We start from the raw sequence: 144,179 nt of genomic DNA, 5'->3' as shown, positions 1-144,179 counted from the left end.
ACTCATGTGTATTGGTTTCCTGGGGCTGCTTTTAACAAATAACACAGGGTGGACGGTGTACACAACAGAAATGCATTTTCTCACAGTTCTGGGGCTGGAAGTCCAGATCAAGGTGAGGACAGGGTTGATTTCATCTCAGAACTCTCTCCTAGGCTTACATATGGCCACCTTCTCTTTTTGTCTTCACTGCCTGTGTGTCTGTGTTCTAATCTCCTCTTCTTATGAACTCCTAATCTTGTGGACTGGAGCCCACCTGAACGACCCCACTTTAGCTTAATTACCTCTTTAAAGAAACTGTCTCCAAAGATACTACACGTGGACACTTCACCTTGCTGTTTTATATGGTTTCTGAATGTTTATTATCTGCATACCCTTAAAAAGATGAAAAGCTGGGAGGATTGGAATCAAACACTATGTTTCTTTTAACCCTTGGCAGCACATGGCAGTAAGAAATGGATGTCAGTGTCTTTTGAAGGAGTGGCTGACCTCTCCAGCTGCAACTTATTCTTTAAGCCCATCGTTACCTCAGGTGATACCCTCCTTCTCAATATTAATGTTGCCTGCTTTAGAGCATTACTGACTGTATAGGTTAGAAATCATAGAATGGTGAGTTGGATGTGGCTAGAGCTTTATCTGGAGGAAGCAGCAGGAATCAAAGAGGAGCATGTGCTCACCCAACAAGGGACTGTACAGAATGGATATGTGATTTGGTAGTGAACTAAGACTCTCCAGTAATTACCTCCCCAATTTATTTTATGTTCTATCATGTTCCAAAGTATGTAAAGAAACTAACAAAAAAAAACCCACCATACTGATTTCTTAAAATGGGATTCCAAGATCTAGAGGAAGCCTTTTTTAGGATAAAGCTCCACATTTTTATTGCTGTTCTATTGATTACTTCTATTGGAAACTGAAACCAGAAGGCTTTAAGTAAAATCTTAACAATATTTTGTTATTTATAGGGTTTGGTTGGGTGATGGAAGTGCCACTCTGATAGGTGAGGGGCTAAGACAAGTGAGAGTAGCTTACTTGCCACTGCCCTCTGCCCCAGTTTTCCAGCAAACAAATTCCTATTCATATTCTTCAGTAATCCACAACTTTTAGTTCAAATCTCTATGAATTGTAGTTTATTTAAAATCTTGCTGCCCCTAATTGATTATGAGACGCTGGCGTAAGAAGAGTCTCATTCGTGGTCAAATGAACATAGTGGAATGATGAGATTCTGAAAGGCTCAATAGATCAGCAAAATCACAAGTTATTGAACTAACTGTGACCTACATTCTGGAGCAGAGTAACTTTACTTCATTTACTTAATCGGTTGCTTAATTATTATTTAAAATTTAGAACTCTTTCCTTTCATCTACTTGGACATGATCTTCATAGAATAATCTTACTCAGATTGAAATCCTGCTCCATGCAAGAATGCATCCTTCTTTTGAGACTTCATAATATATTCACTACCTATGTCACTAAATATTTGATCAGTGATCCAAAAAAGGCTCAGTGCCTTTATAAGCCACCTTTCCATCTAAGGGTCATTCTCTCATAATGCATAGAAGAATGCCTTCTTGAGTATGACACTGATTCCAAACAGACTTCTAGGCACTGATTTTTATGCAAAATAGTAGACTAACAGCAGGCACTCAGGGATGTAACTACTTAATTGCAATACCTGCTCCATCACTTAGTAGTTGTGTGACCCTGGGCAAGCTACTTAAACTTTCTGGGTCTCAACTTCCTCATGTGTTACATGAGGTAAAAAAGAGTACCTACCTCATAGGGTTGCTGTGAGAAGTAAGTGACAATAGATGGGTCAGAGTCACCACTTTATTCATAAAGTGCTTATTAAAAATGCCTGGCACTCAGCAAATTGCCCCTTGTGACACTGACCTTTCACTTAGGGTGATAACCTACGTGCAGTCAAGTCCTAAGGCTTCTGCTGTCAGTTGCTCCTTGTTCCAAGCCCAAGGGAAGCCCTACCCATTTTCTTCCCCAGATCACCTCCTAAGATCATAAATGAGGTCGGACATCCAATTTACAAGTTATTTCCTCATTCCTGCTCCCTTTTTTTCTTGTTTGTGTGCTCATCTGTTTATGATGCCTGGGAAGCCTGCCAGGACCCTAGAGGAGGATGAGGGATGGAGACAGAAACAGGAGCTTGGAAATTAGACTCCGTGCCCAGGGATTACCAGGGGTCTCCTTGAGGCATTAGCTTGGCTTTGAGTCCTAGGCACATGCTTGGGGTCTCTTATGTATTTATTAACACTTCTACACACTTCTTCTACCAAGATGTTCCTCTCTAGATGACTGTAAGGTGGGGACAGAGTCACCATTTTATGTCAAAGTTCTAAGGCTATTTATGCTCTGTTAAAAAAAGAAAAGGAGTTTCAGACTCTGGGACTTTGGAAGGGCTAAGCAATGATGATTAAATAAATAATGGCCTGTTTAGTTAAAACAGCGGCCTGGTTTTTTTTTTTTTTGCAGAACAAAGTATCATACAATGAAAGTTCAGTTACAATAAGATTTTTTTTAAAGAAATACTTTCTATAAATAGAAAAACTGACATAACATTTCCTAGCAGAAAAAATATGCTAAATATGTTTAATTCAGTGAAGGAAAGGTGATTTTAAAGTTAGAAACAATAATAATGCTCCTTCACATTTGAACCCTTTATAGTTTTGAAATGCTTTTTCATATGTTATCTGAATTAACACCGAATTAACAGAAGGCAGCACTGGTCCTGACACACTGCAGATGAGAGAGTTCAAATCTAAATTCATGCACAATTATATCCCAAGTTGTCTGACTCCCGGCCCAGTGCTTTTTCCACTAAACCTCACTGCAAGTGAGATGGGGGAAAAAATGGAGTAAGATAAATGATAATCTCAGTCAAGGCATTACTCCGTTTAAAGGTAAGAATCTCACAATTCAGTATATAAGTACCCTAATGGCTCACACAAATCTAAGGGCTCTTCAGAAACTCTTATAAGAAACGTCTTCTGTTAGAAATTTTCCTTCCAACACCTTGAACATACGCGGGCTTTCTTGTGATAATCGTATCCACCCTACTGCAGAACTGCTGTAGGAATTTAAAGCCATTAAGAAACGCTGTGAGTATAGTAATCCCCACTTACCCACAGGGGATACATTCTAAGGCCCCCCGGGTGGATGCCTGAAACCACGGAGGTACCACACAGTTGACACACAGTTTTTTCCTACACATACGTACCCATGATAAAGTTTAATTTGTTATTAGGCACAGTAAGAGGTTAACAGCATTAAATAACAATAAAACAGAACCATTACATCAGCACAGTGTAATAAACGTTATGTGACTGTGGTCTCTCTCTCTCTCTCCTTTAAAAAATTTTAATGTAAGGTACTCACCCTTCCTCTCCTGATGCTGTGAGATGATGAAATGCCCACGTGAGGAGGAGACGTGTATGACGCAGCGTTGTGACGTATCACTAGGCGACCACTGACCCTCTGACGCTGCTACGTCAGGAGGAGGCTCGTCCGCTTCTAGGCTGCGCTTGGCCGCAGGTAGCTGAAGCCGCTCAGAAGCCGCGGATAAAGGGGAATCACTGTATTACCCGTGGTTGCTAAGGTTACAAAGTAAAAGATCTTATGTGCTGCTCTGTGCTTCAGGAGGGCTTTTCTGATAAGACTCATAATTCAGCCTGTTCTGCTTATAAAGGAGTTTAAGAACCATGTGTGCTCATATTGGTTGAATAAAAACAGATAAGCCAGTAAGAATGCAAACCAAGAAAAAATTCCCTTCTAAGAATTCTTGCTAATAAATATGTTTGAAACGTGTTTCATTTTAAATTAGGAAATTGCAAAACTGTGATCTAGTTAAGAAAAGATAATTTTATTCTTTGAAAACTTAGTCACTTTTGTGACATAGAAGCCTTTCCTAAGGTTTTCAGCAGTGTATGTACTTAGACCTTTTATATCAGGCAGCTGCTAACTGGCTTCCAATGATCCCCCAGCCCCTGGGATTGTGTAATCACCTACTTTGAATGTTGGCTGACCCAGTGACTTGCTTCTAATAAAGAGAATACAGCAAAAGTGATGGATGTCATTTTGGAGATGAGATTATAAAAGACAGTGACTTCTCTCTGGTGCACCCGCTCCTCTCTGATTCTATTGGCTTGCTCCTGGTCCTGGGACCTGCTCCATGGAAAATGCACATGTAACTGGAAGCTGCCTCCAGACAAGAGATAATGAGGAACTGAGGCCTCAGTTCAAACAGCCCATAGAAGGCGAATCTGGCCAACAACCGTGTGAATGAGCACAGAAGACTTGGGGTGCCCGCACCCTCTGTTGACACCTAAGTGCAGTCACTGGAGAGACCTGAACCCAAAGACCCAGCTTTGACCAGAGCAGCCAGAGACCAGGATTACTGACTCACAGAAACTGTGCGTTCAAAAGTGTGAGTGCTTTAATCCTGTACACTTAAGGGTATTGCTCCCACAGCAATAAATAGTTGATACATTGAAGATTTCAAGATTTTTAAGTGCAATGGCCTAGAATTCCCCATCCTTTTTTCAGTGTCCCACTCCTTCTGAATCAGAGTCCTGACCGTGACATAGCAGAGCTGTTGAAACTGAGAATCTACCTCCTCTGAAGCCCTACTGCTCCTATAATTAATTCCTGAGCCTAATCCTAAACCTTTTTCTGCCTTCCAGCTAAAAGAGGTGATGGTGTAGATCTGCCAAGGGGAACCCCTGGGCTTTTACAGTCAGCTTCTAATTGGTGTTTAACTTTTGTCTTTCTCCAAATTACTAATTGCTCCAGCATCAGCGATCCTACTCTGTATTCCTTCTATTCACTATTGCCCCCCATTTCTTAACCCCTGATACATTGCATTCACCAGTACCTTCCCTTCCATCAATAACCCCTTCCAGTGCACAGTAGAGAACAGCTACAAAAACTGAAGTCTTGAGAAAGTTATGCCTCCAATGTGAAGGTTTCAAGGGCTATATTACAGCTAATGAACAAGAAAGAAACTGAAAGAAAACAGCAAGTGTATGTATCATATCTGAAGAATTGTAGAGGACCTATAAAAATTGCCTCTAATGAGCAACTGTTGATTCTCAGAGGTTCATTTTAGTTTGATTTTCTGTGCTGGGGTCTTATTCACATGGAAATCTGCGTTTACTTTTAACCCCTGGTGGAAGTTGCTGTCAGTTCTATATTTGAGAGCAGATTTTTATACCCAGACTAAGAGCCCTATGCAGAACTCAGCCATGGGAAGATGACTCATGTTCTGTAGAGAAGAACCCCCACCTCAAGGGTCCCTCATTTGCCCATATGTTTAATGATACTAGGTTGTGTGAATGTGATGCAAGTCCTGATAAAACTGATTAGTGTATCTTTACCTACTTCCGGAGAGGGTAAAAAGAATATAATAAATTCTGTTACATTTTTAAAGAGTTCCTATTAAGATGAGTTTGTGGGAACTAATAAGCACATACATATAAATCTAAGAAGGGAACTAAAAAACTTCTTGAAAAGATTTTGAAAAAATCATTAAGCTCTAATTTTAAAACTGTGCTGGTTGTTTAAGCAATAAACCCTTCTTCAGAAACTGACAACCCAAGTTGTAATGATTTCATTACTGTGGGATGAGAGGCAAAGTGCAGTCATCAGTCTGTATTCAAAAATACAATTGTAAGTGATACACTAATAAATCTGAAACATTTCCAAGATTGGTAAATGAATGGATAAACATATTTGGATCTAGAGTCACTTAATACTCTTGATGAACATGAATCCTTTAACAATCTTGGTTATCTTGGGTGGGGGTGGAATACATTAATTTTCCCATCAAAATTATTAGAATTTTTTTTTCAAGTGACTTTTCAAGTAGTAGCAAGATTTTCAGATGCAGTTAACAAGTCATTAAGTGAGGAATAGCTACAGAATGCTGCCTTGAACTCATTACCCCTGCACAAAATAAACAACTCAAGGTAAATCTTGTTTCCTTTATGAACCCACCCACCAACTCATCTCTTAATTTCTGTAAAGCAAATCATACTATTTTGTGTGTAAATTCTTCATTACATCTCTAAATGACACTTTGTTTTAACTGAAAAGACCATCATCACACCCTTAAAAAACCAATTAATCCTTTAATATTTAGTAGTGTTTAGATTTTAACTTTGTATTAAATAGTTTAAAATTATAGTTTGTTTCAAACAAATCCATTAATTATGAATGGCTGACCTGCCTCATAAGCCTCTTTTCAACTTTGAGTTCCCCCTACATCTTTTTATCCTTCAAATATTTATTAGAAAAAGTATTTTCCAGATCCTGTAGGTTTGGGAAAGGTTTGAATTTCATTGATTTCTCCTGTGATGTTAGCATGTGCTCCTGTTACCTGTATTTCCTGGGAATTTCCAGTTAAGTTAGATTCAGTTTTGAGCTTTTGGAAGAGAAGACTGCTTGGTAAGAGGTGGTGTGTATGTTCATCTAATTGTTTCTTTTTATGATGGTAGCAGCCACACTGCCTTTTAATTGCGTGTTAGCACACCTTTCCTACCATGTGGCAGGCCCTCTGGAGAGCAAATACTGTGTTTGTCACTTTAGCTCTACCTCCTTGCATGTTTCTGGAAAACAGCAGATGCCCAATATTACCTAAAGGTTTAGTGAATTTGGGAGTTCATGGTTCAGTCTCAGCTCTTACCTCTTCGTAGATAATTGTCTTGCCAATTAATTTTTAATGAATTTCATTTTCATCTGTAAAATGAGAGGATTGTGTGAACATGGCCTCTAAGGTCCCTTCAAAGAGTCTATGAAAGGGTCGTGCAAAGGTAAAGAATATAAGCTGTCTCCCCCACTGCCCCAAGAAATTCTAAGAAGAAATAAAGAAATCTATCCTATGCATGTATACTGACCAAGAAATAATGTTTTCTCTCTTAAAAAACTATTTTCAATAGTGCAATAACTTTACACTGAGAAAGAATACAGCTTCTTGGGTGCATTTATCAAGCTTGAGCAAATAATGCTTAATTGAATTAAGTTTCCTTCCACGATGGGTAACAATATATAAAGACATGCTATATGAACACATATAAATGACTGAGTAATTTAAATTTTGCTAAGAAAAATGCCAAAATAAAAAAACAGGCCTATAGTCCACAAACAGGTACATATCTTAAGTAATTATCAAACCACCCTCTACCCTTAACCAACTTTTGTTTAATTCCCACCAGATAATAGGAAAAACAAACTAACCACCTTGAAATTAGTGATAAGAAATCATCTTTACATATATACATATACATGCATGTACACACATACAGAACTTCTATTAGAAAAAATATCTACAAGCAAGGCTATCAACGTAGTTCATCCTCAGTGGAAACAAAGTACAAACATGGGTGACCAAAAGCAAAAACATGCAAGTGTGTTACCTCATGGGCTATATTTTCAAAATTTAAAAAAATATCTTTTGAATAAGCAGACTTCATAAACTTTATTCAAATTTATATCCATACTGCAAGAAAATTGGTACAAGTATAAAACAATGTCAGAAGTCAGGTTAATATCTTGTATGTAACTACTTTGAATTGTCTAAACCAACATTTATTATCTAACTCAGTGGTCACAGAGTCAATGAAGACTTAGCTTTCTAGGTAGCACCAATGATCAAGAATTTTTAGAGCTTTGCTGAATGCTCATCATGGAAATAGAAAGTGCAATTCATTTTTCTATTCCAAATGAAACTATCTTCTCCATTTTATGCTAATTAACCAGATACACTTACATTGCTCACTGCAAGGTAACAGTTCAATCAGAAATTAGAGCACCAGGTCACCCCCAGAAAAGACAGGATCAGTATCTAATATCTAAAGGCAACAATCACCAGTTGGTTTTGAAATGGGCATGTTATTCATAGATCTCCTATAATCAGAACACACAAATGTGTCCTCCTAATAAAGGAATTGTTTCCTAGGGACAACGTATATTGCATTATTACCAAAAACATCTAAACAATCCTTTTACTCTTCAAAGCTGTGTAGACTCTTCATATTTGCAAAATAATCAACATTAAAGATGAAACAAAAAGTGCCAAGTAGCTAAAATGTAAATATGCACCTGTACATTAGACAACCATACACACTTATTTTCATGTTAAACTCTTTAACAGCAAAAGCATTCCTAAATAATTGCTTTTATTAATTTGAAATGTTTCTGTTCTAGAGATGATCAATACTACAAAATATGATTAAGGGTTATGATTCTAACGTGATTATAAATTGCTTTATGATTGATGTCTCACAGTTGAATTTAAGTTTCCCTTCATCACTTTAAAACAAGGTGACTCCACATTCGGCGCCACTGTCCTTTGGCTGGTAGACAAGCCGAGGCTGACCCCAACTGGCTAATGTCCCAACATTTCAGGAACTTGGCACGATTGCTTATATCACACCCCTCTAAACATAATTCCAAGCAGAGAATCTCTTGGTACCCATTTAGCGTGTTACTGATTTTTTTTAACCCCATCTGTTATGGTTACATTATATCTATGCCAAGATTTTGATTCAATACCTCTTAATTTTGGCCTTTCCCCATGTTTTATAAATGTAGTTTACATTCTATCTTTGGTGTTCCAAAAGATCTTTGCAAAAAAAGTCCTAACTTGTCAGCAACATAAATTTTGAACACAACTAAAATCACTTTCACGTTTTCTGTAAATTTTCATTCTAAATATTTGGTAATGAAACATGCAATGGAGTAGACAAACTGTAATTAATCCTCCCCCCTCAACCTATAGTATCTATTAACTCTTTAGTTCACAACAAAAATAATCATATTTTGTGTGATTATGAGGCTTACAAAATGAGGTATAGGCAATATGTCCCAAACAATATTTTCCCACAGGTATAAGAAATACAGTAATATTTGTTTAACAGTGACATTCGCTGGGAGCAAGAAACAATTCAATATTTAAATTTTCCGTAAGATACTACAATTAAGGCAAGCCCCTCAGTGGTAATATTTAAATTATTTAAAAATTTTTTGGTCTATCCACTCCAACTGGATATTAGTATAGGTACTTAAATCAGGTAATGCTAGCAATTGCACATGATTCTAGCAATCCATTTTAGAAAAGACAAAGATACACATCGTACTATCCTTATTCTAAATCAATGGTCTTGCGTAGATTTTGTCTATCCAGTCTCAGATCCCACTGAGTGCTTTTGGAAACAAAGCAGTTTTCCCCAGTAAAACACAGGTACTGTTCTCAGCCTCACAAAGCCTCCAGACTAGGCAGTGAAGTCAAAGCTATAGACAAGTACAAATATTCATAAAATTTGTCAGTGTGCCTCTCAAAGTGTTCTTTCTTTTCATTTCGAACCTTCACATCACCACTAGTACTCAATATACAGAGGGAAGGCTAGCAAAAATTATTACATTGGTTAGTAAGTAATTCTGATAGATTAAAGATGTTTAACAGAAGTTTATAGCTCATTAACACAACTTAGCAGATTTCACAAAAAAGTTTGCTTCCTTCAATAGCACAGCACAACTCCAGTGATGGCCCACACACCAGTGTGTACTATGCAGCAGTCACTTGATAAACAGTTATCTAGTAGTTGAAGGAGTTAATCTAGTCGACAAAGTAATCTGTATGCTCTAGAATCAGGCACAACTGATTATTTATTTGAGTTTTACAGGAGGAAAAGACATACTTTGCTAAGAGTTCTTACTTATCAATATTACAGTGAAGAAACCAGTGACAGTATCTTGAATGCTTACAAGTCATCTACAATGAGATTCCATTAGAGGAAATCGGGTCTTTGACATTATCTTTGTGAGTTGCTTTCCCTCTGTCAATATTTTACCTAGCTAATATCCCAATAATAGTAAAGCAACATATTTCAAAACTTTAAAGTTACACACATGATTATCAGGTGAGATACTCGGCAGACAATTTTTTCAGTATTTTTGCTATTGTGTAAGTTACATAAAATTTGATAGCAAAGGAATCATACTATACACAGTTAACAAACATAGTAATTCATTTGAGCATCAAGAAAAAAGTGTAATACATTTCAAAATGTTCAGTTAACATGGTCAATTTCTTTCAAGGTTCAGCTATCTGAAATTTGGAATGTTCACTTCAAAATTACCTAACATTTAATGTTGGTTCTGACTAGAACTTTTACACATAAATGACTTGATGGGTAAAGTAATAGAGATAACATACACACACACACACACACACACACACACACACACACCATCACCACAACAAACCACAATTTAGCATTTCCCAAACAGGCTTGATGAAAAGAACTATTTGAGGAACCTTTTAAAATAATTGATCTGGAACTTCCTAAGGAGATTCTGATGATCTAGATATAGACATATCAGCAAATGCATCCACATCACTTTCTGTCTTATGTATATAGTTGCAAATCACCAACTCATCTAGCATGAAATCGTTTTGGTTGCAGACCTTTAAAATACAAGAAACCTGCCTCTGAATTTCTGTGAAAGCGCTCCATGCAGCAAACCTCACCGTAGTCCCACATAGCTATTTGGAGCAAACTAGAGCCCTAGTTTAGGAAACCACAGTTTACCCATTAATTTTTTTTTTCTTCTCCTAGACTTTCAGTACTACTAGGGCAATCAAATGCTGAGATGAACTATTAAACAATGTTGTTTTGAGATATCCGTAAAAGAAAAACTACCTGGTTTAGGCATTTACTATATTGTCCAAGAAGATTATCAATCTAGAACACATGCAGCATTTTAAGGATCTATAGCCCTTTGATTCTTAGCCATTTTTAACTTAACTCATTGGATGACTGAATGGTACCGAGCTGAAGGGGTGAGCTTTGAGTAGCGAACCGTTATGATCAGGACCAGAGCCAGCACTGCAGTGATTGGTGCTGCTGTTGAGTTATTCACTGATCTGTTTTCATCCTTTCACTGTGTAAGAATCAATTATCCCATTTTCTCTTTTTGTTCCATTTACCCATTTATAACTAAGATGTATCATTTGCTTCCCTATTAGGAATCTCCAAAAAACGGAGGGGAAAAGCAGTTACTACTTGGTTGGCACTCATTTACAGTAAGAGTTTGCACACTTTCTCCACTTAAATACATTGAGCATTTTCATTTAATATTATCCCACCCCCATTCCTGAACCATATTCTTCAATTAACATATAACTCTCTACATGTTCTGTATTTCTCCTAATAAGCAGAATTAGAGACTTGTTCAGAAGGCTGATAGTACCATTAGCTCAGATAGTACATTAAGAGCCAACCTCTTAAAAGCGTATGCTTTCTCTGCTGTGCTGTTTTTCCAGACATCCATCAAAAGGGAAGCAAACAGGAAAAATTATAAGACCTTGAGCAGTGTGCATATCTTGCCAGTAAGGCTTTGCTTTTTAAACAGAGTCCACCTTTATTAGGTTATGGGTGGTCATTAATAGAGAGGGTCTGCACTTAACCCTACATGCGACATCATTAGAACTTCCACAAAGGACACCTTGGCTGTACACAGTGAGACTGTAATTCTTTTGTATTCCTTCCTGAAATTTTGGTTCAGAAGTCCGTATATAATTGTATTGAGACAGCTGTTGAGATACGCCATGTAGTGTAACTGGCCACAAACAGCCATCTGGGATCCCGGGTACCACGCTGAGGCCACAGCGAGACCAATAAAGTTTAGAGGAGCCCAACAAATGGCAAAAAGTATGAAAACCACAGACATGGTGATGAAATTCCTGAAGTTTTTGTGGTTTCACTTCGGGTTTGTCAGGTTTTACCCTCCGTCTAATCTGAAAAACCGGGATCAATATTCTTAGGCAACAGAATGTGGCGATGGTCATAGGAACTAGGAAATGGAAAGCCACCACAGCTATGGCGTATGCTCAACTGACAGACCGTGCAGACGTACAGGAAGAGATCCTCGGGTCATACTGCAGGGTCCCGATACACACGTTGGGCACGATTGCCACCAAGGTCAATATCCATATCAGGAACACGCAGCAGAGGGAATCCTTGTTACTGTACAGCTTGTCATTCATGAGGCTGTGGCTGATGTAGCCGTAGTGGTTAATGGCAATGCCAGTGATACTGAATATTGAGCCGATGGCACTCAAACCCATCAGGAAGGCACTCATTTGGCAATGCAGATATCCCAGGTTCCATCCATTGTTAAAACTAGATGTCAGCACCAAGGGGTATGGATAAACAGCCACCACCAGGTCTGCAATGGCGAGGCTCACCACCAACATATTTCCTAAAGGAGAAGGCTCAGAAACTATAGGTTATTGCCAGTTTTACACGGATTGCATTTGTTTTCGTTCAGTTATTTTTAAAAAAAGAGCTGTCTCTGGAACTCAGATGACCTGACATCACGACTCTGGCCATATTATAAATGAAGTGGAGGCCATTTTCACTAGGAAGTGAGCCCACTGTTGCCCTTGTCAAATCAATTCTACTGTTTACAAATTCCCATGTTCCCCAAACAAGCCATGTTCATGTTCATAAACGATTGTCTTTCAAACTGTTTGGTTTCTCTTGTGCTTTAAAAAAACTTGAGGTCAGTATACTCACAGCACATCGTTTGTTCTAGAATCTTCTCCGTTACTTGAGAAACTTCACGTGCTGTCATTTCTCAAGCCAGCCATGTCTTCCCTAAGTTCCAGGCCTTCTGTCCCTCTCTGGTTCTTCAACGGTTCTCAAATGGGCCTCTAATTCCTGATCTTGGCGAGTAATGGATCCTTGTCCAAAGCATAATGGTTAAGAGAAAAGGGGTTAGAATATTGGCTTCACCCCTTATGTCCAGCTGGGGCAAGTTCTAGTATCTGACCAAACCTCAGGTTCCTCTCCTAGAAGATGCGGGTAAGGAGACTTCTTCACAGGTGTTTAATGAGGATACATTGAAGGAATCTGTCAGGTGCTGCACGGCATCTGCCACATGGTACGTACTTGATGCATGTTGTTCATATTCTACAAATCTCCCTCTGCAACCCAAAGGAAAAGGCAGAAATTCTCTCAGATTTTATAAAGAATTTAAGGTAAAAAATTACACCCTAAATATTCAGCTTAAGTGATAATTTTCTAAATACAGTAACAACACATTAAAAAATAAATAAAAAGAACCCTGGTTGTTTTATGAGATGTTCTACAAGTACGTTTTTTACTTTTGTGAACTCACCTGCCTTTGTTCCTTCCTAGTCCTTTTCTGCCAGGAATGGCTCCTCTCTCTAATTTTTAAAATGCTGCCTATTTTTTTCCAGATTCATTTTAAACAGAAATGCCCAAAGCCTTTGCTTATTTGCCCAACTACATGGAAAAGCTTCCTCTTTTGAAGGCTCCTAAATTATTTACTTATATAATCTTTAATTTAGATTATAAGAAATTCCATTGAATGAAAATGATTAAGTGCAAATAACAGGTGCTGGGGGCACAGGAGTGAACAGACAGGGATCTAGACCTTGATCTTGGAAAAACAAACGAACAAAATTAAAATAGGGAGCTCAGGTACGAGAGTATGAACAGAAGGGGCAGCAGGGAAGTGAGCCGGACAGAGGTGGGGAGGATATTCATCTGCAGATTTGGCTTTCCTGTATTTTGAAATGCCCTGAGGATATGTCTTCCTTGCATTTGTATCCTGAATAGTGCCCACTTGAGACTTTTACTCAAATGCTTCAAGAATTAAATGATCATCTCCCAACATCTGAAATAAAATTGCCTTTGTACTTGAAGTTCCTATCTGATTAATATAATTCCCCTGGAAAAACCATTGCAAAGAAGTGAAGCAAAACAGCAGCCATGACCAAAAAAAGGCAAGATTTTGTCATTGAAGTGGGGATTTCAGATAAACTGTCATAAAAACAATGTCTTTGAAAATTGGTTATATGAGGCCAAAAAAAAAAAAGCAATAAAAGCAGATTTATTTTCATCACAGATCTGTTTCAATTCCCAATGAAATATTTAAATTCCAAAGTGGGCATATTTAAATAAATTTTTGACTCAAATGTTTAATACTTAAAAAATATGTATAATATATGAAATTCTGCTACAAATTGTCATCCAAATGGTACATTTTTACCCAGAATGTCATGATGACAAACTGACCTGATAAAGATTTATTTTTAAAATATCTTAAAAATAAGATCATAAACGGTGTCATGGGTTTTTTCCACAGCTTTAATCTTCTGCTCCATTTACTTTATGGCAATTGTTTCTTTGCTGTTCAAGTCATTACATTATGTAAATCTTTAGTTTAGTTGTCTTTGAACTAATCCCATTTTCTATGTGTTTGGAGAAAAGAAAAAATTAAGCCATAGCCTCTATGCAGATGTGGCTATCAGGCAACTCAGCTGGAAACTTTATCACAATGCCTCGTGTGTGGAGTGGGGGGGGGGGGTGTTACTGTGTGACTCCAGATAATAGTCGGACTTTTAATAGTCGGTTCTCACTTGTTAAAGTTAGAAGGTGCTCATTTGGTAATATCGACTCTAGCATCAAATTTCGGACAGGGGTAAACCCCAGTATCCCTGACATAGGGCTATTAAACATTTTGAAGGTCTTCCCTGGGGAGTCAGATGTCAACATACTCCCTTCAGGTGAGGAGGGGGTCATAAATAACCCTGCAATTGTATCAGCTTCCCAAAAGAAATGACTAGTTCTTCCTGGAAAGGAGCTAAACAAAATTATAGTGATGATCAACTACCGGTAGAAGAAAAATATTGCTTTTGTCAAGCACGTCGCGCTTGGTCCCTCCCCTCCCCACTCTCAACTCCAAACAGATCGCCTCCAAATGTAGAACTAGTCATCTAACCGTCATTTAGAAATCTGAACATTCAGTGTCTTACGGACAAATGGTCCTTGGGTTCCCGCCGAGGTAAACCAATTTCAATTCGTGGGAAGAAAAAGCACTCAAACACAAAATTACCTTAATCGTAGATTATATATAAATATATTCTTGGCTACAACAACTTCTACTTTTAAAATGTAAACTTGTTTCACTTGGAAGAGTAACAGTTTTTGAAGCATATTTAGGAGCCTATGGTTCTTTTTAAACTGCATGCTAAAAACTGAAAACTCCTCCAGACACAAGAACTAAAATTACTGCATCACCATGTTGCCAGCTTATATGTTTTCTCATATTTTAGCAAAGTTGGGAAAACAAATTATATGTAAAAGTAAGTGGATCTGCTTTGAAAGGGTTTCTTCGAGAAATGTGGCAACCTGTATCCTGTCCTGTGTCTCTCAATCTAACAAACCTCAGAATTGAAAACTACAGATTTTTTTCCTCTAAAATAAAGAGAACGTGACTCAGGAGAAGTTTTCTACCTCTTAGGGACTTAAGACTCCCTATTTTGAAGGATTGGTCAAAGATACGGGCAGGGTAAATAAAACAAACGGAACGGTTTCGGCCTCTACTAGTTAAAATGACTCTAAGTCCCCAGTGTTTAAGAAAATAACGGAATTTTCCTGGGAAAAGCAATCGACAGCCGAGGGCGCCGCGGCCTGGGAAGGTGGCGGAGGGGCGAGGCTGCCGTCGGGCCAGGAGCGCGCTGCCGGCCCCGGCCCCGGGCCCCTACCTGCGCTGCTCAGCGTCTTCTCCCAATGCACCGGCAGGGTGACCAGAAGCTGCCCAGGACGCCCACCGCTAGGGTGACAGTGGGGACGGAGGCGGAGCCGAGGGCAGCCCTGCCGGGCGCCTGCTGCCGTTGCGCCTCCGGCCCCGCCAGCCACCCCGGGGGGCTCCCTGGGCCCCCCCGTCCTCGCGTCCCCTCGCCGCGCGGCCGGACTCCGCACCTGCAGCCCCGGCCTGCGGACACCGGCTGCCGCCGAGAGCCTCCGCGGACCGCGGGACCAGCGCCCCCGTGCGGTAGCCCGGCCCGAGGGGCCGCGCAGGGGAGCCGCGGTTTCGCCGAGCCGGGCCCAAGGCCGCCCCGGTGGAGGCACGCCTGTTAGCCGCGTGCGCCCGGTTCCCTTGCCTGCAACATGGGGACAAAAGTGTGTCGGTCTCATCCGCCTCATCCATAGAAAGAGGTGAGTTTGATAGCCAAGTTAACATAGTCAGTGCACGAACCACAGCGGCGCAGATGGCTCCCCACCTCCCCACTGGGCGGCCTATGCAGTGGTGGGGTGCGCGTGGAAAACCAGGAACACTGAAAAGAATGGACTTCCCAGAAAGGAAAGGGCCAGAGAAATGGGCCCCAGGCTCTGCGCACAGCAGAAACGTGACTGATCCCTGAACCATGCAGATGAGAATACATGCAGAGCAGCCACCTCAAGACAAAGGTCTGAACTGGATGCCGTGGCTGCCCCTCAGTGGGTTCCCACGGCTCCCTGGAATCAAGCCAAATTACCCAAGTTTGTGCCGGCCTTCCTGGACTGGGCCTTCCCAGCCTTGACTTTCCTAGCCGTCGGTTCCCTCATCCAGGGCACTGCTCGGCTCTCTAACCCCGTAAACTTTCTCTAGTCTCTCAAGTATCACCCCCTTTCTCCCCGTCTCCCCACGTGTCCCTTCTGCGTGCACCCTCCTTCCCTGCCCTGCCCTGCCCTGGCTCTGACCTCGCCAGGAGGGCATCCCTCAGCCTGGGCTCTGCCTTCCTCCCACTTGCCCCCACAGTTCACCCCAAGTCCATTTTCCTAATACCCACCACATGCCCTCCTGTACCCCTCTGTTTTCTTGTTGGAATCCCACCTCAAGCCTGTGAAGCTGGAGTTGAGGTTGTTCATGGTTGCATCCCCAGTACTGAGCACTGTATCAGGCATACAGTAGACACCAATAATCATTTGTCAAATAAAATGGGAGAGTAAGTGAATCCATTACTGTCTGGTGGCTTTAAGATAACATAATTTCTATGAAATCATGTCTTCCATCATATCAGAAAAAATGCTATTTGTCAGACTAATAGATTCCTAATGCATTTGTCACCCTCAAGTCATGAGACATTTTTTTCTATATTTATCCAGTGAACAGCAAGAAGAAATATATTTTTCACTCGAAGAATTTTTATGTTGCAATATTAAGTTCATTAATAGGGATTTTATTTGCTCGCCTGCTGTAAGAAGAGCACTACATTAGGTACCCGGAAGATGTAAGACAACATAATTCAAACACTTAAATTTAGAGTATGTGTATTTTTACTAAATACACATGAACCTAATTTCAAGAGCTAAATATACCATAAATAAATAACATTTTACTATTACTAAGTGCCATTCCCAAGGTTTCGTACAATCCAAATAAAGCATTGCTTACAGAAGAAAATGAGTAGTTCAAGGAATATTAGAAATAGTTCAAGTTTTTCTGTTGATGTGCATAAAAATACATGACAAAGCAGGTTGGTAACGTGCCTTCTACAGGCACCGTGGTGGAGGTGGTTCTAAAATAAACATACGCCATGATTCTGGGGGAAACCAGGGGAATACAGGCGACGGCAGGTGCTTGTTATGGAAACAGACCACCTGGTCTTGGAATTGGCCAGTGAGGGGCTGGTTTGGTGGGGAAGTCCTGAGGTTCCCCTTCTGATTCAGAGAGGCCCTCCTACCCCAGGGCAGCCTCACTTGGAGGCACCAGGCTCTCTGTTCATGTCACTTAGGGTCTTTGGGAGGCAAGCTGAGAACACAGAAAAAAACTGCCAATGATCATGGTCAAGGTCCAAAGTGTGCCTTATGATAATATTTCTAGTAGCAAGGATGACATGAACAGCTGCCTAAAACTGAAAAAAAAAAAAAAAGAGGAAACTTCTCTCTAAATTGCAGGATTGTGTAAGGATTTAGGTAGGCAAGGAAGACACCTGTGGCTCTATTTCAAGATGGGGGGAACGTCCATGTCCAAATGCGGGGTAAGGAGTAAGGCTGACATCAGACAGGGACCTTCGTCTGTCAGTGCAGAGTGGTGGAGAGAAATCTGTTTTGCGTGGAAAGGTGAGAAATTGCCTCCTTCAATTCGTTATAAAATGTACTTGCTGCCCCTCAAAAAAATTACCAGACACAAGAGCTAAATACATTACAACACCTCTATTTTTTCTGTCATCTAGGGAGAAGTGCTACAATCACAGACATAAATTTGAATATCGTCTGCTATACTGAAATAAAACAATGATGAAGGGTAGTGGGAACATAGCCGGGCAGAACTCCCTATAGCCAATCATCATTGAGGATTTTTCTACTGCTTAAAGCAAGAGAGACTTATCAAGGATTTGAAAAGCTTGGTTCTTTCTTGGGGTAACCTTAAATGTGAGCCCTGAGTTCCTCTCTGGCAGGACTAGGATGTCGTCTTAAGCCCTTACTTTAGGACTTCTGTCCACTAGATCTAAGTGGGAATCATGTCTCCCTAGGGGCACCTCCACCCACTTGTCTCAGGACTCCGGCCTGCATTCCACAGGCAATTTCACAGCAAATACTGATGGAGCACTTCGGAGAAATCTGAGGGAGTTAGAACATGAATAACCTGAGAAGTAGGATTATGTAAGTAAGAGGTTTTACTACAAAAAATAAATAAATAAAGCATCTGAAATGGAAGTGTGTGTGTGTTTGTGAATGTGTGTGAGTGTGTGTGTAGTGGAAAAGGTCACATTAAATGGAGCTCCAGTAACAGGTTACAAATGATTTAACTGTGACACCAGAGTTCTTGACGTAAATCATTTTTCTTTGCACCTCTGACTCTTTAACGTTCCCAGCTGGAGGCACGCAACCCTGCCTCTTTTATACATGTTGACCGACCTACATGAAGGTTTCACTCTATGCCCTTATTTTCCTTTGCGAAGGACTGAGAGCATCAGCAATCCGGGAGGGGCGGAGGGAAGGAGTTGTGTTTGTTATTAAGTAATTAACTGCAAATTAGTTAAACTTAATCCCTCTGCCCTCCAGTTACTGTCCTGCTGAAGTTCTACAGATACACAGGATTGAATCAGAGTCAGGCTACCTTAGTTTTGAGGTCACAAACAGAAAACTCAGGAGTAAACAGGTAAACTTACTGATTTTTGTTTACTCTGTGTTACTCCAAGCACATAACTGTTATTCCAGCATTAACATACACTGGAGATTTCTAGGAGTTGGGAGAAAAGATGGTTAAACCTCATAGTTCATTTTTATTAAATGAATTGGTTCACAGCACACAACCATGACTGAACCTGAAGGTGTTCACGGCTACCTAAGCAGGCGTGTGGATAACGGTTCCAGTCCGGACCTGGAACATCCCCCCTGAGTGAAGCAGGGCCTTGGAGGTCTTGGTAAGGAGAGTGGGCTTGGGTATCAGTTGCTCTTATATAACATGGGGATGATGATGAGAACAATAGATATTCCCCCACACTACAGCTGGAAGGATTATGACAGCTCCTAGAATACAGAATGGGGCATAAATGCAACAACGATTATTGTTGTTGTTATTCCAGTAAAGAACAAGCCTAGCCTTGGCATTCAGTGGGGGAATATCTCCAGCGGTGTGGTATAATTGAAAACTATGGCACCAAAATGAAATGTAAGGACCGCAGTTTTTAAGGACCCCAAGGTATTTAAAAAATTTTTGAAATTGTTCATTAGAAGTAAAAACTCAGAATTTTAGAGCTTATTATTATTAAAAACAATCTCAATCCAATAAGAGCTTTTAGCTGGAGAACCTTTTTGCATTTTGAACATTCGGTTTAAAGGAACTTGTTTTTCATAAGGTTTATGAATAAACTCTGATTTTTGTCCATCCTCCCTTAAAACACTGACTTTAAAGTATACCTGTGAAAGGAGAGAAAATACTCACTGAAAGTAGAAGTCTAAAAACACAAAGCACAAGAGCATCATTTAAAAGTCTGTTACTCTAACTTGCAGGTGGGCTAACATGTCAAATTCGGCAATGCAGTGGAACCAAGCTTCTAAATATTTGACAAGCATGAGGGGTTTGACACATGAGGAAAGTACTTGTTCCCTTTCCTATATCTGCCCTTACCCTAAAGCTGTTAGGTAGTATACATAAACATTAAAATGAATGGAGGTGATAGTCATTAGACATTTTGAGAGTTTCATTTTATCCCTTGAGATAATTGGATAATGGCTGATTTAGAATCACTGAGCTCATATTTATCTTTTTTTTTTTTTTTTTATGTAGACCCGGCACTATTAGCTCTTATAAGATATATTCGGTCCAGTGACATTTTCATTCAAATGTTACACATTTTCTTTCTTCTCTCCATCTAGCATCATTTGAGACTGTAGCCTCTTATAGGGCAACACTTTCGAACAGCACAGTGACAAGGGCATTAATTACCTAGGCATTCACACAAGCAGAGGAGAAAAAAGAATTTGTCATTCTTTCCAAGTGGCTCATTCTCTTTGCAGTAGAGGCAGTGAACTGCTAGGGAGGAAATTAAATTCTAACAACTCTCTCTCTCAGCTGCCGCACTAATTGAAATTGAACCTAATGCCTCTGATGAAGAGCAATCAGAAAGTGCACAGAATGCCAGCCTGCAAGAGAAAGAGCAGCTCTCATTGACCTTCAAAAAGTTCCCGACCAGATTCAGTAGGCTGGGTGAGAGTGGGGACTGCGGCTGAAGGGAAACCCATCAGCTCAAGGAAGGCTGGGGAGATGGATGGAGGGTCGGGGGCAGTTTCCAGGTTTGATAGATCACAAATCTAAATGCTCCATTTATATGAAGTTGCAGGAATCGAATCAATACTCAAGCTAATTTTATGAAGATGATCTTGTTCTTGTCTAGAGTTTATTTTTTAGTGTCACGGGAAGAGAAAAGAGAGTTTTCCAGGGTTCTCAATATCAGAGCTTCCTTGCACAGAGAGGTTGACCCTACAGCCTTCTGGACAGTTGGGAGGAGCCCAGGGCTTCATGATACACAGCTGGAGCCCCGGTTTAGAGCTGCCTAGACCCTCCACGCCACTCTGCCATAGAAACAGCATCACCGTTTACATACGTTGTGATATGGCAAAGGCAGGAAAACCACTTTCACAGAAACCTCACAGCCCAGCACGACAGCAAAGGTAAGGAAAGGTAAGTGCTCTGTCTGTGAAAGTGCTACCTTCTACGTTGCCTTGAGAATTTTGTTATATGCAATACTTTGAAAACAATTGATCCACCTATCTAGAGAAGAGGAGCAGAAATGATTACACACAGATGCTAATGTTGGTATTGCTGTGAAAAATGGAAAAAATCTTAAAAGGCAGCAAAATAAATGACCAAGCTATACATCTAAACTGTGAAATATTATGCAGCTCTTTCAAGAGGCATTTTCTGAAAAGGATCATTTATAAAGTGGAAAAAGCAGGATGCAAAAATGCATGCAAGGTATTAAGTTTGCAAATCAGAGTTAGCACACTCAGAGGATATGATCGGATTATACACACAAACTGATAAAGTGTTGGTTTCTGGGTGACAGCATTATAATCCTGTACTTTTCCAAAAGCTTTTTAATTTTTTAGCCACCCCCCCCAAAAGTGCTTTATAGAGTGGCCAATTTTTAAATGTTAGATGGATTGAATTCCAGAAATCTTATATGTGTCTGAAGTGATCATTTCATTTCTACTCCATATACCTTTAAGTTACGTGTTTGGGAATATAGTATAGATGCCTTCTATTATTTTTTAATTAAAACACACAAGACATTTCAAAAGATGTTCTTCTTACGCAGGTGAATGGCAAAATGAAGACAACCGGAAGGCCCGTTCCCATATTGTCTGGTGATGATTTGAGCAGAAATAAACTGTGTATGACCGGGCTTGTCGACCCACTGTGGGTGCTGTTTCTGCCTGCTCCCCTGGGAGCAGAAATGCTGAAAAGCAGCTGTGGAGAGAAGCTGGTGCTTTCTCCCTCTTGGGGTTGACGGATCAATAGTGCAACAAGCATGTTTCAAATCTTACAATGCTTATGTACAATGCTAATTTTTAACACATTAAGAAAATTTTCACTATTCTGCTTACTGGAGGAAACCAAGAAGAGTTAGACCGCGGAGTGTGTCTAGAGCCTGGCAGTACATGGTATGTAGTAGAAGTTCAATAAATATTTGTGAGATGGTGCAAGAATGAATACACCCACATACTTTCTTGTTTAATGTGTCAAGTAGGTTACGTGAGGAGTGCTCCTTCTGCAATATTGTCATCTTATTTACCAGGCTTTAACAAGCAGCTATATATTCTAACGATTATGTTATCACAATCTTTAAGTTACTCACGTCCAACTCTTGAAGGCTCTCTTGAAACAGGAGGGTCTCAGTACCCAGCCGGTCGACTTCTGCCTGGCACACGTGTCACGCCCCTGCCTTCCTCCTTCCCACAGCCACGTTTCCCTACATGCAGACATCACAAGGGAAAGAACTGAAGCCTTCAAAACTTCTCGCAATCTCTGTTGACACCATGACTACTAATTTGTGTTTTAATTACCAGCAAACAGTAGTAGGCAAAATTCTCTGACAGGTCATTTTGGCAATTCAAGGCACCGATTCCCTACAGTTTAATCTAGTGTATTCATTAAAAGGACTAAACAAAGCTTTTGAATTTGTATTGTTCCTTTAACAATGAGCATTTTGACGCACCGTTCTTTGACCACCACATCCTGCATTTCCTAGTTTCTTTGGGAACGTCCAGGAAAATTCAGGTGGCCAGTTTCCTGCTTTCACAAATTAGAAGCAACCTGAAAAAGCTGACACAGCTTTTGGAAAGTCACTCGATGGCTTTCAGCCCTAGGAAGGCTCTCAATTTTCAGCAGGTTAGTGTGAAAGCTCCGCACATTCAAATAAATGAATGTGACATAGCACAATTACCAAGTCAGTTTGCTCTTCCCATCACACACACACACACATACACATCTAAATGTCATAAATTGAAATTTTACAGTTCAAATGCTAGGAATGCTAGCATTCCTCCTCCCCAGTGGGTAGCATACAGAGACTGTGACAAAAGAGTGATTCCCAAATACAAGTATATTACTAAAAATATATGAAACAGAATCCAGGTGGAAATGACATTTAGCAGTGTCCAAAAACACTGATGCACTAGAATTTTCTAAGGCACCTAACTTTTCTAAGAAAATTTTAAATGGACAACCAGCAAAAAATCAAAATGAAATCTAGTTAGGAGAAATGGACGGACTGACGTCTGTCTGCCAAGGGATATGGAGCTAAAAGGTCTTTAGGAAAAAAGTTGACAAGCATATACTAGTTCTATGTGGCTGCTTGGATTGTTCTGTAATAAAAGTGTCCTGTGCTAATTTACCTCATTTGTCTTAAGTCAAAATAGTCATATCCATTTCAGACCTCAGGTACATTATTTAGTCATTTCTAATTAGTTTGAGATGATGCTATAATTCAGAAAGTAAAATAAAAAGCAAATAGTCTTTAGTTAAAATGTGGTCTGTGTAATATTTTAGAAGGCCAAAGTATTGTAAACACAAAACAATAAATTGTGCCAACTGTGGTAGGTAGACTTGTAATACAGACTTCCACCTGGGGGTGGGGGTACACTTAATTCCCCTCTTGAGTGTGGGTAAGACTCATGAATGTGATAGTAATTCCCACGAGCAGGTTACTATCAAAACTGACTTTTAAGTTAGCCAGAAAGATTATCCTAGGTAGGCCTGACCTAACCAGGTGAGTCCTTAAAGAAGCCATGGGATCCTGAGATCAGAGATGGGAAGCAGGAGGGAAATTCTCCTATTGGCTTTGAGGCTGCAAACTACAATGTTGTGAGAGGCTCAGGCAGCAAGAACCTGAGTAGGAAGGTGTAAAGAAAGCAGGCGCAGCGAGTGAGAAGCAGGGACCTCGGGAGTACAGCTGGCAGGAAAATGGGGACCTTCCTTCTATGACCAACCTTCAGATTCAAGGGACTGAATCCTGCCAACAGCCCTGTGAGCCTGGATGAGGACCCCAAGTCTCAGATGAGATGGCAGCCCAGCAAAAAGTTCCATTTCAGCCTAATGAGACTGAGCAGAGAACCAAGCCATGCCGTGTCTGAGCTTCTGAACAGAACTGGAGCTCATAAAAGGCCACTGCATTTATGGTAATTTGCTTTCAAGCAATAGGTAACTAATACATCCATGGTTCAGAGCATATTCCAGACTTCCAGTTTAAGATGGCAGAGTACTGTATTTCTGCCCAATTTCTTCCCTTGAAAATTCAAAAGAGGGAAAGGGGAGAAAAGTGAAAAAACAATTCTACTTCAGGGTGTTAACCTTTAACCACACTATATAGCATGTGACAGTGGACCAGACTGTGGTAAATCATGCCTCAGCAGGGAAGCAATCAGACCTCACTGCCTGCAAAGGGCGACAGCAACAACATTAGGCGCACTGGAAACTGTATGAGGAATGGGGTGAAGCCAGGGGGTACAGCCTGTCTATTGTCCACATGTTAAGACCCCAGATGCTCAGCTCTATCCGGAGGAGACTCAGAGACAATGGCAATGAGAAAGGAGCAGGAAGGTTTCCAAAACCAAGATCTGGGGAACTAAGCGTGTGGTAAAACCCTGTCTTACCAGCAAACAGTCAAAGAGCAATACTATGTCCCAAGCAGGACGTGGAAGGTCCCTCCTCTGGAGAAACTGAGATCCCTCAAAGAAAAGACCTATAGATATCGGCAAAGATTTTCTACTAGTTTGATTATGTACTGAGAGGGATTTTGCAAATCCGTGAGAGTCCACACTTGTCTCCCCTCTTTTGACTTTTCAGCCTTGGGCTTTATATTAACTCTTCTCTCTCTCTGAAATGCTCTTTTCCCAGGTAGTCTCTCTGATCAGCTTCAGGTTTTTACTCAAATACCAGCTCTTCTCCTTAGTACCCCACTCCATATACTGCTGTGCTGTACTTCCTGGCCATCTCCCCCTGCCATGCCATAATCATGTAAAATCCAAGGTTAGGAATTTTTATTTCCTAATGTGGAAGAATATAGGGGAGGTGACCAAAATATTTCTTGAGAGAATTAACAAAAGAGCCACAAATTAAAAAAAAAAATAGTAGAAGAAAATCTAAGGCTATTGGTTAAGAAAAGGAACAAGTTGAAAAGTTAATGGAAATTAACATCATATACTACTTAGCTCAGCACTGAATATTATGATCCAAATGAGAACATTATATGTGGATAATCTGAAAATTATGCTGTAACTAATGGGAGAGAAACAAGAGTAATGGAGGTTTGTTTGGTTTCATGGACTTCCTTTATCATCATACTGAATGAATAGGCAATTCCTTAAATTGGTGACTCAAGAAATAATTATATACACTGAAATATATGGAAGGAAAACTGAGGAAAACAGCCTAAAGAGTTTTAAGTGGTTATGGTAGAGTGCATAAATATGCTGTTTTCCTGTTATACATATGTTAACTTTCTTTGATGTTTAATCTACATATATAATTATCATTTGATAAAATAAAGAAGGCATTTACTACCAGGGAGAAAGTGTCTTTTACAAAGTTCTAAGAACGCTTTATTTTTTGTAATTCCTATCAGTGTCTGGAACATGGTAGACACTGAATAAATATTTGTTGGATGGACAGATGGACGGATTTCTGGATTTCACATTAAATCATACAGAAGTAGGATGGATGTGTTCTTTGACAACAGAAAGGTAAAATGTTTCAGAAAGGCCTTGTTTTAACAGAAATCATAGGTGAAAAGCCATAGAAGCATTTAAATATGGCCAATAAGCAATAAAAAATGTATGAAGGGGAAGTTTTCCGAAGTTTTAGTTATAGAATTATATTAACGAGCGCCGTTTACCTTTATACCGCTAGTGCTGAGCCACCAGCGTAGTCATGTACTGCCACCTAGTGCCTACATCTGTAAATACAGCCTGATTTTGGCGCCTGGAAGATTTTTCACCAACAAGCCACAAATTGCCACGTATCTATATCCATCCTTTCTTCCATCTGTCCTTTTTTTTCAATTCATTAACTGAATCCAGAACAGGAATATAAATGCAGAGGAAGAAGAGGCAGTAACACTAAAGTATTTTATTAATAATTTATTGTCAGTAAGAAAGACTGGTTAATGGTAGTTTTCAGTAAAAACCTTTACAAGACCATCGCATCACAAATATACAGACACTATAAAAACTGTGTCATGGTGGTTTTGGTTCTAAACAGGAATGCAGAAGGTCCCCATTACACTTTCCAATAATGAAAAATGTTTATAATTCTAAAATACAGCAACCCATTGAAGACATGAGATCTTTCCTCATCTTATGTACAGCTAGAAATGAATGACTATATTGAAATGTATTCATGAAATGTCATACTTCAGTGGAAAAGGACATATAGTGAAACCCTGGTTATATTAAAAAATCAGGGTGCTAGGTAATGACACTAACACCACCAAAATTCGATCAAAAGCAAATGCACAAAGTATCTTGGACATCTAGTTCAAACTATGAAAAAAAAAATCAAATCTGTACATAAAATTTACAAAAAAAAGGACAGGAAAATTAAAACAATCAAATCTATATAAATACATGAATCATGCTAATAAGATGGCAGGGCTGATTTTTGCTTCATTACTTTTAACAGAGACAGTGTGAATACGAAAAGGTGCTCGGAAATGGCAGGGCCAACGTCCATCTATCTCATCCAGGTACAGTAGGTGCGGACGCGGGGAATGGAGGGCACGGCCAGAGGCGCGGGGTCTGAGCACAGCCCCGCATCGCAGCTCGCAGAGGGGGAGCTGCGCACAGGATCCTCTCTGTCGGTCTGCGGGTTCGTGGAAGTCCAGGCACTTGGGGGCGTCTGCGCGTCAGACTTGCGTGTGCTGCTGCGAGTCCAGGGACGGGGGCGTCACCTCGTCAAAGTGGCCGTCGTCTCCGCTCTCGTAGTCACTCATCAGGACTTCCGACTCGCCCTCGCAGCACGCAGACACGTCCGAGCAGGAGGCTGTGGAGGCGTACACAGACATGGGCATGTTTTCTACAGCGGGGCCATCCAAGTTTCTCTGATAGGCTGCCGGGAAAGGGGCGTAGGGCTCTCTGCAAGTACTATGCTCACCAGCGCCTGTCTTTTGAGGTTCAGACATATCGACGGGATAGAAATTGGGCAGGTACTGATTCAGGTGGAACCTCTGCCGGTTTCTGGATGAGGAAGCCAGACTGCTCACAGCGGGCATGTCTCTGGGAGGGTGTATGGACTCAAACTGATCACTGAATTCTGGGGGCAACGGGGGCAGTTCATCAGGCACGGGGAAGTCTTCCGGGGGTGGTGGAAAGTCGCTTTCGATGTCGTAGCCTCCGGGGTAATAGTCTGTATCGATGGCATTTGGGTCTGCAGAATACAGGGGAGTCTGCTCATCAATGACCTCATAGTTGGGGAATTCCTGTATATCTTCCAGAGGAACACTCGGCATCCAATCCGATGTATCCCAGTGATACCCTTGGTGGAAAAGAAAACAGCAGATTTCAACGTGGTTTCTCCCCAGCACCTGCTGCCATGGAAAAAGGTCAGTGTAACACACAGATGCAAAGGCATTCACAGACACACACACCATTTCGGGGTTCAGTCATTTGAAAACCCTCAGACAGCCCCCTGCCCCCACCCAGTTTTGACAGCCTCTGTGAACTACGCTCTGTTTCTAAAATGTGGCCTCACAGTGTCAAGTATCTAACACTCAAAGGAAACAAAACAAACTTTAACAGAAGAGGTCTGCTAGCATCCACACTGCATGCACTTTGCTACCAACGATTCCAATAACCTTTCAGCTTTCCTTCTCGAACTGAGAACCCACTGCTCTACATGAAGAGTATTAGTTCAGTCTTAGCAGATCAATAAAAAGTTCTGTCCTTTCAGAAAGGAGTCTCTAGTTAGTGAAATGGCAGATGCCACTTGATCTGCACTACTTGTCACTACAAAAATATTAATCAAAGTGGCTCTTTAAAACAGTTAAAACAGTAAAAGTAACCTTTAACATGCTAAAGTTTAAAAAATCAATCTCCTTTATAATGTAATAAGAATATTAAAAATAGTGCTACTTTTCATTAACCCTAAGAAAAACAATGAATTACATTAAAAAAAGAGCATGCCTCCAAATCAAGCAAAATGCAATCAAATATTGAAAAATGAGCAAAGCAAGTTTTGATTGACTAAAACAATCAAGTTTTGTTACTTTTGGGGGGAAAAAAACAACCTCCAATTTTGGCAGTTTTTTCCCCCCTTAGGATTTTGGACATCCTTTGACAGACAGAAGAGGTGGGGCACTACATGTTTAGACGCAGCGTATAGACAACTCTGTACTTAGTTACTGCGACACCACTGAGCAAACAAGTGAAGCGTGTCAGCTTTGCAAACCACTATCAAGTTTTGTTTAGTGGATATCAACGCACAACTGGCATGCATAAGTCACCTCTTGATTTGCTGAGGTCAGGAGCAGCCAAAGACTCTTGGTGGCAGAGCAGGGAGAAAAGAAAATGTTTATAATTAAAACAGACCCCTGAAAAGGCAATAAAGGTAAGTATATAACACAATGTAAACTGTTTATAAAGGCCCAGTCAGCCATGGACCGTGCCTTTAAGCCAACACCTACGAAAATTCCAAATGGTTGAGAAATTCATGTAGCACAAATGGAACGGGACACGGGAGTAGAGGAAAAGGATGAAACGATAAACCAGAGACTTTGCCAGGAAACTCTAAACTTTACTTTCTTTTCCTTGTTTCTGGTCTTCTAAACCTGAAAACACAGAATTCTATCAGGAGTAATTAAAGCCTGTAGGCTATAGTAAAATGTAAATTCATAAAGGAATTTAAACTACACCTTCATGCTACTGAGAAATATTATGAGATCATTTTTTTCTAGGACTTAGTAGCATCAGCTTACTTAGGTGATAATCCAAATGTATCTGAAGCTACACAAGACACACATACTTTGCCACACATGGTAGCCTTTAAATGCACATTAAATTCACAGATGAGAAAGAGAAATGAAAGACAATCTCTTCAAACCTTGCCCGTGTTGAATATGATTTTATATTTACATTGCTCACCTTCCTTGAAAAGACCATTAGCTGCCCTGGTTTCTCACCCTAAATGTGTAATTACCTTTGCTCTTTCAGGATTCTCATTTTATACAAAAACTCTAGGCTGATGTCGGAGAAAGTAGATGCAAGCCCACCATCAGCCCGGGCCACATGACCCTAGGCAGGTTGCTTGCCCAAGCTGTGATTCAGGCTCTTGTCTTTGAAATGGGGGTTATTGGGAGGATTTAATCAGATTGTAGAGGTCAAGCACTCCCTGTTAGCTACCATCAGGACTTAGTACTGTGAAAGTGGTGGTCACGGGGAAGTCTGGTCACTCTGATGATCTCCTATCTAAGGCCAATGCTTCTGTGTGTTCTACAATGTTCTTGAAAACCCATGTAACAAAGTAATTTGGAACAAGTTAATATATGGTGGTTCTCTTCTAGGAATTTAAATAAATTGGAAAGACTGTAGTAATTCTAAAAACTGAGTGAGCCTGTATTTAGTTGGCATGTACCTACAGAATTAAAAAAAAAAAAGTCTACTAAAAATGTTGGAATTCCTTTTCTAAAAGGATAGACAATCTTGATCATAAGTATAGGTATACAATCATTCTGGAAATTTAAGCTAGCATTCAACCTTAAATCTGATTTCTATTTCTTAAATATGCCAAGTAGATTTTTCAATGAAGGCGACTGCAATGAATGAATGGTTTCAATGCTGCTTTTTAAAAATCCATTTATATTTAATATACTAGAATCTCATCATGTTAAAATTAACATTCACCAGACAAAATACAGATTACTTTATAATTAACCACCAAGCAAAGAGACGGTTCTTGTTCTTAGGAAAATAAGTATATTCAGTCTCTCATCAGTAGTAACGCTGAACCCTGCGCACGCCGTCACATCTGGCATGAAAACGTCCTCCTCCTCACTTTAAGGCTGACAACGTTTATGTCCTAGCAGAGAGGACCCTCTAAGCTTTATGCACTCTTAAGCCTATGCCCACAGGTCTCCAAGTATGATTCCTAGACCAGCAGCTTCATAATTAACTGGGAACTTGGTAGAAATGCAAATTTTCTGGGCCCAACCCAGATCTACTCAGATCTACTCACATGTGATTACTCAAATTTCAGTGCATGAATAAAGGACTAATTTAATTTAAAATAATTTAAGGGAGGGAGTTAATGCCTTTTCTTATTATTATGAACAGACAAAGCTTCAAAGTACATAATTTTCTCTAAACCATATATGAAAATAGAACTTCTTCCATGTTCTACCATTTTCCTGGATCACACTCAGGAAAATCCAAAAGGGAAGGGTTACTTATACGTAATTATAAAAGCTTTGTGTTTTTGGCCTTATTTCCATTGATATGAAGACCATTTATTTATATTACAATTTTTTAGGTAGTATTACTTCTAAACTTCTTAATAATGTGCCACATATAGGCAAGATGTCAAGATCCTGTGGGGTCCTTCTGAGGTCTATAAAATCACTATGGATGGTAAAAAATTAACAAAGACATAACATATATAAACATATTTATGCAATGTATCTGGATTATGAATATACCCGCCGCCCAAAATAAAAGTATTCGACCCCCATAAAGCCACAAGTGATTTTTTATAACATTACAATAAGCAAAAGCACACTAGTGACACGGTGACAATAAACAGACAAAAAGCACACACATGACTATACCTTTTTTATTCACCGTGTCAACTACAGCATTGACAAGGTGTATTACAGTCACTATGGAAGCTTGTAAAAAGGTACAAAGGAGTAAATTAGCAAAATCTGTGGTTAGAGGACAGTTCATTAAATAGGATTTCTTTAATCATTTCTACCTAACTTAAAAATGTAACGGAATACTTCAGCGTAACTATGTAATATAATTATGCACGACCATTATACTTGTTCTGTTACCTGTCTCAGAGATTTTTCTAAAACAAGCTATGTATTTGTTGTTAATAATCAAAGTAATAAAGTAACCGCATTACATTGTAATTTAGGAAAGTTATTTTTTAGCTGTAAATTTTTTCACTATTACAATTATGGATCAAGCTATAACAAAACAGTCCTTATTTCAACATTTCATAGGCAAAAGACTGCATATTTGAAAAGTAAAATACTTGGCTAAGCCAATTTTCTGGGTCCATTTAATGACATGTACATTGTTCCCAGAAAAAGAAAATTTTAAGAAGCTATACAATGAAGTAGAACATGTAACAAAAATACAACAATGGCTTTGTCTCTGTTGTATGTACTCCTACCTCAAATTTCTTTTTTCTTTTTTTGGAGATGGGCTAACAGCTGGTGAGCAAACATTCGGCAGAGAAATATAGATTGTCTGCCTGGCTGTGTCCCATGTAAATTCTGTTTTCATCTGTGTATCAGATTGTTTTAAAACATCCATGCCAAGATAAATACGTATGCATATGGGTGGCAGGAAGATGGCCCTCAAAGATGTCCGTGCCCTAAACCTGGGACTCTGAATATGCTACCATCCCTGGTAAAAGGGACTCGGCTGATGTGATTACACCAAGGATCTTGAGATGGGGGCACTCTATTGAGTTATCTGTGTGGGCTCAGTGTAATCGCAAGGGTCCTGAAAAGGGGAGAGTCTTCCCAGCTGTGGCTAAAAGGGAGGTATGACCACAGACGAATGACTAGTGACACCTTGGGAAGATGGAGGAGGAAGCCGGAAGCTGAGCAACGCGGGCAGCTCTAGCAGCTGGAAAACGTAAGGACATGATTCTGCCCTGTTACCTCCAGGAAAGAAACAGGCCTGCAAACACCTTAATTTCAGCCGACCAAGACAAGTGCTGGATTTCTAGACTGCAGAACATAATAAATGTGTTTTATTTTAAGCCACTGTATTTGTGGTAATCGGTTACAACAGCCTCAGAAAGCTAAAAATTAAATTTAAGTATAGACTCTTAGTATAGACTTTAATTTTATGACTGATAATGATTAAAATTATGATAAAGATTAAAATACAAAAACTCTTGGATATATACTTTTTCCTCATATTATCTGACACTTTTTTGTAAGTAATTTGACTATAATTTATTAAAAGTAGGAGTATTGGGAAGAATTATGTTTCAAGGAAAATATCTAGAAAAAGAAATCAAATACTGACAAAATTCTGAAATGAACTTACGAAGAGCATTTAGGGGCCAAAATATAAATTATTACATAAGCTGGGAATACTAACATTTTAAAATTAATCCTAAATGAAAGAAATAGTTCTATTTTTTTATTATTGGTTTAATAAGCAAAGCTATGTTTATATACTCTGTCAGTAAAAAATAAGCGTAGGTATACTTTGATAGCATACATAACATGCTTGAAATCAGAAATGAATTGAACATACTCATGACCATCTTTACCCTGGAAAAGGACTCCATAAAATACTAGTATGGACTATATTATTCTGGATTTAGAAGCAATCAAATAATTATCAGTGAATTATTTCTTTCCACCAATAAAATATTTCTTATGTTCAAACATACATTTTTATGCAAAAAATATTACAAACTTACTAATTCTGAGATGCTAGAGAAAACTCACTCTCTTTCGTTACTAACTATTGAAAAATTTCAGTATTGTGGTATGTGTGAATATGGTGAAGCTGGTTATCGATGCAATCTACCCTAAAGAATCAGATACACATAACTGGCATCAAAGCTCCCACTGCCAAACTTTCTTCATTAGAAATATAATCAAACTTACTAGCAATCTCTTAAAGTGTGTTCTCAGTCAGTACGCTCTGATCCAAATGGGAGCTGGGGCCGCAGAGGAGTCAGGAAAGAGACAAATAAAACCTTGTAATACCAAAGGTGCTTCTGAAGTTGACCATTTCAGACTGCTGTATCTCCTCTTAGGAATGTGTGTCTGTGTGTGTGTGCACCCGGGGTGGGGGTGGGGCATGCTCAAGAAAGTTATTACAAGGAGTTAGAAAATCGCACAAAACCTCTGTACTATTTACTGTTGTGGGAAAAAAGTCAGCGTGAAAGTATCCAATCAGACAGACAGGATCTGTCAGTTAATTCTATTTGTTTCCCAATTTTTGACAGGCGGGACAGTTCAAATACGTATCCGTTAAGAACATGTGAAGTATTTCCCCCAGCACTCGTTCATGCAGGTATGTACGAGGTATTGTTCAGCAGTGGCCCCAAGTGCAGTGTGCCAACTGTCTGAGACCTAACAGGGCACCTGGAGCAACTACACATCACCTCATCACGGCTATGAGTAGCAAGCAAGTGGACCCAGCACCTCAGAGCTCTGCGTACTCACCATTGTCATCGCATGACTCGGACTGGAAGGAGCTAAGGGACTGCACCTCAGACAGGCTCTCCCGGGCGCTGTATGGGTGCGAAGGCTTTTCCTCCAAAGGTTTCTTGGAGAGGCAGGGGTCCAGATCCACCACTTTAGCTGAAAGGAATTGATGACAGAGAGTAAGCTCCATGCATGAGGCTCCTGTTCAGGCCACTGCTGTTTCCTGGCACAGAGTAAGTGTTACCAAAAGACTGCCTGGGATGTACTTAGTAAAAGAACAATGGAAAGAAAAAAAGGGAGAGAGAAATATCTGGAAAACAAAACAGAAGACCAAAAAACCTACAACTGTTCTTGCAGATTCACAGAATAGAAATTCTCTATAAACCTGTCCATGTATATTATCAGACAATATGGGGAATTAAAATTTTGATTTAAAATGGCATATGCAGCTTTTTGAAAGTCAGGTGTACATTAGGCCACTGATATAAATACCGTCACTTCCTCTGGCCATGTTTTAAAAAAATTTCCTATCATGCCAATGCCCTCCCAATTTTTGTTGGTAAAAGCCCTCAAAATTATAGCCAAGAACCCATATCAATTGCATACAGGAAAGGATCACAGTCGGATTCAATTCCTTAATTAAAATAACATCAGAGCCACCACAAACAGCCAGGGCTGAGGGCCATGGAAAAAAATTTCCAAATCGTACCAGAAGTCTTCAGAATTTGAGTAGATTTATCACTAACAAAGACTCTAGATTTGGATTTGAACTACCAGAAGCTGTGGCAGACCTTGTCATCTCACTGTTCATTTCAGTGGCAATTTATTGGGATGAAAAAAGCTGTTCTTACTATCATAGTCGAAGTCCCAGTTAGGCTTCTGAATCGAGTCACTGTCAGAAGGAGAGTTTGAAGGAGGCGGGGGAGGCAGGTTAGGGGCCACGCTGCAGACGGCCACAGCTTTCCGATGTCCGTGCACAGACTCGGGGTTGAAGGTACTGAATTCAGGATGCTCTGGGATGGCAGATCCTTCAAAGGAATTTCGGTCCAGATTGTTCCTAGAGTCACTTGGGATGCTGGGAGTGTAGGAAATGGGACGCACAGGCACCTGGGGTGGTATGTCTGAATAAATGTTCTTATTGAGCTTTGAATCAAAGTATGGTCTTTGCAAGAAGGCGGTGGCTGGTCCTAAGCGTTTGTCTTCTGGCTCGGCCTGGTGTTTCCTCTTTCGATTAATCATCTTGCGGCAGAGGACAAACACTGTCACGAGTAGAAATATCCCCACGACAAAAACAACAATCCCTAGTCCCTCTGCCAGTCCGATGTTCCAGGGGCTGGACACATACTGATTGGGGGCGGTGGCCTCGCAGTGTCTCCCTCTGTACTCCTGGCTGCAGTTACAGTGATACGAGCCGTGTGTGTTCTCACAAGGGGCCCCATTTCGGCAGGGGTTTCCAGCACATTCGTCAATGTCACTCTGACACCTGCCAGGGAAGCCAAGGAAAAGGAGAAACATCTGCAATGTGAGTTAGAATACAGCAGGCCTGTAACTCGGAGACCGAAGACAATCCCTCCTGAATAAGATACACCCAGGCAAAACCAAGTACGTAACGACACCATAGATGACAAATACTACAAACCTTACCTGGAGTAACTAGTCATTTGGCTCCATACTTTGTATCTGGGAGATAAACATTATGTCAAGCCAATGTTTAACTGCCATTTTTCTAGGGTTCAACAGATGACCGAACCAAACTTACAGGCTAAACATTGGTTTGTTTCTACATTGGTTTGTTTCTAATTTGGACTCAGAAGCTCAGAATGTGCATTTGGATAAATGGCACACTGTAAACTGTTCTAGCAGGCTGGATTAAATGTCTAAGAAAATGTTCCTATTTGGAGATATGACAGTTCCATTAAACATATGCAAGGCTAGCAAACTGTACATTATCCATTAAAAAATGTTTCTTCTGTTGAAAACTGAACAGGTCACATGCAAATCCCTCCCCACCGCCTTTCCAAATGGGCATATTTTGTACCTGGGCAGCCTACCTGACACTTCCAAACTGTTCCCCCTTTAATAAAATGCATCTACTATCAATCATCTCTCACACTCACTTGGCATTAACAGTTTGACTACTGAGACATTTTTGTCAAATATGTTAAGTGTTAGTTGACTAGAATTAGGAAAGTCAACTTATGACTGAAGACTATGTGATGGATGGCAAAATCCCCAAACTCCGACCATTGGAACAAAACCGTATGCAAACACCTACAAGCAGGTCTCTCAGAGACCTCCCACAACACTGATGGTGGAGGTTTGTCTAAGGGTATAGCACTTGGCGCTTACAGACAACAGACATTGAGTAACTTTTCCAACAGAAGTGGTGAAGCGTCTAAGGTAAAATGGTACCTGGCACTGAAACCTGCCTCTTCCGAGGTGTACAGGGGGCACCTCTGTGCCTCACTTTCCTCCCTGGAAAATAACTATCACCTCTTATGAGTATGGTAAGGATTGCAAAGGATGAGAGTCGAAAAAGGTTTCTAGATGCTATATAAATGTTAACTACGGCATATTATGAAAACATGTCATTATCATCACTGTCCAAGGTTAAGAGGCACGCCAACCCCACAGGCATCTGCTTTAGAAGGAAGGTGCCCCACTCGTTCCCCAGACATCCATGGCCCACAAGAACCCTGACGTTCCTTGTTTAGAAACACTATCTCTGAAGTCCAGATGGAGGGGCTTTCAAGCACTGTATCATCTGTTTGATATATTTTCATTTTAAAGAGTGAAAAGATAAATCATAACAAGCTAATAGGAAGACTATTAAATTCTGAAGTAACAGAAACCAAATTAATGAATTTTTGCAGCGTCTGGTCACCAATGCCACATTACAGAGACGCGCAAACACAAATGTCGGGAAGAAGCTGGTTACCTTTCTCCCCTGAAACCTGAATCACACTGGCAGACGGCACCATCCAAACTGTCAAAACAGGTCCCGCCATTTTTACAGGGCTCATCTTTGCAGTACGGACTGAGCTGGCACCTGAAGTGTAAGGAAAAGGCAGACATGAACTGAATATTCCTACTGCAAATAAATGTAACAAAACAGAAAACAACAAAGGAATGCAGACCTTCTACAAACATGACTACATGTAAATATTCCTTAACATGTGAAGGATGTGCACATACCTCTGACCGGTATATAATCCCCGACACTGGCAAACGAAGTCTCCGTTGTCTACGATGCAGGTGCCGCCATAAAGGCATGGGTTGGAGGAACACGGATTGACGCTCACCTCACAGAAAGTCCCTATGTGTACGGCACTGCATTTGCAGTAATAACCTGATTTGGCAAAAGGAAACAAAGAAGTCCTCTCAGTAACTCAGGCAGTAAGACTTACTCTACTGGTTTTAAACTTTGAAGTCAAGTGTTAAGTGAAGATGTAGTTATCCATAATTTTAAAAGCTAGTAAAATTTCCATTCCCTCTGGTTAAATACATTGTCTGTATCAACAAGCCTGCCTCGGCTGGTATAATCAAAACACAAAGAGCCGAAGAGAGAACTCATGATTAGCTTTAACTGTTAATTTATGTAAGATTACTGGGTGGGCATATAATAGATATAAGTAAGCATGAATACACTTATCTATAAGTAAATATAAATTCATTTACCAAATACAAATAAAGGGAGAAGTCCCTTATTTGGGAGACCGTAATATAGACTGACAACACTAACTACTTACTTTACTATCTCAATTATTTGCAGCTCACAAGCTTTTAACAATTACACGAGAGAACAGTAAATATGAAAACAATCTGAAGATTTCAAACTGTCATTCAACTGCAGCAAGGTGATCATCAAATTTGTCTAAAGGAGCAGAGAATGTCCGAGTCATTATTTTGTAAAAACTGTGACAGTTATGTGGACTATCTCTGTGGCTGTGTCCTATTACTGGTACATGAACCGTTGGGTCCAGGACACAGGAACCGTAGAGCACCTGCTCATTGTGCTAGGGCCTCAAGACAGGTATGGCAACACTTCAGGAGGCACTCAAGGCCTTCTGGGAAGTCATATTTCCATCTATAGCCAGCAAGACCAGTAGGTATGCCAAGCCCTGGGATACCCAGGGGAAGAAGATCTAGATTTATGTAAGATTACTGGGTGGGCATATAATGTCTGTGTTGGCTGTGGCTTCCTGGTACAGTACTGCACACTCCCCACCAGAGGCCTGTCTGGAAATACATCCTGCTTGAGCCCCTGTAATGTGCCGGCAGGAACCTGGCAAGCAGAGAAACTGTTCCTTCAGCCTGGTTGCTGGAAAGCACCCTAAGTGCGCCTCTGCTCTTGAATCACGTATGCTCCTCAATTCCAACACTGATCGTGATGTCTGACAGTGTCATCTGAGTAACAAGAGGACAGAGATACATGTGTAACATCATAACAATGGTGGCATCATGAAGCCTACCTCCAGTGGGCGATGGATTGCAAATGCCTCCATTCTGGCAAGGGTTACTGGAGCAGTCCTCTGGAGCTGTTAACATGCAACCAGGAGAGACTTCCACTGATTCTTCGATGTGTGCGTAGCTTCTCGGTTTGTTATTTAAAGGGAGTTCTTGCCCATTCAAATAAATGGAGTCCATGCAGCCCCTGAAACCGTTACCGACCTGAGGGCTCCTCCCATGCCTTGTGCCTTGCTGGCGGATGTGGCCACCAAAAAACACATGGTTGTCCAGGTTTAGGGTTTTCAGAGTCCCTGGGGCTGTGCCTGACGCAGTGTGGACTTGGTCTAGAACCAATCTAGCGTAGTTTCCATTCACTTCGAGAGACACCGCATGCCAGAGCCCATCACTGACTTGAATGCTTTGAACAGAGACAATCCCAGGGCCACTCCCGCAGTCGAATTTGTATTGCAGTCTTCCATTATGAATCTGTGATAGAAACAATTACCGTTCACATTACTCTCACAGAATCTTCTATCATAGTCTCTGATCAAACATCGAAAGGAGAGGAATGTCTGGAGACTGAAGGCAGGAAGTTAGTAAGGCCTTACATCGAAGTGCCACAGAGTAATGCCCATTTGTTCACTGTACAGAAGTAACAGACACGGCCCTCTTAGGGATATCAAATTCAAGTGCCAACTACACATCCCGAAAGCAGTATGGAAATGACAAATAATTAACTGTTAACTGAACAACTACCCAAAATAGCATCAGGTAATATCAACAGTCAAAAGTGAATCATGCTTTAAAAACAAAAAGGTAGGCAAGATAATTATCATGTCAAGCCCATGCAGTAATCTCCTCAAAACATTCCTAAGATATAATAGCACTTAGAGTTTGAACGTTAACTGTCACATTACCTAAAAATACTCATAAAAACCGGAAGTCAATTTCTGTTACTATGGAGCAAAAAGAGATTTTTCACCCTACAAAGCCTAAAATTTGTATAGGTGTCAATGCACTATTGCAATGTGGAATCCAATCATCTTGCTAACTCTGTTTCTTTTCAAAAAATGGACAGTCTGAACAAAAAATGCAATTTACACTTTTAAAGTCTTCCATAATTTGAGATACACAAAAATATACCTCCAAGATGCTGTAGTCAGTGCCCCGAGCATACATCACAACTGCGTGAGTAGAATATGTTCTGAGTCTCATGGTCATTTTCATCTCTAATTTGTTTTCGTTGTCCATGAGACGGTATTTCACATAGCTGTTGCCAGTGAATGTTACAGATGAAGTCCCTGTAAATCACAGAGCAAAAATAAATAAATCAGAAGTAAGTTTATATTTTTAAAAGTGTGAATTCCCAACCCTGCCCACTGCCGAGACTGACCCAAGTTTTTATTTAAGGTTATGGTATTATAAAGCTCAAATTCGATGGAAAATATCTGTCTGCTTAATGAAAAGCATAAATGGATTTCCTTTTGGAAGAGAATAAAAGTAGACAACAATATCACAGAGAAATGAGTTCTGAAAGAATCAGATCTAAATATAAAAATGTTCAATATGAAATTATTAAAAGGCAATTAAGGAACATATTTATGTAGCCTCAAGGTGGTTTGGGAAACGTTCTCAAGCAAGATACAACACAATCCCTATTCTCCAAAACTGATGAAAATACTATCTATCTCCAGAGATGGAAATTTTATATGAAATTATGCACAACTGGCAAAATAAAAATTAAACTTCAAAATGACAAAAAACACAATTATATAAACCAAAAGATTAATAACATACAGTGGAATACAGATAATGTTAATATTCATAATACACAAACAGCTCCACACGCTGAAAATAAGAAATAAATAACCCAGACAATTAAGCAAAGAATATGAACAGCCTGTCACAGAAGCGGAAGTACTGGCAGGAATGTACAAATGAAAATACAACTTTACAATAGCCAGAGGAATTCAAATTTAAAAAGCTGGTGTTATTTCAGATGGTTTCTAATTGAAAACCTTAAGAATTAGCAAAAGAATGGGGAATGAGACCCTCACACAGGACTGGAACAAACAGGAATTGGTTCACTTTTGGGAAATCGTAACATAATGACATATTTAAATATTAAACACTAAAAATGTAGTTAATCTTTGAAGTGGTTTTACCCTAGTTAGAAACCCAAGCACCAACACTTAAGGATAAGTGCTTAAAGGATTCCCTTTTTAATAGAAGGAAACATTTTAACAATCTGTTTTCTATACATAGGAAAATGTTGAAAAAATCATGTTACAGCCATGCTAGAAAATACTTTACAGCTATTCACAAGCACTTGGTTTACATGTATGGATTGGAAAGATGCCCATAACCCATTTCCTTAGGAAGTGGAAAAAAGCAGGTGGTAGAGGACTATATGAGATACAGTAATGTTTTAGTTTAGTTTTTTTTTTTTAAGAGAGGATGTAAGAAAAAGGACAGTAAATCTGTACATAAAGGACTATGTGTTTATGAGCATTGATGATAAGAGTAAAGAAGGAGAGCATCAAATTATTAACTTGGGTGAATTATTACTTAAGAGGAAGGAAAAATTACTCATTATTCTTCCTTCATCTGAATGTTCACCTTATTATAATAAACAGACTTTATACTATTTCTCAACTCCAACAAAGAAGAAAATTACAAGAAACTCTGAAAGTGACTTTTTAAAATGGAAGCGTACTGCATCCCCGGGCTCTCACCTGGGCACTGCCCAAACCCGCCACCTGGGCAGACACAGGTGTACTTCTCCTCTCTGGGGCTGGTGACACATTCAGATCCTTCGGGGCATGGACTATCTTCACATCCATGATGGACAGGTGGGCATTTTCCCTCTTTGTTGAAAAAAAAAAAAAAAGAAGGGAGTGGGGAGAGAGCCAATTAATACAAATTCAAGAAAATGATCCTGCGTGCATAGCCTGAAAGGTTGTACATGAAAGAACCCGTACCACCCAATTTCAAACAAGCATGCCTGTTACCTCTGCAGAGACACACAGCTGTTCTACGGTGGCGGGGAGTCACAAAGCTCAGACGGGCCGTGCTGTGCGTCGACATGACATCTTCATCCACAGACACCCTTTCATCGCAGAACTTCCGAGGGCAATCCAGGCCTGCACAGAGCTTCTGGAACACATCCGATATCCTGACACCAATGATTTCCTCAATATCGGTCACGGAAGAATTAATCTTGTGCAGAAGTTGTTTTGTGGAAACCTGGGCACTACCTGATTTCTCTACAAAGAGCAAGACATCCAGGTGTGGATGGGGTTCAGAAGGCTGCAGACTAACGATCTGTATGTCGTTTCTCTTCACGCCTAAGATGTTCCGTAGAGCTCTCTGGAAGTTGCGCCAGTAATCACCAACAAATTCCTCTGGAGTGAGGTTGGCCAAGCGGATGGCAATGGTGTGGTTCAACATCTCCTGTGTGATCTGTCTGATGTGCACCGTGATGTCAGCCACCGTTGTGAATTTCCCATCCGTTACGCTGACGTTGAGAAGGTACTGCCCTATATCGAGCTTTTTGTGTGCTATCAGCTTGCCGCCTGTGCTGGACACAGAGAAGAGGCTGTCCATTTGGGGATCAAGACTGTAGGTTAAAGTGTCATACACATCTTGATCTGTGGCATGAATCTTCCCAATGACACCACCCGAGTATTCCTCTCCAAAAGCAGTAATGAAAATCTCCAGCGGCAAGATGGCGGGAGGATAGATGCTCTCCTCAATAACCCTAATGTCAATATATGTCAACGATGACAATGGAGGCTTTCCATTATCTGCCACCTACAAAAAAAAGAAAAGAAATCACCTCTGTCTGTGTCATCAATTACAACTTCTTAATGAAAATATATTTACATGGTTCAAGTTCTAAAAATTTACCAATTACTAGAGACATATTTCTCTGCACGAGGAGCATCGCAAGGCAAAGGATAGTCACTTCTTTATGGCCCTTTCACTCACACAAAACTGACGTTTAGCTCCATCAGTGTCTACAAGAAAAGTCACCAACTCAACAAGCGAGGTCCCCCAAAGTGTGGTGGGATAAAAATGAAGCAAAACACAAAAAGACCACAATCCTAGTCATCTCAATCTTCTCACGAAATGTAAACTGTTTATGCAGACGGCCACCAAAGCAGCCCCCCTCTATGAAGCCATGAGGACATCATAAAGAAAGCCTTTACTACCTTCACATGCAGCAAGTAACGATCTCTCACATTCCTCTTTACGGCAGCTGAGGTCAGGAGGACTCCTTGCTGGTTAACTTCGAAGGCCTTGTCCTCATTCCCACTCACAATGGAGAAGAGGAAGGGAGGGCCGTTATGGGAAGAATCCTTGTCTGCCACCACTAGCTGCAGCACACTGAACCCCACAGGCTTATTTTCCTGCATAGGATAAATAAAAGCAAACAACAGAAGACACACAGCCATCAACAAAACCAAACGTGCACGGGAAGAGACACACGCACTTTTTCTATAATGTGCAATACATGGAAAATAAAGCTGTACCGATGTTCCAATTGAAAGGAGAGAGAGGAGAGAGAAGAGAGGGCAGGGAGAATGAGGTTGGAGAGGAGGGAATGAAACGGGGAAGGTCAAGGACGGGGAAGGAGGGAACAAGAAAGAAAAGCAAGGCAGGCAGAAAATAAGATTAAGAATCAAGCTAGCCAGGTCTTAAAAACCAAAGCACACGCACAAAAAGATAAAGCTTGGTTCTATCTTGAAAGTGTCATCTTTTAGTATTGATGCAGATCCCTCTAATTTCCCTCTTATTTTTCAAAAACTAGTCTTTGGAAAAGGAAGATATTTCAAATGAGCTACTGAGGCCAATGACAGAGCTCATTTCCAGAAGACCATGAGCCCTTCAGCGCCCCAAGATCACCTGGATAATCACACTGTAGTTGCCCTTGGAGAAGATGGGGGCGTTGTCGTTGACATCAGACACATCGATGTTCACGGTCGTTGTGTTGACTCTGGGGGGGCTGCCATTATCAGACGCCTGAACTGTGAGCGTGTAACCTGAAATCTGTTTGGGGACAAGACAGAAGGCATGTGCCTTACCACGAGGCCAAAGAACAGGGTTTAATTAGAAGCAAACTCCTGACAACCGGGAGCGGCAGGTCTGAGTAACTAGGCCAGTTTTAGCTGTGTCCCAGGTGTGGGCAATTCCCTAACCTACAGGCAAGTACACTGCAAGTAACTACAAAATGGGCAAACAAGTACACTGCAAATAACTATTTACAAAATGCAATGTAGCTGCTCGACAAAAAATTACCAACAGTGATCAGATTCTTTGATGACCCTCAAAAACGTGCTCATTTCATTAAAGCGTTGTAAGTTAAAAACCTGCAGATCTATTAACAGAAATTAAGATAGAAAATGAATATAAATGATGAGAAAAAAAATACGGACATATTTCAAAAGCTGCTGCCTTAGTAATAAACAGATAAGGCCACCTTTTCCAGGGCCCAAATGTGACTCTCAGTTGGAAGAAGATGGAAGCTGTTTCTCCCGAGTGCTTTCTCATTTTCAACACCTCAGGACACTACAGATCACATCCCCACCAATTTTATGCTTAGATTGCAGTCAACTATCTAAATTCCTCAAGACTGTTTCTTTGCAATTTCCTGCAAAAGAAACGGGATCAAGGGAGGCAGCTTCGCTTCCAGGGCCATCTCTTCCAGGAGTGGCTGAAGAAGCCAGAGAGCCAGCGAAACCCCAGAGCACGTCCTGCAGAACGTCAGTCCCGACAAGATGCTCCTACGAAAAAGGGCAAACTTACTTGGGACCCACCACAGGCCACCTCCTGGTGGACATGAGTGCACTGCCCAGGCTGAGAAGTGCCTTGGTCACAAATGCTAAATTTTGTTCTGCCCGAGGAACAGCAGTACTAAGAGTTGTGCTTCCTGAACTCGTGGGATGTCGCTGCTCGAAGGTAACAGGTTCGGAAAGGAATTAAAATAGACCTCATCACTTTCTCCCAAATTCCTCTAAGCTTAGATTTACTCATTATTCTACAGCTATGGTCTTTATTACCACCAATGTCCTACCAGTCCCAGCTCCCCAAACCCAGGCTCTCTCCATTTCTCCCTGGGGGCCCTCCCTGCAGCGGCTCCCCTCCCTCTGCTGGGGGCGGGCACATGGGGGGAGGTGCGGCTTGTCGTGCCTCTCCTGTCTGCTCACATTCGTCTCAAACCTCAGACCGCTTCTAACATCGTCTCCAGAGCCATGTGCCATGCCTCTGTTTTCTAGCTTTTAGATCTCTGCAGTTTGACACTGGCTGAATAATCTTACTTAAAAGATGCCACTCTCCTCTGAAATCCGCATCCAAACCACATTCAACAGCCTCTCCCAGTGCTGAGTTCAGACCGCATGCCCTCCTGCTCATCTCTGAACGCCCTGCTCAGTCACAGCAAGACAAAGAAAACCAACTATCTGACAGGCTGCTTTCTCTGCAGGGCCAGAGAAACCCCTACGCCGTGTGGATTCCCATTTTTCCCATACAAAGTCTCTCCACTTGTTTTTTTGCTCAATTGTCTCTGCGACTTCCCCAACCAAGGCTTCCTGTCGCTTCACAACCGATTAACTGTCACTGATCTTCCAACCTCCCTGGGTTCTCGTGACTCTAACATTGGCCCTACTAAGGACTCACCTTAGCCCTACTAAGCATCTCCTCGCTAACGCTATGCCTGAGCTCACCAACAGTCTGGAGCTCCCTGAACACAGCCTTTTATTATCCAAACCTCATGCCAATATGAAACACATCTCCTAGTTTCTTGAGATTGTCATACTGTATTTGCTTTTCAAGTATTTGTATCTTGCTCATCAGGCTTTGAGAACAGGGCTGATTCGGCAGACAGGAACACAAGGAACTTCTATTTCTTGATTTGGGACTTTGTAAACAATTAAAGCAAAACGTTTTCACATACCGTCTCCCGGTCGAGAAGTTTTGTCACCTTCACCTCTCCCCTGGCAGGGTCAACTGTGAACGGACTTCCCTGATTGCCGCCGATGATGGAATAGCGGATGTGGCTGTTGGAGGGCCCATCAGCGTCATCCGCCAGAACCTGCAAAACACCACAGTCCTGCTTATGGGACAGCTGAGGAAGGGGCAGAGTCTGTTAGGCCCATTTCTGAGACCAACACCGAGCTGTTATCAGGCACTTATTTACAACAGAGCCAGTAACTGACTGGGATAACAAAAGGCATTTCTGTACCTTCAAATTATTTTCAAGTATGGCTGCTACAAATACTGGATCACTATTACTAAAAATCTCTTGCAAAGATCTAGAGGAAGAAAACTGCAGGGGGAGAAAACACACACCGTGATGACGGATTGCTCCAGCACGGCATCTTCGCTGATCACTGCTGTGTAGGTGTCCTGGCTGAACACTGGGCTGTTATCGTTGATATCTGTCACGTTAATGTTCACAGTTGCAACATCACTTAATGAAGGTGTGCCTCCATCAGCAGCTTCTACAGTCAGGTAATAGTCATGAGAGCTTTCATAGTCCAGATTCTCAATGATAAATATGGCCCCTGTACAGAGAAGAAAAATTATTTCCAGTAATTTAAGATGCCACCCCTTTCTCCTACCATGACAGAAATAGACACTTTTAAACAAATGTAAACTTTTGTTTCAAAAGTTTACTTATCATTTATGTACCCTTTCAATGTTTTAATTTGGCCAATTAAAAATTATGAATTTGTCCATCCCTGGATATTTATTTATTTCTCTTATTTTCCTGATACTCTTGTGTTATTTAAATTGTTTTCCTAGTCAATACTATCTATGTACTGCTATAAAAATGATGATACACTTAGTCCTTCTCAAACAGTTTATCAGAGAGGTCACACAATATTATAGAGAGAAAACAGAAAAAATTCTATTCGTTGGCTCTTAGTTTCCTTTTTTCTTCATATTTTTTCTTTTATAGAAATGTGCACCTTGGAAAAAAATGACTAGAACCCTGTATTTATAGTCTATCATTTTAAAAAATCCCTTTTTGATTTAACAATTCCTTTAATATCTTTCCTTCTCACCTCCTAAAATTGTCCATCCTACTTAAAAGGAGAATGGAATAACAGAGCCCTAAAAATAACAATTTTCCGGTATGTGTTAAAATACGTTTTGCAGCAACATCATTACACACCCACTCTTCATCCACAGTCACGTACTATTAAAGACAGTTTGGGTGGAACGTTTTACCACAGACTTACAGCTATTTCAGATCACAGGTTAACAAGACTACAAAGGTATTCAGGCAGCAAGAGTCACAGTGCTTATGACTCCTGATGTTGTTGGCAGTCATTCAGTAAGTGTGATTCTAACAACTTCCACTATTACATTTAACTAGAATAAAGAAGTCAGTTTAATGAGTTATCAGATGCCCCCTATAGAAACTAAGACCAAAGAGGTTTAAAATTACTGTCCCACATGGGAAGCTATTTCACATGAATTTGATGGTTGGGGTGGGGCAGTAAAGAGGAATGATTACGTAAGATTCTTTACTATCTTCCACTCTGTATTCTTTAGGGATTTACATTTTATATCTTTACTAAACTACTAGAGTGTGAGATATACGTTTTCTATTTAATTTGCTTATAGTTACAATGGGTATGCCAGAAATGTACCTTATGTAGAACTACAAAGTCTTATAGACTACTTTGAATCCCACTTCAAATAACAACAAAAGTTTTATCTTTTTCGAGCATCTACTGGTATGTAGAATCTGTCACTTTGTATCAAGCAAAGCATTGGACAAACTTAGCCTTTTGGCAGAACAGAGGGCTTCCTCTCCTCTCCAGGGTGGGTTACCTGTTTTAGAATCTATGCTGAATTTTCCGTGCTCGTTTCCACTTATTATCGAGTAGGTGATTTCTGCATTTGCTTCAATATCCCGACTGGCTGCATACACTTGAAGGACTTCTGTTCCAATAAGAATGTCCTCGGACACTGTGGCACCATACTCACGGTATTCAAACACGGGTGGGTTGTCATTTATGTCCAAAACGGACACAACCACAGTGCCGGTAGCGGTCAACCTCCTTGGCAAACCTTGATCTACAGCTTTCAGCGTGAGGGTGTACACCGCCTGCAGCTCTCTATCCAGAGGCTTTTCCAACTGAATAATTCCAGACAGTTCATTGATGGAGAAATGTCCATCAGCAGAGTTCATCAGTGAGTAGGCTAGCTTCCGATTCACCCCTGTGAAGATAGGACATCACGTCAGAGTGTTTTATTTCAAGAAATGAAGAAAAAATGGAAAAAAACATTAAAAAAGGAAAATACTAATGTGCGTTATTAAAATATTCTTATGGTTCTGATCTTAAAAGAGTAACCTTTAAGATAAATAATTTACTGAATTAAAACAAATATAATTTCCTAGTTACCTGGCTTTTAAAAATTGTTATAAAGAGCCTCATGCTGAGCTCTTTTAAAACAAAGTCTATTTATTACTGACCTGCAGAGACAAGGATTTATTTGAAAAGTAACATTTTTGCTCTTCTAATTCTCTGGTATTAGTATGAGTGAAGAAATTATCTTTATTCTCTGCTATTAAAATGCTGTGAGTAAACATCTTAGAGTCTTATTTTGTCCATAAAAATTTTCAAATGCTTGTACAACTGTAACAATATAGCATTTGCTTCTGTTATGTTCCTATGTTACTAAAATCTCTATGTCACTGATGGTTTATTCACAAAATAACACTTCATTACTTAATTCAGTGGGATATGAAGATCAGTTCATACAGTTACTAACCAGTATTTCAGGGACACCACAGGTACCTTACAACAAGCTCTCTGGGCACAAACTGGAGACATCAAATATTCAGTAAAAGGAATTCACTATTCTCAATCTACCATTTTTAAAGCTAAGGAATTAACACACCACCATGAGCTATTCACCATGCATGGGGTTAAGGTAAATTACACTGGCTGGATTTGGAATGGGCTTTAAAGCTGAGATTATTCCCGTTCTTCGGGCACAGTGGGAGCCACAGCACCATCAAGTCCACACCTGCGTCTGCATCTGTGGCCTGCACTCGTGTCAGCGGTGTTCCAGGTTCTGTGTTCTCAAACACAGTAATGGTGTAAGGGTCAGCAGAGAACTCGGGGGCGTTGTCATTCACATCTTCTAACGTGAGCACAATGTGAGCTTGACAGAATCTCCCGCCTCCGTCTGTGGCCTTCACTAGGAGATTATAGATTGCTTGCTCCTCACGGTCCAGGGGCACTAATGTTTTAAGTTCACCTAAAAACAAACAAAAATGAACGGACTCGCCTGAAATTTAAGATGTCAACCGCAACAGCGTATCTTATTCCTTACCCCCCTCTCTTACAACCACAAGCCATGAGGAATGGCCATTCTGTGGAGGCTGATGGTAGCTGTGATGGAGGGGACAGCTGTGTGAGGGTGCTGAGTTCCAGGTTCAGCACTTGCCAGAGGCCAGCTCTTTAACTCATACAGATCTCGAGCCTAGGGTCTCTTGCATTAGATAATATGGCACAAAAGCAAAACAGCTACCTAATTTACCCAGTTTAAAATAGTCTTAAACTGACTCGAAAACTGGATTCATATGCTTACAATGAGCTCACAGTTGAGGGGGGAAGAGGGAAATAGTAAAATGTTACTTAACCACCATTTAACAAAATACAAATTATTAAGAGGAGAACAAACTCTAGAGATATAATGACAAAACGCCATTAATCATTTTAATGAATATGCTAAGTTACAAATTTATGGCCACAAATTCAAGAAAACGAAGTATGTAAAATGGATAATAAACTAGAAAGTTTGAGATATACTTCAACTTCTGAGTTTTTTTTAAACAAAAGAAGTTAATACAAATTCTATATTTTAAGACCTTAGTTCGATGTGGTTATATTGTTGCTATTAATTTATCTCGCCCCAGATTTTGCATTTAATTACTTACCCAAATGTGTAAGTAAATTGCTGATTAGATTTCTAAAAGATGCCAATTTTGTAGCACTTGAGTAAATTTGACGAGAAAACAGCTCTAATTTCAAATTCTGTGTGATCTATTACCACCCACATATATGACATCATTGGAACACGATTAATTTTGCCCCAAACTCCATCTTTACCTGTGTCTGGATTTAGTTTGAATTTTTCTGCACTTGGACCAAATAATGTGTAAGTAATTTCAGCGTTGGACCGGATATCTGCATCTGTAGCAGAGACCTGCATGATCAGTTTCCCAGGAAAGACATCTTCTGGAATTGTGTCTGAATATAAAGTCTAGGAAGATTTTAAATAATATTATTACCATGACTGCCAAGAGAATAATGGAAAATAACTCATTTAACTTTGGTCATGGTGAACAGGGGAAAAGACTAACATTAAAGTCCATGGAGCTTTCAAAACTAGTTTTCTTTAAAAACACATGTAAAACAAAGAGGAGTCATGGAACAGTTAACTCCACATTGCTGCAAGAGTTGGATGTGGCATTTAATACTTGCCCTGAATACTTGGTCAGTTTTATTTAATTAAAAACTTTATGAGAAAAGGTAAGTAGCTCTTTGTATTTACCTAAAAATTACAAAATAAATTCCTGTTATATCTTAACAGTGTTCTTAACACAGAACCATATCATTACAGTTGACAGAGAAGTGATCCTCGTGTCACGGAAGAAAACAGATTCCCACGTGGTGGTGGGTTGGGGCTTAGAGAGGCCCCGCCAGGCCTCTTCTGTTACCCGGCCCCACCCCTCTACTCACATCTGACCAAACTCTCCAGTGAACAGTTGTTTCCAGTTCCAACTAGAGATCCGTGCCATAAACCAAAAACATAAGACCAACAGATAAGATTTTGTAGACTTTACTTTCTTAATGTGAGCTCAATTTTAGGTGAACTGCATTTTATGACTCATGAAACAGGATGTTCTGCAATAGCAATGACTTCAAATGATGTAGTGTCCAAGTTTCACCATTCCCAAAGATGGTAGGGTATTCATCCAAACAATAGGCAAGTGTTCCCACCTCACCCCCCCCAATATGTTATCTTCATACCCCACCCCCATAAATACCACCAAAATGTATATAAACATGGCTCGGAGTGAGCTCCTCGTCCCCCTAAGCTCCACTGCCCTCTGTGCCCGTTTCCCTGAGAAGGGCCGGCCCCTTGCCCAGCTGCAGCGAGCTGCTCTTCCACTCCTGAGGTCGATGTCCTCTACCCAGCCTGCCTTTAACCTATGGCCCTTCTTCCTTCTTCCCCTCTATTCCCTGCCCTTCACTCGCCCACCTATTTGCTCATGAATGCACTTCAGGTTCCTTTTCGATCTCCTGTGTCAGGCGTCCATCCACATCATGACACCGAGACGGCCACGTCCACGCCAGTCAGGGCGCACGGGGCGGGGCTCACCTCTCAGTCCTCTGCCAGCTGTCACTCGGCTCACCGCCCCGCCTCCTGAAGTCTCTCCTTCGCTCTCAGCATCACTGCCCTGACACCATTCACCTGCTTACATCTGCTGAGGGAAATTCCTCTTCTCTTTTTTCCTTTTGTCACTATCCTCTCAAATTAGTCCAGTTGTCAGTTATCCATAGAAACTGCCTGGTTTACAAGTCCTCCCCTCATGTCCATCCTCACTGTCACCTCCTCTAAATGTCTGAATGACACATTCAACTGAATGTCCCACTGAGTGAAACAACACATCTCAAAGGGAACTCAACATGCCTCGTCACGTCCCCGCAAACCAATTCCCACTCCATGCTTAGCTGTGGTCTTCCTCCCAGTCACTCCTGCAGGACCCAAGTCCACCCTGACCTTTCTTGCTTGCCAGGTGGCTACATCCAGGCAGGACCAATGGCCACCAGCTTCCTGGGGTGCCTCTGTCCTTCTGCCACCCCTGCCTACCACCATCCACCCCTTTTTACCCTCGGCCTTGTCTAAATGGACAGAATCCTACCAAGCTCAGCTCTTTAAGGAACTCTTGGTTCATGCCACCATCTTTCAAATACGAAAGGATTCAAAGGGTCCCTATTTTCTCAAGGATCAAGTCCCACCTTCCCAGAAGGGCCTTCCCAGCCTCTGTGACCTAGTTTACCCTGACACCCCTGCCTTTGCACTTCTCCTTGACCGTCTCCTCACTACTGCTCAGAGGCTGACCTAGCCCCGCTCCCCCAGCCCAGCTGCAGCGAGCCCTCCTGCTTGAGCCCTCCACCTGTTCTCGTACTCAGTGGTGGGCCCCGCAGGTACGGGAGCCACCTCACCAACGGCTCCCTTGCTCTGGTGTGTAAAGTAGCAAGTGCCCAGAACACAGTCTGTTACAGCAAAACACAGCTTCATTATCAACAACCACTGGCCAGGTATTTCCCCCAATAACCTCACATAAGAGAATCCCTCCATAAAAACTATACAGAGCATTTGTGGAGTTAAACTCAACTGTAATCCTGTCTGTAATGCACAGCATTTCTGAGCAAGGTGTTGAAGCTATTTAGCATTCCCTAAAATAGCTCTGAAGCAAATTTAACTCATGTTATTTAACACTCACCTCTGCGTAGATGGCAGGCGATAACATGAAACATGTTTGAATTACACAACAGGCAGTCCTACTGAATGGTCTAAGAAAGAAATCTGAATTTATAACATATAAATTTAAAGAAAGAATAGCCTACCTTTTCACAAACTGGGCTGTTGTCATTGGCATCAAGAACTTTTACTTCAACTATAGCTTTGGATGAGAAGGTCCCATCAGTGGCTGTGATAGTAAGAAGATAATTGTCCCTTTTTTCCCTATCTAGAGGTTTCTTCACATAGACTTTCCATTCATTCTGTATATTTTCAACAGCAAACTGCCCCAAAGGGTCCCCTCCTATGAAACCAATGAAGAAAGATGACAGGCAAATTCATTGCAGTAAGAAATAAATTAACAGGAGAAATAAATGTACAAAAGAAATACGATAGGGTCTGAAAGAATTAAGGTTGTTTCAAACAAATTACATTTCAATTCGGTAGTTTTCCCACTTTTTTTGAAGTCCAAGCAGCATTACAATGTGTATTTAAACACATTAAGCCAAATAAAATATGAAGACTACTAAATAATACTTTAGCTCATATTGAAACTCATTTTTCCTTTCTGATTTGCAACATATTTATTATGTTAAGTACGAATTTCAAAAGGAGTCATAAAAACCAAAAACTGTCTAATGAAACAACTGTGTACTTTGCTCAAAGAACTTAATAGATAATATTAGATATTAATCTACTTAACTAAAATCATCCCTTTGACTCAATTGTCATAAAATATGTATCTCATATTTATACTTCTAATATGATTTAATTTTAAATCGAACCATTACGTTTCCATTTTTTTTTTACCTGTTATGTAATATGTCACTTGTCTGTTGATCTCTTCAGAATCAGCATCTGTGGTACTCAGAATGGCAATCACACCACCTGGCGGATCATCTTCACTCACGGTCCCTTTATAGATCTCTGCTGTGAATCGTGGGGGACTATCATTGACGTCAGTGACAGTCACGTCTACGATGGCTGTGGAGGACAGCTGAACCTTCTCACCATGATCGGATGCAATCACTTTAATCTGGTGATTGTCTCTCTTTTCATGGTCAAGTTCCTTGAGGGTTGTAATCCAGCCTGTTTCCATGTTAATGGCAAAAGATTCAATGACTTCTACACTTTGTGACTGATCCAGACTGTACATAACTTGGCCATTGGTTCCTGAATCGAGATCAGATGCCCGGACCTGGATGACTCTACTTCCCCCTGGCAGGTTTTCAACAATATATGCCTCATATGGGCTGGATTCCAGGACAGGGCTGTTATCATTTGCATCTTTCACTTGGATACTAACATCTACAGATGCCGCCACCTCATAGTCATCATGAGTGCTCCGGGCAAGTATGGAAAACTGGTACCACTTAGTAGTCTCATGATCGAGGCTCTTCTCCAGTTTCAGTCTCCCACTCTGTCTGTCAATCACAAAGAACTCATCCCTATTACTTTCGGGAGTATTCCCTTTGATTAGGCTGTAAATAATAGCCCCACTGTGTTCTGCTCGGATGAGATCTATTTCTGTTCCAATAGGCATGTCTTCTGAAACTGTATAGGTATAAAATGGTTCTGAAAATTTTGGAAGCTGAATTTCTGGGGGAAGTATTTTAACATAGACGGGAACAACAGATTCTTTTGGTGGAGACCCGTTATCCACAGCTCTAACAAAGAAGGTGAAGAACTCATTTTCTAAGCCGATTAAGCTTTCCCTTGTAGTAATTATGCCAGACAGTTTGTTAATTTCCAAGTTCTCTTTTACACTTTCAGAATTGGCTTCGATGGCATAGGTGACATCGGCACTGGAGCCCTCATCAGCATCACTTGCGAGAATCTTAACAACTGATGTCCCTTTGGGAGCACTGGACCCGATGTCCACTTCATACTTGGTTGCTCGAAACTGTGGTGCATTATCATTGTCATCTGTAAGGATGACATTAATGGTGCAGAAAGCAACTTTCCCTCCAGCATCCTTAGCCATTAAACGGACTGCGATGACTTTCTCCGCGGGGGTTTCTCGGTCAAGTTTCTCCAGAGTAAATATCTGTCCTCTCTCATTTGCGTAAAATCTGTCCCTGGCAAAATCATTCACAATATGGTAAGTGATGTGGCCGTAAATACCAGAATCCCCATCAGTTGCTTTAACCTCAATCAACAGGGTGTGTAAGGGGGCATTTTCAGCAAGCTCGACTTCATATTCATTCTGAGGAAAAACAGGGCTGTGCAAATTGCCTCCAATTACAGTTACATGAACCTGAGCTGAACTTCTGAAAACTCCATCGGAAACAGAAATGTTAAGACTGTAAAATGGCTTCAAGGTGTGCCGGCGCAGGTTCGAGAGTGTGATAATCCCCGTTTCACTGTCAATGACAAAATTCTTATGATCGTTGCCAGACAGAATGGAATATTCCAACCTGTCTATGTCTGAGCTATCTGCATCATAGGCTTTTACACAGGTCACAAAATGTCCATGAGCGGCATGCTCGCTTATTTGGGCTTTATAAATCTGTTGGTCAAATAGTGGCGGATTATCATTGAGGTCAGTGACGTCCACTGTGACAATCACATCACTGCTCAGTGGGGGCATGCCGCCATCAACAGCCCTTACAAAAATCGTGTGCTGCTGTAACTGCTCATAATCCAAAGTTCTGACAAGGGAGATGAGACCTGTGCTGCGATCCAGGTGAAAATGATCATGACTCTTGCTGTGATTGCCAAGCACATGGTAGGAAATGCCTCTATTGGGTTCGGAATCAGAATCTGTTGCTCTCACTTGGACGACAGACGCTCCAATGACGGATGCCTCAGACAGGGTTGCAGTGTACGACTGCTGAATGAACACGGGCGGGTTATCATTGATGTCTTCCACTATGATGTCAGCAAATACTTCTGCATGAGCACCCGTCAAGGAGTCGGTTGCTCGTATACTCAGTTTATATGCTGGGTGGGCCTCGAAATCCAGGGGAGCTATGACATTGATAACTCCAGTGTTGAAGTTAATAGTGAACTGGCTAAAAGGATCTCCATCCGTGATGCTGTAGAACACTTTCGGCCCTTCTGGACTGTTGGCTTGTATGTGGACCACTGGGCTGTGTGTCTGGATATTCTCTGGAACCTCTGCACTGTAGAAAGGTTTCTCAAACACAGGCATGGCTTTATTCATGACTGTGATTGGAACGATAACTTCAGCCGAAAAGGCTGGGTTCCCTCCATCTTTTGCAACCACTGTGACGAGATATTCTTTATTTAAGGTGTCAGGTTCAAACTGTTTTTTGAGTGAAATTTCACCTGTGGCTCCTACTTGAAAGTGCTCGTGATGTTCCTTAAGGTAGTAATGCACTTCCCCATTTCTGCCACTGTCTCTGTCTACCGCGGTCACACAGCGAATAATCTGGCCCACCAGAGTATCCACTTTAACAACAGCATAGTAAGGCAGGTTGACAAACACTGGTGTATTATCATTTTGGTCTTCTACGGTAACCTTCACAACTACATGGGCCACTGCCAACGGCTTATGTTCTTGCGTCACTTCTACCACCACATCAAATGCCTCCTGCCGCTCACGATCAAATGGTATACCAGTGGTGGACAGAACTCCTGAAGTCCGGCTTATTTTAAATCTGCGATCTGGGTTGAGGATATGGTAAAACAAAGGCTCATTGATTGGGTTCCCAATAGCCGTAATGACAGCGAGTGTTCTGACCTCGGTAGAATTCTCTTTTACTGTCGCAGCGTAGAAATCTTGGGTAAACTTTAGTTGGCTTTCTTTGCTTTCTCTCACATGGATTTTCACGGAGGTGAGACTTATAAACCTGCCATCAGAAGCTCGAATGGTTAACTCATAGCGGCTTCGCAACTGAGTTGTGTTTTGTACAGTTATAGTACCAGTCTTGTAGTCCATCAAAAACTTCTCCCCGATGTTGCCTTCAGTGATGGAGTACATTAACTGTGAGAATGCACTTGAATCGGCATCAGTAGCATTCACTGTGATGACTTCTACTCCTTTGTAGGTTGGCAACAAAAGCGATGCTTCATAGAATGATTTGGGGAACACAGGAGGGCAGTCATTAATGTCAATTACATGGACAGTCACATTAGCTGCATACTCAGCAAACAAATGTGGTGTTCCCATGTCATGCACTTGTACAGTGAAGTGAAAAGTACTAGTTTCTTCATAGTCCAAACTTAGGACTGTATGAATAGCACCAGTGCTAGAATCAATAGCAAAATATTTGTGTATAGATGGTTCAACAATGTGATAAACAAGCAGAGCATTTGACTCCCTATCAGCATCGGTTGCTCGGATCACTAGTGGAACATTCCTGTCTGTTAGGACCACACTGTTGATTGAAGCTGATTCACTAATGAGTCCTGTGTATTCTGCCTGCATAAAAACGGGCACGTTGTCATTTTCATCCTGCAGATGCACTAGAACAGTTGTATTTGTAGACAAACCAGCCATGTTAGTTCCTTGTATTATCAATGTATAAAGGGGCAAAGTTTCAAAATCCAGGGCCTTCTGAGTGATGATGCTTCCAGAATGTGGGTTAATATCAAAAGCATCAGCTACATTTCCATCTTTTATTTCATAGATGACTGATGATTGACTGTGGGCTGTAACCATCCCGACAAAACTTCCAGGGCTCACAGTTTCACTAATTTCAACAGAATATTCTTTGGATGTAAATTTAGGAGAGGCATTGTCAGCAATTGTGACGAAGATATGCACCGAAGTTATTTCACTCATTGGTGGACTGCCTTTATCTGTAGCTTTCACCATTAAATCGTATTCCACTTGGTTACTTCGATCTAATTCTTTGGCAGTTTTTATGGAGCCCAAGATGGGATCAATTGTAAAAGAATTTCCAATATTTCCTGGAAGGAGGAAAAAAAACCAGAATGTTAGAGGAAAAACACAGGAACCAACAGAAATCGTGTTGGAGACACAGAAGCAAAGGTATCTTCAAAGATGATATGCTGAAATTAGAGAGAAATTCAGGGGTTAACGTTTGAATGGGACTTGTTTGATTCAACTCATTTCATCTCTACCAACCTAAAATAAGGCAGACTTTTCAGTTTTCATCCATAGATTATGAAAAGAAAGAAACAGAATAACACTCTGTACCTAAAGCCAAAACTCATTCTCCACTGGTTAAACTGGGGATGGGATGCAAAATGATACGGTTATCCTTCCTTTCAGCAATTAAGTTAATAATTCTACAAGGGTCCCTCAAAAACCCTTTGGAACTTATTTATATTTTCAACATTTGTCACTTGCAAATTCTCAATATTTTTATTCATTATGAAAGGGAAGACTTTGATTCACTGAGAAAATTTAACAGGCTTCAAGAGAGTTGTCCCTTATTTTAAATATCCAGGGAATTGATGAATAAGGTTGTGTATAATCTGCCATTACTGTGTAAATTAAAGATTTCAGTAATATTCCCTTTATCTTTTTCAGGTCAATTGATTTTCAAGGTCAGTGGTTCTCAACAGGAACGATTTTGCCCAGAAGGGGGGCCTTCAACAATATCTGGAGACATTTTTGGTTATCACTACTTAGAGGGAGAGGGTTACTAAGATCTAGTGGGTAGAAACCAGGGGTGCTGCTCAATGTCCTACTGTACAGGACAGTACCCATAACAGAGAATTTTTTGGTCCAAATGTCAATAGTGCTGAAGCTGAAAAACTCTAAAAATGTTTTATTTGCTTTTCTCTGCATCTTTTCTAACTATTATATATACAAGTATTTAGCTGCAAAGCAACACCACAATATTCCATCGTTGCATATAAGCAATTGAAATCTATTTTAAGAAACCAGCAGTTTACTATCTTTTTGGATAGATCAAGGCAGTGTGAGGGTCCTCAGATTTGATTCAACCCTTTCTGCCTTCTGTTTTATAAACAAGAATCCAGAATCCTTTGTCCTAGTCATAGAACTAAATTAATTTTCCCCCAAAGAACTATTATACTACCCAAAACAAAGCAGACTTGCCACTTCACTGCATTTTCAAATCCTGGTTTTCTTTAGGTTTGCAGTCAAGTGTGGCCTTTCTTAGACCAGAATTATTTAGTGTGATTTGGAAACTAGGGTATTAACCAAGCACTTCTTTCTCCACATCATTACTAGTAAACACTTCCTCTATAGCCCTCATTTCCTTCCTTTAATATATTTTCCCAAAATCCATGACAATTTTTTGTGAGGCCAGACACGGTCTGGTTTTCATTAAGTCTGCCTGGCCCTGCATCCAGGCCCCAAGACAATGCCTCAGCCTCCATAAGGCCGCCTCACTCCTCAATCAGGCAAGCGCCCTCTCATCTCAGGACTGCTGTACTTGCTCAGGGCTTTGCCATGCATTCACTCATCCATTCATTCAGGTTCCATGCAAGAGAATGTGACGGTGAGGCCTCCCCTGACCTTCCCCCTCAGGATGGCTATTTCTGCCTCCTCGGCCTGTTTTTCCTTACAGCATGCATTGCAACGTTCTTATCTGTTCTCTCCCCAGAATAGAAGTTTCATTTAAGCATGGCCTGTTTTATTCATTATTTTATCACCTGCACCTAGAAAAATGCCCGACACATAGGAGACCTTTTATGAATATCTGTTGAATGAAACAACTTTTACACATGTGTGGAAAGGTAATGGATTAAATACCGAACAGGTTTACCAGAAGCAAATTAGTATGTATGCTCAGAAAGACATTACATGTATATTTGGTTTTGTTTTTCTACATTTATCCTTTTATTGTTACCAACAAACATTTGTTAGACTAAGCACTTCAAGTATTAGCAAAAGGAATGTGTACTAATTGGGAAGCTCTGATTTAAAAAAAATTATCAGCATGTAAAAATTCAGAAACATTCTTTATCACCTTGTCTCTTGACTCTGATAAAGACAGCTCCAAGCTTGTCACTGATAACAAGGCTTAACAGGAACCCAGCTAGTCACTTCATATGTGGACCCCACATGCATATATATTAAGGCAGAAATAATCAGATTTGTAGATGGGAGAGCAACTCTGGTTTATTTGGAAAAACAGAGAGTTGCTGAGTGGCTTGAACGTGCCCTGATCTGATCTAGTCATAGGTCACCACACACTGAAATACATGTAGAGTATTTGTGAATGAATTAACAGAGCAGTGCAGAAGTTTGTGCTAGGTTGAAGGCTTGGTCATTTACTTTGGATGGAAATACTGGTGATTTCTAAATAGCCTTAAATTGTTCTACTTGAACAAGGCAATTATCTGGACAAGCATGTGAATTTGGCTCACTGGCTGTGACTGTACTGCACACATATACCCCCCAAAGGGCAGGTCAGAGAGCTGTGCACAAGAACCTGTTTCCTCCCACCATAGAGAAGCTGTGGCTGCTCTGTAAGATGCCAACTGCCTGGCACATGCAAACTCTATAAAGTGTCCACCTGCAATTATATGCAACCTAAGTTTGGGAAAGAAAACCAGTTCTGGTATATATACTGAGTGACTTTTATTTCTATGTACTACAGCTTTTTGAAGTTACAATAATCTACTTTAAAGTATATATGTAAAGAGAAGATAATACCATACACCACAAAGTATGGCACTGATACATCTCTAAGCACACAACTCAATCGTTTCTGAAAAGATTCTTTAATTCCTTTTTCCCTAACACTCCTAATCAGACCAAACCTTTTGCTCAATAGATTGTTGCTAAAAAAACATGCTGTTACAGCCTTAAGTTTCAACTAGTCTTCTGAACTTTATTAAAACGTGATCTGACATAAATGAGAGACAGGTGATTAGGAATGAACTGTTCAATGAAAGACTATAGGGCCATTTTATAATTCTTATTATTTCAACACTGTTATACACACACAATGGCAGTTGTTTCCTGTAATTATTTAGCACAACTTTTATATTAACAAATCTACATTAAAAAAAAATCTTCTTCAAAGACTAGATTCTGTGTCAGAATAGGTCATTGGTATCTATTCTTTGAGTGCAGATACACTTCCATTCTTGGAATACCAAATTACTAACCCCATCAGTCATTACAAGCATTTGAAGAATGCACACGCCTTTTGTCAGGCACCAACAATCACATTTTAACCACCCAGTTGTTGAAAATTATGTGAAAGCTAAGGGAAAGTTTTAACATTTTCTCCTACACAAACCCAGTCAGTTTGTCTATGAGGAAATAATTTTGTTGAGAGGCTCAGGCATGCACAAATGGAATGCATTGTTTTTTTTAACAGCTCAATTTCTGAGGCAGTAGAAAAACCTTTATCTTTATTCAAGGCACTAACTATACGACAATTCATTTCGACAGTGCAACCATGGCTAGTGTACGGAATCTTATTTGTGAGTAAATGGACTAAATTTAGTCATTTTCAGGGAAATAAACTTCAAATACATTAAGATATAAAAGTACTTTAACCACATAAAATACACTAAGTATTTTTAAAATATTACTCTCCATTTACTCAGCTCTTGATTATATGACCTATAGTTAATTTACACCTGTACCAATGCTGATGCCTAGGAAAGATAAGGAAAGATACAATTTCTAAATATGCAGAGGTGCAAACTTACTTAAAAAAAAAGGCAAGTTAAATGGAAGGTCTCAGTTCCCTAAAATCATTACCAAGATGGAAGAATGAAACTATATTCTTTATACTAACTATGGCTCTAGGAAAAATGGAAGCTGCCTTCTCGATATTTAATCACTTACAGTATTTGGCAGGAATAGGGAAAAGTTGCAAAAGCATGGTGGTTTCTGACTATAAAGATCAATATATATGCTCTAACGCAGACCCGTTTCTATCGGGGGCTTCCTTTTTGCAAGAACATACATTTGTGGACCAACAGTAACCACGACCTATCAAGCCCACGTATGAATGCTCCCAGCATGGCACTGGCGTATAAAGTGAGCCTAAGGAATCCATGCAATAAACAAATGAATGACTAGATAGCAGCATAAAGCAGAGAACAAAAACATTTCACTTTGCTACAACTGCTTCTTGGTGATCCTCGTGGAGTCTGGCACCTCTTGACCTGCCATACCTAGAAATGTCCAGGCCCACGGTTCCAGCTGGTCTTCCCTGCCTGTCTGCCCAACTTGAACCCCTCAGGCTTTTCAATATTTTTTCAAGTTCAACTCCCAGCCCTGGGGCCTATTGAAAGACCCTAATTCCATTAATAAAATGCAACAGTTAAAGGTACATGGGGGTGAAGTGGAAGGAAAGCTAAAACTGGAAAGGGGATAAGAGGCATGACACCCTTGTTATGTTTGACTAAATTACAGTCAAATATATAATTGACAGGAACAGGGAAAGCACTGGTATTTTATAAATTATGATCAGATGAGTCAGCAAATTGGATGAATTTCCTGCTTTGCCCAAGAGAAGAGTAAAATATTAAATTACTGGCCAGGGTTTTCCTAAGAGTGTCTCATAGTTAACAGATATTATGGAGGAAAATATTTGTGTGGTTAAAACATTTTGGAAGTACTGAATTGTTCAAATAAAGTTTTCTTTATGGTAGGACTTGTCAGAGTTCTGAATCATTTGACTATTAGGAATCCTCAAGAACTTACCTATATTTAGTTAGGACTCACTAGCATTATTCTTTAATGAGTTAAAAGTTTAAAAAAAATTTTTTTTCCCTCCTCCAAGCATGTAAAATGGTAGCTGAAGATCAATTTAAGCAATTTTTATAGTGATACACAGAACTGTTTCAACACCTAGAACTAGCTTTAGAAAAGAAATATATTTTTTGAAGTTATACATCTATTAAGTGCTCCAAAAATACCTGATTCAATAGAGTACAGCACTTCTGCATTTTTCCCTTTGTCCTTGTCCAGAGCTGTAACCTGCAACACGACGGAGCCCACAGCTGCTGATTCATAAACCCGCCCTTCGTAGGAGGAGCTCGTGAACCAGGGCGCGTGGTCATTTGTGTCACTGACATTGACAACAATCCGTGCAAAGTTGCGCTTCACAGGGACATCTTGATCGCGTACCTAAAAGAATCAGCACATTACAATTCTACTGGGATTTTCCTTGTAACTGATTAAAAACCACTCTGAAAAACACGAAGTCCTTCTGGAACCAAATGGTGGCAGAAGAATAAGCAGAAAGCCATACCATGACTGTAAGAACATGCTGGTGAATGGCTTCATGATCAAGCGTTTCAGAAGTATACAGAGAGCCGGTTGCGGGATCAAGACGAAATTTCTTGAGACTCAATGGATCAATACTGCTTTGCAGAGTATAGATTAGTTTGTTTTTCTCATCCTTATCCACAGCACTGATTTGCAAAATTTCTGTTTGTGGCATGGTATCTTCTGGAATAACAACTTCATATTTTGATGTAGAAAACTGAGGACGATGGTCATTAGTATCTATTACCTTGATGAATACCTTTAATGACAAAATGATTCACATAGTAATATTCCTAATAATGACATTTTACTATTTAAAGAATCAGGGAGAAATACCAGATGCACATTATAAAAAAGCTGACTTTTTAGGAAAAGGAAATATACATGAGAAATAAAAGCAGCAAAAATCCAGAATACAACTTTAAAATGTCTCATTGATATATCACCTATATACACATGGGTAAGATAGTGAAGACACCTTTCACACATTTCTTTCAGAAATGTGGACTTAATTTCTCTTGGGTCTCCAGATGAGAAAGATTTCTAGGTCACTCATATAAAGGTAACAGAGAATTTACTTTACCAAGATAGACAGAAGACTAATTTCCTGTTACCAGATTTGAATCTGTAACAACCAAGCCAGCAAGTCACTGAGGTGAGTATGAGACTAGATGTTACAGTATCTAAATATCTTGTTCCCATCTTTCAAACTCCAAATTCCTACTGATAGATTTTATATGTATATATATATACAAAAAAATTAGGAATGTGCTTTAAAGTCCTTGTATTTCTGTGATCATAAAACCTATATACATATAGTAAACACTTTAATATCCTAAAAGCAATTTAAGTACATTGAAGAAAAGATAAACGCTGTTAATGGTGACATAGAATAAAAACTTTGGAGAAAAAAAAGATGTTAAAAAACTCAGTCTTAAGCTAAATTTTAAAAAGTTTTTTTTTTTTTACTTAAACAAGAAGAGGATTAATTTTCAGAATGAAAAGATGTATGTGGGTAAGGCATAGTGGAAATCACTACGATTTACAGACAGTTTGTAGTTATGACAGAAATCTGAGCTTCGTTGGCTCATATGGAATAAAGGGGTTCGCTAGTCCGAATGGCACAGGAGGCCCCAGTCCCAGGGGTGACCAGGTAAAGCTATTACCCACACTGGTGCAGACATATGCACCAGAGGCCTTCCCATGAAAACTGTGCGAGTGTTCTAGAACACTACAATACCAGTGGTGGACTTCTGACATTAAGCTTTATATGAATACTAAAAACAGTCACCAAACAAAGATTTTCTGTGAAAGTTATGTAAATATTTAGAACTACAGATGCCTCACTTTTAAAGGTCAGCGATGACCCAAGAGAGATGTTTATAAGGGTAATCTGAACAAATTAATTCATTTTATATTCATTTCCACTATAAACTTAGAAATTAATTTTCTCATGGAGTCAGTGTTGGGCAGAGAGAGTTGAAACCTGCTCCAAGATTAATTAATCACAAGTACATAGGAAGGGCTAAAGTAAAAACAACCATTTTTGGTCAGGTGATTCAACGGAAACATACTTGTTGGGCACCTGACATACTAATAATAACTGAAAATTCCTGTGTGACGGTCCCTGCCCTCGAGGTGCTCCCCGCCTCGTCAGGCACTGTCTTACACACAGGGAGCCTAATGAGCTTTCACCTATCATCAAATACGTTTTAGGAGTCAAGAGATGGTCTGGGACTTTGCTCAAAATGCTTTAGGAGGAGAAAAGGCTTTGCCTGCATAGGTTTTAGGTTGGCAGATGAATACATAATGGGATGAGGGAAGAGCTTGGTCAAAAACATGAGGGCAAGAGGTGCAATCAAACACCGCCTCAGACCTGGAGCTAAGGGATCACATGGGAGAGGGGCAGGGAGAAGGTGGGAGGCGACCGGCAGAGCCACGAGTCCTGACAGAGGCTGGGGAAGTATATATCCCATATGCTCTGAGCCTTTCGACCAGAGGGAATTTACGTTTACCTCCTCTCCCCAGTCAGGCAGACTGTTCCGGATGCACAGTGAAAGCCCAGACCGTTCAGCGGGCAGTGCAAAATGAATTGCAGGGACAGAGAAGGAGACACGAAGGTGGCTTAAGTGGCAATGGGGAACAAGAGACCAAACCAGGGCTGGGGTACCACAGTGAAGGCTTTGTGAGCGCTCAGTGGGTGACAGGCTCTGCGGGCTTTGAGATCAAGCACCCTGCGTGTTACCTCAGCCCTTATGAGCCCCCACAAGGATGGAATCTCTATGCCTGTTTTCCAGATGAGGAAAGGGAAGCAGAGGGTTTTGGCCACTTGCCCACGGACAGGACTAAAGAGGCAGACCTGAAATTCAAACTGAATGGCCTGCTTCATAGTATGTAATGCTGATACTTGAGAGAAACTGAAAGAAAACATGAAAAAGCACAGATATTTCAAAGAAAGAAAAAAATGTCAACTGGATTTGGTAAGTTAACTTGAGATACCAGATAAAGCCAACTGACTTGAATCACTGCCAGTCAGCACCCTAAGCAGAAAATGGCAGTAGCGAAGGAGGAGAGCTGCTCAACAGAGCACTGGCCACTACACCACGACGCCCCACTGCTGAGGCTGCCCCTCGGCTTGGCCCCACAGGGCCCTCTGACCCTCACACCCGACATCTTCAGCTACTGATCTTGATGCAGCAAACCCCGTTCTGTTGATTCCTGAGTTTAAACTACAAACCTGACCTGCCAGGCTGGGTTCCGGTGCCTTCCTGGTCTGCTTCTGATCTCTGTGTCCCTCTTTAAATGGTATCTGCTGCTCTGCCTGCACCCAGAGTCCTACGTCCCTGTTCTCATCCCAGATTAGAAACTGAAGCCTAGTTACTGATTGTCCCCTTTGGCCTTAACAGGTCACAGCCTGGGCTCTCTCGCCATTCTCTGAGATTCTGACTGCATCTCCTTGCCAGCAATTCATTAGGATATTATCAAGACCCTCTGAATATAACTCAAAATAAGTTAAAGAAGCATAAATGAAGCACTGAAACTTAATATTTCCTCTGTCCCTACAGAAAGACTAGAATATACTTCTGAGTTTTATGGGAATTTCAGACTCTATACCATATTTCACACAAAGTTCTTAACTATACTAACTAAAACTATAATTATTGGGAAAGGGGATATTATTGCTAATTGTTCAGTTATGTAATAAGTAAAAATGCTACGAGTAAATATATCTTTAGTAAAGGGAACACATGGCACACAGGGCCATGCGTAAAGCTCAGTCTCTCCTTTGGCTAGATTTCTGGTTATTGATTATTTGAACTGCTCTACATACAGTTACACTCTTGAAACATTTCTGAATTAAATTTATTACAATTCTTGGTGTTTTAATTCACATTTTAATGCTCTAAAGCCGAACTTCTACAATGAGAACAGTTACCGACAAAACTAAAATTTAATATTGTACTAGAACTTTGACATGACAATCTTAATATGACCCCAAAGCATGGTACATATAGCAATTTTAAATACATTAAAAATCACAAGCATTTGGAGAAAGGAATAAGGTGTTTTCACAACTGTCTTTAAATCATCTACTCACTTATTGAAAAGACATCACATTATAATTCTCATTCTTCATTGTATTTAAATATAAATCATTTAGGTGATCTGCCTCACATAAGATTTAAAAGAGTATAATCTAAAGCTAGAAAATTGGAATTCAGAGCCATTTTATCCTCCACTATTTTACTTTTTCCTTTTAACTCTTCGGATATAGCAGATTATATTGAAGCTTTCAGCTTCTACTATCCGGACATGAGCAACAAGATGGAAGAATTTTGTTGTCTAATATTTCAGCTTCTAGAACAATTCCTGGTGCATAACAAGTGTTGAATAAATTCTCAAATAGCCCACACTGAAAATCAAGGAGAATTTAAATTTAATTTTATAGGGTTTTAACATTTAAATCTAAAATCCCAGTAATCTGGCCATCTCTTAATCATTAGATAGGAACAAATAAAGATGTTGAAGGACTGATGAGGACAATTTTTATCAGTCATTTTATAAACTCTAGTTAAGGTAGCCAAGGGGAGAAAAATCCAAAAGGTGATACAAAGTTAATCAATCACTAACCAGCTCTCATGAAAATGACCCACACAATTCCTTCCCAACAGTGACAAACTTCATACACTCACTACAGCACAAAGTGAGTATACAATTAGAAAATTTTGATGGCATAATGTGTGTGTTTTAAAATCTTCTTCCAAAATTTTCAAAAGCTGTTAATTACATGTAGCAAAATCTAAATTAGGGTTTGCAGTTAATTTTCTTTCTAAATAATAATCCCTGGTGTGCAACTGGGTAAAGTATGTCAACCTAGTAACTTCTGATTTGAGAACCTCAGAAGGCTGGAACCAACCGTTGCTGTTGCCCGTGGAGCCTGCACCCCGAATGCCCTCTCATCCTTCCCCTGCCGAATCAGGCAGCAGGGATTCACGTACCTGAGTAAGTATAGCGGTGCTTCCATCTGTAGCTTCGACTGTGAGGTTATAGTTTGATTTCTGCTCTGCATCAAGAGGCTTGGCAACAATGATGGTTCCTGTGCCCTTGTCCACATCAAAGTGACTGTCATAGTTGCCACCTAGTTTAAATTTGGAAAGGTAGAAAAATAGAAACAGGTCACGGGATGAAAAAAATTTCTGCCATCTGTTATATGGCTTTCTAATTCTTACTGGCAGTAAAAACAAGCAAACAAACAAAAAACCACTTCTGATCTTTCAGTCAAGGTGATTTCAAGGAGCTTTCATTTTCAAAGACAAGAAAAGAGCCAATCAGACGGACGTCTTACAAAGGCAAAGTTGGCCATAAAATTGTCAAGGAAGCTGAGAGGAAGGCAAGAAAGCGACTCTGAGAACAGAAAGATCCCGCTAACATTGCCAAGGAATTCCTTTCCATTTGTTTTCTTCAGGGGTTCTGAATATCTCTTTAATTGACATCTCAGTGGCTATATAAAACATCATTTGGTAACCAAGGCCGGCCATTTAAAAGTTTAATTACTCAAAAATAAATCTGCAATGCTTTGAGTATACTACCCTAATAAAGTAACTTTCAAAAACGAGCAGTTAACTCTGGGGGGAAAAAAAAAACAGCAGTTGTTAACATCAATTAGTCCTGGCTCTTACAAACTATCTGAAAAGAGATTTTCCTCATTGTTGGTAAATTCAAAGCTTAATAAAGCAAGAGTCTTTGTGCTACTAACACTATCTAAACGCATTCCCAATTACAGTCTAGACAGAATTCTCTTTTCAAGTCCACTGAACTTCAGATACTTACATGTCAATGAAATGAAATGGAATGAAAATAAAGTTGTAATGTCATTATAAAGTTCTATTACTAAATCTAACCAAAAAGTAAACAACAACACACATACCACACAGTCTTCAGTGGAATCTAAAAATAAGGATCTAGGGATGCGTTAGAAGTCAGTATGTTTGCGGTTGGTATGGGTGACCATGTGCACACTATGTAAAGAAAGAGCAATGAAAGACAGTCACTGGTAATAAAAAAATCTTTAAACTGATGCTTTTATTTTAGATCTCATAATCTCAGGCAAATTATGTGATCTCAGCAGATACCTTCTGCTGTACAGTTCGGGTCACAAGTCATCTGAAAGATGTAAAACACTTCTCTAGCAAGAGTGTCTCCTGGCACAGCCAAAAAGAAGTAAGCAGGCATGGAAAGCAAGCACAGAACAAGGGAGAGCAATCAGAGCAGTCAATCAAACCGGTTCCCAGTGCAGTCAGCGTTACACGGTGGGCTTGGACACTGCACGGCGGAGCCGGCTCATCTGGAAGTGTGGGAGGAGTTAATGGGAAGCTAACAAACTATTCTGATGTAGGTAACTATGAAAATAATCTCACAGGTGTTGATAACATGCATCAACAATCTCATACAATAGACTGAAATTGCGAGGACAGTTAACTATGAAAATAATTCTTTTTCCTTTAAAACTAAACTAACGGTTTTGTAAGTGTTGATGCCATCAACAATCTCATATGACGGACTGAAACTGGGAAAATAGTTAGCTATGAAAATTATCTCTTTTTCCCTTTAAAACTAAGCTAATGGTTTCATAGGTGATGACATCAGCAATCTCACACAATGGATGGAAACTGGGACAACGGCCTGTCTAGTGTGAAAATTCAAGAAAAGTTCCACCTGCCCTGTGGCCCCTGCAGCTCATTTGTCTTCAGCTTCAACTACCTGGAATAGCATTTGGGGGTAAGGTGGCTAAGGAGTGGAAAAGGGAAAGAGGTATGAAGCTAGACATGTATTGCAATACACATGATTTTGAACATCCTTAGGATTAAATAGTGAAGAAACAGAATTTTAAGAAACTAAGATGTCAAAGTCTAATGTGAATGTTTTTTAAAGTATGCTGTAATAGGGTATTCATTCTATGTCTAAGCAAAATTAAATGACCAAAAAAAGGGATTGGCTTAGGCATGTGATTTTTATCATCAGATGATTTAATCTAGCGAACCCTGCTTCCTACTGGAAAATGAGGTAAATGAAACTTAGAAAGTCATAGTTGGCACTACACTTTTTAAGTTACACAATTAAAAATTTTAAGCTTATTCCTTATGAAATACTGACATGTGACAGTCACAGAGGCATAGTTATTCTAAACATTCAAATCATATTCATTAAAAATAGTACTGTGCCATATGTTATGTATAAAGAGGGAAAAATTAAGAAGCTGTGTTTTGGGACCAAAATGTTTAGATTTCGCTGTAACTCCTTGATGCACTCTTAAAAAACCACATTTTTTATTAATGATACGGTACCTAAAGAGAGCTCATTTTAAACAAGTTTAACATGATGGATATTGTGGAAATTCTGCAATCAAAATGGTACAATTTAATACAGATTCTCCACTTATAGGTCTTATTCCCAATTTTAAATTATAAGATGTGCACAAAAATCAGAAAACCACAGACAGGTTCTTCCCAGGATAACCTACATAAGGACAACAAAAACCATGAGAAATGCTTACCAATGATGTCAAACCAAAGAGGTATGCCTGGAGGTTCAACAGATATTACCCCAATCATGTGAGCAACTGGATCACTTTCCATCACAGTAAAGGTGAAAAATGGTTCTTCAAATGAAATTGGCTCCAGGGATGGTTTGGGCTTGGGGATCCATTCAATGTGGAGTCGTGTGGTTGATGATTTTTGGGGGCGACCATTATCCACTGCCTTAATCTATAAAATACAGGCGAAGGGGATAAAAAAAACCCCCAGCAAATTAGAAGTTATATCCCATAACTGAAGCATGGATTGGTTTGCTCTTGAACTGCACCAATTTCAAACATTCAGTGTCTGTATTTTTATATTCCATGTGTTTAATGCTTGATAAAAAGAGCAACCTCTTCATGCCATACTCAACATAAATAACCACAGTGACAGCTGAGAAGGGAAAAGCAAAGCCATCTTTTCCATTGGTAGGTCACAAACACTGAGACCGTTTACTGAGTAAAGTTGTAAGAGATAAGAAACTAGATGTATGAAGTGTGTAAGAAATTCAAAGACGGGATCTTAACTCACTGAAAGAATATCATATTCTCCAGCTCCAGAAAACTTCTTGGATGAAACCACTCCAGTTTTTGGCTCAATAAAAAATTTGCTATGCTCATTTCCATCTTCGATGCTATAGGAGATTTCTGCATTGGGCCCTTCATCTTTGTCTGTAGCTATAACACGGTATATAGGCTCGCGCTTGGCGTTTCTTTCTCGTTCCAGTTTTTCCCGCTCTGGGAGTCTGATTTTGTAGAACTTTTGTAGGAACTGAGGCTTGTTGTCATTTTCATCGAGGATTTTCACAATTACTCTTGCAATGGTTGCTTTAGGGGGACTGCCATTGTCTGTCACAGTAACCTGTTTTTAATACAGATCAAGAGTTTTCAAAATATGCTATATAACAAGGGAATGCTTTGTTCTTACTTACAATCACCATTTGTATAAACCTCTACTGTTCACGCAGCACTGTGACACACACCATCCCCTCTTCTGCCAACAGCCCTGCGAGAAGGCAGGACAACCTCTCCCATTTTCAGGTTGGGGCTCAGGAAGCAGGCAAAGGCTGCAAGAAGCCCCGTGAGCCCCTGTTCTCTCCCCTAACTCCACTGCCCCGCCTACCTGCAAGACTGTAACTGCATGTGACTGTCCCAGACATTAAGCTACCAAAAACTTGGTATTTTTAAGCCAACAACAAAACAATTGAAGATGTATTAAATAGTCATTTATTAAATATTTAAAGAGGTCTTTAAAAAATAACATACTCTAAGTACGTAAAGTCTCCACATACTGCATTATAAATCTGTCATCTTTAAGCTTCATCAATGAAATAAGTCAAATCATCAATTTAAAATAGATGTTAAGCAGCAGGCCTTTTAATACCAGTAAAGCTCATCTTACTATGTTTTGTTCTTCTATTGTGCATAAGTTTTCCATGTTTACTAGGGTGGACATAAACATTTAAATTGAAGACCAACACATTAAATGAGGTTTTCAAGAAAAGAAATATAAAGTAACTCTGAGTCTACGTAAATGATTTAGGTGAATGCTTCTACAGGCATAAGAAACAATGTCACCCTTAAAAAATGTATTTTCCTTCAGTGTGTACTTTAAAACTGCTGCCGCCAGTATATTCTCCCCTCACCCACATCCTTCCAAATTAATTAGTGAAACACTAAAAACATTAAAGTAGATTTAAGTTTTCTGTGGAACTATTTTCTTTTTGAAGCTCGGTAGGTGTAAATTCTGTTATTTGTAGAAGTGTGAGGGTATCCTGACAGTTCTCATCAGGAGCATTTAAGGAAAGTAGTTGTTCTACTTAAAGTACACGATTTACCTTCCCAGACTCTCAAAATAAAACAAAATTGCAAATACTATTTGAATTTTAGCCTCTCAAAATTTTTTTTGCCTCAGTATTATCATGTTCTTGATATTTTTTTATTATTAGATCTAAAGGAAGCAAAAGATGTTTCCTTCTGGTCAGTTTTCACATGACCTTTAGGAGAGAAACATAGCCACATACATGCATTGTAGTATTCATCATCAAACCGTTGCTACGTTGGGTTCAATAGCCAGTAGCCAGTAAGTAACATAGCTTGCAACATGTGAGTGAAAAAACAGAGCTAACAGGTTTATTGGCTCCATCTGCCCTGCTGAGGGCTGCCTGCCTTTTCTCTCAGCCTCTCCCTGGTCTGCTGCAATGGCCCCAGCAATCACGTCAGGCGTGGCGTCCTCATTACACCCCACCTCCTAAATACTCCTATCCCTTCTCCTGAATGTATTTTCTATGCACCAGAAACAAGGCAACCAGCAAATGATAAGCTGTGTTTCTTCTTTCAAGAACTAGAAGACATTTTAAATAATCCATGAGCATAAGAAGCCCATAGAAGGTCATCTTGGAGGAGCATGTGTCCGACCTCAACGTTTTGTTTTAGGAAACTGTTAAAGGCACAAACTTTATAATAATAATTAATTTAAAAATGCATAAACAATACAATTGTTTGAAGAGCAAAAACAAAACAACTGGAATCAAGCTAGCCATAGTTAAAAAGTTAATATTAATAGATCTAATAATATTTAGATAACATAGATTGTCTAAAATAAAGCAGATCTAAAAATTAATTAGATCTCATAATAAAGAATCTCGAATACTGAGGGAAAAAAAGACGTAGAAGGCCTACAGAAAACTATTACTTACATAAATGAAAAAATCCAAGTAATACGGTTTCAGTTTTGTTTGCTCTGTGTGTGTGCACACACACATGTAAAAAGTGCAAAAATGTGAATGGAACCTAAGATGGTGGTCTTGTATTCTGGGGACACAAAGGCATATGCGGTGACATAAACTACATTCACCATGTTTTCTTTTCCTGTTTATTAATAATCAGAACTAATAATAATGAAATATAGATGGCTATGAATACTAGTTGATATGAACAAGAGTATTCTTTCCCATAAGTATATTTATAATTATAATGTTTTTAAAACCAATTAAAAAGAAAGAAATGCTTACTTCTAATATGTGTTCTTCTTGCTGCTCTCGGTCTAGTTTCCTTGATGTAGTTGTGATGAGACCTATAAAATAAGTTCATTAATCCTCCTAAAATAAAGTTAATTACAAAATACTGTAACTGAAACCACACTCTGAGTGTAAAAGTATAAGTAAACCTCTAATTTAGTCTCAGGACAAGAAACGATTAAGCCAGGCACAGTTATTTTATTTACGAACAACATACTTTACACTTCATCATTTTAATGATTTTTAAACACACTAGATAAATGACAGAAGTATTAAGAAAGCAGAAAAATCTCAAATTAGTTGAATTTTTTATTTATTTAGTACTTTCAACATACACTTCATCTGAAAAGATTTGTTACAGGCAAGAGGGGGTAACTCAGGACTTCGGCCTCATGCGCACGTACCTCCTTTGACTACAGAGAGGATAGAATTGACAGAAATCTCCTCCATATTAAAAAGGACCATTGGAACATTTAACATGGACTATGACTTATTACCTTTGAATCATCTACCCTCAAAAATGAAGAACTAGTTTGAGAAGCAATGCCTTCTTTGTATGCAAGGCTGCTCAAATAATAATCATCTAACTTCCAATAAAAGAGGAAAATAAATGATCCTTAAAGAAATTCCATTCTTCATTCCTTTGATTTTTCTATCAAATTAGAAAATCTATAGTTTCGGTCTCTCTCTAGAACTTTAATAACTGTCTGCTAAACTGTCAACGTAGGTTGGAACCCAGAAGACCATTAAAATTGATTAAACATATTCTTGTTATTTCACATAATACAAACAAAATTCCCCCCGACATAAAATACAACCTGTGTTGATAATGGGCAGGTGTATGTTGAGCTGCTCTGGATCAGATCTGAATTCAGATAAAGCCTTATTTATGTGGCAGGACAAATGCTAGGGTGAGCCTATCTCCTGCCCAGCTTTGTGTGTTTTTTCCACAGGGAAATACTTCAAATAATTCGTATTTATGAACAGACTTCATCACTGTAGTTGATTTTCTCCTATGATCCTAACTAATTTCACAAAACTACCAATTAGAGGCTTTTCAAAGTGTTCCTCTAAGTTTGTAAATGAATGGATTGTGTTTTCATTTGACTTCAAGTGTTTTTTTCCTTAGTTACTGAGAATCTAAGTCAACATTGTGCTCCCCACAATTCAATGAAACAATGCTGTCTTTTTAATAAGAATAAAAGGCTAAATTGTAAGCTAGAATCTGTTTTTTTTTCCCCAAACCATACATAAGGATTAAAAGAAGCTCAAGGAAAATGCTCCACCAAGCTTAATGGTGTGAAAATGCGGCTTCATGGGGCACAGGCTTGATGTTCATCCCTTTTATGTCACTACAAAAGTTTACATCCGTTCTGATTGAGGTTTTAAGTGGTTCAAGAATGACAGGAAATCACTGTGATTTATTCCATGTAATTGTTCTAATATGTCCATCAAAAAGTTATCAACGTCACAAGGGGCAAATAGCTGGGCAGGTTCACTGCAAAACAGTGTTCTGCTTCTGTAGAAATCATTCATTGCATGAATTATCTGTTAACACATACATTTCTTTAGCAAATGAATGGGTATCTGTGAGCAAATAAAATGCCTCACTTGACGGTTTACTCACAGCGTACACCAGATTGCTGACAAGAGGGGGTACCTACTCCACACCACCATTTCACATAAAGGCTAAGAGCAAACCTCACCGTCTCCTAGGTTTGGAATAATTTGCATGCTCTGCTTCAAATTAACCCTCCTCTGTTAACGCAAATGCAACATTAATTCCATTAAAATGCAATGCATCCTGATGTTCTTTTCTCATCCTTTTTTTTAAAGCCTAGCTACTGCTATCCAGTCCTTTGCTCTCAGTTTAAGCATCATTTCTGAGGCCTCCCTGACAGCCTGGCCTGGGGTCTTGCTGCTGGGCTCTCCAAGCTCTTTAAATTTGCTCTTTCACGGCATCACCCTGAGGCACTACAGTCACTCATTTCAATGTCTTCTTGTGTAGACAAAGCCCACCGGAGACTTTACCTTATAGATCTTGCTGTGTATCTTGGTTATACTGCTACATCTCTATTTCCCTAAAAAACGACTTAACTGTGTGCACATGAACTTCTTAAAACCAAAGTTTCTTAAAACCATAATTAAAAATATGGATTAGAGTGAGAGAGATGAATAAACTCCACTAAACTTGGGACTAAGGACACAAATGCATGGCTTCTCTATGAGCTAACAGGAAAGCACTGGACGTGCATTTACAGGTGAGATGTGTGTCGGGCGCTGCAACAGGTGGTCTAGGCGAGGGCATCCAGTAGACACTCGGAGGCACACACTGGAAGTGCGGGGAAGCAGGCAGACAGCTCTGGGTTATACCACAAATACAGAAGAGGATATGAAGAAGAAAGAGAATGGTGGGCCAGCCCAACTGAAGTAGAGGGCATCAATGTTTAGGAATCCAGGCAGAAAAGCCCAGGAAGCAGTAGGGGCAGAGAACCACGTGTCCCAGAAGCCACGGCAGAGAGTTTGAAGGAGGCTCTCCCTCCTCAATGTAACTCAGAAAAGCCTGGAAGAGGAAGTGAGAGGCAGAGAGGCAGGAAGCAGATAGGAGAGGTAATTGTCACGAAGAGCAGATGGTGTAGCTTGTGAATATAGAGCCTCGTTTGCAGTAAGTGACTCAAGACACAAGGGGAGCTGAAGACCTAGACTCGAGCTAACCACTGCGGCAGCCACAGGCCTCACACGGCTCCTGAAATTTGAATTACATGAGACGTAACTCATGAACTTGTAAGATTATTTCAGACTGACAACAAAGACCTTTCTTTCGAGATTCCCAACACTCCTACCGAAAGGAAGCCTACCGAAAGGAAGCCTACCGAAAGCACCACTGGGTTTTCTTTTCTTTGCTAACCAACACGGAGGGACGGTATAGGGCCAGCATTAGGTGGAAGGCCCAGGACAAGGGGAAAATGAATGCTTCCTGCAGGTCTTTCATACAAAATGAACCCTGAAGAAAAAATAAAATTTCCTCTGGAAGCAGGAAAATACTCAGAAAACTGTGGATGGTCTCTGGAGCTACACGTTACCTTAGAGTATTAACCACACCGACAGCCGAACACAATGGAAATGCTACCCAATGTCCCACCCTCCAGCTATGCCAATTTAGCTGTAGAATTCATTTCACACTCATTTTTATCTCTGTAACTTTGCAGACCTCAATCCTGCTAATCCTTCAGCCTTGCCTGCTTGACAAACACCTATTTCAAAAATGAATCCTTTTCTATATACCCCGTACATGTTATTACCATTATAGGTAATATCCTAATAGGTATATCCATTTCTTTCATCTTGAACATGTGTGCCCACCTGTAATGCTTATTACTATATCCTGGAAGGATATACACTTCTGGAATGTATTTCAGAACTGGAGAGAAACCTTTAAGGTCATCAAGCTCAGTTGTGGAACCAAAGAGAAGTTAAATTGTCCCAAAATCACCAGTAAGTCATTACCAAAGCCAAGATTAGAATTTAAGTCTCCTGAGGCCCTAACAAGAGGTGTTCTGGGTTTATTTTTCCTTCCATCACAAGACACCACATATTTATTGCATTATGTTATTTCAAGTCTCCATAAAGTCTGAACTGTGACTTATACCAAGTTTAAAAGGAAAAGAACAAGGCAGCCAGAGTTCATCACTATTCAGTCCAAAAAACAAGTTAGAAAAATAAAACCTTAAAAAGAGTTTTTTAAAAGACTTAAAAGTAAAAGAGTGGGCAAAAGCAGAAAAATGCAAATGCAAGTGCTACCATCTAACTCTGTGTTTTCTCTCTTTCCTGCAGAGCGCTATTAAATGAAAAAGAGAAAAGACAAAAACTTTTTTCCCTTGGCCTAGAAAAACATCCTTTTCTATAGGCCGAAACTACTGCAAACGTAAGGGGGGCTGAGATAGCAAATACAGTATCTCCTCACCAACTAGTAGTTAATGAATTTACTCCATGAATGTGAAACTAAGAAACCAAACTTTCCTGGGTCTGATAAACATCATTAAGAAGCTATTCATAGCTTTCCAATACTACTTTAGCATTTAGAGAACAATCCACTTAGGAACAGAGAGGTTTGATTAACTATAATGCTTCAATTAAAATTTTATCCTTTGACATTTCCCACAATACCAAAAATCATGTCCAAACTTCTCCAAGTTCAAGAGATCAAAGAGACGTCACAAAGTGAAAGTAGCACAGAAAAGGGAACATTAGAGAGTTAGCAGGTGTAGATGATAATGGGAGGTCCACATAGGTGGGACTACAGCTTATGCATTCATTCAACTATTTTGTACTGTCTACTCAGAATGCAGAGACAGTCTCGTTTTCCAGAAACAAGGATGAAGGCTAGAAGACGGGGACTACATTCAAGAAACAGTAAGACTAGTGTGTGGAGCAAATAGAAGAAACAGAAAGAAAAAAATAAGAGCTCTTGCTGAGGGCTCTGTAGACCGAGAGTTCAAACTTGGCTGGATGATGGGACACGTGTAGTCTAGTCACATCTGTTCCAGCAGAGAACCACCCCATCATCCATCACGTGAGAGAGGCTATCCAGGACCAGCCAGCCTCAAGTTATCCAGCCAGGTGACCCTCACTCACTGCACAGGAGATCAGCCATGCCTAGACAAGACCAGAATCCTAAGCTGCAGTATAGCCATTATTGTTTGAAGCCACTGAATTCTGGGGTGGCCCCTGCATAGCAAATGCTAACCAATGCCTCAAATGACCTCATCCCTAATCATTATTTGGCTTACTAAGTGCCAGAGTATTGTGCTGTGAGCTCTGAATACAGTATCTCGTTCAGTTCATATATGTACATATGGCAATTATCTATACCATAGTAAGCAAATTAATATTTTTACTGGCTCAGAGAGTAAGTTGCCTAGTCAAGGTCGTTAGCAAGGTGGTGTGCCGAGAGCTCAGGAAACCCAGAGCATCAGACTACGAAGCCCAAGTGAAGACAAGGAGCTGAGGAGGGACTGAAGGCTCTGGGTCTGTAAAACAATGGTCTGAAACATCAGCAGTGTGATGCAACTAGACAGCAGGTACAGGGAAAAAAGAAAGGATTTCTGAACAGAATTAAGGTCCAAATGCAAATAGATCAAATATTTATGATCTGTAATAAGAGTTTTTTAAGAACCAAAACTTTTCCATGGGACATTCCAGTCAACAGATCTGTGCCCAGCCAGCTGTAATCAAGTCAAAGTATTCTCAGAACAAAGCGGAAGATCACACGGCTGAAGTCCTGAGGACCGTACAGTGGGCGGAGAGAGGAGAGGGCTCTGCAGGCTGAGGGAGGGGCAGACTCTAGATCAAGGACACTGTTTTCCTGTTCAAACTTCTAAGACTTCTTTCAACAGGTGAAATGGAAATCATATGTATTTCACTTATTTTTTAAAATTGTAATCAGTCAACTGGAAAAGAAGTATTAAGCAGCAAAAAGCAGCAACCAGGCAGTCAGTATCGTGCTTGGCTCTGTGGTAGACACACAAATGAATATGGGGTGGTCCTGGCCCTCAAGATCCTGAGCCAGGACTGAGTGCCCTCCAAACACAGGCAAGAGGGGCACTGCAGAGGCAGAGCGGGCTGGGCGAGACAGGCCGGGAAGCTGGGCATCACTACCCCAGCCCCATTCTAAAAACAGATTGCCTTCTGGACAAGCCAAGGGCGAAATTTCAATTTTTCTGTAGTGACCACTCAACATCCATCCCCTCCAAGCTTTAGACTGTGAGCTCAGAGATACTCTGTAGCATTGCGCTATCTTTATTTAGGTGGTGTTCTAAGACCGCATTTAACTCCAGCCCATCCAGAGCTCTTTGGGCAGCTGCGACCATCTGAGCAGCTATTGTTCGTCGCTGCAGTCCTGGTGCCGGCAGGATTAGGCTCCGAGCCAAAAGTGGAATTCTATTCAGAGACGCTGAGGCTGGAAAGGCGCTCAGAATTCATTTAGTTGAAACTTCCAGAGTCCCATAGGAAACCCTAATAAAATGAATCAAATGACCAGTCTAATGTCACCCAGGTAGTGGCTGAGCAGGAATCTGCACCCTGAAATCTGTAGACATCTCTTATGGTTTTAACTCTTACTAGCTATTTCTCATTGAAAACTGATGGCTTTAAAATGTTAAGATCGAAAGCCATATTCAACTTATTGGGAACTGCCATCAACATTCCTAAAAACATCAGTTACAGTGGAGGGAAGAGAGAAAGAAAATGAAGCCACTTTATAAGGTTCATATCATGTTAACAAAAAAAGCCACTTAAATGCAAAATCTTGAAATATTGGTCCTTAAAATAGCTTTTGCAAATGATATTCAGCAACATGTGAAAAAATAGACTACTCCTTGACAGAATTTATCTTGAGCATTCAAGATGAAACAGATTTTCGGAGGAAAAGTCTATCATCATTTCAACATGTACAGAAAAGGCATCGAATACTATTTGAGGTCTTTCAGACTTTAAGGACAACATACTTCACTATAAAATAAAAAACATGCAAGAGGAACAGCTAAGAAAAACCTATAAATTCTTCCTTAAAATATCTGTGCATCTTTGGAAAAAGACTACAAATATATACACTTTTTTTTAAATGAATTCCTGCCATTGTAAAGGTAAGCGCCCTTCACTTCCTTCCTTTGCAGCTATCACATGTTACCGGAAACCCTTGGAAGTTGTTTGCAGCTGTAGCTGTTTCCTATTGCACTTTGTTCAGCCTCTGTTCTAGCCACGATAAAATGCCACTTACTTGGACTGAGAAAAAAATAGTTGTAATGGGCTATTGGACTAGAACGTGGATGAGTCCCCAGTATACCTGTTTAGTCATAGTTTTATAACTTTACCATGCATGCTTTAGGGATTACTACATATAAATGCTCCATATATATCACACACAATATGTGTATGTACATACTTAGTATATGTAAATAATTTATGGAGACATCACCAAATCTACCTGTAATCAAATAACATTTCTTATATTGAACATAATTCTATTTTAAATACTCTATCCTACATGTAAATAAATGAATGAAAAACAGACCACCATATAAAGTTGTCCTCTCTATGAGAAGCTGTAACTTCATAATTTGAGCATGACTATCTCAATTCAGAATAAGGGCACAGGAAAAAAATGGAGCCCATGGTAAAGATTTGATGAGAGTATATATTACCAACTATAAGAGCTAGAATTTAGCTCTGAAATATTTTTAACAGGATATACCAGCACAGAGAAGAGTGAAAATCTCAAAATTTGGAAATATTTTCTCTCCTAATGAGAAATAATTATTTCTCAAAGTAGAAGAGATCTAATAATCTATCATCAATTTGCTAAATCTCATCTGAAATGTTAACCCAAATAACTAATATTCTAGCTATTCTTTAAAGAATAATTTTAATAACCCAGAGCAGCAAAACACGTTATCATCTTTTCTATGGATTCACCTCTTACAGAAATGGGAAAAATTTTCAAATATTTACTTCAGAAATATCCCATAGTCTACTGCCTTAGAAATAAATCAACAATTCAATGAGTTCAACTAATTAATACATCCACATATTAGGGATCAAAAACTATCAGCAACCTGTTTTTTGTATGGCTTGCAAGCTAAGAATGGTTTTTATATTCCTAAACAGTTGAAGAAAAAAATCAAAAGAAGAATACTATACTGTGGCATATGAAAAGTTCACGAAACTGAAATATTCCAATGTCCATAAATAAAGTTTTATTGGAACACAGCCATGCTCATTCATTTCTAGATTGTCTATGGTTGCTTTTGCTCTACAGGGGATAGAGCTGAGTGGCCATGACAGAGACTGCATGGCCTGCAGAGCCTACAATACTTATTACTTGGCTTTTTAGAGAAAAAGTTTAATGATCCTTACAATACACAGTTAATACAACTAAGTTTAGACATCTACTGTTAATTAGAAGCTTTGTGATTTTTGGTCTGAAAATATTATAGAAACAAGATTAGCCTCAAAAGCAACCAATATATGATACAGAAATTCCTTAATAAAAGAGCAGAGAAGGTACAGAAAAATTAGCTCCCAAGCCACATTTACATCCCAAACCCACAGGCACACAGGGAATAAGGGACTGTACATCCAGGAGGAGCAGATAAGAAATCCATGCCTGTCTGGCTCTGACCTCCAGACGGCCTTTACCTGTCAAGTCATAGTTATTTTGAAAAATGGAAAAAATAAAAATGGGGAGATCAGCAGACTCTCGGTATTTCTAGTCTTTACCCCTCTCAGGGTTCCTTGTTAAGAGAGTATGTGGGGGTGCTTGTAATACCTTACATGGAATGAACATAAGCTACAGTTGTCACTGTCCCTCCAACTCCTAATCAAAGTTTTGATCCAGCCTTATCTTTAAAAGTGAGGTCAAGAGATGGCAAAAAAGTGGTACAAGGAAGATCAGAGAGTAAGACAGAAGGGAAGCCCAGGTTTGCTGGCTCCTCTCTGGCTGTCTCCTTCAAGCTCAACTCTCAGAGTTACAGGCATGAGACAGCCTGATGGAGACCAGCCCAAAGAGACAGCCAGGGGTACTCAGAAGATCCGAACAGTGCAATGTGCTCCAGGTCCAGTAATGAGCAGAGATCGGAGTAAGGATCTGACTCTGAATTAGGCAAAATTTTAACAGAACTGGTAAAGGACAAGCTAAGAGCTTCAAAATCATTTTAAGCCATTTAAAATTTCATGTGGATGAAAACAGATGTGTAACTGTCAAAGAGCCTAAACCCTTTAAAGATGCACATGCAGACACACAAATCACAAACATACAAATATACCCCAAAAGAATGTCTCTACTTTACCTAAACATTTTTGATGACTTTATTTTTAACCATAAAACAAAATTCTTTCTCAGTGCATCTGTTCCCAAACAGGAAGATGGACATCAATGAATGAGAAGATAAAAAATAATATATTTGTACTAGGCAGTATAAAAATCAGTGGATCAGCGAAGTGGGTGGTGAGAGTTACACAGACACACAAATATATTCCTATAATAATGTGGCAAATCCATCAATGGCTGTTAACAGGCATTTTTCTAAAGCATAGCGTCTAATCCCGTTAAGGGAGAAACCCAAGATACACACTGCTGTGTATACTATGCTGCCACCTGTTTAAGAGGATGAGGAAAAAACCCATATATTCTTTTTTATGAGTGAAAGAAACTGCATCAAAGTGTTTTAAAATGTAGGTTTCATTATTCAGGTACAGTAAGGGCAACAGATCAGAGACAACTGTCACTGAAAGATAATTTGATATAACTCCCAGGAAGAGGGGACATGCTGTGCCACACCACACAGGGCCACGCAGGGTTGCACCAGGGCAGCACAGGTGACAGAAGGACCAAGGACAAAGCATGGGCAAAAGCTTTACTGTGGTTGGCACAGAAAAGGCAAGGCATGGCAGCAGAGGCAGGTTTGGGAGTGGCTAGTCTGTGAATTATTTCAGTGGGCCCTAGGGCACAGGGGCTGGCCCTCGCTGTCTGGTACTAGGCTCCGGGATGGTTAGGGAAGGGGAGTTAGGGGCTGGTTAAAGAAGATAGTTCCGAGTATGGGTGCTGGACTGGCTCGTGTGTATACAGAAAGTGAGTCTTTACCAGCTCTAAGAATTGGCTGGCCCTGACAGGGGCAATCTCTGTCCAGTCAGTGAGGTCCTAGAACATCAGAGCACCGAGAATACAGAAAATAAAATATACAGATGACAAAGTAAATATGTGAAGTGCAAGAAGCTTTACCAAAAAAAGAGTATATAGCATAAGAATCCATTTATATAAAATTTTAGGAAATGAAAAGTTACATATAGTAACCAAACGCAGGTCAAGTGGCTGCCTGGGGAAGGGGACAGAGAGGAATGGAAGGGGGGACTACAAAGAGGTGGAGAAACTTTGGGGAGCAACGGATTTGTTCACTGATTGACTGTGGTGATGGTTCTGCAGTTGCACAACTATGCCAAATCTTCCCAAACTGCAGACGTGAGGTGTGCACAATTTACTGTATGCCAATTAAACTTCAATAAAACTTTTTAAAAGTAAAAAATCAATATTGGCTTTGTGTCCAAAACTTGGAAAATACCAAATATAGATATGAGAATAAAGCACACACATGCCTAAAAGTAACACTCTGAAAAGTACCTGCTCACGATAAGGAGCCTATCATTCCTCTGAAGTTCAAATGGATAACATTGACTTAAAAAGACACTTTGCTAGGGTGGTTTCAGTGTCCTCAGGTTACTTGTGGATAATAAACCGACCCCTATTATTGGGGACTCCCCTTCTTCTCTGTCCTTGACATTCCACAAGCGAGGCCGAGATGGTCTGTGCGCAGGAGTCGGGCTGTCAAGGCGATCTGACATTCCAGGCTCTTGTCTCTCCCCCAGCCTGAGCAATCGCACAAATTATGTTAAAAGAAGCAAATTTACCCTGATATTGGACATAACCAAAAAATGTTATAAAATATGTATGGTGTCAAGAAAAGTGTGTGTAGCAGAAAGGGAGACTAGATAAAATCACATTTGCTTGCAAACCGTGGAAAAGAAAACCCTGCCCCCCTACTTACAAACAATATGATGAGAGCTGTCTGAGAGGCAGAAGAACAGTTCTGGCACTCTGAGCTAAGCAGCACAAACACTGCAGCTGGAAGGTAAATCTTCAAAATGTTCATTTAAACCTGTCTTTAGAACCCAAAATTCATATTATCAAGTCCAGTCCTAGGAAAGTTTTTGTTCTGTTTTGTTTTTTAAATACTTTGTCATAGTATATGAATAAAAGGAGAAAAAGGTCTTTGTGGACATGTTTGCCTCCCCTCCAAAATGACTTAGTGAGTTTATCCGATTGAAATTTATACAAAATGTCCCAAGGGATTGCATGTAGACTCAAAAATAGGTCATTATTTATAAAAATAACAAATATTATCCTTTCCCCCAAATTTGGTATTTAAGGTTTTCCACCAAGCGTAACCACTCATACACTCATCTGACTGTATCTCTTGGCCACAAATACTCACAACTCCAAATTGTCACCCAGTGTGAGGAATATCCCCTACACCTCTTTCACTGCCTTTAAAATCAGCCCAGAACTGTTCCAAGGGGCCTCGACCTGCTAATCACACCTACCCTGTCTGTCTATCCCACTTCCCAGAGGTGTTGATCAGAGCTGGTGGGCACAGTCTCTCTACTTGAGTTTCCGCCATCTTACTTCGGTGGATTACAACTTTCAAAGCATCTCTCGATGTGCTATATACAGACAAAAGCTCAGGAAACAGCTGATGTGTAAACACACAGTTTGAATGGCAGCGAATTTAGGCTTCCCAACTCTGCTGGACATTTCGATCATCGTCAGGCTCATTTAACTTCATCAGATCTGTTTATCCAGGGGAGATGCACAAATGCATCCATCTACCGAAATCCTGGTTAGCGTAGGCACAGATGATAGAGTGAATGCAAACGCAGGCAAGGGGGAGAGGAGGTGTCGACTTCCATAAATGGATCTGAGCGCTCTGTACTCTGGAGACGTGCCTCAACCGGTGTGCAAAAATGCTCCTTGCTAGCCACAAAATGTAAGGACCTGGAAGCCAGTTTTCCCCGATATCCCAGAGGTAAGCCTCACTGCTGCCCAGATCTCCTGGTTTCTAGCCCAGTGATTTTATCACTCAGCCATCAATTACATGACATGATTTAGGGTCTCCAGGTGCTCGTATGGGTGAGTAAATCATGGGAATGTTCTCCTACCAGAGTGTCTTTCATCAGCTTTTGCAATGTGGCCCCCAATAATAACGACCTACCTACCAAAAATAAGTCTGCTTTCAATGTTTTGGGGAAGATGTACAGTTTGAAACATTATACTTGGAAACATTACACAAGTGTCTGCTGAGTTGGGGGACAGAATCATCTAGAGACAGACCTTGTGAAACTGTATTTCCTGTACTCTTTAATAAGGTCCATGCTGATGGTTATTTCTTGGTCTTTGGCGACGTGAATTAGATGACTTGAGGAATGATCAGATTTCTCTACTAACCATAAAGTTTAAAATATACATCACAACAAATATTCTTGTGTACTAACTACAGTTACTCTCCACTGGTATCTGCCTTCAATTTCAAGAAAATAAAATCTCTTTGCACCCCTTAGGAATTTTCTTCTGCTGTCATCAGGAGGATGTGCGTGCTTCCCACTCAGAGCGATGGAAGCTCACTGTGGACTCCTGGTGGGGACTCAATGTCCCTGAAGATAGGCAAGAATTTTCAGTAGGCATCTCTTCCTGAGAGTTGCCACAACAGAGAGATGTAAAAGGCAGTGGCTACACCATAGTAGCCACCTTTCTACAAGACATAACACCATGGCAATGATATCATTTCAGAGGTCCCAGAGATAACCAAGTTTCAAGGCTCCCACATCTCTGACTTATGTAATTTCCTTGTTTCTTCTTCTCAAATATACATTATGCCCAGACCTATAGTATTTGCTTAGACATTCAAAGGACATTTAATGTTTGTTTGGTTGTCTCTTCACAGAAGACTTAAGCTCATCTAGCAGAGACAGAAGACATAAGAAAAACAAAAATCTTTTAAATCTAATTCAACAAACAATTTAAAAATAGGGGTAGTTATGTTCTTAGGTTACCAGTTCAAGGCTTTAACATCTAGAGTTCTCCATCCTTCAAGGTCTATGACCCACCCCTGCTTCCAGACAGTTAGTTTCTGGTGTCCAAAATCCTGCTCTGAAATTTTTATAAACTTCTAATCTTTCTTCTTTTATATTTGACAGTACCTCCTACTTTTCTTAGCCCTTAGTTCTCTTTTATCTTGTTTCACAAAAATGAAGTTGAACTTGGTCACCACTTATGCGGCAAAAATAGTATACAACTAGACTGCTTAAACAAGCCTTTTATTAATCATTTACAGATGCCATTTCAAGTTGTCGTTTCTTGTATAATCTCTGAATTCCACAGCTTTTTCAGTTCAGGGTCCTGCACCTGCCCCTAAAGCTTCCAAAGGGGGAAAAATGCTCAGATCTTGTTTCTCTCCTATATAATTAAATTTGTTTATGGCTCAATTGTTCCTAATAATCAACTACTGGTTTTCTAAAGACCCAAACTGCACTCCTATTCGCTATCAGAGGAACACATCAGAATCTGGCCAAAGAATTAGAGCATAATCATCTCAAAGCAAAAGTAAATCCTATATATTCAAAACAAATCTTGAACGTATGTTTACTTTCAACAAACAAGAAAGACAGTTTCTATGAACATCAGGTTGAAATATGCTGACAAGAGGTTTAAAACACTTAACGTTTCATCATCTTTGTAACAGAAAATATATTAGAAACACGCAATCTCCTTCAGGTATCTTTGTGCAGGCATTTCCGTACAGATACTGAACTCAAACCTTCTTTCTAACTTAAGAATTGCTTCCTTTATAAGTTCAGCAAAGAAAATTATGAGATAAGAACGGCATAAAAAAGGGGGCAACAAAGACTAGTAAAGAAGCTGAGAATGCTTCAATTTTGGCTTTGTATGTTAGTTAACACATCAAGTAGACAATGCAGTAACTGGGCAAGCCACTTCCCCTAGACTTAGGAAAGTCATAATAAAGATAAAGCAGAGGCGTGTAAATTACAGTGCCTCTCCCTCTTCAGAATGCTCTGTGTTCTGTTAATTCGATTCTACTGAAAAGCATCAAATCACCAAAATATCCCTGGGTTTAAAGGCAATGCTCCATCTGATGTGAAGTTTTATTTTCCTCCAAATAAACTGTCCTCTCAATGTCCCATGGTAAGGCTTGCTTCAACTCCCATCAAGAAATCAAGGAGCACAGCAGTGCACGTGCAGTTTTCCTCGCAAAAAGGATAGCTCACTTTTCGCTACACAGACAAGTGCTACAGCGAGCCTCTTTTTTTTGGTGAAATAATACAAAAGAGAACTAAGAACTAAGAAAAAAGTAGATGTGTCATCAAATGTAAAAGAACAAAGATTAAAAGTTTATAAGGATTTTGGAAGCCAAGGAGCTACCTGCATAGAAGCAGGTGGTCAGATGCTGAGTGGAGAAAACAGAAGGAAAACTTAAGGCACTGGTCCCAGAAAGTAACTGCTCCCACCTGGAAAACTGTTTCATCCTGACTCCTGCCGCCTGCAGAGATAGAGCAGTGCTCTGTGGGAAAATCCTAAACCAACACTGGAAAAACTACTATGAGTTGTGAAATAGGCTCCTGTGATGTTCTCCATAAGAAGCAGAGTTAAGAAAATTAGAATACTTAGCAGCAGTTGAACTGAATTTTTAGTCAGTTTAAGATATCTCACTGATTTAGGAGCTATTACTAACACAACGCTATTTGCTTTTTAACCTGGAAGTAAAAGTCTACTGAGCCATGTCAGAAAATTTATAAAAACAAATTCAAAGGGGGAAGGAAAAAAAAATTTTTGGACTAAATTTCCAACTGGAAATCAGCCTGTTTTGAATAATTCAAAAGGAAAATGATTTACTGAAAACTAAAGAAAAATGGCAAATTAAGAAAATTAGTTCTTCAATTGCCCCATATTAAGGAAGTAGAAGCATGAATAGTTCATATAACATACCTGTTTTAGGATGTATTGAAAAGAATCCTTGTGGATTTCCACTTGTAATTTTGTATGTCAGTCTGTCATTCGAGCTAGAATCTGGATCAAACACCTCAATCTGGACTACAGATACATCCTTGGGAGAATTTTCCATTACTTCTGGGTAATATACTGGCTCCGAGGTCTGTGGCGCATTGTCATTGACATCCTCAACCCCTATGTAGATCTCTATAAATGAGGCTAGAGGCACAACCCCCTGATCGGTTGCATAGACTGTTAGCCAGTAATGGGAGGTTGACTCGCGGTCAAGTCGGTCTGAAGTCTCTATGACCCCTGTAGAGAAAGAAGAAGAAAAACGTGAAGTAGCAGGTGAACAATAAAAAGGAAAACTTCTACTATGAGAAAGGGTCAACATAAGCACCAACTCCAGTTTATCAAGGGCTCATGAGTCAGTCCTAGATGCATGATCCAGAGAAAGTTATCCAAACATTCTGTGCCTCAGTTTCCTTTGCTGTAAGGTGAAGATTGATTGATTAAATGAAACGAACACACACATGATGAGTAGAACAGCACTTGGAATGTGATATTGGCTGTAAAAGTGTTTGTCATGATCAGTTAAGAGTCAGGCACTTTACAAATATTATCTCACTGAAATCTCAAAACAACCCAAGGGGATGGGATGGGCACTAAGAGATCATGTAATGGCCCAGTACTTTGTTTGTCCCAGAATGACATTTACAGTCACTTGAAATCTGCCGCTGTTCCTAGAGGTTAATCAGGGACCCAGAGACCAATCCAGAGCCAGGGCCCAGACCTGAGTCCCCACAGTCCAGCACCTCCTGCTTCCCACGCTGCTAGTTTAGAGAAAGAGGCTGAGCAGCACACCTCTTGAAATCTACTTTGGTTTACACACCCCTTTGAATAGTGGTTAAGAAAACACAAGAGTATAGTCTTTCAAAGCCCAGAATAAGGATGGCTCAGGTCTCTTGGGTATTGAAATCCTGTAGTTCCTTTGAACTGCCTTAATCCACAGTAAGCCAACCAGTGTGCTAACAACATAAATTCTCCCTCCACGCTGTGAGCTCCACAAGCCAGGGGCCGCTTCCTTCTTGAATACCAGGATACCCAGCACCCTCCCCAAAGGCCAGTAATTATTTATTAAGTGAATGAACAAAAATGAATAGCTATCTTAACTGGGGCTGGTACAGAGGAGCCCTCAACTGCGACTCAAACTAGGGCACATTTCTTATTAAATCAACTAATAAAAGATGGAATTATGTAATTACAAAGAATTAATGTTTTGGCCTAGCCATTGACACCAGTCAGAACCTTACTTAAGCCCCAGATTAACCTCTTCTCAGGATGATGAACAGTGGAAAAAACCATTTCTCTTAAGCAAATTCCACCTTTTTACTCAATGGTACAATCTTGTCCTTTCAATTTTTTTCCCACTGCATTTTTTTCTTGTACATTAAACATTCTGAACTAATGTGCTTTTTGGTCCAGGTTGGACTTTAGATATTCTCAACTACAGAATCACTGAAGTTTCCCATTTAATGTAAAATACTATGGAAAAATGGCAAATATCCATTTAACCTGTGCTCAGAAATGAAAAAATGTTTATCTCAACCAAACACAAACCTGTATTTTTTTACCATTATATAAACTTTACAATTCGCTTATTAGAGGTAATTGATATCACTCATTTTGAATGTTTATCATATCTTATACTCCCAAAAAGGTTTATTATAAATTGTAAATACCAAACTTAACTAAATTTTAAAATGTGAAATAATTATCTTAAGTGCTTGTTATTCAGAAGTATTATCATTATTCACTATTGCTTCATTAGTTCTTAGCAAATCGTCAAAATAGATAGACAATACTCCCCCAGGAATATGGAACAAAACCTCAGAAATCTTACATTAAAAAGGAGCTAACTACTCTCTCCATGCAGCAGAGACAACTGTCTGATAAACTCTAAAAGGTTTCCTTTTTCTCAGTCCAAACATAGTCTATGCATATGCAATCTGTTCACTAAATTGGCAAAACTTTATCTGCTGTTAGTCTGAAAGAGGAGTGGCCTTAGTAAGCAAAGGAAAATAATCTTTTCTAGTTTTTATTTTCTCATCACTGCTATCAACTGCTACAAAGGAAGTCAGGGAATAACAGAATGATCTCTCCACTAGGACTACCTAGTAACAAGTATGTCCGTATGTTCTTCTCATGTTTTGCTGTTTCATTAAAATGTAACATAATTCACTTGATAGGTGAAGTGTCAGAAAAATTCAAGAAGACAGGTGTAGAGTGCATGCAGTCACCCCTTTCCGGTTCCAATACCCAACAAATAATGCGGTGGCTGTTCACTTTGTAAAACGGTGTCCATTTAAATGTGATTTGTAGGCATTTAATAATAGCAAATATTACACAAACAAATTTGTTCCATATTTATGCCAGGCCCCACAACTGCCCTATGTGCCTTACCCTATTTAATCTTTTTATCTAAGTTGCCCACATACGCAGTGTCATTATCTCAATATCATGGATGAAAAACTCAGATGGAGAGAGAGGAGTAACTTCTGCAGGATTGCAATAAATGGCAGGGCTGGAGTTCAGACATCATGACTGATTTTAGTGCCAGCAAAATCCCGCCTGTCCTCTTGCTAGTGTGACAAAAGGGGAGTGAACAAACCTTAACGTGAAAATTCTGAAAAGACAAATTAAACCTCCTATTTCCTCCATTTTTTTTCACATCAGTATTCAGAAGGGCTGGATTACACGTTCGTTCAGATGGAACGGTTTTTTCTCTAGTCTCAGGGAGGAAGGAAAAAAAGAAATATAAAATGCACATATAACATGAGGCTTAAATCATAGACAAAAACAGCTGTTTATTCTCCGTCAAATTCCACCTTGGGTCTAGCTGTAAGTGTCCAGACGGTAGTGCACAATCACGGAACGCCTTCCGGGACCTGCCCGGCTCTCCTCATCGACCTGGCAGCAAGCTCTTGCCTCCTGTGACGCCTTAGCCACTGCTGGAAGGGGAAGTTCCGGGTCCTAGAAACCTCCAGAAGTTATTAACAAAGGTGAAAAGTGAGACGGCAAAGTGCTTCTTCTCAAATATGGAAGAAAACTAGGATGGTATTAATTAGCAATTTAAAATATTAAATATGTATAAGTGTGAAGCTCAGATGTTCCTATTTCATGAATTCATGGGCAGTAGATTTTTTACAATATCACATAGTGACTGCAAAGATTATTTATGTTTCAATTTATGCCTAATAATGCAAGTATCTATTTACTGTATGCCAAGGACTTCATTAGGTGCTTTACATGTGTTCACAGTCATTCGAAGAACACAGAAATTGTATGATTTTCATCCCAGTTTTACAAATAAGGAAACAAGCTTAGATAAAGTTAAGCAACTTGCCCCAGTCTTACAGTGAGAGGCAGCAGCAAGGGTGACCGCTATGTGGTGGCATCGGGATAAACCTGACAGTCTGATGGCGGGCCCCAGGCTCTCTGCCATCAGGCAGAAATGTCACCATCAGCCATCACTGTCACATGCCCCACAGCACCGAGGATGCTGGAGACCACGGGGGCTGTTGCCGTGATGAGTGGCTGTGAGGAGTTTTCAGCTGCTGAAATAAGGACACTTACAGGACAACAAGGACTCTGGTCACAGAGAGGTTCAGGGGCTAAGCATGATTCTAATTCTATGCCCTATTTTGAAAGCATAAAGTAGGTGGGAAAAGACTGTACATATGCAAAGTTATTTTGTGTTCTGCTTTTTAATCTGTCTGCTCAGTCACAAATCGCATCCCCTCACATCTCCCGGGAAGCCACTTCTGAAGCAGGCAGAGAGCACCAGCTCCACTGAGCTTCCATCCTGAGGCTCGAAAGGGCAGGCCACAGGGTTGGGAGCAGCTGGAAATGGCCCGGTAACCTGGGAAGGGAGACAGGAGTGGACTCAGCCTCAGCCATCTCAAAATCAAGTCCTGCAACTGGCAGCCGCTTCGAAATGCTCCAGTGTAACTACCTTGGTTTTAAAGAAAGTAGAAAGCATCTGCCCAACTTTAGAAAGTGTGGAATCCAGAGCGGGCCCCTGCTCAACCAGGGACACTTGAGAATCCCAGTCGTTCTGCACGGGGCCCTGGATTCTGAGCAGCGGCAGTCCCTGTTAAGTCTGTGCTCCCGCCCTGTCACCCTTCTCTCCCCTAGTTCTCCCGAAAGCCACAGCTGGCACGCTTGCAACTTCAGCAGTTTCCTTCGTAAAACAAACAAATTTTTAGATTTCCAATATGAAGACTCCCAGTTATACCTTTAAGACAGAAAAACAACTATAATGACTCCTAGCCATCACTGGATGTGATCAACCTGCCGTGTTCTTTCTCAAAACCACCTCACCCTAATTTCTTTCCATCCATGGTCATTTACCAACTGACATCAAATCAATTTTTTTTGCACACTGAGGTATTTCACTTTTCCTGAAATGGTTCTTTAAGAAACCAACAAAAACTACATAGTTATTAAACTCTAGTTTTTAAGATATTTCTCTTTAATACACCCCACAATAATACCACATCTTCTTTGGCACATATAAACACCCCAACACAAACTCCTCCTCTGTGGGCTCCTTCCTGCCTTCAGGTTGTCTTCCCTCTTTCTCTGCCATCTCTGCTCCTGTTTTTGATTTCCTCTTTCACTTCCTGAGAGAGCAACAATAGTATGCAACTGGATGCCTTTCACAGAACTCCCTCCAGCCAGGTGGAAAGAGTATCAAGGCTGCAAGAGAAAACAGCAATGAGGAAGAAAATGTGGAGACGACACCTTTCTTATCACAAGGGTACGATGCGGAAGCAGCAGGCAAGCTAGGGGCTGCATGGTTCTAGGATGTACACTCTGATTACAGAAGACAAGTTTAGACAAGCGTGTTATATGCACCCCCCAGCAATGTTATAAGGCATCAATCCTGTGCTTTAATGAAACATGACAGAAGCAATAAATGCCAAGTTTTCCAACTTCCAGAATACAATGAAGACATTTTCAGGAAAAGTTGTTAATAAGCGGAAAATTTTGAAAGAGGCCGGAAATCTGGAGCTATTAAGTAAAAATATTTATCATTCCAAACATACTCTCTTGGATTTCAAAGCTACCACCAGATGTCACCATGGAAACTAATTATAAATGTGCAAACAATGGAAAAACTAGACTGAAAGAAAAGGAAAAACAAACCAATGTAATTAATTAAAAGAGCTTGACCAATGGAGATGTAAAATATAGCTCCCAGCAAAATTTCTTTCTAGAAGGATTCATTAATGTTCCTGCATTTGATTCAACAGGCACTGATGGCGCTGTCTTCCCATAGCCTGCTTACTCAAAGGTTACAGGGTACAGTATTAGCTGCTTAAGCAAATGGTCCAAAAGTAAGTAAAGGTTTTCAGCAATAACTAATTCATACTACCCACCATTGATGACTAACTTGAATATGGCCCCGAAACAGGAAAGGCCAGCATCCCTCCAGCTGACAGTGGCAGAGCAGGGTGTTTTCAACATAGTAATTTTTGAGGCAAAAGTAAAGTTATATATAGCCACTACACTGCCAAAAATAATTTAACTGACTCAAATTTCCCTGGCTGCAGAACACCTTTCTTCCTAGAATTTCCCCCATTTCCTTTGTTTAACGGCTTGGTCCCCTATCAAGCCCTAGTGCCAAAGCTTTCAGCAAAACCTTGTTTCAGATTCTTCAGCTATTCCAGCTCAAAAATACTTAGGATCAGCACCGACCTGGCAACCTAAAATTTGCAAATCCTACCCTCATTTCTGATATATCACATGCCACACAGATTTTAAACTTTTCTGAAGCCAAACTTAAGTCAGCAACTGTATGAAAAGTTTCTTCAGTCAATCACAAAAAAACCTTCAACAAGAAATACAGTCTTTGATGATATTTCCCCTGTAGGCAACAAGGGTCTGACTACTCTCTTCTCCAATTCCATAATCTCATCATAAGCAGCATCACTCTTTTGGAAATAAGTGTTTCCCTCAATATAAAAACAATACACACTTTAAGACATATGTTCTACACATCAGAGATACAGTATCTGCTTTTGCAATTAATCCACAAATGGTTACTCAATTTTTTTTTTTGGCTAATTATAGTAAAATCCAAAGTCCCACAATTATCATGTGAAATACTAATCTGCCATAAGGCATTCCTTCTGCCTTAAAATTGCATTTAAAAAGTAGACTATAAGCTCCCTGCTAAAATGCAAACCCTCTGAGGGCAGGGATTTTTGTTCTCTTTTGTTCAGGACTTGGTAAATAATTTTTTTCAGCAGGCACATGTTAAAAAAAGGATTTTCATCAAAAACAAGGTAAGTGCAAGAAATGGTCACAGACAAGAACATAAGAAAATATGACATCTAAATGTAACGTGGGATTCTGGACAGGATCCTGGACCGGAAAAAGCACATGAGGTGAAAACTAAAGATACCTGGGCAAACCATGGGCTTCAGTGAATAAGAATGCATCAGTCTTGGTTCACTAATTATGACAGAGAGACATACTCATGTAAGATATAAATAAGAGGGGAAACTGTGTGTGGGTAGGGGCGATATGGGAACTGTGTACTACCTGCTCAATTTTTCTATAAATCTATTTAAATTTTTATTTTAGAAAAGCACGGCCATCAGAGCATACAATTATGTAGATTGTTTGCTTCCTTCTTTAAGTGATAAATCTTTTTTGAATTTGTTTTTATGTCATTTACAGTAAATACTAAATTTAGAAGGATCTATACTGCTAATACTTCAACATCTTGGTATCTTGACAGATCCTAATGAGTACAGGAAGAAATCTCGTATGTTAGGGCTAAATATTTAAACTGAAATCCAATTACATGTATGTTTCCACTTTAACATCTGAATTTACTATAAATTTAACAGACTTTTTATTACTTTGCCTTGATAATATTAATGTACAATGAGAGGTGGTAAAATGAGTTTGATACAGAAGGTGAGGTTTCTGAGATCTAATCACTCTTTAAAATGACTGTACATTTTGATATGCAGCATTTTTTAATATGCAATAAATCAAAAACCCTTTAATTCTTTTAGAAACCTATGTACAGTAAATCATAATGTAAAAACATAATCTGTACATTTAATGTTCCTGACTGCTTCTTGCCATTAGTTGGCAGCAAACTGCACTGTCACTGCTGACTGGAAAAGAGAACAGATAAGGTAAGAGTCTGTTAAGCTGAAGGCATTTAAGATTCTAAAATGGCTATTCCATCGCTTAGGGAAGGACACAGAAGAAATGCTTTCAGTACACACAAATTTTATACTTCCTCTCACTTTAAGTATACGAGATAGTACCATTTACTGGTGTTGGTAAAATCATAAAACAAAGAAAGAAAACATATAAAGTCATGTCCTGCAGAGAAAAATTATCTGCAAAGCAAATTCTAGTACTTTTAAAAATAGACATACAGCTGACCCTTGAATAGCATGGGTGTGTGGGCCCACTTACATGCAGATGTTTTTCAATAAATACTGTACAGTACTATAAATGTACTTTCTCTTCCTTATGATTTTAACATTTTCTTTCCTAAAGCTTACTTTATTGTAATAATACAGTATTATAATAGTACACATAATAGGCAAAATATGTGTTAATCACTTTATGTTACTGGTAAGACGTCTGGTCAACGGCAGGCTCTTAGTAGTTAAATTTTGCGGGAGTTAAAAGTTATACGCAGATTTTCAACTGTACAGCTGTCAGTGCCCCTAACCTCTACATTGCTCCACATATGTATATATAGAAAAATTAAAAATTTAAAAGCTTGAGGCCACACAAATAAAGTAAATATCCCATGTTTTAATAATAAAAAGGTCAAAGTAAGTAAAATAAAATAAAAGGAACACTCCTCATGGGTCAAGCAAATGGCTAAGCAAACGGTTGTTTGCTGCATAGTTCAGCAGATACCTTTCTGACCTCTTACAGCTAAAAACTGAGTAAATCGTGTTGTAAAATTATCTTTCCAACTTAAATGAAGCCATGGTATTGGTTATTAACATGATCCACTCTTTCAAAACCAGTGACTTGCCGCAAGTGTTGTTTTGCGGAAACTCATTTGCAATCGGAACACGGTGAACTTGGTGATAAGGATAAGGAAGACGGTGATGATAACACTATAACAGAAAATAGACATATAGAACTCATGATGTGTCAGGCACTATTTTACACACTTCTCATATTAACTCATTTAATCTTCCAGCAGGTAATATGATCATCCCTTTCACAAAGGAGTAAACAGTGCCATCAACTTGCCCCAAGTCACATAGTTTATTTGTGGTGGAACTGGTATGCAATCCAAAGAGGTTGGCTCCAGAAAATCAGGTTCTAACACCTCTGAGTCACTGGCTGTGCCTCTAATTGGACAGAAGCATGACAGCAACTGAACACAGCCAGCAGCACCCAGAGAAAAAGTCCCAGCTTCAATGGAATGTTTTATGACCAGATGGAAAAACTTGGTTGTGAGGTTTTCCCAACATTTGGGGATCTGCATAAGGTATTTGATACTTCAAAAATTTCACTGTGCTGTTAAGACAATAAGCATATTCCATATTATCAGAAGAAAAGGGGAGCTGGTTCATTATATAATTGGTAATATGATGAACCTTTAAGAGAAGATGTATAATTACATGGAAGAACATCAGTGATATATAAATTGAGAAAACAAATGAAAAACATAAATCTTTATAAAAGTATATAAAATGTGACCTTGGTTCTGTTCAGTTGTTTCAAAAACAAAAACCACAGAAGCACACATACAATTACATGTGCAGAAAGAAAAGAGGTCTAGAATAAACAAGGAGATGGAGGGACAATAAAAAATCAATCCAGTGAACCAAAGTACTTTTTAATCTTTATATTTCCATAATAATGAGTATTAAGCCATTTAAAAATACATACAGTAAAAAAACAACAAATGAATATAATATCAGAAGTCCTTTAAAAGTTTCGTTACTATTACCTTCTCGTTTTATTTTCCCTCTATATCTTAGATATACTTGCATTTCCAAGCATTTGTCTGTTTCATTTAATCTGAGTAGATGTTTAAAAATGGATATTCCAACAACTTCAAGAATTTAATATTCAAAAGTATTTACATAAGAAACTACTTACAAAGTTTTGGTCTAGGAAATTCTATAATTATATTGCCCAGAGTTAGGTCATAAGTTAATGATCAAAGGGAAAGCTTTTATGTAGTAAATTTTTTTTTCATTATTTTGATTATCTCTTTAAATCGTTTTAATTAAATGTATATCAACTCTTTCGATTAAAATTGTTGCAATTTTAAAATGAGCTGAGGAAGCTGACTTTCAAACTTCCTACAACATATTAAGTTCATAATCAGATTTTAAGCATCATGTTTCAAGTCCAGGGATTTCTTTAGCTTTGCAAAGAGTCATTCCCATGGCAAACTCTGCTAAATTGTTTTCATGCTTTGCTGAGAAATGATTCCAAGTTCTGATTTCCACTCCAGAATCACTAATATTGTTAATGAGGGCTTTCAAGGATAAGCTCTCTTAAGAGGATCATCCTTGGGTATCAAAAGTATCATCTGAACATACATAAACTGGATAAAACCACACCCACAAGACAGCCTTTGGAAGCATTAAAATTCAAAGGGTACATTCATGTAACGATGGTAGTATTTCTAGCAGTATGTTTTATATTTTAGAGACTATAGTTTCAGTGCTGTTGACTTTGCCCCTCGTATTTACTGGATGCACACTCAGATATATATAAACTCAGGTTTATATATGCCATGTTGTTTAATCCTCACAATTATTCTGTAAGCTCGGTGGTCTTTCCTCATTTTCCATATGCAGATGCAGAGGTTTAGGGCTTTAAAATAACTGGTCCAAAGTCATTTATCCATCACAAGGTAATAAATTAATCAATTTATTACCAGCTAGCCATCTAAGTGCTTACATTTACTAACTTGCTTGAGCATCAAAAATTAGGTAAATTGTCTCAAGTTAAATTCAACGAGCTGCAGAGATGGAAGAATCCCACACCTGGATGACGAGCTCCACAGCCAAAACTACCAGGGTGCTCGCCTCTGCTTTTCCTCTATACTATTGGGGTGGTAATTCACCAGACATGCCTGACTAACCTTTAAGCCCTGGCTTTTCCCTGCAGGTGTGATTTGCATAAATCCATCAGTATTAACGGAGAAAAACAATCAATGCTTCAGTGAAGGTCTACCAGCCCTTGCCCAGGAAAGAATAATGTGACAAAGCACAAACCCCACTAAATGTGGGTCAAACAGTTCCCTCTAGGAAGCTTAAGAACCCGATGTTACTAAGTTCAGGATGAAAAAGGGAAAAGAACCTAACGTTTGTAATGGCCTGGATCTTGCTAGGAATTAATCTGGAACCTGGCATTATTAATTTGCACCTTTAATTCATTCAACAAACACACAGTTCCCACTATTTATGCCCACGTTGGTATGAGGTACTAAAGAAACCAAGAAAAGTAAAACAGGATATTATGGGAAAGAGAATTAAATGAGGATAACTTACTCCCTGGAGCAGCAGGCAGAGAAATAAAGCATACCTGTTGAGAACAACACGGTGTTGTAACAACTAGCAACTTTAATACTTACTTTCAATTTATTTTACAATATCTTATATAAGGGCCATATAACTCCTTTCATAGGTTAAGAGTTCTTATCTGAATTTTATGATGCAGCATGTAATTATGTGATTTTAAAAAATACATCATAATTTCATTTTGTAAGAAAAGAGAGAGAGATGTGTATGTACACTAAAAATGCCGGGCTGTAGGTATGGGGTGGGTTTTTTTCTTCTGTGTTTATATTTTCTAATTCTTCTGAGAACACCTATGCGTTGTGGAAAGATTGTTTTTTAACCTACATGTGTGCAGATTACTCCAAAGTGGGTCAACAGAGCTTCAGAGATTCCAGAAATGGAAAAAAAACCCGCAGAAGTTAAGAGTGACTTAATATGTTTCCATAAGCTGAGTGACAACTGCCTGAAACATTTGTATTGCAAAGTATGTTCTAGCAGGAAGAAGACAAAGCACTATTCAGTGACTAAAATGTCAGCTGAAATGACTAAGCCTCATGCCAAACTCCTTACCGCACCCCCTTGCTGAAGAAGGAATGGAATGAGATTCCTCTGCTACAGCCAAGTATTACACGGGTCACTGTACAAACACAGCTCTTTCCAAAAGAGACAGTTGTCTGCAGAGTCCTAGAATGCACAAGGCTGGTAGAGGAGCAAGTCTTCCTTTTTCTAAGGTTTGTTTGAGCTTCTATAAACAGATTCTAAACAATAAAAGTGCAACTATTTATTTTTCTTAAAATAAAACTTATAAGACCCACATGCAATTCAGCTACGTGAAAAGAAAGGTATGTATTACATGAACTGATTACCAACGGAAGCAAATAAAAAATCCCTGTATAAATTACCCCCCTTTCCTATCTACTCCCAAGGGGCAGTTTTTTCTTTACTTTTGATTAAATGAAAAAAACAACAACAAATCTATTTAACCATGAAGCAGTTCAATTTTTAAAATTCAAATTAATTTACAAATTGAAAAAGTATAATTTAGAGGTAATATACAGCTACTTTTCATATCCAGTTTGCTACTAAACCCAACGCCTATAAGAAATTAGAAACTTAAGTGAAGCTAACCTACTTATGAACTGATACACTGACCTGGAACCTTAAGACAAACTTCGTGTATAACACGTTTTATGCTAACAAATCAAGCACCTATAAATAATGATCTAAATGCACTGCAAGATTTGCTTATTTGAATCTTACTAAGAATCTTTGTTAAGGCAAGACATCAGTTTGTAAGTACATATAATCGCCTCTCTCACTCAACTTTTTTTTGAAATTCAGGTTTTTTTTTAAATACAGAAAGGTGTGAATGACAGACTCAAATGTATCAGAAGATTTCTTATTTGATGATTTTAAAAATCACAAAAGACAAGGCATTCCTTTATCAGTGGATTCTAAAATTAGAGGGAGATAATCAAGACCCTACAAACCTAGATTATCCAGTCTATGCTCACCAACAGAACAATCACAACTAAGACTTCTCAGTGCTAACTGTGATGCACACACAGGAATTATATAATCTGCACTATATTAAATGAATAAATAGGAAACAAATTTCATGAAGTACTTTGAAACACTGAGTTAAGACACATAGAGAAACATTCTTGCTAATAAGTCAGTTTAGAGATTATGGGGATATAGTGCTCATTTGAGATAGTAAGAGGCTTTGAAAATAATAGATTGGTGGGTCTTAAATAACTGTAACATGTCTGCATTAAAAAACTAAAGCAAAGAAATGAATTCGGGAAAAATTAAATATACAGAGTAAGTAACTACAATAGATCTTGTATTATCCTTGCTCTTAATTTGCTCTGTTGAATTATTCTCTAAAGCTGTTCTTTAAAAAAGTAATACTAAACATTTCAGTAAAAAGAAAAATATTTTCTTCTCTAACATTCCTATAGCCATTAATGAAATATAAGATATAGAATATGAAAGTAAATACAGGGATATCATATAACTGTAGATATTAGAGAAGTATATATAATTGAATTAACCATTAAAAGAAATCTACTCACAAAAGCACACAACAATTAGTTATAGCATACAGGTTTTAATTAACTAGTAAAACAGTTATTGAAATGAAGCAGATAATATTAATATATAAATGAATAAAAATAAAATCTTCTTGATTAAAGGTACACTTGGTGGAAAGTACAAAACACTAATAGCATTCCTCCCTTAATAGGTAAGTACATGGCAATTCAATAAAATGGAAGTACCTCATATTTTGTTTAGAAAATTATCTGTTCTTTCCAAAATCCTTTTTCTATGAAACTAAATATGAATTCAAAACGCAAAAGCCAAGGGAAAAAATAAAACCATGGTGCTTACTCATTACTGGCATTTCTAAAGAAGTTAAAATATTCCTAGTTCATGTTCATCACAGGAGAGCAGACATATTAGTTCAAAACAAAGAGGCCTGATGTTCTGTTCTCAAGTCTGTCACTTTTAAAACAATGATTCTATCCTATATTCCTGGATGGATATGCCTCTTCTAAACATTTAGGAAGAGGTGGTGAGGCAAGCATTTATCTTTTTCTAGTTTTATTACTACTTTGGCTGATCTGCTGTAATAGATTGCTAAGTCTGAAAGTAAAAAAAAAGTATGTCATTTAAATGATTACTTTATAATTTGGTAAATTCTCAATCAACCATAATTCACCAATCCAATAAACTAATCCATTTACTACTAACTATACCCATTAACAGAAGATAAGACATAACTATTTCCCAAATGATCTGAAGTACATAGTTAGAAAAAGAAAAAAATTTACAAATTTAGTCTTAATTAATTTAACCATATATGGGAACTTTAAAGATGCTCATTTTACCAGAATATTCTGAAATAACACTATCATATCCATGCCTTTCTTTATTGTCTTAAAAAGACAATGCAGTAGACCAACCTATTCTGTTCAAAAGAAATAAGAAGTAATAAGAGGTCAGTAGTAATAAGAGGCAAAGACCAAGACATCTTTAACAGAACTGATATCCTCTAGTAAGGTAAAAATAATTAAAAGATTCCTAGAATACAACACATAATAACTATGAGACTTAATACCCATTCTCCTTAAAATTTTCCAAAAAGAAGAAGAGGAAATGCTTCCAAACTCATTCTATGAAGCCAGCAACACTCTAATACCAAAACCAGGCAAAGACATCACAAAAAAATTACAGACCAATATCCCTGATAAACATAGGTGCAAAAATACTCAACAAAATATTAGCAAAACCAAATTAAAAAATACTTCAAAAAGATCATCCACCATGATCAACTGGGATTTATTCCAGGGATGCAAGGATGGTACAATATTCGAAAATCCATCAACATCATCCACCACATCAACAAAAAGAAGGACAAAAACCACATGATCTTCTCCATAGATGCTGAAAAATCATTTCACAAAATTCAACATCCATTCATGATAAAAAACTCTCAACTGAATGGGTATAGAGGGCAAGTACCTCAATATAATAAAGGCCATATACGATAAACCCACAGCCAACAACATACTCAACAGCAAAAAGCTGAAAGCTTTTCTTCTAAGATTGGAAACAAGACAAGGATGCCCACTCTCCTCACTTTTATTTAGCATTAGTACTGGAGGTCCTAGCCTGGCAATCAGAGAACACAAATAAATAAAAGGCATGCAGACCAGTAAGAAGTTAAACTGTCACTGTTTGCAGATGACATGATAGTGTACATAAAAAACCCTAAAGAATCCACCCTGAAACTACTAGAATAATTGAATTCAGTAAAGTTCCAGGATACAAAATTAACACACAGAAATATGTTGCATTCTTATACACTAACGATGAATTAGCAGAAAGAGAAATCAGGAAAGCAATTCCATTTACAATTTCATCAAAAAGAGTAAAATAACTAGGAATAACCTAATCAAGGAGGTAAAAGACCTACACCCTGAAAACTACACAAAACTCATGAGAGAAATTAAAAAAGACACCAATAAATGGAAATACATCCCATGCTCATGGGTAAGAAGAATTAATATAGTCAAAATGGCCATCCCACCTAAAGCAATCTACAGATTCACAGCAATCCCCACCAAAATACCAACAGCATTCTTCAACAAACTAGAATAAATAGTTTTAATATTTGCGTGGAATCACATAAGAACCAAAATAGCCAAAGCAATCCTGAGAAGGAAGAATAAAACTGGGGGGATTAAGCTCCTCAACTTCAAGTTCTACTACAAAGCCACAGTAATCAAGACAATTTGGTACTGGCACAAGAGACCCATAGATGAATGAAATAGAATAGAGTCCAGATATAAACACACACATATATATATTAACTGGCCATATATTAAGGAGCCATGGATATACAATGGGAAAATGACAGCTTCTTCAACAACTGGTGTTGGCAAAACTGTACAGCTACATCTAAGAGAATGGAACTGCCTAACTCCAAACAGAAAAGTAAGTTCAAAATGGACCAAAGACCTGAATGTAAGTCATGAAACCATAAAACTCTTAGAAGAAAACATAGGAAAAAAGCTCTTGAATATAAACATAGTAACTTTGTCCTGAACACATCTCCTTGGGCAAGGGAAAAAGCAAAAATGAACAAGTGGAACTATATCAAACTAAAAAGCTTATGTACAGCAAAGGACACCTTTAGCAGAACAAAAGGGCATCCTATAGTACGGGAGAATATATTTGTAAAAGACATAACTGACAAGGGGTTAATATACAAAATATATAAAGAACTCACATGTCTCAACACCCAAAAAAAACAAATAACCTGATCAAAAAATGGGCAGAGGATCTGAATAGACACTTCTCCAAAGCAGAAGTTCAGATGACCAACAGGCACATAAAAAGATGTTCCACATCGCTAATCATCAGAGAAATGCAAATTAAAACCACAAAGAGATATCATCTTACACCAGTTAGTATGGCCAACATCCAAAAGATAAGGTACAACAAATGCTGGCAAGGATGCAGAGAAAGGATCTTATACTGTTAGTAGGAATATAAATTAGTCCAATCATTGTGGAAAGTAATATGGAGGTTCCTCAAAAAACTAAAAATAGAAATACCATTTGACCCCAGAATCCCACTCCTTGGAATTTACCCAAAGAAAACAACTTCTCAGATTCAAAAAGACATATGCACCCCTATGTATATTGCAGCACTATTTACAATAGCCAAGATATGGAAGCAACCTAAGTGTCCATCAGTAGATGAATGGATAAAGAAGAGGTGGTACATACACACAATGGAATACTATTCAGCCATAAGAAGAAAACAAATCCTACCATTTGCCACAACAATGACAGAGCTGGAGGGTATTATGCTCAGTGAAATAAGCCAGGTGGAGAAAGGCAAGTAACCAATGATTTCCCTCATTTGTGGAGTATAAAAACAAAGCAAAACTGAAGGAACAAAACAGCAGCAGACTCACAGACTCCAAGAAGGGACTAGCAGTTACCACAGAGAAAGGGGGCTGGGAGGGAGGGAGAAGGGGGTTAAGGGGTATTATGATTAGCACAAATAATGTAGTGGGGGCAGTATAGCACAGAGAAGACAAGTAGTAACTCTATAGCATCTCACTACACTGATGGACAGTGACTGCAATGGGGTGTGGGTGGGGTGGGACTTGATAATATGGGTGAATTGTAGTAAACACAATGTTGCTCATGTGAAACCTTCATAAGATTGTATATCAATGATACATTACTAAAAAAAAGAAGAAAATACATAATCATGACATCAGAATATGACTGAATTTATTGCATTTGTAATTATTGACAACACTACCATAATACACTCCACATGCTTCCAGACGTACTGCCGTTTGTGTCGTGTTTCTCTCCTTGTCCACCACTCCTTCCCCTGCCCCTCTGGAAGAAAACAACTGGATCCACATCCCCAAATACTTACAAGATATGCACGTGTAGGCAGCAGGCCTTCTGCGTGAACATCAATTTATCAGGTTCCAAATTGAAGAGAAGTTCTAAAACATGGTTACTTAGTTATTTTAAGTGACCAACCAAAGAAGCGCAGATGAAATTGAGAATTAAGAGAATAAAAATTACCTAGTCCAACCCTCTAAAACTACAGACGAAGAAGCCAGGATCTAGATGGGTATGACTTGACACTGTCATTAGGCTGCAGAGCTTGACTGAAAGCTTCAACTGGAACTCCAGTCTCCTGAAACCTGACCTACCTTAAAGAGCTGCATCTAGTAGAGAAGTAAGAGGCTGCCTCCACCCAGATCCCGGGAGTGAAATGTACTGTCTGATTTGTTAGAGAAATAACTGATTCCAGGGAAAGCAAGCACGAGTGATGCAGTCTCAAAGTCAACGATTTGCCCCCAAATTCTCAGAAAGCTGAAAAAGTGCTCGTGGCCCGACCTTACGGTGGTTTCAACAACTCTGACTTCATCAGACACCCCCATCACTGTCCAAGAGTATTTTTTTATTTCAGAAATGCAGAGGGATGGAGGATTTCCAGAAAATGTAGGTTTTGTTCTCCATGTATGTTACTTAAAGGTACTGGTCTCCAGACAATTATGACCCACCATTCTCACAGCATTCTTTTTAACTGTCCCAACTGCGCATTTTAATAAATGTGTGACCTTTGGCAACTTATTATTGTGTATGCCTCAGTTTTCGTATGTATTAAATTGGGAGGATAGACATAAGGATGAAGTGGTTAGTATAAAACAAAGCTAAGCACTATGACTAGGTCTATTTTGATGCCTGAGAAGCTAAAGCAAAGTCAAGATTCAGAAAGATTCTGGAAGAGATAAGACACCTTAATCCCTCACTTCTGCATGTACAAGGACGATCCCGCTACTCCTGACAGGAAACTGGCTAAGAGAAACCACATTATTATGAAGCAGTGCTTGAAAAAAACCTATGAGAGTCACTTACAGACCAGGCGACTAAAACACTAATGTTCTGAAAGGATGATTGCAGAGCAAAAGAAATTTAAACAACTGTGGCAATGTTTTCAATAAAAATTACAGAAAGGTTATTTCAATTGACAGTATATAAAAACATACTACATGTGCTCAGCAGGCATCAGTACTGTTGAAGTGGCCATGGAAATCTGTCATAAATTCTCCCCAAACCCCCAAAAATACAGAGCTACTTTGATGAGCACCATAAAGTCTCATTTTAAATATGACATGATGATCGAAACTAGGAAGAATTAAATTAGAAATTTCTGGATCAAAGAAAGAAAATTATGTCCATCTTTGCCCCAGGTACTATCCTCTTCCCCACTTATTTTAATCAATTTTTCGTCAAATCTCATTAAATTACCAGTAAGTCATTACAGATTTACAAGCTAAAACAACGAAGTTCAACAGAAGTCATTCGTAGAATATACCATGATTACAAAACAAATTTAAAGGGTACAATTTATATCTACATAACAGTTAATCTTAGTCACCAACTGTACAAAATCATTATTACCATACAGAGATAAGGGACATGAAAGGATTTCCTTGTCTAAGACGTAGGAAGAAAACCTAGGTCCCCACCCAGGTGCAGGAATATGAATTACACATCTCCCAAGATTCTTTTCAAAACATTTACTTGCCTTTTGAACTGCTAAAAATTGTACATGTCTCTAACTCATGGCTTTTTAGGAGGCATATGCATAAAGCAAGATGTTTTTTTCCAAAAAAAAAAAATATGTTGCCAAGAAGAAACAGCTTGCTTTGATGATTTTTTTTAAAGTAGTTAAAACAATAATCTTATTTCAAGGGTTCATGAAACCAAAAAGCTTTCATATCCTCATTACCAAAGAGGAAAATTAGTTTGGGAAACCACCAAATTTGAAAGGAGCAACAAGATGACAAGAGAGGGAGGGATTTCCTTCCCTTTGTCCTTGTCCCCAGTGACTGCCAGCTGTCACAGAGGTCCCCAAGAAGTCAGGTGTAAAGCCTGGGCTGGGATCCAAATTAATAACAGGACTTGGGGAGAGTAGGGCAGTCTGGAGAGGGAAAAAAGGGAGAGCATTTGCCACAGAATGGAAGAGAAGGCGAGCCACGGGTCCCGTCCCCGTCTCGGGTCATTTCCAGGAGGGCTACTCCCCTCCCAGGACTGGTGGCCCTGCGTCCCCACCATTCACCCTCAGTCACAGCCCACAAGTCCCCGCAACATCTGGCTGGCCCCTACCTTTGTCCCCTACCTCCCCTCAGGCTTCCAGTTTGTATTTCATGACTGCTCTTCCCTCTGATCAAAAACTGTCGTCTTGACAGCTGGCTCTCCATACTTGTCATTCAAGTCCCAGCTCACACTTCCTCCAGAGAAAGCCTTCCCTGACTACTCAACTGAGAGGCCATCTACACCCTGCCAAAACTGCCGTCACATCGCCCCATTTATATTCCCCGGAGGAGCTCTCAGCTGAACGTGTGCATGTGTGTGTGTACCTTCCTGTCCACTCGTGTATGCCGTCTTCTCTCTCTAGAAAGCTCCTCGAAGACCACAGCAGCACTGTGAATCCAGCACAATGCAGACCGGCTCTGCACAGAGCAGGCAGGCTGGCAGTGGTAATCAGAGGTGAGTACAGGGATGAACTCTTCACCAAGGCCTTTTTCCATCCTCTGGAATCTTGTCTCTGTGAAATTCCCCCAAACCTTCACTTTCAAAGGCTACTAAGTAATTCCCCGAAGTCCTCACCCTTCCGGGACCGGAGCAGGGCTGGAGACCGCTGGTGCACACACTCTGGCCACACGGAAGTCTACCCAGGCTTTCCCCACAGCCTCCTCCAGGGTTCTGGGCAGACCCAAAAGACTGGTTCTGCTAAGGTCTCGGATCCATCAAGCTCAGGAGGCCTTCCTGCCTGCCTGCTTCCTCACTCCCTCTACCCACATTCTGCAGCTACTAATCCTTTCAGAGATCAGAGATCCCTCTGAAAATCTGAAAATGGCTAAATTCTTGCAGTGACCCCCAAAATCTTGAGATTTCTTTAAAAATTTTTAAACTTAGAAACCACAGAATACTGCATACAAAACTGAAAGAAACTGTATTTTCCAGTTGTTTTCAAGAGTTACAGCACAGTAAGGTACTACTTTATTAATTCCACGCAGCTAATACATAGAGGCGTTATGTACTCACTTGTGCAAACTTAATAAGCAAATTAATAGTTTAGTGGACTACAGTGCTATGCTTATCTACTGAACACAATAAATTACTCTTGATCATGTTTATTGTATTTAAGAATGTGTTAAATCTGTAAGGGATTCCCCATTCCACTAGAGCCTTAACTACCTACTCAATTAGGTAAGTAGATTCTTTGCATATTTGACAATAATAAACTACTTACCTTCTTTCTTAAAAAATAAAAATGTAGAAAAAGACTTTTTTAATCACACACAATTTTTTTTTTAAGTGTGATCCAGACTGAATGTCTCTGTTCCAATGATACTACTCCAGCCCCGCCCTGAGGTTTCCCCCACTGTACGAGTTTCTGCTGCGTGCATGACACTATGGAATGCGTGCTTTAGGAAGGCCAGGCCTGTAGCCGTGAGGCGGAGAAAGTGCTTTTGCGAATTTCCTGTTGGCTCTCAGACAAGACTCACTAGCTACTGTGAGCCATGCCTCCTCCCTGGGAGAATGTGCCTGCCTTCCACACCTGAACATTCGGAAGCCCAGAAAACAGCACTGACAACTTGGCCCACTTTCAGCAGAACGAAATAACTAGGAAACTTCTTTAGGAAACTTTAAATAATTACCTAGTGTTTTCCAAAGCAATCAACATTCCTTTCACAAATGAATGACCATATGTTAATCATTAACTTTGGAGGTAAAAGGAAAAAAACAAACAAAATCCCATGTCCCTGTCGTGCACCAGTGTTAATGGCAGGACAGTGAAACACTTTTGGACAAATAATTTGAATAGGGTCACAAAAAATTAACAACACTACACAAAAAGGGCCACCTTTGGCTAGGGTAAAATTAAACAAAAGGGGTGTGGTTTTCATTTGCCATTCTGTGCTCAGTTTTGACTAACTGAACATAGTGATCTTTTATTATTTTTGGCAACTTCTATGTCCAAAATCAAGTCTTTAATTTCAGGAATTGAGCAGCAAGTACCATTTGTGCCTGGAACACTGTATCTAAAAGGCATTAAGTCAACCAGGGCCCTAATCCCTTGGGCAAAAAAAAATAAAGTATACAGTCAGAGTCTCGGAGCCAAAACTGACAGAGAAAGTCACTAAGAAGCACATTCCGGTCTTCTCTGGCCTGACTCGGCTTCACCCCACCTTCCTTTCATTACAGGAAGGACATTCTAAGGGTATTTCCCTGAGAGCCAGCAGCTTTCCAAACACAAACGCATTCACCCGAAGCTCTTCGCACAGCAGAAGTGAAGAATAAGCCTTACATTTCATGAATGAATAAGCAGTCATGTAGCATTTGTGTCCCTACATATAATTTCAAATAGCTGACAGTACGCAGAACTGCAATAAGAGAGTGTTAACTGGCCACTGCAATGGGGAAGTTAACAGGAAAGCCCCACTTCCCATTTTTTCACTAATGTTAGGAAAGAGTATAAAACCTAAATGTGATGTATTCCCACTAGGATGTTTAAACATTTTAACAGTAAGGTATGAACAAAGGGCCACGTGGTGAAAGCTGCTTGGGCTGAGAGTCGGGGTGGGGGAATTGATAAGGGCCTGGCAAATACCTGTTTCAGTTTTTTAAACCTACCAATAAAATTAAGACAAATGTAAAGGAAAGATATAACTGGCTTAGGCGACGTCCGGGAAAGAATGTGAACCCTGTAGTACTCAGCCAATGAGGAACCAGGGGAGGGACTCACATACTAAGAGATAAATTATTGGTGCCAAACTCCCCAGGTGTGCCTGCCCACCAGACACCCGATCTTGCAAGATTGTCATTAAAGCCTCGCTCCGCTGTTCTCTTTGTCTCCGTGTCCACTTATTGAATTTAGACCAGTGAGTGTGTTTCTCACAGTAAGAACCTAAAATACATGAAGGCCTAAAATTTCCTACCTCAAATGCAAAATCCAGAGAATTTCTTAAAATCACAGATTTTGCAACCTGAGATTGCTTTACTGCTTCTAAGTCAATCCTCAGCTAATGATTTTGCTTTCAGCATGTTTCTATTCCAGTTAACTCTTCTTTTGACTATATCTGAGAGGCTCCTTTAGTTTTTGAAGCATTTAGCCAGTAATTTTCGAGCTACAGAATGCTTTCTACATATGGGATTCTGTAATCAGAGCAGATCTCTGACTTCCATAAAGCCAGCGTACATTGGGTTGCTGTAAAAAACAGTGACGACTTTACTTTTCGTTTATGTCTGTAACACCGTTTTGTTCCCTTCGACTTAGGTAGGACAAACTATACTCCTATAAAAGACACCACCAGCAGACCCTGAATTCTGTTCTATTCGATAGGTTGCACTGTAACACACTGAAGTTTTGCTTACATATTTGTAGAGAGATGTGAGTCCCGTTCTAAGTGTCTTGTTATGTGAATCTAAAAGAAATCTACTTCCCTTAAACAGTCCATGCTGTCAAAAAAATAAGATAAATTAATCAAATTCGTATCTCTACTCTCACTTCTCTGACTCTCACTCACTTCTAACAATCCCTAAAAGCTAGAATTCAAATATAGAGGGGAAGTCAGCATGGGAAAATAAAGCCCCAAAGAACTGTAATCAAACAACTGTTCCATTAGAACAGACAACTACTGTCTGGTTTAGAAAAATAATGGATTTCTTACTTCCAGATGATTAGAGATGCATCCATTCAGTACTGCCACCTCTAGAATGAGTCACCCAGGGTGCACAAGGCAGAACGTTTGTGTACCACAATTATCCGTGAATTTTCTTCTCCACCCAAATGCTTAAGAAACTATATAGAGATTTTTTTCCCTGTGTTCTTCCTCCCAACTTTATCATTTTCTGGGAAATCAGACTCTAAAGTGCAGTTTTTATGAGTTACGGCAATTCTAAATACGCATTATGAAGCTAAAAAAAGAAACTAGTGAATTTCTGAATGAGTGTTTTCTTTTTTCCAAGGGCTCAATAAAATCACCTCAGCATATTTAAATCAATCTATCAACCACATAACTTCTGGGCCTAATCTGTTTAATGTAGCACTCGGCCTCAATTACAAACCTAATTTTAATATTCAGTTCTTAGTTCAACTGCCTAAGCCCTCGACTTAAAACTTAAAAAAAGGAACAAAGCGATAAACTGTTCTTTGTCCAATTAGGTTTTGAATAGAAACCTGGGTCTTTTGTCTGCTTCACAGTCTTCTCCAGGTATTGGAGTTAGCTGTCAAGGAATTGCTTATTACCTGATAACAATCTTTGATAGTCTGTTCTCAAATCATACCATGAATGAGATAATTTGTTTTAATTCAAGCGCTATGCTGCTGAGTGTGTATGAGCTATGGACGTGGGACACTGAATTTACAAGCACCACTTAGGAAGGAAGGAAGAAAGAAGAACTTGTATTCTTGGTTTTAATGGTAAAATCACATTTTTCATTTCAAGACCTTTACAGTAGCTAAATTTGAAATTCATAATAAACAGATGCTTGTATAGAGTAAGCAGCATCTCCCCAATTTAAGTAAAAGGCAAACCCTCAGTTTACAATGTTTTTCCACAGGTCTTGTAGCTGGCACACAGAAGACACTTACTTAAAAAAATAAAGAAAGAAGCCTTAAGACACCTGGGGACAAAGATCTAAAAAAGCTAAGCTAAATCAGAGTGTGGTCTCAAGTTCATGTATAAAGACAACAGTTTTCCAACAAATAACCACAACTACAGCCACAAAATGAACAGTCATCACTTCAATTACGACAGTTCCTGGAATGAAGTTTTTGCACTAACATTACTGGCACTTTTTTGGATCTTATTTTTGAATTCAGTGGCACCAGGAATGCAAGAGATGAGATCTCTCAAACTGCTTATGAAACTTCTCTTTCTGGAGAAAAAGGTGGCAGTCTGTTATGCATAGAAAGCTTTTTAAATGTTTATTTCCTTTAACCTTGCTAACTCTACTTTCTGGAATTTATGATAGAGCAATAGTGAAATAAACCAACAATGAAACAATTTACATGTTCAAAAACTGGGTATTACTGTACATATTTACCTCTGTGATAGTGTACCATGTTATCAAGGGTCATGTACCTCTAAGAGTCCTTAAGAATCCTAAGAGGCTCTGGATATATTAAAAGGCAGTCAGCAAATTATGTGGAGTATATGTTCACTTAAAAAAAATACAGCACTCAGAGCTGTAGTGTGTGTGGCAGGGGGGGGGGGCTGGCGGGGGGCGCGTGCATGCGCACATGTTCAGGAAAAATTTCAGTGGTGCTCAAGGCAGTAGGATTTTACGGTTTTTTTTCCTTCTTTATAAGAGTCTCCATTTTCCCAGACTTCTACAATGCTTATATATTGCTTTTCTCTGTTGGAAAATAAAGCTGATTTTAAAAACAGGGGTTAACTCTCTGCCAGTTTTGCCCAAAGGCTATGGAGAGTCAACTCTTTGAAGAAAAGAATCAACATTTCATAATCATCTTCAATCTCCCCTTCCATATCCTTGAAGGGGACTGATTGGAAGCCAACACACTCCCCAGCAAGAAGTAAATTTGCAACTGAAGGGACTCATCCACAGAGACATGGTGAGATGCACCTTCCGTGGCTTTGGAAACAATTTCCTTTTATTGTTCTTTCGCTCCCAAGTGCTTTCCAATTCAGGGCGAAGCCTGAAGAAGTTAATAGGTCCTTAATGTGTACTCTGCTGCCTGAACCGATTCCTGTTCAGAAGGTAATAATAGTAAGACCCCATGGGGCCCTTTCACTGGGGCTTTAGCAAATCCCCTGCAGGAAGAAGGCCCCCAGGGCAGCCTTGTATTCCGCAGACCAGGCTGTGAACCAATCAGCAGGGGTCCAAGCCAGACAATTCCTACATTCAACAGTGCTGAAGAAACGGGGGGGACGGCTGGGGGAGCTGAGGCTTTATTGAGGAATGCTATTTACCTGTCATAGTGATGGCTCACCCCCGCAGGGGGTTAAAAAAAAAATCTCCAGAGGCTTCAAGCAGATTCCGGGCCAGCAGCCAGCACAAAATAAACATATTTACATAAGCTTTCATTCACAACTTTTGATGTGAGACTGGTGAAGCCTGAGTGGGAACAGGTAATGTCTGAGGCAGAAGGGTGGCAGGGGCAGTATGGCATAGTAGGTCTCCATAGTCTGTGTCCATTTAAATGCCATGAAAAGTGTCAGGACTGGAATAAGTAAGACCTAAAAAGTCTCCCCAGGGTGGCACATCCCAAAATTTACACTGAAAATTCCGGAAGCTGAAAAGGTGACCTTTTTTTTTTTAACTCTGAAAAGAATAAACAGAACATTGAAACAATACAAAGAGCAAGTTTACAGAAGGACTACTTTCCATTATTACCCTTCATTCCAAAGAAAAGTATGAAAAATAAGGGTTTTGAGTTATTTACACAGGTTCACAGTTTTGCAAGTCCACAGGAACTTGTTTCTTGACTACTAAAGGCTGTGCCTGCCTTACCTGGAAACAGTGGGAACCTGGTCTAATCAAATCTTCTGGAAAATGACTCTTTAAAATACTGTGTTAAGACATTATTACTCTCACATAAAGATTTATATCTCAGGTCAGATCAAACTGAAATTATGGTACCCATCCCAAATATGCCCCTGAAAAGCAATTTGAATGGGGCAAATTTAATAATAGACGCTTATCCTGAAAAAGGACACTCTAACTCAGAATTTTACAGACCCTATAACCGGACAATTTTTAATCGAAAACAAAGTTGCAATTTTGAAATTAACTGTGAGGTTGTTTTCCTATATCCATTAACACAAAGCAAAAAATAGCCCAAGTCAAATGGCTGCAAAATGAGTTGCCATCCTGCTTTCACTAGTTTAACATCCTAAGAATTGCTTTGCTATAATATTTTAAAAGCCAGGATCCAGGCCATCAGCATCTTTGACAAAAGAAATTTTCTGCACCGCCAGCAAAATAGGTTTTTAATGTCCTCACTGAATGCCATCTAAAGAGAGGAGCTGGTTCCCACAAAACACAAAACAAGCACTACTCCTTAGCTCTTCCCGTTCCCCTCCCCACAGGGGTGGACAAGCTAATCATGGAGGGGCAGACCTCGGGCCCTCACCTCGCCTGGGCAACGGAGCCTTGCTTTGCACTGACAAATATTCTTTAAAGGACTGAACTTGACATACATCTCTAAACCTGTGCTGTGGTAATGGGTGCTAGGCAAGGGGCTAGTCAAAATGGAAATGTACTCGTAAGTGTAAAATACACATTGATTCAAACAGTTAATAGGAAGACAAGATTGCAGAAGATCTCACTAATACTATGTTAGGTGAACTACATGCTGAAATGACTCTTTTTGAGAACATTGGACTAAATGGATTACATTTAAATTAATTTCATCTGTTTGAATTTTTTTATTGTGGTTACTAGAATCTTTAAAATTACCTACATGGACAGTGCCGCCTTAAACCCACGACACGGACTCCTTTGAAGATTTGAAAAATAAAGTAAATGATGGCAGAATTTACATAATTGTTGCTAATATAAATTGTGAAAACCAGTTCACATTTTTTTCTATCGGTACTTGTAGCTAGATAATAGAATCTAAACAATGGAGTATTTCTAATAAATGGTTTTCTGGTGCATTATGGACATGAATTGTTTGTTGTGTTTTACTTTTATACAGGTTGTACTGATTTTATACTAGTTGCAGAAACATCTCTAATCCCAAAATAGAGAATTTGACTGTGATTCTCTTAGATAAAAATGATCTTCTGTATGTTAAAATTAAGACTGACTGTTCATTAAAATATCAAATCTTAGGTCAGCATCTCTAGATTAGATTTCGAGTGAAACCTATGCTTTATCCTATGAAAGAATTTTATTAGAAATAAGAATTTATTTTGATATATAATGATCACAGAACTCTTCTCAAGCAATAAATTAATAAACATGCTTTACTGAGGTCACATCATTTTTTTCATCTCTCATGATGATTATTTTTACTTGCTCATTTTTCTAATCTCTTTGAAGCAGAGAATACTAACCAGGGTTTAATTATATCTTCTCTAAAAAACTCTTTTCTTAAAAGATAGCCACAAGGTTCCATTTCCATACATGTCATTGTGTTCAAAGACATTAAACTCCCCAAATTCCAGACAGAAACATCAGGATGCTTAGTGAGTCAGTACAGTTATGAGTTTCTGCTTCAAAATCTTTATATTTCTGTTTCAGCTCCTCATGGAGCTATTTATTCTGTTGTATATATATGTCCCTTAGAAGATCGAATGCAAGCTGAATTTAGTGTAACACTAAGTGGCATGAAGATACCTCTTTATGTTACTTTTAATACATTCCTATTTAAGCTGACACTTGAGCAGAGATATCAGGGATGTGGATGAAGCCTAAAGACACATAGCAACACTATATCCTCTCCCTATTTTAGTTTCAATGTTTATGTCCCCCAAATCCTCCATCTACTTCCCAGTCCATTTTCTCCATCCTCTTAAGAAAAAGCAGTAAGTGAATGAAGTAACTTGGGAACCAATTAATTAGCAAGAGAACTGACGTTAACGGTGCAGAAATAATATCTGTAAGCCAGAGGCTGTTGTAAGAACTCCTTGCTACCTTTTTAACCACTCAATCTTTCTTTCTCTGGCACTAAAATGCCAAAACTTGGGATTCTCAAATTATCCACTGAGGCAAGAAACTTCAGAAATCCTTGTGACAGAAACTGCAATAGAGAAGGGAGAGAGGACTACTGCGTGGGTATCTTTAGACTTCATGTGCACTCCTGTTACCTACTTAAGTTCTAGCTTAGATAGAAATATATTAAAAATAACTTGGAGAGGAATTTTAATACCACTAAATGTTTTGGTACTTTTGAAAGCCTTAAATTTAGCTGCCTAAGGAAGGTAGAATTTTTAAGACACCACAGATATTTTCACAGATAATGTTCAAAAGTGCATAAATATTCTTATGCATATTTAATATCCAAAAGGAATTTCCTCAAAGGGAAAAATCAGCTGAAGTGTCTCTGTGGTAGACTGAGGAATGAACGCAATACTTCGCAATGCCTCCTGTCAAGATGTGATGCGTAGCCTGTTCACCTACCTGCTGAATCACCTTCCTCGGCCAACACAGTGTGGGAGCAGTGAGTGTATCTGAGTTGCGAACCCGGAAATTATCACGTGAACAGGTCCAGGCTAGGCTGCTGGGTGATGACAGACATAGGCTCAGGAACCCCCGCCCCCAGCCAACATCCTGCCCCTCCCGAGGCAGGGCTGTCAAGCTGATCACCAGCTGACCCAAGCCACCAGCCAGCCGAGCTGAAATCAGCGAAGTGGACACCCAGCTAAGTCCAGCCTGACTGCCAACCCAGCGGATTGGGACCAAAATAAGTGGTGGCTGTTTGCCACTAAGTTTTAGGGTGACTTATTACCCAACAAAAGGCTTATTAATAACAGTCTCTGTGAGTTCCTTTACAATATTTAATATCACCCCCAAGATAATAAAAGTTTGAACTGTGCTTTGGATTCATCTGCCCTTTATGCACTGTCTCCTAATCTTTGTCAGATCTAACAACCAAGCCATCATCTCACCATTTCTTGTAAATCTCAACGGTTCTCAGGCATTAAATTTGCCTCCTCTGAACTCATCTCTAGCCAAGCACGCAGAGGGAAACTTCCAGAGACGTTCTGCCCCTCCTTTACTCACCCTGAGGAGTTCCTTATAAATTAGAAAACAAAATTAACTGTATTTAGTTACGGCTGTCTATTCATGGATGAAAGGTTTAGGAGCAGAACCTTAAGCAGCAAGAAAAACAGACAAAGAACCAGTGAGAGCTTGTATTTTTTTTTGATGTAGTCAGTTAAATGAGGAAGATATTTTTATTTTTCATACATTATTCTCCATAAAGCAGTCTGATCACTGAATTTCCCTTAATTCAATGTGGCTGTAAACAGTTTGCTTATGTGTGTTTACAGAGCCCCAGCAAGAGAAATAATCAAGATTTACCATTCATACAAATCACTTTCTTAAAACACTACAGCTATGTGGACTCAACTTAATCCAGGAAATTGAGAGTTTGAAAAATACTCAGTGCATCTCTAGAAGTAATTCTTTTAAGCTTTAGGAAATGCATCAATAATCATACTAGTGAATACAAAAAGACCCTACCAATCTGAAAATCTTTCAAGAGTTCAAATTTTTGCCAAATAATGTACACTGTACATGGATAGTCACCTTTTATACTGAAAACAGAAGAACTACTTTGCAACAGGCAAGAGCACTAGTCTATAACCCAAGAAAACAACACTGCCTCACCCTGGACCAGGCACAAGGAAAACCACAAAACGCAGGACTTCTAATTCTGGGCTTCGGTACCTCGGTCTGACAAATGAGGTTGTTTCTAGAGAAGGCAAAATAGAAACAAAAGGACATTGCAGAGCTACTTAAGTTTTGCCGTGGGTCTTCTAATTATTTTGTTTTCAGCTATTTCAGAGGTACGGGAAGGAGGGCACTTTAAGGGAGAAGCAGTTTTCAATGCATGACTAGCACAGGCAAGCCCTTGGCACAGATGGCACTTCTATGGGGTATGGAGAGAAAATCCTACTGTAGGTAGAGAACAATCTGAAGCCATTTCCCATGAAAGGTTACTTAGAGATGTGGTCTTTTCATATTTTGTAATAATCTAGTTCAGTTTCAAACTGTACCTATCCATCAAGTGCTTGCTGAGTGCCCACTAGATGCCAGGCATGGGTCTAGCACTGGCAACACAGGGCCGAACAAAGCCAAGGTCCTGCCCTTATGGGTCAGAGAAAAAATGGTGGGAGAAAAATGACAAAAGCAGATTTAGAAAAATTTTTTACAATAATTCTTTACACACATTATATATAAACATATATTTTACAACTCATGAGCTTTAAGTGATAAACCTTTATATTCTGTAGAGGTGACACTTAGTTTGACTTCTTTTTAAAACCAACCAACACTGAGCTAATTAAATCCAAACACGGACATTATTCATGTCCACGCTTTCCTGATTGGCTTCCATCATCTATACGAGGGTATCACTCTACTAAGGGAAAATATTTTGTTACAAAATTTTGCTTAGACCTATCTGTTAAATGTGACTTCCATTCCATTGCTTAAACCAACAAACTAACTTGGTGTTTACAAGGCAGTCATCTTTTTCAGAGATAAATGTGAAAACCTTCAGACAAGCACCACATCAAAAGATGAACATCGCTGGAAACATATTTACCGAATACTAACTGTGGGCCAAGCACTGTGAGTAGAGAAATGAAGATATGAGAGCCAGCCTGATACCAAGCAGCTTGAAGAGTGAACAGGCAGGTAAAAATAAAAATTAATCAACAGCTGAAAACAAATGAATCTTGGTGAATCTTTTAACTAAGAATTTATGACAGAGCTGCTTTAAAATGTTCTCAAGTTATTTCATGTTTAAAGTCATTTTCCCAAGAGCTCTGTTCAACTAGCAAAATGTCTTCAATTTGTGAAAAAGAAAACACAGCACTTTGTGAAAGATTCCAAAACCACTGTGCAACGAAAAGCGACCTCCACAGCGGTCAAATACTATACTGCCTGGAAGTGATACGACTATCAATGCCTATAAATCACAGAGCAGAAAATTTTGCTACATATACATTTATTTCATCTTTTACTGTAGAGCTGTTTAATGTTCCTTTAACAATGAACAGTAATCTTTAAAACTAGGCATTATTTATCAGTTTTTTCCCCCGCCACTGAATAAGGGACTATTTACAAAACTAAGATGATTTAATAAATCCCAAATACTCTCATTTTTAAGTCCATTTAAATAAAAATCCAGTCTGTCAAGAAAGTTAACTTCATTGTTAGAAGTCTGAGCTTTCTGACAGATTATTTTCCCTTAATAAATAAAGGCATAGTAGTTGAGCAACAAGAGGGTTTCTATGGAAAATTGGCAACAGTAAAGATCAAATCTGGCCTAGAGGGCTGCTTAACTTATGGATATACTGTGTGTTACATTTATTATAATTAGTTTATTGTAATTGCCGTGTGCACTTTTGTGGTGAGACAGGGCTATTTGATGTCTCCTGTATAGACCTACAAGCTATTATTTCACTTGGAAATAGTCCTGAGTGACAGATTCTCTTGAATAATGTTAGGCACAAGTACAAATACATATAGCAAAGTGATTTCTACTGTCCATTGTAAAGGTGAATGTACCTCACTTATAAAATACAAATAAAACCTACAGGTAATAAGCACATATTAGACCAAGTGCCATGTGATGTATACAGAGATTCTCTCACGCTGCAGAGCTTTACATAGATGTTTGTCACAGGCCTGCCACCATCGTCGTCACCACCATTCTCCCTGCTCTCTCGTCCTCCTTTGTAACTTGTGGGAATTGGTAACCCTGGATCCTCTTAGAATAGAGGGACTTAAAGCGATGGGTCTGGGGACAATACTTTCAGCGCTTCACAAGTCCCTGATATGGTAACCAAGTCTATGAATCTCTGAAGATAGAAAATAACAGCTTGCAACAGATTCTCAAAAGTTTCTGTGGCACCCAAAACATTAAGAACCACTGTTTTTGGAGGTCTACATACAGAGCCAGGCTGTAGAAGAAAGTTGCACTCAACCTTCCTGACTATGATTCTCAAATGTTGCAATCAGTTTGCTGGACAAACAAGGGCTGTGGACTGCTACGTCAGCCACTGCTGATGAGATGGCAGAACAATGAGGAAGGCTGTGAGTCTGTCCTTGAGTTCTGGGAGACAGACATGAAGAGACAGATGACAACACCCTGAGTCATACGCGGTAACAAACATACAGAAAGTGCTCCTTGAACAAAGAGAAGCAAAGACTGACTACCTGGGGCTTGGGGCAGGCAGTGATCGCCTATTAGACCAACAGAACAAATATTTATTGAATGCCTGGTACACCAATCGAGTAGTAAGAGATTTAGAATCTCACACACAGCTGACAATTTAGAAGAAAAGAACATGCAAGTAAGCAATTACACTAGAGTGATAATATATGTATTTGAAAATATATACAAGAAAAAGAAGGAATAGCTCCGTATGAAGGAGAAGGCTTGTCAAGAAGATTTACTTAAGCAGAGTTAGGGCTAATGAGAGTTGCTGAAGTGGTGGCGGTGTCACCCCAAGGAGGGAGGGAGGAGACACGGGGAAGTGGTGGCGGTGTCACCCCAAGGAGGGAGGGAGGAGACATGGGGAAGTGGTGGCGGTGTCACCCCAAGGAGGGAGGGAGGAAACAGTGGGGCCGGAGTGCGGGGGTGATGGGGGCACACGGCAACTGGGTGTGGGAGGCCCGTTGACCAGGGTATCACAGGTTGTGTTAAAAATCTTGGACTTTATGTAACTAAAGACACTAAATGGTTTTAAGAAAGAATCCAATAGATGGAACACCACAGCTTCAAGCGTCGTCTCTGTATTATCACGGTACCTGCCCAAGCACCATGATCTAATCCACACCAATTTCTATGAAACTAACCTAATTAAAAACAAAAGCCAGACATTTCAAATTCAATGGCACCAGGTCAGTGTGCACCATAATCCCCATTAGTTGTCCTATCTTTATAATTTAATGTGGGTACTTCATGAACAGTGTGTATCACTATCTAATCCAACTCATGAATTATTGTGATGATCTAATGAGAGTCTATGGAGGAAGCTTGAAATAGGGCTGGTACCTTGGTAAGCACTCAATAAATGTTTCCTATAATTGTATACCGATGATAAAGAAGCAAAAGCTCACCAGTAGTAAGAAGATAATACGGTTAAATTGCCACAAACTAGAAAGAAGTCTCAGGTAACTATGGAAATAGGTAACTTTTATCAAGAAAAGTAAAAACCAACTAGGCTAAGCCTGCAAAGACTACATTCAGCAGACTTTCCTCAGCATAAAGTAAACAGACAATTCTAAAGAATCTCCTTCAACAGGTCAGTTCTCTCAGCTATGTGACAAGGCCTGGCAATGAAACAGGTTCACTACAGTATCAGAGTCTGAGCAGGGATGGCACAGTTTAATTGGCAAGGCAAGTTAACTGGCAACTGGCCCTTGAAGTATGTATGTTAAAGGACTACTAGACTTATATCCTAGACTTTCTATCACTGATGTTTAACTGGATACCTGTAAATTCAGGAAGTACAGGACTGCAGCCCTGAAGAGCAATCTTTCCAAGTCCATTTGTTCCCAGTAACAAAGACATGAAAGACTATTGCTTTGTGGCATTATGCCTTGTATGGTTACGAATGCACTGGTTTGATTAAAAAAATAATAATAATGCCATGAAAGTAACTACAAAGTAAAGCCATATACAGAATACTAACAGAGGATGAAAATTTGACAAATCCAGCCTTACGCATTAAAATAATCCACAAAGTCAAACAACGGGAACTAAATGGTTACGAAAAAGTCCAATGCAGACAAACACCTAAAATTTGAAAATCTACTCAATTTTCATATTTAGACAAGACAGGTAACATGGAAAAAAGAGACCAGATATTAATTCAGAATTAAATCTCTATATGCAAAAGTCACTCATCAAGTCAGGAACGCTTGACTCTTAAACAGTCTTAGAACATAAAAACTGTCCCCAGTCAAGATGGCTGAGAAGGAGAACAACATTCACCCACTTCCTGGCCACACACAAGCTGGCTGGTGAAGACAGGGCTCTGGCCAAGGCAACTAGGAAGGCAACACAACAGAACAAGAGAACAAGCGACTTGATTCAAGGGGGATGTTAACAGATGCCTTGACATCAGCTACCCTGTGGGTTAAACTGGTTTTAAAGGTTAGCCAGGACCCCAACAACCATCTAAAACATTGTTTCAGTGAGAAAAGGCTCCAAATAACATTCTGTACAGTTCACACAGAAAGCATTTTAATTTAGGAGAAGATCCTACTTTCACAACTGCAAACGCAGGTAAGACACCTGGTCCATCCCAACCAGACAGTGAAGCGCACTCTTACGCGCAGCATGACTAGCACTCTCTGCGTTGGAATGATCTTAAATTGTTTAAAGGCCACTACAATGTAATTCTACAATCCTGTTGTCCTAAATGTGCTGAAGAGCAATATGACATTCTGAGAAAAAATGATGGAAGAAGAGCCTTCACTTACTCCTTCCTTAAGACCACGGCTGAAATCTAGGATTCAGGTCTTCAGCCCAGCACAGGTCAGCCTGGATCCACTCAACTAGGGGTTTCTAAATGGGCTCCTGTAGAGCATATCTCAAGGTCATGCTTAAGAGCGAGAGGCAGTAAACTGCAGTGTTTGCATGCACAGGCCCCTGGCTCTGCCCTTAGTATTCAAGGGGTCTTAGGCCAGTTATGTGACCTGTCTGTGAAGGTTTCCTTGTCAGTAACACAGGGATAAGACAATTTATCTGATAGCTGTGAGGATTAAATAAGTTAATACATACAGGATGCTTGTAACAGCACCTAGATGTAACAGGCAGTAAGTGGCTATGGTTTATTACTATTATCACTGAAGGTGTGCAGCCAAAGAGACCATATTTTAAGTTGTTTGAACCCCAGCCCTCCGGGCCCACACCCCTCATTTTGGATTATATAAAAGCATTGCACAGCTTCACCACATTCTGCTTCACAACAGAATACCACCCCAAATCACAGCTCCTAGACCTTTATAACCAGCTCCTCCCCAGCCTGTATTCAATCAGCGCTGAAAGCATCAACTTGTCAAATATCACACAATGAAAGAAAAGCTGATTCTGTTTTCTCTTAAAACAAAACGGAATTTCCTTAGGATTGCTAATTAGATTTCATTCTCACCTTCAAATCCTCCTGCTGCAGAGGAGGCTCCCTTACCAGCAGAAATGACCGTGCCCTCCCTGCCTTGACTCAGATTCACACACACACACACACACACACACACACACACACGCACGCACGCACGCACGCACGCATATTTCTACTCCCACACAGAGTCACAGCACATTATTGTAACACCGTTTCTGCCAAGGCCCGATTTTCAGTCTCACTCTGGGTAAGAAATCATTTTGTTTCTCTCCCACTTTCCTAGGAATAGAACAAAAACAACAGGACAGCAGCTACTGCCACTTAAGGGAGGAGACAGCAACACAAAAGCCCTTTCACCTGCGGATTTCCTAACTCCCTTCCTGGGCCTCCTACCAGGACCTATTCAAGTTCCCAGTGCCGCCAAGTATGGCCCCAGCTCCATAGGAGGGGACACGCCCCACACAGCCCACACTTCCAAAGGCTGTGGGCTCTTCGCCACTCTGCCAGGATTTTTGTCCTGACAGTGGAGCCCATTAATCCTCTACATTTTATCACCTGTCCTGAGAACAGGCCCTAGGAAAACACAAAGGTCACTGGTTGTTTGCCTGCAGAATATCCCACTTTAAGTGGGGAAAAGGCTTCTTGTCACTGAGTGAATAATTAAAATAGCAATTAATATATTCAGAGTTCTGCCAAACCAGAGAGAAGCTCCAGGAAGAGTATCCCTCTCACTGAGGTCAGCAATAAAGCCGGCCTGCACTGGAAATTCTTTCTGGTCACATCACACAAATGCAGTCATCCCATGTCTCCAACTAAGGAAGTCCCCAGGGGGCGGTGGGAGGACAGGAATGGTGCAATGACCCTCTCTCATGATGAGAATGTGGCCACGCTCTCTTAAGAAAACTGTCATCCACATTTTTCCTCCCGTATTTCATGAATGGTGATTTATCTTGTTGCAACAGCTGTACTTTCTATATTGGTTCTTTCCAAGCCTTTTCACTGAAATGAAAATTTCAATCTTGCTATGACTGGAATTCTAAGAGTAACACCCCACCCACAAGTTTAGAAATTTGCTCTTACCGTCATGAAAAATATGGTCTCCCCAAATAGGTAGAGTCTGAAGGGGGCAACACTCTTACTGGGTTATATTATCCAAACAGCCTAAAATACAACCAAAGTGCTTAGGCAGCAGGCACACACACACATGGGCACCCGATAACATGACACACACAAGTGCTAGCCCAAACAGACTAAGTTTCTGTTAACAATTTACAAAAAGCCTTTTGGCCCTGCATTTTTCTAGACATCACCTTCGTTTTTAAAACTAACAGAAAGCTGCCACTTTTTATGGGTGCTCAAGTGATAATCGACTCGGATGGGTACCCATCAGCCAAGAACACGAACCCGAATTAATTCCACAAATCCACTGCAGGAATGCTCAAGGTTCTGTTCTGCTCAGCTCTGAAGCTTACAACAAAGCAGCCAGAAACGTATTTGAAGTGAGAATGGAATGCATGCTGAGAAGCACAGTCAGGCACATCAAAATCCTAATGTGAAATTACACATGCTCTGAAGACATATCCTCCACTAACCGCGCCATTAAATCTGCTTTATAATCCTCACATAACCGTCTACCCTTCCAAACCTCAACTGGACGAGCAACCATGCGGGCAAGGATTTGTCAGAACAGTTCACTGACACCCAGGAGCCTTTCCAGGAAAAGCATATGATCCAGGGAGAGATTATCGGGTGAGTCAAATGGCTATCACCCCCACAATGCAAGTACATGTCACCTCCCTGCAGAGCCAATTAGCAAAACACGTACAAAATCCAGAGCTAACAGGAGTGTACATTCAGCTGCAGGTTTTAGGTAGCCTGTAGGAGTTCTATTTCTAGAACAAAATGAAAAAGCTCCTTTTTCAGGGGACGTTTCAAATTTAAACAGATTTTTTTAAAGAAAAGGAAGGACCTTAAAATTAGTAAGAACTGAATTCAGATTGCGGAGTTATGTTCTCTGTTCTACTAAAGTATACAAATGATACACACATTGGACAATGATGAAATAGGTGAAACACGCTCAAAACTTGGTTTTATCACTCAACCAACATTGTCGTTTTTTAAAGCTAGGTCAAAGGCAAGAAGCACACAGGAAGGTGGAAGGCTTCTTGGTCTCCAAGGCCCAAGCAGTCCTGTGCAGGCCGCCCACGGCAATCAGCCCAGTATCAAATGCAAATAAAAGAAGGTAAGAGGGCAGCAGAAATGCGCAGTGAGCAGAGACTAACTAACTAAAGTGCTAGCAAGGTGTTTATAAACCTGACCAGGGCCAGGCCAGCTCCCATTTATATCAAGCTTCAGTGGGGTCCCCCCTGGTGTTCCTGAACTGCCCCTACTTTTTCTTCATGTGACAGGCATCTCTCCACACTTACACCTGCTCTAGATAAACCCCAATAAATAATCTGCATACCTAACTTTGGTATCTCTACTGCACAAAACATACTGACTTTTCCTGAAGGAATTCTATACTGTGATACCAAATGTCTTGTCAGGAATCTCAGAAATCACTTGGGTGAAAGATTCTGCTAAAAATACACCTTGAAATATATACCAGGTCAATGTGTAAGTAGTATTATATCACTTCTTTTCAATTTCAAAAACATAAATTTCTGATACATATTTTCTTCTGTAAACTCAGGACGACAGAACAGATGATCTAGAGATTTCCAACTTTTCTCTCACCTTTAAATCTCAGTATTTATACAAATGCCTAATAGATTCTTATATACTCAGCATTCCCACCAACCATAATCCCAGCTCATCCCAGCTGTTACCACTGGAAGTCTGGCCCTGCCATTCAGCTCTGAAAACCACTATACATCTATTTCAGGACATTGTCTTGTTTTAGTTTCTTGTTTCCTTTTTTTTTTAACCCCTGGGTAGTAAAAATATCCCAGCCTCTTCAATTACAAGCAAAAAATATCAGTTTCTAAATGAGTCCTTAAAAAGCAAAAATAAAAATACTCTTTTCACTTGAAAGAAAAATCTAAAAGTCAGAGCTCATATAACTTAAAATCAATGAGGGAATGTTCTATATTCTGTCTCAATTTTAACTTGTAACAGTTCTTTATAGGCTTTCAAAACGCAATCTAGAAAAAAAAAGAGAAAGTACAAATAACTGTCCTTAGGAATTAGAAAAATCACAAACATACTTCATAGTTTCAGCTTTGGTACTTAGTTTTGGATCTTTTTCTCCATTGGCACCGTACCTGAAAATTCTAATTCATACTGGAGCATATGACAAAAAAAAGTTTTTTTCCCCCTCTTCAAATGAGTGATTACTAATGGCTGTTGGTTATACAATTTTCTCTTAAACTATTATGGGTATTTCAGATGAGCAATATATACTCTGTCGAAATATTTAAGGCATGCCAGTGGCATACAGTTCATAAGAAAAATAATCCTTTCATAAGTAAAAGCACATTAAAAATATTATAGCCTTTAAAATAACTTATTTCTAGGATAATAATTTTATTTTCATATGCACCTACTAAATAAGGGAGTGGATAGTGGAGTGGATATTGACTGAAGAATTTACTTGTGGTATTACTGAATATAATTGCAAAGTTTTAATGAAATAAGAAAAACACCTCTTTTGGAATGGACATATTCATAAAGAAAACACACATGATATTAACAAACAAACTGAATATTATGGCAGCCCTTAGCAAACTAACACAAAGGCTCACCCTCCAGTAGGGGGAAAACTAACATTAAGTATAGTATCTCTGAAAAGCAGCTAAATTAGAAATATGTACAAAGTATAAAACAATATGTTCACACTTAGAATAAATTAGATGTCTGAGATGTTCTGGTTTTAGGACCTTATTCCAAGTGGAAAAATATCCTAACAAAGTATTCCTACCACTTCCAAAAGAGAGCTTTGCCTTGTTATATTAGTTTATCCTCATATAAATATTGCAGGAATTTTATGAGTGTCCCCATCTTACAGATGAAGTCAGTTTTAAGAAGATAATTAACTTTTCCAATATCACCCAATTAACACCGGAAAAAGCCAACATTCTACTTATCCTGCATCTGCCTCTCAAACACAACCTGAACAGGGTACTAAGTAAAGTAGTTTAAGTACAGAAACTTCTCTCTGTGCACTGCACAATGCTGCAAGCATCCAGTGACCTCTGAGTGTCTTGCTAGGTAGATTGCGGTGGTTGTTCTAAGCTTTCAAATGTACTAGTTTGAAAAACTTTGCAAAGTTATAGCAAAGCCACAGTGATGCTGATAAGACAGTACAGACTCGGAGATCAGCATCAGTGGTAATTTCAATGTTCCCCTGTATTTTACTCATTTTACGCCAACTCATGCGGGCACCTCTGGTTCCATCTTCACGGCTCACTGCATAAAGACACCTGCAAGAGGATAAAAAGCATGCACACGCAGTCTGGCGGGGACCTGGGAAGGAGCTAGCACGGGGCAGTTACTTCAGAAAAGCCAGAAGAGGAGATCAAACCAGAGGAATAAGATTTTATTTACCTGTTTCTTCATCTATCTTGAAAACACCAACACCAGAACCATCTCTAATGGAGTAGCGGATCTCCCCGTCTCTTCCGGTGTCCTCGTCATGAGCAGACACCGTCATCACCGATGAGCCAACAGGGACATCTTCTTTCACGACACCCTTTTCCACAAAGCTGGAAAACACTGGTGGGTGTAAGTTTTCATTCACATCAACGACCTCAACTTCAACATAGCAAGTGGAAGACAGAGAAACTGGCTTCCCTTTGTCTTTGGCCCTCACAGTGAGATTATAGACTTGCTTCTTCTCAAAGTCCAACTGCTGTAAAATTCTCACCGCTCCACTGAGTTTATCCACGTCAAAGTTTCCCTCTCCGTGGTCCATCAGACTGTACCTCACTTGACTAGACTGACCTAAATCAGGATCGTAGGCCTCCAGCCACATGATTATGGCCCCTTCTGGAAGGTCCTCTCGCACTTTGACCCGATAATTAGGTGGAATGAACCTGGGTGGGTTGTCATTAACATCCTCTAAAGATATTTTCAAAATGACAGTGGAAAGTAACGGAGGTTCTTCTGTGGCCTGATCCCGGGCTTCAATCTTTAAGTAATGGATATGCTGTGCTTCACGATCCAAGGACTTTACAACTTTAACAACCCCAGTCATGCTGTCAATTGAAAATTTATCTGTATCTGTCAGAATGGAGTATGTTACATGTCCATTTGGCCCCAAATCTTTATCTGTGGCTTCAACCTGGATGATTTCACTGTTTACCTCTTTGTCTTCAGTCACTTCAACAAAATAACTCTCCTGTAAAAACTCGGGTGGATTATCATTGGCATCCAGAACTGTGACATCTAGAAGATGCCACACGGCCTTCTGCGGTATCCCAAGGTCGGACACTGTGATATTCAGGGTATATTCATCCCTTGTTTCTCGGTCAAGAGGAGATAAAACTTTTAGCATTCCTGTTTCCATGTCAATAACGAAGCAACTATCCTCATTTCCTCCAGAAATAGCATAGACCAGTTTTCCATTGAAGCCAGTGTCCAGGTCAGTAGCATTTATGAGAATGATGCTGGAACCTACAGGATGGTTTTCCTTTACCGCAATACCACTTGGAAGAGTACTTCTAAACTGTGGTGTGTGAGCATTGACAGAGTGAGAATCAAAGAAAATATCCTCGACCTCTGCCTGATGGTGTAATTTATTTGCCTGCAGGAGTTTCTCTGCTAGCATTTTGGCAACGCCAGTTTCTTCACATTGCAAGTTTACTGGCTTGCGGCTGGCAGCCACGGTTATGTTGATATATAATGATGTGGCAAAGTTTTCTCCATCTGTGGCTGTAATTCTCAGACTGTGAAAGGACACCTTTGCATCTAAGACATCGCTTAGTGCTTGCTTTAACGACAATACTCCAGAGTTGGGGTTTAAGCTAAACAAGTCTAGTTCATTTCCAGCTTCAATCTGGTACCGTACCAACTGAAGTTCATCAGCATCAATAGCAGAAACAGTAGTTATTTGCTCTCCGACACCTAGGTCCCTGGGGATGGTTCCTTCACAATTTATTTTCTCAAACAAGGGTGTGTTGTCATTCAAGTTATTAAGAGTAAGGGTAGCAAGGACTTCAACTTCCCGGCGGTATGGCAAGCCCCAGTCTGACGCTCGAATCCTTAGAGTATAAACCCGAGGCATCAGCTCATAGTCCAAGTTTTCGGAGGTACTCACAGCACCGGTGAAATGGTTAATCACAAATGGCACATGGTTTAAATTGGCAATACTGTAAGTCACGTACCCATTCTCCCCCTCATCAGGGTCCACAGCACTCACACTCAGGACAGTAGTACCAATGGGCACATTCTCATTGAAAGATGCTTTGTACGTAGTCTGGGTAAATTCGGGGGAGTTGCTATTTGCACTTAAGACTTTAACCAAGACCCTGGTTGAGGCTCTTCTGTCACTTGTCGTGACTTCAAGTTCAAAATGGGCTGCCTGCTGCCTTTTAATTGGTTCTAAAATGGAAATGAGGCCAGTGTTGTGATTTAAACTGAATTTAGCTTTCCCAGGGGTACTTTTGAAAACATACCTCAAATGAGAATAACTAGGTGTGGCTTTTACCATGACCACAGGTGTGTTCGAAGGGGCAAATTCACTTATTTCTGCTCTGTAAACATCCTTTTCAAACCTGACCGGCCCAGCTTTGAACTGGGGAGAAGTCACATGAATTATTTTTATAGGAGAGAAGTGGGGAGGAGTTCCTTTATCTTTAGCCTGTAGTGTCAGATTGTAGCCAAAAGGACGACTGTCCCAATCAATACCACCAATGGCTTTGACTCTGAATTCTTTACTCCCTGGAGAGGACCTCACTGTTCTAAACTGCTGAAGGAGATCACCGGCCACAATGCTCAAGGATGCTATCTCCCCGTTGACACCTTGGTCACAGTCGTCCACTGTTACAACTGCGTATGTTGGGTCCTTGTCCAGTTCTGAGGGTGATAATGTCACGGCTGTTATCACAGGGGCACACTCGTTGGCCTGCTCCACATGAACTGTGAGCTTGGCCATGCTGCTGACGCCACTGCTCCCGTACAATTTCATTCCCCGGTCCACTGCAAGAATTTCCATCTCATAGAGCTTGGTCTCTGCGTAATCAAGTCTACCAGTTAAAACTACTGTGCCTCTGGTTGGGTGAATAGCAAACATGTCTGTTCGGTCTTTAAAACTGTAGTAAAACTCTCCGTTGGTTCCTATGTCTGCATCCGTGGCACTGACTCTTGCAATACTGGTCCTTATGGCTGTGTTTTCCGGTAAAGAAACACTGTAGGAGGTGGGTGAGAAGAGTGGTCTCAAGTCATTTGTATCCAGCACTTGCACCCTGACCTTTGTTCGGGCTTCGGCATTAGTATTTTTTTCAACTGCTTTGACTATCAATGTGTAATGGTCTTTCACTTCCCTATTAAGAATAGCTGTATTTCCTCCTTTGGTCCTTATTCTTAGAAAGCAAAAGTCTCCAAGGATGTATTCTTCTGCTTTGAATAGGTTTTCATTGTCTCCTGAGACAATTTTGTACCTTAATTCCCACAGTGGATTTGAAATGTAAATACCCATCTTTACAGGATGCCCAACGTAGGTCTTGGCTGCAGAGTTTTCATGCACAGTGACGTTGTACTGGAAATGCGTAAACTGTAGAGGAGTCTCTTCAAGTGCTTGTGTCCCATCACTGTCTCCAAAATGCTGGAGGAGGAGGAGCAGGAGCAGAAGCCGGGCCAGATGTCTCCCCATCGCTTGCCTCTCAGGAACCTAAAATGGTAGAAAGGAGTAAGAACCATTACTTTGGGGGACATAAAACAAATGAGAAAGTGTAGACTTTTCTCTTAAAGTTTGTTTTAGACCTTACGTTTGAATAAGGCATTTTTTCCATCTGTATGGAATATGAATACATGCAGTGGTTTGAGATTTTTTTTTCTGTTTTCCAATAAGCATCAACCCTCCTCTAATATGCCTAAATGGTAGAATTAGGCATATTAAAATTACTTAGTTTATTAAAAACTTTCACACTTCAATGACTCAAGGTAAAAAACCAAGGAGCATCAGATGGAAGTCTGAAAACTGTAACAATTAAATCGTATTATACTTTAGTCCTCAAGGCAAATATAAGCAATTCTTAAAAAGATAATGAATACTGCTTACATTTATACACAATAAATCAAAGGCTCACAAGCACACAAATTTAATGCAACTACAATATCCTGAGGATGGCAGGCTTCAAACGACTAATTCAGAGTAGCACAAAGACATCTCAACAGTAGTTTTTTGTATAATCCCATTTCAAAATTTATCCTGAAATAACATCATTTCTTTGTAAGAATGATTAAGCTCACCCTGTACACAACGGAAGGGTTTACTGTGGCATTGAACACTATGCAACTATTTAAAGATATTAAAATATCATTTTGATAATGAGGTCATTTCTGAACCACTAAAATGAGCCTAAAAAAGGTTTACAGAAGAAAAACCAGCAGCTTGAAGTCAAACAGAACTTCCTCTGTCTCCAAGTCAGCAAGAAAAATCTCACCAGCCATGTTTTGTCACCACCGAACACAACACAACACACACACACACGCACGCATGCACGCACGCACGCACGCACCCTCACCTGAACTAAAGCACAGACAGGACCCATCAAGGCATCAGGGTGAGGCTGTTTGAGAAAGAGCTGCTTTTAACAAGGGGGGCGTGGGCAGTCGTGGGGCTGAGGTGCGTCAGGGAGTGGGCCACTTATTTTTCACACCAACTGCTCTCCTAAATGCTAACAAATTCATCTGGTAAATCAATGGAGCGTCACAAAACATCCCAGCACTGTCTGAAGAGCACAGCACTGTGCCCTTGGCAAAGTTAACTCTCAAATGAATATTCCGGACACGGGAATACTACCCAAAGTGAGACAGGCAGCGGGCTGGAGTGCTGGTTTAACAGCCAGGCTGAAATTAGGATGGCAACATTCATTTACAGTATCTTAACTCCGTGGCTGCCAACTCTGCCCCATTAGTCATTTTGTTAGGGAAAAAGAAAAGACCTGATGTACAGAAGGCAATTAGGAGCTGAACTGATACTGAATCACAGTCAAGCTGGGACCCCTAACTTGTTCTTTAGCCACCATGTCTTCCCCTCCGCAGACAATGTTAGGAAATTAGACAGAATTTTGGCCTCTAGGAAAACAACTACCATTTAAACAAAATGAAGGCAACAATTCCTCCCAGAACTCTCTCTTAATTTGGTCAACAGTTCTTATACTCTGGGAAATTAATTATGTAACAATCCACTAATTTTATCAAAACAAGTGAAAACTTCCAACTCAACCTATAGGTACCGGGAGGCTGATGCAGGACAGACCACATAAGGCACATGGAGGTCAAGACTTCTCAACGATGGAGAGCCTCAGCCCAAGGTGCTTACAAATGAGGCATAAAAAATATACATAAATTAAACACTTTAAAGAACACTTAAAAAGATGATGTTAAACAAGCACTGTTTTTTGTTTAAGGCAACATATTACTACTATCCACTGTACTACAAACTATTACACCAGGATTCTATTGCAAGCAATTAAATTGCTTTTGCTTAATTCCATATACAAAATATTAAGCAGCCATTAATTAAAAAGAGTAAGACCACACTCTACACGATGATACATAAAGACGTCCAGATACATTAACAGGAAAAACAAAACTGATCCCATTTATTGTTAAAAACAAGGTGGGGCAGTGGAGATAAAACAGTGTGCATAGTTCAGGAATGTGCTTAAAAATGGATAGAAAAATGCTGGACTGATAAAAGTAAACTCTTAACAGTAGTAACTTCTGGAGAATAGGCAGCAGGGGGAATGTTTACATTTTCACTGAATTTTTTGGCATAAGTATGCACTATCTTTCTCAGTCATTCACTCCCTTCATCAATTCTTTCATTCATTCAACTAATACTTAATGAGCACCTACTATGTGTCAGAAAAAATTGGGGATAGAAACAGACACCTGGGATATAAAAGTGACTACCAACAAATCTTCATGGAAACCACATTTTCTGGGGAGAGACAAACCATTAAAGAAAGAGTTTATCGGATGGGTTAAGTTCTAGGAAGAAAAAGAAAGCAGAGCAAGAGACCAGCCAAGAAAGTGAAGAGAGAACTCTAAATTCAAAAGGACCAGTATTTCTCAACCTCAGCGCTATTGGCATTTGGGGCAGATAATTCTTAGGGTTGGCAGGAGGGTGGAGACGGAGAACTGTCCCAACCACAGTAGGATATTACAGTATTATTCCTGGTCTTCACCCACAAAAAGCCTGTATCATCTTCCCTCTCCCCCAACCAAAAATGCCTCCTGACACTGCCAAATGTCCCCTGGAGACTCAAAATCACCACCAGTTGAGAAGCACTAGTTCCAGAAACAACAAAGAGCTCCTTGTGGCTGGGGCACAGTGGGTGATGGGGGAGCACGATGGGAGGGGCTTTTTAAAATAAACTTTAAATTTTAGAATACTTTCAGATTTCTAGAGAAGTTATGAAGACAGATTCCCCTATTGTTAACATCTCACATTATTACGGTACAGGTATCACAACCACGGAACGCCTACTACCACACTGGCATTACTTGAGCCCTAACGCCCTCATTCTGTCGCAGGATCCCATCCAAGGTACAGTTCTGCATTCAGTCATCAACTGTCCTCAGGCTCCTCAGGGCTGTAAAAAGGTCTGAATGCTTTGTGTTCAATGACCTTGACAGTTTTAAGAAGGGCTGGTCAGGTATTTGGGAGAAAATCTTTCCACTGTCTGATGTTTCCTTCATGATTAGACGGGGACAATGGGTTTTGGAGGAGGACCACAGAGGCCAAGTGCCATCCTCCTCAGATCCCACCCCTCTGGCTCGTGGATGCTGACCTTGTTCGCTGGGTTGATGCAGCGCTCGCCAGGTTTCTCCGCACAGAGGGCACGTTGCGGCCTCTCTGTACCATGCGCTCTGGGGGCAAGTCACCGTGAGCTGCCTACATTTAAGGGGTGGAGAGCTACACTGCAGAATTTATTTAGAAATCTTTCATAAGGGAGTTTTGCCGAGTCTCTCCTGTTTATGTATTTACTCAATCATTTCTTTAGATCGGTATGGATTCATGGATGAGGATGATTTTTACAACTTCGGAATTTTATTATAAACAAAATGAGAAATTACTTGAGGATTTCCAACAGGGAGAGATGTGCTCTAAGTAAAAGGGTCACTCTGGCCCTGGTGCTGAGAAGAGAGAGAAGCCAGGGCAAAAGCTGGAGGGAGCCAGTCAGACCAGTGCCTCGGGAGAGGGCAGGGGCCTCGGGGGCTCAGCCCAAGGATGGCGCAGGCGGCGCGGGGCGGCAAGCAAATTCTGCACCTTTTTCAGAATCTGCTGATGACCTGGAGGGACAGAGGCAGGAGGGGAGAGGCAGAGAGGGATACAGAAGAAAATCCCAGGAACTGGGTGCTTGCTGAGCAGTGCAGCAGCCAGGCACTCAAAGAGGAGAGACTGAGAGGACAGGTTCCAAGGAGGAAGATCAGGCGTCCAGATCTGGGCGTGTCAAGGTGAAACACGCACTGTTATCCAAGCGGGCAGCGAGAAGTGGGGGGAGGGGTCCAGCCTGCACGGCTGCCGGAATACTGGCGTTACCTAAAACCACAACACTGAATGAGATCACCAAGGAGCAAGTGCAGAGAAGACAAGAAGACCCAGGACAGAGCCCTGTTGCTCCCCAAGACGTGAAGGACAGAAAAGGAGAAGAATGAGTAAGCGAGGGAGAAGCCAGAAAGAGGGACAAAGACATAAGTCAGTCAGTCTTTTTGAACATGTGAAGCCTAACGTGAGACCTGGAGATAACAAATTAATGCCAGCTGGCTCCATGCTGCCCCCACCACTGGTGACAGGTCCTGGAACCCCTCTCACCAGCCAAGTCACCAGTACTGCAGCTGATTCTCTGCCCACGACATCTCCGTCACTCAGTCTGACCACAGCCTGAGTCACCACCCGTTCATCGCTCTCCACTGGTTCCAAACACCGCGGGCACCTCTCGCAGCCCACCCACCAGAGTTCTCAGAGGACACATTGCTGCTGTAGTACACTTTCTAGACCACGTGCATAAATGAAACCTTTGAAAACCCTGCATTTATTCTGCAAACGTGGCTACCAGAGGCCACTGTAATTACAACCAACTAGTAAATGCAATTCTTTTGATCAGGAAAAAATAATAATAATTCACTTTTTAGGAGTCATTGTTAACCTCACAGTAATGTAACCAAGATCTCTGAACTCAGGTTTCACTGTAAAATACCCCGATCTAAAAAACTACGGCTGTTACTCTATATAAAAGACACAGTAAAGCTGAAGTGGGTGGGGAGGTGGAGATACTACCGTTTCATCTAAAAAGTACATTATTACCTGGAGTTCATGTTTATGACAATTAAACTCCATAGCCATTTTAGCCTAAGGCTACACTTTGATATTTAGAAGGCGATCACATGCCTTGAACTCACAGTAAAATAGGATTTCTTGTACGCATTTTCCAAAGCAAAAACAAAGGCTGTTTACTTAGTTCAGCCTGTAGGGAAAAGGGCCTCAGGTCCAAAGCTGTAATATCTTTAGTATAGATTCCTGGAAATCTATAAACGAGGAAAATAATTTTCTAGTAGAAATCAGACATTAGCATGCTCATATTTCTTCATTAGGGAGACCTTTGTGGAAAGTGTTCCAGTCAATTACTATGACTGTACATTCTTCACAAAACAGAACATGGCCCCAGCAGAGGACCTACCTGCATAAACTCAAATATTTAGATATAAGGCTGGAGATGCAGAAGCATTTCCTATGCTTTGGAGACAGGACACTTGGTGGGACATAGCATCACATGTGCATAAATCCTATTAAATGGTGTCTTTATTATTTGGGTCATAATTTTTTACACATGCCATTATTTTTTCTAGCCCTCTGTGCAGTAGGGAAACAAAATTCAGCTGGCCATTCCATGTGTGATGGTAAAAATGCACGTAAGTATTCAAGTTAAGAACTTGGTGTTCCCGCTCGTGTTCTCCCAAACACTCCCATTTTATATCAGCATCAGTGAAAGCGTCACTAGAAACGAATGTGTTACTGAAATTCAGAGCTTATTGTTCCATTTGAATGGTGTCACATTTTAAAAGTATTTTTTAAAGATGTCTAAATTGCAAGGCAGATAACTATACTTCCAAAGAAAATGTCATGAAGTTGTCAAAAAACAATATAAGAAATGTACCTGATCCTTTTTTAAAAATACTGTACATTAAATGTTTAATGAGCTCTAAAATCACTTTATAGGAATAAAAAAAAATATTCTATCTTACTAAGAAAGCCTGTTTGTTATCCACTATAACCAATTCACAGCTTCCAGATAACATTTGCAACAGAAAAAAAAAATCTGCATTTTTCTACTCAGTTATAATAGCCACAGACAGCACTTACAAAAACTTTCATTGTTATACTGAGCCATTAATGGGTATGTCTTATTTTTTGGGTGCATTTTTAAGCCATCTTAATATGTTTTTCAGTAAAAATAGGAGAGGGGGCAGTCATGAACCTAGAATTGAACAGAAGTCTTAGGCTTCATAAGTGCCATTTAACTACTTCTAATAACTCTGCATGTTAGTTTTGAATGGAGCTGCAATAAGCCTGCTTTAGCCATGACAGAATTTAATTATTGCCTTCAAATGATCAACAACTGATTCCAGTTTAATTGAGACCAGTCTTCAGACAACTGATACTGACAGTGCAGAGCTACAAATTTCTCAGCACACTGTAACTCTTCAGAACTTAAAAAAACTTCAGCATTTACTCGATTTATTCAATCAGAGCAATTTTTAAAAGGTTTTCTTGCTCTGAAGAAAGTTACACAGAATTCTGAATTTTTAAATAGCCTCCATATAAAATATACTATGTAATTTACCTACTATATGAGCCTATAAAACATGTCCGTGGGCATCTGCAGATGACTGACTGTTTCTAGCTGTTCTGTGCTACTCTGACACAGAAGACAAGAATGGGGTGAATGGAGGCTGCGCTACTTCCCCACTGGCTTCTTGTCACATGCAAGGCATGACCACACTATGGAACTCCTCCTTCAGCCACTGTCTCTTCACCCTCACCAGGCAAATGCTGCCCAGAGGAGCTCAATAAACACACTGCATAAGATCATCTCACCTAATGTAGTTTTCTCTGCAAACATTAGTTATTTAAATGTTTTGGCAGGTTAGCCAGTAATTAACAGTGGTTACTTCTACTTCCAAACGTTTTTATTAGGGGCCAAAGGTTGATGTTGTGTATTGACCTTCACACACACACAGGCATTTCACTAACTAATGGATCAGGAATGTGAATATTCTATGTACAGGAAGTAAATGGAAATTAGCAGGCAGGAAGTCCCACTTCCCCTTCTTAAAATGTTCTCTTCCCCTGTTCTGTCTGCCTACATCTCACAAGAGGTGGGACCTACCCAGGCTACAAATAGACACCCTTGATGCTACACAATTCTACCTCTTCCACAGCTCTTCCTAAAGTATCCCTCAAAATTGAACATCACACTCACATGACCTCTTCTCTACTGCCCCCTTTTTGCAGTCTACAAATTCACATGGATGCCTCCCTGCTTAAAAATAAACTTCATTCACTCCCTTCATTTCCTCCAACCTACCACACTCTTTCTTTTACTGGCATAGTGTTCCAAAAAAGTAGTTTCTCAGAGCTACATTGACTTCCATCTCCCTAAAGACATCATATCTACCCTTATCTGCAAATACTTGACCTCAGACCCTCAGGTTCCCCGCAGCACGAACAGCTTCTTCTGGTGTCAAATCAAATGACCTTTTCACAGTACTTACCTTCCTTGACCTAATGTTACATGCAACACTACTCTCCCTTCCCCGCAATACTCTTGTACCCTTTCCATTGTCCAGACTGCCTAGAACAAAGAAGTGATCCATAACATGGGAAGGATGAATGACATTAAATTTTCCTGATTCTCTTCAATACTCTTTTATATACTATACTGACTCTCCTTGAAGTAGCTCATTACAAACTTCTGTCTTCCAACTCCTTTCATAAAAGCACATATTACCACCCTTCAAAATCTCATCCACTATGCCTTAGTCATAAAGGGAACATTCCCTCCCGTGCCACAGAACACTCGAGACACCACCAGACCGAAGTCACGTGGCCTTGTCACCCACTCCCCCCTACAAAGTTCCCTAGCTAGACTTCCCTATGTCTGTTAAGAGTTTCAGCTCATCCCCAATGCCAGGGTCTGCAATCTAAGAAATCAAAGAGAAAAGAAGGGACTGAGAGACATAAAACCTGTGATGTGGCCCCAGCTTTGTCACTAATCAACTGTGTAAATTCAAGGAAGTTACTGAGTTCCACTTCTTTATTTGAAAAATTAAAGATTGGAGTACAATCTTTACAACCTCCTAGCTTCCAGATACACACCCTCCAACTTCTGTCTCTGTCTGTCTTTCTCTCTCTCTCTCTCTCACATACACACACACACACACACACACACACACACACACACACGCACACAATCTAAAAGTTCGGGACTTCTATGTTCTTTTATTTTTATCTGCCAAACCTCTGTATCTAAAAAGTTACCTAGACTTGATATTTTTTTCTTTCTCAATTTCTCAAAATTGTTCCCTTTCCATTTAGGCTGCTGCCACTTAGTTCATATTTGTCTTTGCTCAAGCATAGCATGTGAACAGCCTCTGGCTCCTATACCATTCAGCCTCTACACTAAAGTCAAATTCATCTCATTAACACTTCTTTGTAATAGTATTCCCTAGTTTGCAAACATTCAGTGTTCCCCTCGGCCTGCTGATTAAAGTATATTCTTCTTAGCCTTGTATTAAACACCTTTGATAATCTGACCTCTACCTATTTTGCAAATTTAATCTCCCAATATTACATCCTATTTCAACCCAAAAAGGTAGAGATCCTGCAGGCCTGAAGCAACCAAGCTGTCCTAAGCCAATGACCCCACCTAGTGGTGGGGGCTCTACACTTTAACACTCCACCCCTCCTTCCCCTTCTAAAAGTTAATGAAATTTGCTATTTTATTTTTTCCTGCCCTTCACTCCTCACATACTTTAGTTATTTTCACCTTTCTCTTCAACATTTCTTTCCTTCTCTTCCTAACCCCTGCCCAGAAAAATTATCCTCCCTCTCTTTAAAAGCTAATGTATACGCCCAGGTCATAAATTTGCTATGTTCTACCTACACAAGGAAAAAAAGGCAAGTTGCAAGTCAAGTGAAAACAGGATTACAGAAGCAGTGATGATGAACCATCAACCCTTTTCCTGAAGATAACATGGTGGCTCTGCTTCCTCAGACACTCTTGAGACACCACCCTGCCCTGGAGACTGCTCTAATTGCCAGCAGCTCAGAAAGAGGTCACCACCCACCTCAGAATGCTTCCAAATTGACTACAGGTGGCGCCAATTCAGTGTCTGTACTGCAGAGCCGATTTGGAAGCCCTATGCCTAAATAGTCTATGAAGGTTCAGGATTAAACAATTACTGATTTTCCTAGGTAGTTGGCAGAGGACGTTTAATTATAGATTTATTGCCGCACATATAATAAGTCTTTGGAATTGAGCAAGAATTTTGGCAATATATTCAAATCTGGGACTTAAAGAAGAGATGAATATTTTTTAAGGTTGAAAATGGGCAATATGCAGATTCCTCATCTGATCAAATTCATTTTTTAAATAAAAAGCTCCTCTCACATATGAGAAGAGAAATGGCAACTTTCTGATCTTAAATTAATTACCTGCTTCACTCATTTCAAAAACTCCTTTCCTGTGCCTGAAGATAAAACACTTGCAAATTGAGCAACTGAGAGGAAAAGACAGTCTGACTTCATCTTCTATGTAATCTAGTCAAAAGAAAGCTTGTCTATTGCAATTTTCCACTAGTAAAGAATAAACAGACACCTGGCTTATGGCTTCCTGCTAGTAAATCAAGTCCTTCAGATCATCAGGCCACTGAGACATTTAATGCAACAATAATGCACTAATTTGATTCAGCTTATTGATTCTAGGTAAAAATCAGCCAAACTTGGGAGGAAAACATGTGCTGGTAGACTTGGTAACAGTCAAAGTCATCTGAAGATCCCTTCACTTCTAACATCCAAAGAAATGCCTGCTTCAAAGGTGCCTCAAAAATTCAATCTAAGGACATACACTAAAAAGGCAGAGGATCCTGGGAATGAAACAGTACTAGTTTGCAAGTAATTTTAGATTTTTCTTTTGGCACCTGTCCATAACATGGATTTAAATAATGTATTAAATTAACATGGTGAGAGTCCACTAGGGATACACTTCTAGTGACTAAGAGATACAAATTAATATACAGGTAACCTGAATGACTTTAAGTCCTCTAACAATCTCACTTTCTTTCAGAGGGACAATGAATTTGGCTCATTTACAATATTCATTTTTTCAAGAAATGGGGTTACACAGATACTTTATTCAAATCAAACCTTACACTGAACTTACCATGTCACACCATGTATACTATATTTGGCACAGCTTAAGTTATAGCAATTGTTGTTTTCAAAGATTATGTAATGTTCCCAGTTATTTTTGCATCCATCTCAAAGTTTAAATAAGTAACAAGGGAAGAGAGACAGTAATTCTAACTGTGAAACCAGAGCTGTCCTTCTAAAGGAAAAAAGAAAGTCAAATATCACAATTAACATACACCTGAAGAAACACATTTTCATGAGTAACTGTAACAGGTGGGTGTGCTGGATAACAACCACAACGTTAAGAGTAATATGGAAAAACACTGCCATTACCTAGACTTAACAAATGGAGATAGCTTAATTCTATTGAAACATATCTCTGAGTATATTAAGAATCTGCTTTTGTAAAAGATAAATGACTGAAGATCATTATGCCTTTTAAGTCTTTTACAATTTTAATAGTTACTATAAAAATCCAATTTAAAGAAGTCCTCTACTAGGCACCAGGGACTTGCTTAACAAAAGCTACTTAATGAAGCCATAGTTCAGACACATGCAAAAAAAAAAAGACCCACAAAGAAACTTGAACTGCACAGAAAATATTTATGAGTTTACTTTCCTAATACATACAATTGCATCCTTGTTTTCAAAGCCCTGCAATTCACATCAGTGGGAACAAGTAATCTTCTAGACAACAGAAAGTTGGCTTCCTAGAAAAGAGCACTTTGAGTAAGAAAAAGCACTACAGAGGCAGAATTTCTTTCAGAAAAAAAAATCTTCCAAGTTTCTCTTCCAGAATAGTAACACTGATAAACAGCACATTTTGCAAATGTCTGGCATCACAATTTACCAATCGCACTTATTCTAGCTACATTCATGCAGTCAGTACTGAAACTTCAGCGCAGCACTCGAGCGCACGCAGCATCCGAGAGAGAAAACTCAAGACTCCATTTCAAAGATCCCATCTCACTTCGACTGGCCTCTTCTTTCATCTCACCTACCTGTGAATGTTTCATAAATTGAAGAATTAAGCCAGGTGCATGATCAGTGAAGTCATTAAGGCATGAGTGTCACCGGAGAGGGAGAGCAGAGGGCGCGGGTGCAGCTCCACAGCCGGGGGCGCACGGAGGCGCCGGCCTCCCGGCCGCCCGGTGAGCCCGCGCGCGGCCGCCGCTTTGATTTCCAGCAGTGGCTCCACGACCAGACTCGGCGCGGCCGGCGCTGCAGCCTCAGCTCTCGGCTCTGCAGTTACCATTCCGGTCACGTCGCGGGTCATCCCCCCACCCCCTGCCACCCCCGCCTCCGCATCCTCCCGGAGCCGCCCGATCCCAGGGCCACGACCGAACTTTCCAAGTGGGCGGGCGCCACAGCACAACCACCTTCCAGCGGGAGGAAAGCCCCCAGGAAAACCCGCCCGCCCGCAGCAGCCAACTGCACGCCTCCGTGCACAGACGCCTCCGGCCCGGCCGCGCACCGGCAGCCGCGGCGGTGCGCCCCTCGCCCACCTGCCCTCCAGCCGCAACTTCTTTCTAAGAAACTTACAGCAAAGTTGGCCGAAGTGGCGGCGGCACTCTCGGGAGCGCGTACCCCGTCGCCTCAGCGCGCCCCCGAGAGGGGATCGGATGCACCGGGGACCTCACTGGGCTCGCAGGTCCGCATGGTGCCGGGCCCGACCTTGCTTCGCGTGCGCCCAGCTCAAAGGCCGCCGCCGCTCTCCGCCCGCACGGCCGGCTTGGCACTGGCGCCTCACGCGCCGCTCAGACTGTATCCCTCCGCCCGGGGCCACGCCCGCGAGTGCCGGCGCTCATTTCTCCCGCGCGGAAACTCGAGCTGACTTTCCCCGGCGGCCAGACCCTGAGCCGGCGGGTCGGGGCAACGATGCCCCGGCACGGCTCAGAGGTCCCTGCTGCTACTGCAGCCAGCAACTCGCAAGGGTGCGAGCGAGTGCCCAGGGTGAGCTTGCGACACCCCGGGGTACACTGTGGGGTTGCTCGAGTGTCGGTGTTACTAGTAATGACCAGCACACACATTCGTGCAGGGAATTAACATGCAGTTTCCTGCTTGCAAAGGGGAAACATTGGCTCCCCCCACCCCACAAAAAGTCAGCCAAGGCTAAAGAAAATGCTTCCTAGGTCTGCCTGTAGATTCTAACCTACGGGGAATTCTTATGTGTGTATTTGAATGCCTCACTTCTGAGTCTGCAATTGGTTGGGTGGAATAAAATCTTCCAAAAGATCTCAGAAAGAATGCATTTGGATAGGAATCTACACTAAGATCTCGAGAAAATGAAAGCGCTTCCTCCGCAACCTCTTTGTTAGACCCCATAATCTCCCGACCCCAAAGCCCGCCTCCCGCGGCGGACACCCCCGACTCCCACGTCTGCGGGACAAAAGGCAGCGGCCGCCTCGCGCGCTTTCACAACCGGTAAGCCCACCCAGCAAACTGTGGACCCAGTCCAACGTGAATCTACATGCTCCCAAGGAAGAAGGGGAAACCCCGGGCGTCCAGACGCCCCCCCCCTCCGGGGACTCTCCCGGCGTCCGAGGGCGGGGAGCCCATCCTCAGCGCTCCAGGCACCAGCTCGCGCACTGGAGACGCACCCGAAGCCCTGAGTGCTCCCAGGCGTTGGGAAACAACCCCAAGAAGAGGGCACACCTGACCTTGGAAAGTTTGGAGGGCTCGAACACTTAAACACTGTGTGGACAAAGAGACCTGATTTCCCCAGAATCTGCAGCGGGAGCTGGAAGGGGAGCTGAGAGGTAAATGGGGGAGAGGGAGTCTAGGGCTAAACAGAATTTCCTTGATTCAAAGTTAATGCCGTCTCGTCTTAAATTGTCTTAAAGAAGGTAATTGAAAAAATAAGTGTCTAGCACGTTATGGCTGGGAAGGAAAAATGACTGCAGGATGAGTGTGCTGATTCGAAGCCCTAAGAGTATGTGATGTATTCCCTGCACATTATTTAGAACACACAGAAATTCAGCACACCCAACAAACGGCATCATCCAAACACTTGGCCACGGCTATACTTGCACTCCCGAAGTTACAGGTCAGTTTCATACACGGGCCACCTCGAAAGTAGGTGATCTGATCTCCAAGCTCAACCGCTTTACCCTCCTTGTCGAATGCTAACTCCCAACAAAACAGGACACAAGAACGCCAACAGTTGTGGAAGTAGGAGGTTGGTGGGGAAAGAACAGTAAAAAGTAAAAAGACACCATCCTGGACCATATCACAATTGTTTTTTAAATGGCAAAAAAAGTCCTTAAGAAAATAACCACTCGTTAATAAATAACAGCGCTACTGGAGCTAGAACATCTGTTTGGGAATCCCGATTTCCCAGGCTCACTGCGAAACCTAATTGCCTGGAAGAAGTTGCACTTTGTCGCCACAGGAACAGCCAGAAGCCAGAGAAGGAGATTTCAGACCCCGGCGCTGCCACGTTTTTAACTGATAATTTAGCCCCAAATGAACGAAATAGAGGTGCCTTTTCGCTACCATCGAATTACCTTCACAGAAAGATAAATGAAAGTCAGTTTCCATGTTTGTCTTTTCTGTAGGTGACCCTCCTAACTCTGCCCCAAAGGCTCTAGGAAATTAGGGGGCTATAGGGACTGTTCCCCCAAAGAAAAACGTATTCCCTCTGCACAGCTTCTGCATCCAGACCACCAGAGGTGGTATTTGGAAATTAGGTACAGAATGAGTCAGAGTCGGGGGTAAATGAAGGCTGGGGTGGCTGCGGAAAACTCACGCCCACTTCCCAGCAGTGCCCGGCAGGTCCAAGTTCGCAGTCGGCCTGGGACAAGCAGGGATCGCGCGCCTTGCCTGGTGTGCGGGCTAGAGGGCGCTCCGCCACTGCAGATCACGCGGCCCGCGATTCGCCCTCCCTGGGCACCATTTCTACAGTTAAGTTATATTCAAAATAATGCACAAACATCATAGCTTTTCAAGTTCTTCTGAACAGTGCTATGTATGTATTTGATGAATTCCAAAATCAATGCATACTGATCTTTCATTCTCGAGCCATGCACAGCCAGCGGGGTGTGCAGCTCGCCGAACCGGAGAGCCTGTAGGATGCACACACACGAGTCCCAGCCCTAGCTGTGAGCCAAACACCCCGCGTAATTTCATTTATGTTTAAACTTAAATACGAAAGGCTTGCACTAAACAACTCACCACTTCAGCAGAGTCCTCGGTGCTTCGCTTTCAAGTCGTGAGCAGCTCCGTAATCCCCTCGCGGTTCGGGTATGTGTTAAAAACCGCGTGTGAAGTACCAACTTTGCCCCCCTCGGATCTTCAGCATGTCCCCAACGACAGTGCGAACCACCCCCGCTGCCCGGACCCAGGTGGCCACATCTCCGGAGGCGTCCGTTCTGCGTGAAACTTCAGCACCAAAAGGAGGCGAAAGGAGAGTGCGCGAGGGCTGTCGCGAGGGCCGAAGGGAAGCCAAGTTTGTCAGGACATGTCCAGGCAGCCAGCAGCCCAGTTTCAGAGTTGCAGCCGGGAGCTGCGGCGGAGCACTGCCTCTTTCCCTCTCCTTCCCTCCCTCCCTCCCTCCCGGCGGCGCAGGGGGAGGGGAGGTGACGTCAGCGCCCCGCCCGGCCCCCAGCCCCGCCGCGCCGACGGGATTCTCCGGCGGGTCCGCCTCCCGGGCAGTAGCCGCCGCGAGCCCGGAGGCTGTGCTGGGCTCTCGACGGCTGCCGCGGTCCTTCCCGCGCAGCGTGTGCCCGGCTCTACCTTGCGGCGTCTGCCGGGCTCTGCCGGGCGCTGGCGAGCCCGTACTCACACCACCACGGCGGCCCCGGAGCCCCACTGCGCGCACCTCTCCGGAGGTCTTTCCTGCAAGTCCCCTCCGGCAGCGTTTCCCACGCCTCAAACTGCAGGTGATGGTTCTAATGCAGCTGAAATTCGTCGCGACGTGTCACCTGCCCGGTTTTTGCAGGAAGGATGCAAGAACAGTCTATGCACACCGGCCTGGACGACTTGTACCTTGCAGCCCTCCAACTTCTCTGGATGTGATATATTTTGAATAGCTCTTGTGCTGTAACGCTCTTTGAGGTCTTTGTGTTGAAAATCACATAGCCATATTTTAATTTTCAGATCCTTTCCAAAAGCGCCTACGCTTTAGACACTATACTCTGTAGCATATAAGGTTCCGAGGGGTGTGGGAAAGAGATGGAGGAGGAGCCAATTTCTACTGTTTCTTTCAAGTCGTTCGTAGTGATATGGGCCAACCGAAATCAATCGTCTACTCGTAATACAGACTCGGCTAACTGCAAGCACTGTTGTTCAATTTATAAATGAATACGTCGTTTTAAAGCATCCAGACTCCAGGAAAATAGCTGTGTAGACTATTTTTTAAATGCCGCTCAAGTACCAAAATAAAATCTGAACAGCACGAAATTCCCAGGGAGCCATTTCTGTGAGTTGTCAACTGTCTATACTGAAGGTTGGCATTAAAATTCAAAGATCCTGGGAAAGGGTGAAGGGTCTGGGAACTGGCTCCCGCAATGCATTTGCAGCCTTTGATGTAAATCTACTGGTCTCTTTAGCCGGTCGTTCTCTTTGAAAGGTAAAGGGCAAAATCCCGAGGACGCAGGAAACAAGGCAAAGAGTTAAATGGTTGACAGAAAAAAAGATGAATTGATGGAGTATTTTGTGTGCTAAGCCTTGAGGAAGTCATAATACCGTCTCTAAATTTCAGTTTCCTCATCTGTGATAAGGGAGTAATATCCTTTTCACACAGTAAATAGTATTTGTTTACTTATCGATTCCAAGAATACCATTTGTCAAGAAGATAACATTCATTCATGCAGGCACTTTTAATAAGCGTCATATAAAGTGTCTAGCAAGCACATCATAGTTAATTGATACTAGTTTTCTTACCCGTCCCTATTCTTCGTCATCTCTCAGGTTTCTCATCTATAAAATTAGGAAGAGTAAAAGGGAATTATCACAAATAAGTCAAGGTACATTTTGATTTGGAAGAGAGGCAAGGGCACAGAGAGGTTGGGAGTGCAGAGTTCTGGGAAAGGAACTCAAGAAGCCAGAC

The 144,179-nt window shown here is 40.3% G+C and overlaps 2 protein-coding genes across 11 annotated transcripts; both read right to left on the bottom strand.

Annotated features, from left to right (window-relative positions):
* Nucleotides 1–7,157: 7,157 nt before the first annotated feature.
* MTNR1A (melatonin receptor 1A) lies at nt 7,158–16,733 on the bottom strand. Its single transcript, XM_073219294.1, is given in 8 exon segments — nt 7,158–11,502; nt 11,505–11,622; nt 11,625–11,667; nt 11,669–11,760; nt 11,762–12,270; nt 15,587–15,637; nt 15,640–15,955; nt 16,662–16,733. Coding segments are annotated over 8 exon segments (1,290 nt in total). The 3' UTR covers nt 7,158–11,413.
* A 9,204-nt stretch (nt 16,734–25,937) lies between these two features.
* FAT1 (FAT atypical cadherin 1) lies at nt 25,938–142,658 on the bottom strand. 10 transcript variants are annotated; one of them, XM_073219127.1, is made up of 31 exons: nt 139,132–139,150; nt 125,092–128,374; nt 86,065–86,379; nt 71,448–71,509; nt 68,966–69,295; nt 68,413–68,623; nt 66,992–67,060; nt 65,858–65,997; nt 61,342–61,617; nt 61,007–61,217; nt 52,025–56,092; nt 51,322–51,518; nt 48,793–48,946; nt 47,705–47,938; nt 46,502–46,891; nt 45,008–45,222; nt 44,613–44,750; nt 42,566–42,709; nt 41,872–42,069; nt 40,669–41,470; nt 40,393–40,524; nt 38,801–38,958; nt 37,681–38,143; nt 36,404–36,557; nt 36,147–36,257; nt 34,060–34,691; nt 33,227–33,364; nt 30,629–30,688; nt 28,313–28,348; nt 26,965–27,345; nt 25,938–26,853 (listed from the first exon to the last, which is right to left on the bottom strand). In XM_073219127.1, the coding sequence occupies exons 1-31, from the start codon at nt 139,144–139,146 to the stop codon at nt 26,717–26,719; spliced, it is 13,854 nt and encodes a 4,617-aa protein (XP_073075228.1). In that variant the 5' UTR covers nt 139,147–139,150; the 3' UTR covers nt 25,938–26,716. The 10 variants fall into 10 exon arrangements, 9 of the variants coding, with proteins under 9 accessions (XP_073075228.1, XP_073075223.1, XP_073075224.1 ...); XM_073219122.1 differs by lacking the exon at nt 139,132–139,150 and adding an exon at nt 142,304–142,658 and having other exon boundaries at nt 25,938–27,345; XM_073219123.1 differs by lacking the exon at nt 139,132–139,150 and adding an exon at nt 139,673–139,864 and having other exon boundaries at nt 25,938–27,345.
* Nucleotides 142,659–144,179: the final 1,521 nt, after the last annotated feature.

The sequence above is a fragment of the Manis javanica genome, chromosome 12, assembly GCF_040802235.1.
Source record: "Manis javanica isolate MJ-LG chromosome 12, MJ_LKY, whole genome shotgun sequence".
Classification (NCBI taxonomy): domain Eukaryota; kingdom Metazoa; phylum Chordata; class Mammalia; order Pholidota; family Manidae; genus Manis; species Manis javanica.
This window is presented reverse-complemented; position numbering and strand designations above follow the sequence as displayed.

What these genes read in the sequence shown, in the direction of transcription:
- FAT1 (XM_073219121.1), bottom strand. An exon ending in GAGAATATGATATTCTTTCA is followed by an intron (nt 68,624 to 68,965) that starts GTGAGTTAAGAT and finishes TGTATTTTATAG; the next exon opens with ATTAAGGCAGTGGATAATGG. An exon ending in CTGGGACTTCGACTATGATA is followed by an intron (nt 33,365 to 34,059) that starts GTAAGAACAGCT and finishes AATTCCTTTCAG; the next exon opens with CTAAAGTGGTGGATCTGGAC.